Genomic DNA, 102,043 nt, shown 5'->3' with positions numbered 1-102,043 from the left:
GGGCTTCCTTGGCTCCTTTGTAGGATGAAGGTGGTGGCACAGGGAGGGCAGACCTGGCAGTAAGACGTAGGGATGGCAGGCAGAGCCACTCCACAGATGAGGGGCAGCCACATCCCCACGCAAGGACACTTCTTGGTGGGTGCAGGTGGCCACGTGGGACTGGATTTCCCAAAGGCTTTTGATCCCTGGGGTAGCAGGAACGGGGCTGTCCACATTCAGGGTGCTTTCACAGACAGCCCTTCTGCCCTCTCTCCTTTCAGGGTCTGCCAAGAGAAAGAGATGGAAACCCAAGGGAAAGGCAGCCCTGCTGGGAAGATGACTGCCATGGCTCACAGCCTGTAAGTACCCTCCAGCCTCCCCGTTCGGGCACTTTTCCTCCAGCCACTTTCTCCAGGGGACTTTGCTCTTTGCTCCCTCCTGACACACGCGACGTCTGCGTCTCCCCATGGATAAGGTGGAAAACTCAGCAGTGCTTAGGGCAGAGCAAAGCACCAGCAGGTCCCCACAGTGGGAGCTGTGGGATCCCGTGCTCCAGGGCTGCTGGAGGGTGTCGGGGTGTTTCCCTGCTGCATATCCACTTTAGCTGGGGTGCTGCCAACCAAGGATGCTTTGCTTTGGTCTGTCTCAGCTCTTCAGCCCTCTGCAAGGTGAATAACTCAGCTCAGCTTTATTTGGGGATGGGGGTGGGGGGCAGCGGTGGGGGCAGAGCTGGGGAAGGCTGTAGTAGTGCAGAGCATCTGCTGGCTGCTCCGAGGAGCAAAAGGGAAATGGGTTTGCATCCTTGCAATGCCACCCTACCCCTACCCAAGCTTGGGGGGAGCAGCACTGCAACCTGCATGCTGACCCCCAGCAAGGCTGGGCAGGGGTGCAGGGAACACCTGGGAGGGATGGAAAATCTCCTGGCATTAAACTCTGGAGAGCCATAAAGTTTAGAGCCCTGGGTAGGGCACGGCTGGAGCAACGTCTGCTCGTGTCTCTGATACCCAGAGAGCTTCTTCACTCCTTGCTGGGGAGGGGGAGATGGAGGGAGGAGGATGCCATGGGGTACTCGCTGCCATGAGCTCCCCAGTGGGACCCCCAGTGCTCAGCTGTTGGGTTTGGAGCTTGTTGCCTGCGCACAAGGGTGATGATGGAGCCGGGCAGGTGGGAGCCCTTTGGGACAAGTTCAAGAGGCTTAAATCAGAGAGACACAGGGGAGCAGGGAGCTGACGGTGCTTTAGTGACAGCCCTGCCAGAGGGAGGGGAGCTATCGCCTGGCAGCAATGCCAGCTGTCCAGTGCCGTGCTGTGCCATGCTGTGCTGTGCCATGCTGTGCTGTGCCATGCCGTGCCATGACATGCTGTGCTGTGCCATGCTGTGCCATGACGTGCCATGCTGTGCCATGACATGCCGTGCTGTGCCATGCTGTGCCATGCTGTGCCATGACATGCCGTGCTGTGCTGTGCTGTGCCATGCTGTGCTGTGCCATGCTGTGCCATGCTGTGCTGTGCCATGCCGTGCCATGCCATGCTGTGCTGTGCCATGCCGTGCTGTGCCATGCTGTGCCATGCTGTGTTGTGCCATGCTGTGCCGTGCCGTGCCGTTCTATGCTGTGCTGTGCCGTGCCATGTGGTGCCATGCTGTGCCGTGCCATCCCGTGTCATGCTGTGCTGTGCGATGCTGTGTCATGCTGTGCCGTGCCATGCTGTGCCATGCCGTGCCATGCCGTGCCACGCCGTGCCGTGGAGTGTCACGCGTGTCATGAGCTCGCTGAGGAGTGCCGGGGCGCTGTGAGTCAGCTGTGACGTGTGTTTCTCCTCCCACAGAGGAGAGGGGCTGCGAGTAGCGGACACAGACTCCAGAGCTGCTCCAAACCCTTTCCCCTGCCCGGTGCCGTCCCCGGTGCCTCCCACCACCGGTTCTCTCCTCTTGGCAAAGGCTCTGGCCAGGAAAGGGGCCCGTGTGTTTGGGCTGCGAGTGACAATTGTGCTTTTGTTTTGCCTGGCAGGGAGGAGGGCCAGGCGGGAGTTTGGCTGCCCAGAAAGTTGCCAGGAACTCTTTATGCCACCAATTAAGCACCTGCTACAAGAGAGCAAATAAAAGCCAAATCATGCGGCGGGCAAACAAGCTTTACGTGTTCCTTTCCCCGTGACCCCTCTCCCAAGAAGAAGAAAGCTCCAAGCTCTGCAGCTTGGCTGCTCACAGCTCCCATTTGCAGGGGAAGAAATAGCTTCTCCCTGGAGCCCATAGCTTCGCCACCAGCTCGCTGTGCCGGCGTGGGCACGGAGGCAGCGCCGGGAGCTGCCTATGCCCAGCTTAAAAGCCAAAAGGCTCCCCCCTCCCCAAATAAGCGGCTCCATCTCCTTCTGCTATGGAGAGAGAGATTCCTGTCCTGCGAGTTAGGTGAGGTGGGGGGGGGGGCGATGCTGGAGGGCTGGAATCTTGGGGGGGGGGGGAGGTGGTGGGGGTGGTGATGGGGGAGCCACGCTGGGGCTGCGACGCAGAGGTGCGAGGTGAAGTGAGTGCTGAGGGTTTGAAGCATCAGGGCTGGTCATGCTGTGGGCTCCCAGGTGGCCTGATCCGAGTGGGAAGGGAGCAGGAGGGGGGTCTGGGCTCCTAGCTGGCCTGATCCGAGTGGGAAGGGAGCAGGAGGGGGGTCTGGGCTCCCAGCTGGCCTGGTCCGAGCAGGAAGGGAGCAGGAGGGGGGTCTCTGTGTGTGTGTGTGTGTGTGTGGGGCTGAGCTTAACATGGCTCGGTAGAGGCGATGGGGAGGAAGGAAGCCGAAAGCCCTGGGAAAGGATGGCGCCGCATCACATGATGCGGATATACGGGGTCAGAGCAGCAGGGCCAGCGTGCCAGATGCCTTCCCGGCAGCCACGCTGCAAAGATGACTCGAGCCTTTTTTTTTCGTGCCCTGGGGTGACAGCCCTGTGGGGGGGCTGCGGGGTGAGGGGGGAGGCTGTGAGGAGCACTGTGGGCTGGGGTTCAAAGGCAGCGTGTGGCCTGTGCTTGGAGAGTGTGGATGGATGGGTCAGCTCTGCTGATCCCCCCCCACCCCAACCCCAGGAGAATCAGCCCTGCAAGGGGCTGGGGGGTGCTCATGGAGGGGCTGGGGCTTGTGAACAGCAGCACAAGGGGTCTCCTTCAGCACAGCCCCAGCCTTTGGGCTGGCAGCTCCACCAGCACCCGCTGGATGGGACCCTGGGGGCTGTGCAGCCCCCGTGCAATAAGGGGAGGGGGAAAGGTGCTCAGAGGAGGGGGTAGGCAGAGGGTGCACCCCTTCCCGGGAGCGAGAGTGAGCAGGGAGGGTTGGATACAGAGGAAGGATGGAGGTGAGATCCAGGGGGAGGATTAGGGTTGGATGCAGCAGATGATGGAGGGGGGGGGGTTAGGGGTAGGGTGGGGGTCCCACGCAGGGGTGGGCTAGGGGCAGGACTGGGGGCAGGATGGAGACCCCTGCGACAGGGCAGGATGGGGTCCCCCGCCAAGGAGCCCCGGCCCCTCAGCCCACCATCCACCCCCCCCCCCCGGGTACCCCCCCTGGGTACCCCCCCTGTTTCCTCTCAGCCAATGGGCGGCGGCGGGGGGGCGGGGGCGGGGCCTCGCTGGGGCCTCTTGTTTTTTGTGAATGAAAGGCGGGGCGGCCCCGGCTGCAGCGCGCTGCTCCGCGCAGGGCTCCGCGCAACGCCGGCCAGCGCGCAGAGCTCCGCGCAACGCCGGGCAGCGGGCCGCGGATGCGGAAAGCGGGGAGGCCGAGGTACCGGCATGGGCCCCAGCGCCCCAGGCCCTGAGCCGCGTAACGCGGCGCCGAGGACCGCAGAGCCGAGCCGCGCAACTTGCGCCGTGGCCATGTCCGGAGGGGCGAGCCCGGTCCCGGCCCCTGGGAGCCGCCGCTTCATCTGTGTTGGTGTAAGTACCGGGGACAACCCACCCCCCCCACTCCCCCGCCGCCCTCCCTGTGCTCTCCCCGTTCCGCCTACGCGCATCCTGCTCCTCCGCCCGGCCCGGCCCGGCTGCCGGGGATGGAGAAGCGAGGGCCCGGCCCCTTCCCGGTGCGCCCGCCGCCGCCTCGCAATGCTCCGCACCCCCGGCCCCGGTGCAGACCGCCACCCCCCCCTCCCCTACCCCCCCGAGCCCCGTACCCCCGGCCTAGATCCTCCCTAAGCTCCATCCCCGAGCCGGGTGCTCGCAGCACCCCCGCTCCCTTTGCAGAGCCCCCCGCTCCCGGTGCTTCCCCAGCTCCCCTTGCAGTGCCCCGCACCACCCATCCGGCTGCTCCGAGCACCCCGGCCCCGCACACCCGGCCTAGTTGCCCCCTCCCCCCCTCCCCAGCCCCTCTGCGATCCTCCATCATGGGTGCTCTGAGCACCCCTCGACCTCTTTACAAAGCCCCGCACCGGTTCCCGGTGCTGCCCAGCCCCGGCCTTTGCCATCCATGTCCCGCACCCCCGTTTCTGGGTGCCCTGAACACCCCCGGCCCCTTCGCGTTGTCCCGCTCCCGGTGCCCCCGGCCCGGCGCGGCCGTGCTGCATCCCCGCTCCCGCATCCCCTCCCTGCCGCGGCCTTCGCAGCCCCGGCTGCCTCCGCGGGGGCCCCCGCACCCCCCCTTTCGCCCCCAGCCCACCGCTACCGGGAGGGTCACGGGAGGTGCCGTGTTATTTTTGTGCTTTGCTGCCGTTTCGGGGCGGTTACCACCCCCCCACTCACCCCCCCAACCCCCGGTTTGGGGGCTCCCCTCCCCTCGCGAGGTGCGGGATGGAGGATTTTTAGCCTGGGAGTTGCTAGGCGACGGCTCCCGGGGTGATGGTGCAGTTGCCTTGGTAACCACAGGCTGGGCAGCTTGGAAGGAGCAATTTTGGGGTTCTCCTTGTTGGGGGGGGGGATTGGGATAGGGTGAATTGGGTGCCTGTGCTTTGGGTGGGGGGCTGTGACAGGCAGGGAGAGAGGGGCTGGGGTGCTGCTGGTCGGAGCAGCCCTGCTCCCCAGGGAATGGCTTTTGCTGGGGGTGGGGGGGGACTCGGATACCTCAGCATCTCTGGTTATTTCTTGCTCGCCGGTGGGTTTCAGAGCCGTCCCCGGGGGAGAGGTGGAGGGTGGGGGGGGAAGGCAGGCAGGGAGGCTGCGGAGGTGGCAGCATGGTGCTGCTGAAATTGTCCCTGCAAAGAGGCTCAGCCCCCTCCCAGGGTCATGTCTCGTGGGTGTGGGGGGGCTGTGAGCCACCCTCACAAGGCCACCCAAGTCCCCCAAGGGGGTTTTGCTTTATTTGGAGCCTGCATTTTGTCCCTGCTGCCGTCTCCATCTTCCTTTCTCCATCACAGGCACTGATCCTGTTACCCTGTATCCCTTAACTCCCTCTGGGCACTGGACTTTCTGAGCAGGCTCCCAAGTCATCCCCCCACCTCCCCAGCTCGGCTGGGTGCAGGTTGTGCTCCCCATGGGGGCAAGCATCCAAACTGCTGACCGCAGTTGTCATCTCCATGTGCCTTTCCCCGCCGCCCCTCCTTGCTGAATGAGCTCGACTGGCTTGGGAGCACAGCTGGCCCCAAGAATAACCGCAGTGAGCACTAACATCATCCCCCAACTGACACCTCCTGGCCCTGCAGAGCAAAGCTGATCCCCAAGGGGACAGGGGATGGTGGTGGAGTGGGATGCACGAGATGGAAATGAATTTCCAAGGGCTAACAGGGAAGGAGAAAACCCTCCCTGGACTCCTTTTCACTGCACAGAGCCCAGGGAGGTGGCTGCTCCTGGTTTGCCATGCCCTCAGCAGGCAGCATTCCCCGCATCCCAAAGGATGGAGGGGTGCAGGGCATGTGGTGACAACTACTTGGAGAAGTTTTGCCTGGGGACCAGTGGGTGCCTAAGTGTTGGTGTGTAAAGCAACCTGGATTCGTGCCACCCGCCTTTGCCCACACTTGCCCGCAAGGCTTCTGGCTCCATCCTGCCCGGTGCTGAGCTCCCTCACGTGCTGTTTCTCTCTCTCTCCTGCTGGCTGGTGTAGCCAGGTATGCCCAGCGAGCTTGCGCACGGGAGGGAGGTGCTAACATTGGAAAGTCCTTGCCAGGCTGCTAGTTTAGGGAGCTGCGTCCGTGGTCCCCACGTGCGGGGCTCGGTTGCCATCGTTACTGGGTATTTTAGCTCACTGAGCCTTTGCGCTGGTGGCTTATTATAGCAGCTCAGGAGGGGGTGACAAGAGGAGGGAGGGGGAGAGATCTGCAGCTTTGGGAAGTTCGTTGCAAATTCGATGTGGTGATTGTGGGGGGTGTTTGTCCTTTTCCCTTTCCCTCAATCTCCTCTCTGCTCTTTTCCCCTCTGGAAATCATGGAAACCCCTGCCTGAGCGCTGCGATGGGATAGTTCTGGCAGATTTAGACTCCAGGGCTCTGAAAAGGTGAAGGGTGGTACCCCTGGGCATGCTTGTTTGTACCCCTGGGCATGCCTGCTTGCAGGATACAGGCACTTTGCTTCAGCATCCTGGCACCCACAGCACCAACATCCTCCTTGGGAGGGTTCAGGTCGTGCCTGGTCCTGGGATGCTGGTGGTGCTGGGAGCCTTCCCAAACCTGATCCTGCTGGAAGTGTAAATCCTTTACACATTTCCCTTCTCCTTTGCTGCTCTGTGTAAGAAGCTGGGAGGAAGTATCCCCTCTGGGAATGGGGTGGGAAAAGGGAGGCAGGTGGGTTTAGAGGGACAGACCCAGTGCTCCCCTGGGACAGGCAAAGCTGGAGAGGCTGGTGGTACCTGGGTGTGTGCTCGGTGGACCGGATCTGGAAGCTTCGCTTGCAAACGCCAGAGAGGGAGAAAGGGGAAAGGAGGAGGGGAGGGAAAAAAAAAAAAGAAGCCTCATCTCACATGAACAAGCATGAGCCAGGGCCAGAGAGACGGGGAAGGAGGAGGGTGGAATCTAACGCAGGGCATGTGTCTGACGCGCGGCACAGCGACGCACGCTGCCACGAGAACATTAAATTTTAAAGGGGACCGGCGGGGAGCAGGAGCTGGGGAGGGATGGGCAGCTGCCTGTGCTCGCTGCCTTCACCCAGCCTCCTGGTTGCTGCAGAGCTTCCCCGGTGCTGCGAGGGGCTGACAGCTCCGGGTGTGAGTACAGGCATCGTCTTGTTTCTTCGCCCACCTTCAGCATCCCAGCCCTTCTGCCACCCTGGCTCATCTCAGCTGGACTTGCTGACACCCCCCCCCATCCCCACACACACACCCAACCCCTTTCCACCTGCAGGTCCCAATTAATGGATTCTGACATGGATTATGAGAGGCCAAACGTAGAAACTATCAAGTGCGTCGTGGTCGGGGACAACGCGGTGGGCAAGACCCGGCTCATCTGCGCCCGCGCCTGCAACGCCACGCTGACCCAGTACCAGCTCCTCGCCACCCACGTGCCCACAGTGTGGGCCATCGACCAGTACCGCGTCTGCCAGGAGGTGAGAGCTGGTGGGAAGGGATGTAGTAGGGGGGAGGGGGGTGTCTCAGCTCACAGATAACCCATGGGAACCCTGAGGAGGTGGAGCTGTGAATTACCCCTCTGAGCCCTGCGTGGGGACTGAGGAGCTGGATGGTGTTTCTCTTCCCGCAGGTCCTGGAGCGCTCCCGGGATGTGGTAGATGATGTTAGTGTGTCCTTGCGGCTCTGGGACACCTTTGGTGACCACCACAAAGACAGGCGCTTTGCCTATGGCAGGTAAGGGAGAGGCAGAGCCTTGCATCACCCAGGGAGGGAGGGATGGAGGGCAATGCTGAAGCGCAGCGGGGGGGTCGGCTGGACCCTCACCCTCCTCTCCTGGCAGGTCCGACGTTGTGGTTTTGTGCTTCTCCATCGCCAACCCCAACTCCCTGCATCATGTGAAGACCATGTGGTACCCGGAGATCAAGCACTTCTGTCCCCGCGCCCCCGTCATCCTGGTGGGCTGCCAGCTCGACCTGCGCTATGCCGACCTGGAGGCCGTCAACCGGGCACGGCGACCCTTGGCCAGGTGGGACCCTTGTGCCCTGGAGATGCCCGTGCCTGCCCAATGCTTTCTCCTTACCAGGCGTCTGGAGAGGTCCCTTTATTTATCTCCCCTCTTTTTTATTTTTTTTCAGGCCAATCAAACCCAATGAGATCCTTCCCCCAGAGAAGGGGAGGGAGGTAGCCAAGGAGCTGGGGATCCCCTATTACGAGACGAGCGTGGTGGCCCAGTTTGGCATCAAGGATGTCTTCGACAACGCCATCCGCGCCGCCCTCATCTCCCGCCGTCACCTGCAGTTCTGGAAGTCCCACCTCCGCAACGTGCAGCGGCCCCTGCTCCAAGCCCCCTTCCTCCCCCCTAAACCCCCCCCACCCATTATCATCGTCCCGGACCCCCCATCCAACAACGAGGAGCGCCCAGCCCACCTCTTGGAGGACCCCCTGTGCGCCGACGTCATCCTGGTGCTGCAAGAGAAGATCAAAATCTACGCACACAAGATCTACCTCTCCACCTCCTCCTCCAAATTTTACGACCTGTTCCTCATGGACCTGAGCGAGGAGGACCAGCAGAGCGCCGCGGGGCACGGCTTCGGGGTGGCCGTCACTGCGGCGGCCGAGCGGATGCTGCACCAAGAGGAGAGGCACCACGGGCGGGATTTCCTCCTCCGAGCTGCGAGCTTTGATATCTGTGAGAGCACCGAGGAGGCCGGATCTGGCCAGAGAAAACCGTGCCTTAGAGCTTCCACCAGTGATGGGATCCTGCGGGGCAACCGCTACGAGAACGGGGAGCGCGGGCTGCGGCGGGGAAGGGACCTCTCCTCTTGGAGCCGGGCTTTCACCAGCATCCAGGAGGAGATGGCAGAAGACCCGCTGACCTACAAGTCCAAGCTCATGGTGGTGGTGAAAATGGATGCTTCCATCCAGCCTGGTCCTTTCCGGGCCGTGCTGAAGTACCTGTACACGGGAGAGCTGGATGAAAACGAGCGGGACCTCATGCACATCGCCCACATCGCTGAGCTGCTGGAGGTGTTTGACCTCCGGATGATGGTGGCCAACATCCTCAACAACGAGGCATTCATGAACCAGGAGATCACCAAAGCCTTCCACGTCCGGAGGACCAACCGGGTGAAGGAATGCCTGGCCAAGGGGACTTTCTCAGGTATGACTCCAGGCTGAGGGGGAGCCCCATCCCCCAGCGTGCCCTCTTGCCCTGGGGGGCAGCGGGGAGGTTCTGATGGGTGGGTGGGGAGCTGGGAGCTCTTGGCTTTGCCCCATCAGCAGGGCAGCAGTGCTGTGGCTCACCAGGCACTCGCCTTCCCGGGGTTTTTGGCTGCACTTTGCATTGCTGGGATTTTTATAGCTTATATTTCCCCCATCTCTCCAAAAGTGTGAACTTAATGGCCCCTCCCCAGGGTTTCCTGCTCCCCAGGGCATCTGACAGCTCTGTTTATTTATGAGAGAGCAGCAGAGGCAGCTTCCTTCCCTCTTGGGCTCAGATTTTTCACAGGGTCATCTGATTTATGAGGAGCAATATGCCCTTGGTAGGACTTCCCCAGCTTTCCTCTGAGCACCACATGCCTTGCGCCGTGATGCTCCGGGGTGACGTCCCAGGGGCAGGGGGGAGTATGTGAACATCCCAGTCTCCCTCCAGCTGAATTTGTTATGTGAGGGTGGAGCTCGATGTGGCCAAGCTGTCACTGGTAGGGGATGGATGTGTGCTGGCCCCTGGCACACCTCTGGGAGAAGCTGTGGTCCGGGGTGGGGGGGGTGGAGGAGGAGGAGATCCCCAGCATCCTTCGCTGCTCTCCAGGGATTTGAGCTTGGGAGGGCTATTTAATTCTTTGTGTTTTCCCTTTGCTTTCAAAGCTTTGGGAAAATCTCTTAGGAAGAGCTGGAGCCCTGCCACAGGGCTTCCCCGAGCTCCTCTGAGCTGGGCTAAAAAGATAGGGACCATTAGGACAAGTTGTGGGATGTGCCAGGCTCTATCCCCTTCCCTTTGCTGTCCCTGGTACAGGGCATTTGGTGCTGGGGGTGTGCTGAGCCCAGGGTGACAGGTCCAGCCCCAGCAGCATCCCTCTGCTTGTCCCCAGATGTCACCTTCGTGCTGGATGACGGTGCTATCAGTGCCCACAAGCCCCTGCTCATCTCCAGCTGCGACTGGATGGCCGCGATGTTCGGCGGCCCTTTCGTGGAGAGCTCCACCAACGAGGTGAGGAGGGACCCCAGGATTTGTCCTGGGACAGCCTGGGGGGGGATGGATGGGCAGCCTTGGGGTGACAGCCGGTGGGTGTCTCGCAGGTGGCACTTCCTTACACCAGCAAGAGCTGCATGCGGGCGGTGCTGGAGTATCTCTACACCGGGCAGTTCAGCTCCAGCCCCGACCTCGACGACATGAAGCTCATCATCCTCGCCAACCGCCTCTGCCTGCCGCATCTGGTGGCTCTCACCGGTGAGTCGGTGCTGTGTCCCCATCCCCCTGTCCCCGAGCTGGGTGGCAGCACAGCAGACCCACGGCCATGCCATGTCCCAGCCCCCCTGTAACCCCCTGCTCCCCCCCAACAGAGCAGTACACCGTCACTGGGCTGATGGAGGCGGCGCAGATGATGGTGGACATCGATGGGGACGTGCTCGTGTTCCTGGAGCTGGCTCAGGTAGGAGCTGGTGGGACAGGACCCCGTGCTGCGAGGGCTGGGGAAGGGGCAGGGTGCTGGGGGGTGCCACACAGAGGGGTCCAGCAGCACCGCTGGGTGATGTCTGGCTAGAGAAGACAACCAGCTCTGGTGTTGGATGTCCGTGGAGGAATAGGGTGGGTTTCTCCTGCCTGCCTGGTGGCTCTGACCCAGGCTCCATCCCTTCCAGTTCCACTGCGCCTACCAGCTCGCCGACTGGTGCCTCCATCACATCTGCACCAACTACAACAACGTCTGCCGCAAGTTCCCCCGGGACATGAAGGCCATGTCAGGAGGTGAGTGGGGACCAGGGCGGGGTGACGGGGGTCCCAGCGGGTCCCAGTGCTGTCCTCACCCCCCATCTTTCCCCTGCAGAGAACCAGGAGTACTTCGAGAAGCACCGCTGGCCGCCGGTGTGGTACCTGAAGGAGGAGGATCACTACCAGCGGGCGAAGAAGGAGCGGGAGAAGGAAGACTACCTCCACCTCAAACGGCAGCCCAAGAGGCGGTGGCTCTTCTGGAACGCCTCCTCCTCCCCTTCCTCCTCTCCTTCATCGTCGGCAGCCACAGCCTCCTCTTCTTCTTCTTCCTCCTCCTCCTCAGCTGTGGTTTGAAAGCCTGTCCTTGCCCTGGCTCCAGCATCCCTGGGAGGAGACGGGGAGGAGGAGGAAGAAGAAGGGTGGGGTGAGCTGCCCCAGCGCCAGGCATGGAGCGGATGCCACCGGCCGGAGCCCCGGAGGAGATGGTGGTAGCAGCAGCCGGTGCCTGCCGAGGGGCTCGGGGCTGGGTGCCAGCCCCTGGCACTCCTGGAGCCCTGCTCTCCCCGTGCCGTGGCTGCCAGCACGCTGCAGGACTGGCAGAGACCGAGCAGCAGGAGAAACTCATGTTTACAGGAGCACGAGGGCTGTGTTGTCTTTTCATTTTGGGGGTTGTTTTTTTTTTGATTTTCAATGTCAGCAGCATGAGGAAGAAGAGGAAGAAGAAGAAGAACAAACCCATCCTGCTTTCACTTCAATCCATACCCAGAAGCTGTGGGATATGGTTGGTTTGTCTGATGGCATTTTGCCACCCTGGGAAGATGGAGCCGCTGTGTGTGTTTGGGGGGGAGGTGGGTCCTGCCACCCCCTTGGATTTGCAGCAGGGTCAAGCAGGGTGCAAGGCACCCTGGTCCCCAAATGCCTCCAGGCACTGCAGCATCCCTCCCTCTACTCACAAGTGGGATGTGTCCTAATCTGGGGAGCAGGAGGGGACAGGAGCACTCCCCTCCCTGCTTCTTCTTAATTTTTCATTATTATTTAAAAAGAAAACTTGGGGTGGGGGGTGGGAAAAAAAAGATAATCAACCCCAAACCTGCTCCCCCCAACCTGCCACCCCAGAAACCAACCCCAGGCCCTTGGCTGGGGATTTTAGCCTGGAAGGCTCCATTGTAATAAATGGTATTTTAAAAGCCCAGCGTGGTCCCTGTGTGTTTGGGAGGAAGCAGCTGGACACGGGGCAGCCTTGTGCCCTGCTTGGGGTGACACCTGCACCCCCTTCCAGCGCTCCTGGGATGGACAGGGCCAGTGAAGAAGTGTTTTGCAGGATCCAGCTGCTGAATAAACCCTGTACACTGAGAGGTGGCTTTACCATCGGACTAACTGTGCATGTCCCACCCATGTCCTCATAGGTGTGTAAACACAGTGGGTGCATGGCAGGAGAAAGCTGGGGCAGAGCTGCCTGTCCCCAGGGAAGTGGGGGGGGGGTTGCAGGTCTGTCAGGCAGGGAGACCCCCAAAATCAGCTTACCCTCCCCAGCCAGGAAGGGGAAAGCTCCTTCAAGCCCACCCGTGGCCGAAGCTGCTGCTGGAGTGAGCACATAGGGATGCTCCAGGCAGGGATGCTCTTGGGAGCTCCTCTTCCTGGCTGGCACCTTGGAGGTACCAGTTTCACATGCTCATCCTTAGCCATGGATGCAGGAGCAGGGCAGCAGCTCTGGTGAGTTTACACCCTCACTCTCTGCAGCACCAGTGAGCAAGGTAGGACAAGAAGTTTCTTTCCCTTTCCAACTGGGGTGCTGGCTGCTGCTTCCCAGTCCCATTCACCTTCCCTGGGGCAGGACCCAAGCCCCACATCCCAGCACTAAATCCTGCATGTGCCTGGCTCTGCAGGAGCTCCCTGCCCAGGTCTGCATGCTTGGGAGACACACAGGGTGGGGGACCAGACCTTGGATATAAACCCCCCTGCCAGGTTCACCAGAAGCCCCCCCCCCCCCAGCCCTGTGTTAACTGATAACCCCACAGGCAGTGTGGAGCCTAGGGGGTAGTGGGGGGGTGGGGCAGCTCAAGGAGGGGCTTTCTGGGGTGAGCAGAGCCCCTTTTCTCACTAAGCACTGCATGGATTTGCAACACAGCTATTGCAACACACAGAGCCCTGGCTGGGTGGAGCTGGAGCAGGGGAGCACTGCAGCAGCCCCCCCAGCCCCAGCACAGGAGGTCAGGGGCACCTCTTGGCCCCAGGCTCAGTCCCCCCACGCTGGAGGGGCTGAGGTTTCAGCCTCTTACTTTTGCAGGTGACTAAAGAGCACGGGAGTCACAGCACAGGGGTGAAGGCAGAGTCCAGGTTTGCTGCTGGGGACTTTCCTTAGCAGAAGCATCACTGGTGGGGACCGTTCCCAGCCAGAAACCAGCGTGGCAGAGCACTTAGTGCCATGGGCTGGGGCCTCAGTGCCAGGCAGAGCAGCTGCTGAGCATCTAGTCCAGCTCCTTTGGTGCCCACTGAGACCCTGACCAGACCAGTGGTACAGCAGAACAAGGGGCTGGAGTGGGAGAGGGGGGGGAAAGATGAGAAATCAGGAGGATTTTTTAATAGTTTATTCTTCCTTCATAAAGAGACATGTAAAAAACTGGAAATAACAAACTGGCTGGGCCAGAGCTCTGTATAAAAACACACACTCATGCATAGTAAAAAAACACTATTTTTATATTAGCTTTTAAGTTAATATATGTACATGTTTACAATTACTAAATAAATACATAAATACAAACTTGCTGCTTGTTTAAGTGTTGATGGGGGGGGGGAAGGGGTGGCAGCAGGAGGGAGGGATGTTTTGCAGCACAGGGAAGAAGCCCATGCTGTGGAGAAGGGCTGGTGATGCCCCTTGTACTCTCCCACCATGCTGGGGAAGGTCCTGGTGGGCTGTACTGGGGCAGAGGCACATGCTGCAAGCTCAAGTAAATAGTTTTCCCAGCCAAGTCATCCCTGAGCTATGTGTGAGAGCCAAAGGAAAGGGCAAAGTGTTTGAGGGGCAACCCACCCAGCTGGGAAAGGGATGGTGGGTACCCATGGTCATGCTCAGACCTCAGTGCATTCACCCTTCTGTTCAGGGACAGCAGAGCTGCCCCACAGCCAAAGGGCCAGGAATTCACCAATTTGAGATGGAGAAGGATGTGGCTGGCATACACATTCCCTATCCTGCACCCAGGACGAGCTCACTTGCTCCTTGCACTGACCCTTTTAGGCAACCCCAGTGATCACAGAGCAGGTAAATCATTCCCACCTTCCCCTCAAGGTCCAGTTTCAAACTGGTTCCTCGCAGCAAGTAGAACCACTACCACCTAAAATGCAATTCAGCTTTGAGAGAGTGACCCACAAACCCACTTAATGCTGACTGCCCACCAAGCATACAGTATCAAGGTTTCTGGCCAGCCCAGAGAAGTTCTACAAGTATAAGCCACTTCATGATGCCAGGAACCCACAAAAAAAAAGGGATAATCCAGTTAAAAACCACAGGGATGACACCCACAACCTGCAAAGGTCCTTCTCTGCATCGATCCCAATGATGTCCATACAGTACCAGCGCTTCCAAGTGAGACAGTCCCAGAGGCAGCTTGCAATCGTTCCATGCTCTTTGCATTGAGCCAGTGAAACCAAAGGACCAGCTTGGATTTCTTAAGGAAGCATGAGAGCCCCTGGCTTTGGCAGAGAGGACCATGACGTCTCTGTTTCATGAGAGATCAACTCCTCCAGGCTGAGCTGACCTGTACAATGTCTTCATAAAGAGGAGAGCCACAGGAGAGCTATAAAAAGAGAAAAAAACTCAAGTGTTCCTAGAGGTATTTGTGACATGAGCTTCAAGAAAGGAGATGCAGGGCCAGGCCTTCTCCTCAGCTCACTTCATACTGGAAATATCCCCGCTGGACCAGCTTGAAGGAGATGTCCTCTGCAGTGCCCCCCAGATTGATCTCGTGCAGGGTGTCCAGCAGCGTGTTCACAGAAGCATTCATCCCTTGTCTGTTCTGCCACATGGTGAGCATCTGGAAGAAGGGCTCCAGAGAATACCTGTCGTTCATTTCTGCCATGGCAATGTCGTTCTCCCCCAGTTCAAGGGCTCGGCCGTACCTCTTCCAGTCCTTGTGGGGCACATCTTGGGCAAAGACCTCAAAACTGCGTCGCAGAACTAGAAGGAGAGGGGAGGGAAGAGCTCAGAGAACAGAGCGTGGAGCTGGGGCAGAAAGGATTTTGCTCATCCCTCAGGTTCACCCTCTCCCAGCCCCCCCAGCACATTTCCTGGGCACCACCACAGACGTACCATTGCAGGGGTCTTTTCCTTGCACTGGAACCAGTTTCCTCCTGGGTTTAGCAGCGGGATACGCAATGCTCGGCACCATCACCTGGAAAGACAACATCCTGTGGTACCCACCAAGCCCCAGCACCAACACTGCCCCCAGTCCCCATTAATGGGGGGGATGGAGAACCCCTCCCTCTCTGTGGAGGGTCTCTTGGGGCAGGAGACCACTACCACAGTGTCTCAGGACACCCATGGTTTTCCAGCTTTGGGATGAGGGCAGGCAAGAGCTGCCTGATGGGTCTCAGCTGGGGAGAGAAGAGCTGTCTGCTCTTAAATCAGCATTCAATCTGCAGAGGACTCGCAGCCAACTGCCAACAAGCAGATTTTGCAGTCCTGAACCCAGAAGGAGGACAAGAGACCCACACCATGTCTCTGAGGAAACCGTGATCGAGCCCTGGAAGCCCCCCAAGCCCAACAGCTCGGTGAAGGCAGAGGAAGGCATGGCTCCTTGGCTGAGCTGATGGAGCAGAGGGTCACACTCACGTACCTCTGACCCTGGGGCGCTGGGAGTCTCCACACCCGGTGTCTTGGGGAGCAGCTGATCCTGGAAGAAACGCTCGTTGAGGATGTTGTCTTGAGTCCCCAGACCTCCACTCCGGTACCTGCTCAGCCGCCGCATCACATAGTCCTGCTGCAGGACAGAAGGACAAGCCAGCTGAGCCAGGCCGGCCCTCAACAGATGCCATCTATGGCAGCACCATCCACCCTGCCATGGTGCCACCCTGAGCTTGAGGGGAACAGCACAGCCCTCCCCCTAACCCCAGGTTCCCACTGGAGATGCTGGATAAGCCGGCATCTCTGCCAGGGATGTGACAACACTGCTGGAGAGGGGGCTGCAAGCATCCCATGAACAGCAGGGCACTACCAGAGACCCTCCTCTACCACATCCCTGCAGGGATGAGACTCATCCCCCAGCTCCTCCAGCCTTCCCAGGAACTGTAGGCAAAGCAGGGAGCAGAGTGGGGACCAGACCTCACCCCTGCCCTGCAAACAGAGCCACCACTCCCACCACCATCCCAGCAACTCACCATTGCTCTGCAGGACTTCCTCCCCAGGTCTCTCCCATCTCCTGGAAGATGAAAACTACACTGTCATCTCTTTTCCCCCCAGGCAGGACCCTGTTCCTACCCAGCCCTCACCCACACAGAGCCCCAGGCCAGGGTGAGCACTCTGAGGTCCCTTGCTTACCTGAGGACTGGTGGCAGAAACACTTCCAGAGAGACAGAAGCAGAAGAACTACAAACACCACGATGATCACGATCAGGTAAGCTAAAGCAGATAAAACAAGAGTGTGTGGGGAGCTACTCCCAGTGTCCTCCTCAGCAGCAGCTCACACCTCCATCCCTCAGCCCATCCCCTCTCCTCTGGCAGCCCCTCACTTACTAGGGAGGCTGTAGTAGGTGCTGGTGGGAGGCCCACACTGGCGATCGCTGTACGGTGTGCAGGGAGCCAGCTCCACTTCACCTGCAGGACACCTGGGAAGGGGGAAAGACAGGGCAGGCTCAGTGGCTGGGGGTCCCAGCAGAGACCCCAGCAGGACCCTGTGTGTCTCCCAGCTCACCGGGGCCGGCACTTCTGGCACATCTCACAGGGATGGTCTGGGGAGCAGAAGGTGCCGTTCTTGCAGGCGCACTGCGTGTTGCTGACGGCTTGGCAGGGACTCAGCTCCACCTGGTCTGTGGGCAAGAGCACACACAGCTCTACTCCAAGCTCCACACATCATGCTCCTCCACCCTCTTTCCTTCCTTAACAGTGCTAACAACCTGAGCTGACCTGCGAGCCTGGAGAAGACCAAGTCATTCCCTGCTGAGTTTCAGCTTTACCCTTTCTTCCCCTCACCTCACTGTGCCTGAGAGAAAAGCAATCCTCACATTAAAGTTCCACCAAGCAGCCCACGGTGCTGCCGTGAGCCCCATCCTCCTGGTCCTTGCTGGATGGACACCTCACATCTAAGCTTTGACTGGAGACACAGGTCTGGCACAAGGCACTACACCCCTTCCAGACCCAGCCTGGTCCCTGCAGCCTGAGCCACTCCTTGGGGATGCTGCAGGTGACCACAGTCTTAAATAGAGAGGGGACAGTGCCATCAGCCAGCATCACCCTCTCCACATCAGCTCCTACCTTCCCTGCACGTCCGGCAGCCAAGGCACTTGGGAAAGTCGTTTGGGTATTCAATGTATTCATCTTCTTTACATGGCAAACACTTGCTGGAGCCGTTTTTCTCTTCAAGGTAGGTGCCTGCAAGAAGCAGTGGAGGAGAAAGACAAGGTGTATCTGTGAATGTACAGCACAGGATGGAGATGTTTTGGCAGAGAGCGAGTTGATTCCACTGTCAGAGCCGTTAAAAGGCAACTTAGGAATGATCAAAAGGAAAACACTGCCATTGGAAGTCTTTAGATCTCATGACAGCAGAGCAGGGGAGACCCAGAGACCTACTGCCTCCATGCAAGGAGCAAGGATGCTCTGCAGGCAGGAGCACGGTGAGGCTGCACATGCTGCAAGGCTGGAGACCTCCTTACCCGCGGGGCATTTCCCGTGATAGCGGTAAAAATCTTCTGCTTCCCTGCTCAGGTCCAAGGGATCCAACTCGCTCCTCTCCAGTACTGCTGCCTCAGTTTCCCAAGCAGCCTTCTGTTGAAAAACCCAAAACACAGGAAAACCTGGGTTAAAACCCATGCCAAGTCCACGGGGCAAAAGGAGAAAGGTGGGCCAGAGCTGCTCGGCTCGTGTGAAGCGGGAAAGGAGCTCTGGGGTGGTTCAGGAGGGATGCAGGTGAAGGGCCCTTCCCTGTACCAGGGCGGTTATTCTTCCAGCAAAGCCTAAGGGAGGAGGTTGTGCAGAGGGATTCCTGAGCACCAGGTTATCAGCAAGGCAAAGACTCACTGCTGCTTCCTTAGGCCCCCCTTTTCCTTCCCCAATTTCGGAGCGCACGAACCAACGGCACCAAAGAAAACGGAGCGGTAGGGAAGAGGAACAGGGAGGGCGTTTGTGGGGAGGAAACCAGCCCCTTGCCAAGGCTGGTGTGTGACTCCTGTGCCCAACAAGAAACACTGGGGCTGCTCTGGGTTCCCAGGGACACCACGGCCTCCAGCGTTTCCGCTCTATCCCCCTTATCTGGCTGCGGATCGGGAAGCCAAGGGCCCGGTTTCCGCCAGCTCGCCCGTACACCTTGCTGCTGGCTCAGCTCTTTTGGCACCAGCTGGGCTGCTCCAGCTGTGGGGGCAATGCTGAGCAGGAACAGACACTCACCCCATCAGGGTTTATAGGGCATCTGGGCTCTGAGCAGCACCCCGTGCCCCCAAGCAAAGCGATGCCCTGGGTATCTCAACCAGCACAAGGCACATGGATATAAATGGATATGAATGGACATAAATGGATGTAACCACCACAGAGCACGTGGATTTAACTGGCTATAAGCCTGCCCAGTATTAGAGGGAGGGAGGATGCTCAGCACGGCAGTGAGAGTCTTTCCTCTTCCTCTCCCAAACACCAAGCACAAAACCTGCTTCTTAAAGCAAATATTTCTTCTGTGAGTCAGAAGCTGCCTTTAAAGGCTGAAACAATGGAGATGCAAGGCGTCCTGATGTCCCCTGAGCCAGCCCGGCCATCTACAGCCCATTCCACCCCCCCCACCACCACCCCTGTACACTTCCCGTGCTTGTACAAGGAAGGGTGTGAGAGCTGAAACCAGCTGCAGCAGGTCTGATGGTCACGGGGTTGCAGAGGGCGATGCCAAGCCACAAACCTCACCGCTGAAACCAGCCAGGCCGTGGAGAAAGCAACTCCCCACCATGGCATACACACCCCTGCCCCCCAAAGCCCCAGAATGGGATCATCTCCAGACCCTGACTTGGAGGAATCAAATCCACATCCCTCACACGGCTTCTGGCTCTGGATTTCTCACCACTGCTTTTTCCAGCTGGGGAAGTGCAAGTTTCTAAAGTGCTTTTCTATCCCACTTAGGAGCAGCTCTCAGGGCTTTACCCACTCAGGTCTTCAACGTCTCCATGGATGGTGACAGAACCACCTGTCCCACTGCCTCACCGTCCCCATGGGGAATAAGAAAAGAAGTCTCTCTTCCCCACTCAAACTCCACCAGGCTGTGAGGGTGAACACAGCAATGACACAGCATCAGGCACAGGGTTTCACTGCTTTTCACGAAGCAGCTACTCCACAGTGCACGATAAGGTTATCAGCCCACAGCACCTTTCCCAGCAAGTGCAGTTCAAGCACCCGACCACAGCGCCGAGGGCTGCCACCCCCTGACTAACCTATCAGCCTTGTGAAGCACGGGGAGAAACCAGGCTGGGAGCCGTGGGCGAGATGGTACCACAGTAAACATCCCAAGAAAGCAACGCTGCCTCAAGGCAGAGAAATTACCAGGCACTGGAATCCCCAATATCCTCATCAGCTAAAAGCCTCTGCCTTCTGGATGATCAGGTCTGGAAAAAAAAGCTCTGGGAAACATGAAGCTTTGAACTTGCCCTTCTTCCATCCCCAATTTGTTTTGTTTTTTCCTTGTGATGTGATCCCAAGGAAGGAGCTACAGCAGAAAGCAGACACCTTGCTGTGCTCCTGACCATCAAGGAACATCCGTGCAGAGGAACACACAGCCCTCAACTGCAGCAAGAGAGGCTCTTAGCCAAGGAAGGGTATGAGACCTAAGAACCAGGGATAGAAAAGGTGCCAGGCAGACAACCAGGCGTGCCTCTGCTCCAAGGACACAGGTCTGACGAATGCAGGGTTTTCCCCTCAAAAAAAGGCTTTCCACAGGTGGAATTTGACCGACCACAAACACACAGATCCTGTGGCATTCCTCCTCAGGAGCCAGTGGCCCAGGTCCAGGCATGATGCAACAAGCATTGGTGAGCAAAGGAAGGAACTGCGGCCATAGTATCGCATGATTATCACGTGGGCCATCAGCAGTCCTGACCTGTTTCCCCCTCTCCTTTTTCTTTTATTAAAAAGGAAAAAACAAAATAATAAGAGAAAAAGGCTGTTAAAAGCGTGCCCTTGGGTGGTGGGTTGAGTAAAGCTTGACTTTAGCAGGCAGGTCTAAGTGAGGCCTCATAAACAACACGGGGAAGGAACTGAATGAGTAATAAACCTGTTATGGGCAGCGACAGCCATTCCAGCGCGGGAGCCGCGACCACGTGTGGCTGGACCATGGCTGCCCTGGATGCCCTCGTGGAACGGACCACAGGGCAGCCCTAGGATAAAGCTCAAAGCCAGACCCCCCTGATTTGAGGTGAGATGAGCCTTTAGGTGAGGTGAGATGAGCCTTTAGGTATTTCCGAACTCTACAGCAACGCCCAATCCATCATCGGGAAACCTGATACGCGCAGATGGGATCGTCTGCCCTAAAAGCCAGAGGCACAGAGGGCTTGGACATCCTTTGGGCAAGTCAGAGAGGCAGCATTCCTGCACCAGGCAGCCCAAAGCTGCCCCACACCCGACCCTGGAGCTTTCAGACATCCCGCTGCGCCATCCCGATGCCGAGTGGCAAACAAGGTTGGGCCGGGAAGGGAGCGGAAATCCCCTCTGGCCCAGGCAGCGCCATGTCCCTGTGGGAAGCCTCCAGCCCCACATCACCTCGGAGCCTCACGGCCCACACCACACACACCCAACTTGTGTGTTTGTCCCCTGCTGCCCCACACCCAGGGGGGATGTGATCAGCCCTTCCCGGCCCAGCTCCACGATGCTGCTTCCACACTGCGCCATAGCCTCAGCCCCTCACTCCTGCCCCCCCAAACCTGCCCGGGTGAGCCCCCATAGCCCTCCTCTCCTCCCACGGGCCTTGTCACAGTTCCTCCCCCCACCCCAGGCCGTACCTGCCCAGGCAAGCCCCTACCCCATAGCTTCAGCTCTCCCCATATCCCTGTGCCATGTGCGACACACTATAAGCCTCAGCACCCCCCCCCACACTCTCACGCACCCCTGGACCCAGGTGAGCCCCACCGTAGCCCCAGCTTCCCCCATCGCCTCTGACCCATATAAGCCCCTATCCCCCGATTCCCCCCTCCCATAATCGCTCCTAAAGGGGACACCCCCCATCCCCCGCTCTCCCCAGGTAAGCCCCCTGTTCCCCCTACATCCCAGGGGCGCCCGCCATTCACACACCCCCACCCCCTTCTGGCTGAATTCGCGCCCCCAGCCCAGGGCAGCCCCTCAGACACCCCTCCTGCCCCCTCCCCAACTCTGTCCCCCCTCGCAGGACCCTATCCCAGCCCGGCGGACCATGCCCCTTAACAGCGCGGCAAGCCCGGACATGCCGCGGCAGCACCGTGCAGCACCGGCGGTGGTCCCCGCATCCCCCCCAACATCCCCCCTGGGTCCCCACGGCCGGTACCCGTCTCCACATACCGTGACAAGCAGCATCACCAGCAGCACCGGGAGGCAGCGCCATCGGGACCCACCGCGCAGCGCCGGGCGCATCTTGCGCGGGGAGCAGCGGAGAGGAGCGCGGCGGCCGTGGCACCGGGCACGGCTCGGGGATGGGCACGGCACCGGGCAGGGCTCGGGATGGGCCCGGGCACGGCTTCGCTGGGACGGGGTGAGATGGGACGGGACGGAACGGGCGTCACGGAGCGCAGCGAATGGTGCCGTGTATGGGCAGCGGGGCGGACCGCGCGTTTATACAGCGGGCAGGGCGGGGGGAGGAGGAAGAGGAGGAGGAGGAGGAGGGCGCAAGGAGAGGTGGCCTCTGCCAGACCTCCTCTGGATCCTGCCACCACCGACAAAACCGCGCCAGGTTGTCAGTGCGCAGTTTCCTAACAGCCCGGCGAAGCCCAACTCCACTTTCACATCACTTTTCATTTTTAGCACCTCTTATTTCCCCCCTTTTCCCCCTCTTTTTTTCTCTTCCCTCACTCCATCCCCAAATTAGTTCCAAAGCTCCTAGATCAGGAGCCATCAGGAAAGTTTCTCCCAGTGTGTTCTTGATTCTCCAGTGTACATTTCCCCCCCCAATTACACAGCAGCCACATCAAGTGAGCAAAGCCACAGGTTTTCCTTTTCCAGGGAAAAAGGGGGTTACACAAAGGCACCCTGGTGAGAAATCCATCCGCTGCCAGGGCTCCCCAGGGTGGGTCACAGCTGTCCAAGGTGCAAAGGCACAGCACAGCTCTGCCAAAACGCGTGCTTGTCTTGCAAAACTGCCATCTTTGTGCCTCTGAGCTGGAAACTGGGGAAATTCCACCTCGGGGTTGGTTGGTGGTTGGTTTTTTGGGGGGGGGAAGGGGGAAGGGACCAACACTTGAGTTGAAAAGGAGAAAAAATTCAAGTTAAACCTTTGGACTTTCTGCTGTTACACAAGAAAAACTGCTCTGACCAAACTACAACCGAGGAACAGCCATGTTGGCTTGTTAATCTTTTCCTAGCCCTGAACTGGGAACTAACAAATCCTGGTGTGTGTGTGTGTGTGAAGAGGGACTCAACAGCCCAAAGATTCACGCTGGCTCCTTCCCTCCTTCTCTCCTCCCCTCCCTGCCTCCCTTCCTCTGAAATGACTCACCGGAGGCGTTGGTATGGAGGCCACGGATGAATAACTGGGGAGTGACTGGTGTCTCTCTAAACCTGGCCCAAGGCGGAGGCAACTGCAGGTGAGAGCCTGGAAGTGGGTTGTAGGAGGATAAAAAAAGCCCTACTCACCAGGAGAAAGTGCTGAGGGCATGGAAAATCTGGGTGCCAATGGGGCTGCTGACCAGCTCAGCCACCATCATCATCAGCCCCAGGATGTGGAGGAAGGCAGCAAGGCTCCCTGGGTCCAGCAGGACCAGCAGGGCCGTAGCAAACCCGCTTGAGATGTGGGTATTTGGGAAGCATCTTCCCTTTGGCTCATCCATCCAGCCATGGTGTGCAGTGGAAAGCTGGTTTTCTCCTTGCAGAAGTCAGAGCTTGTCTATGCCAAAAACATTGCAGCTGCAGAGGGAATCAGAGGAGAAGGATTATTCCTGGTTGTTTCCTGGGTGGGTACTTCTATTACAAGCCCCAAAAGAATGCAAGGCCTTTTGTTTAACCAAAACCATGTGTTGTGTGCTCTGGATACCACTGACTTCAGCTGAAGTCATTTGGGTCCTTAGAGAAGGATGAATTTTTCAGCAAGGTCAGAAGAAGTGCTGGTCTGTGGCTTTCATGTGCTCTGTGGATGTTCAGGGGGATGGGGAAGGAGCCGGTCCTTCTTCTCCCTGAAAAACAACCTGATGCTCTTTAGGGAACTGCAGTGTGTAAACTCAGACAGGAGGAGGCTGGACATGGGACAAGGGTGACACAGAAGTGGAGCTTCCCAGTTTGCCCCATACTTTACACTGGGCCACCAGACGCATCCCAGCAGCGGGAGCCAACCCTCAGCACCCAGAGCTCCAGACCCCCATCCTCCTCCTGCCAAACACTTGTTAGGAAGCCACGGTGCCTTCTCCATCCCTCTCAATCTCCCCATTTATAAAGCTGGATTAACACAGATAATCTCTCCTGACAAACCACAGAGATAATATTTGTACACAGCTCCAGACAAAGGCAGCTTTTATACCTGGCCCGTGGGGACTGAAGCTATGAGGGAGGTGGGTGATGCTCTCCCTCTCCCACTCCCCAGCCCACCCCAAGGGATGGGACGCCCCAGCAGATACGTCATTCACCCGCCAAGCAAGAATTTCCACCCTGGCCGTGCTGGCATGCCCGACCATTTCCATTTAAGGCTGATTTGCAGGGCAGGCTCCGGTCACGGGCGGTGTGTTTATCACCCAAGGACAGCCCTCCCAGCAGGCACCCAGTCCTTATCGCCGCCTGCCTGCTCATCCCCACAGCTCCCTGTAAACCAGGAGCCCCCCAGAAGCTGAGGGAGGCTGCACCAGGGGGTAAACAAAGCACACCGAGAAGAAAAGGGGACCCGGAGTGGGTTTGGGGTCCCAAATTTCCCTCCCTGCTTCCTCAGTTCTCTGCAGGCAGAGAATAAAAATGAGTGTGAGGGTCTGAGCAGGAGCGTGGCTCATCTCCTGCCCCCTCGCTGCTGGGGAGAAGGGAGATCTGAGCCCAAAGCTGCCTGCAGAGCTGTAATAAACAGCCACCCGGGGAAGCCCTTATCAGCCACGGTTAGTGGTTAGCCTCACCGAGCTGGCTGCCCCTGCGGCACCCAACGGCTCAGCCCCGTGAAATACTCCCTAACACGGTGTCTGTTTGCTCATCGTGCCTCTTCAGGGAGAGCTCAGGGGGTGAAGGAGGCTGTAATCTCCCTTTCCAGAGCACCCTCCTTCTAACTGTGATCCTCTGTGCAGCCTGGGGAGGCCATGGGGTACGTGCCTATTTCTGGATGATTTTTTAACGTGAACATTCTGTTTTGCCCTCAGTTTCTTGCTGCCTCTGTCTGGAGGGAGCTGAAGCCACCTGATAACCTTGACCTTCTCCTCCCCCCCCCCCCCCCCCTTCTGAATAAACAAATGATTCTTCTCCTAAGTGAGAGGTTCCTCTTTAAAAGAGGGAGGAAAAGGTCTTGTGGGCAATCCAGGCCATGAACTCCACGAGAACTGAACTCAATTCTCCACTGCACTGCTCTTCTCCGGGAAAACCACCCAGTCCCTCAGTGCCTCAGTTTCCCCTTTGTGTCAGAGGGATGCTCAGGCTTCTGTCTTCACTCCCTTAGCCTCTCTTATCTTTGGGAGACACTCAGGGCAAGCAGGTGGATTTCCTCATCCTTTCTCCCTATGCATTCCCGACACAGCTTCTCTGCCCTTGAGAATGCAGCTGCTGGCCAGGGAAGGGTTAAATGCTTCTCCTTTCCCTGCCAACCCAGAGGGCTCCTACAAGCATGGAGGAAACTTTAAACAGCTAGCACGGAGTCTAAACTAAGATCTACTGCTTGCCCAGACCTCCCCTTCCTTCCTCTCCCCTACAACCAGGACTTTAAAGGGGCACTGGGATGAATGAGATGGCTGGTTGCAGACTCGGAGCTGCAGGGCTGAGGTCTGAAATGCTCCATTATCACGTAAAATCCAGCTTTCTGCTCAACCCACCCCAGGTGTAAAACTCTGGGGGAAACTGGGATGTTACAAACTCCTCAAAAAACCTGCGGCTGCCCCACAAACACCTGAGCACACCTGCTCCAGCAGCAGCAAGCCCCATGCACTGCTGGCCAAGCAGAGCCGAGCCACCGCCTGCACAACCGCTGCCCAGCAGCACCAGTCTCATCCAGTTTAGAGGAGGCTATGGAGATGCTCAGAGGGCTGGAGCAGCTCCCCTACGGAGAGAGGCTGAGGGAGCTGGGCAGGTGCAGCCTGGAGAAAAGAAGGCTGTGGGGGGACCTCATTGCAGCCTTCCAGTCCCTGAAGGGAGCAGAGGAACAGGAAGGGAATCGGCTTGCTAAAGGGCAGAGACTGGCAGGACAAGGGGGATGGAGTGAAGCTGGAGGAGGGAAGGGGGAGATGAGATATTAGGGGGAAGTTCTTTCCAGAGAGAGTGGTGAGGGGCTGGAACAGGCTGCCCAGAGAGAGGGTGGATGTCCCATCCCTGGGGATGTTCAAGGCCAGGTTGGCTGGGGCCCTGGGCAACCTTGTGTAGCTCCAGGCCTGGAGGTTGGTGTCCCTGCCTGTGGCAGGGGGGTTGGAGCTCTGTGACCCTTAGGGTCCCTTCCAAACCAGACCAGTCTTTGATTTTATGATTCTGTGATTCATCCCCTGCCACATGTAAGCCCTGAGACTCCACAAAGGGACGAAGGGACGGGGCTGCTGTCGTTTGATCTCTGTGCACAGCTGCAAAAGCCAAATAAAAAGCAGCTCTGAGGGGTTATACACTGAGGATGCCCACAATCTTTTCCACGGCTTTCTCAAATCACATGAACACGTTCTTCAGCCAATATATATACTTTAATCTGTATCTTGTGACAGTTTTTTCCATGGCTGAATTTCCAGGAGGAAGTTTCTCATCTGGCAGGATCCTGCAGGAGTGGGATCAGACCATCCCCTTGGCTCCTTTTATCGCCCGCCCGATGTGATTCCCCAATCCAAAAGCCTCCAGCACCGTAGGTTCAAGGCCGATTCCCTCAGGTGTATAAACAGCCCCGTGCGGTTCCTTTGAACAGAATCTGTGGTCAGATGCTGCTGTTCAGCTTCCTGGACACAAGTGTTTGCTCTGCTGGCTGTGGCTAAAACTTGCCTGGCTTAGCAGGGAAAAGCCAGGGCTGGGTTTTGGCAGAAGGGTATCCTGGAGGTCGCAGATCCTCAGGGATGAACAGCTTCGCAGTCAGAAGGTGACATGATTTTGGGGGCTAGCACTGAAAGGATTAATAGAAAATTTCAGCTTGACACAGAAAAGCTTGGAAGAAGATAAAAATAGCCTCTTGGCTGTGCTGAGTCATCTCCTGATTTAAAACAGGGATTGGGGTTTCTTTAAAGGCTGCTCGGAGACCTGCTGCCTTCCCTGCAGCATTGAGGTCTGGCCAGGGGAAGGGAGCCAAGGCGGTGTTACCACACCCTCTGAACGAACCCGCCGCCGGCGTTTCTTTACCGCTGTCAATGGCTTTTGCTCACCGTGAGCACTGAGGACCGGCTCTGCTCTGACGGTGCATGGGAAACAACACCAGCCACATGTGGTCGGGAGCAGCCTTCCACCGCAGCCCGAACAGGCTCCTGCACAGCTCAGCAGCCTCAGGAAACCCTTCTAATAACAACACAGGGTGAAACAAGCTCCATGCCCTGTGTTTTCTGAGGCTGGCTGACTTGTGATTCCTGGAGAAAGCCTGAAGTGAAAGGGCTGCTCTCGCATCCCGGCAGCTACGGGGTTAAGGTGGTGGCTGCACAGGGCAGGTCTGACTCAGAGCCTGCCAAAGGAATTGCAGCACACAGTCACAGACCACAGCAATCTTCCCCTCCTGCCTCTCAGGGAAGACAAACACATCTGAGAAACCTAGGAAGTCCCAGAACACGTGTTTGGATGTGTTTGTGGTTCTGTCCTCCTTGGGATGGCTGATTAACCAGAGCGTGCCCACGGGGCACAGGGTACCCCCCAAGGGCTGAGGTCCCAAACACAGCTCAATTTCCCTCTGCTCCACGTGAAACAAGACATATCACATATGGTGAATGGCAGTGATACAGAAATACTCAGAACTTGGCAGCTCTGCTTAAGCAACAGCGTTTGGTCCCCTGTTTTTCAGTAGCGTTGAGCTTTGCTCTAGCATGAGACTTTGCATAAAGAAGCTCCTCGCTCTCCTCCCTCTCCTGCATCCCAACATTCACATGATCAAGGCTGTTGCCCTCTGGGAACTGGAGGGGGATGGATATCGTGCTGGCATGTGAAGGAAAGCAAAGAGAAAAGCAGCTGTGAGAGGACAGGAGAGCCAATATCTGCTGGTATTAGCTGAGACTCGAGTCCCTGTGAGGCCCTGGCAAGGCCAGGCTGGGGCAGCCCTGGTGCTCTCAGTGGGATGAGGACATCAGGCAGCCGCCCCAGCCATGAAGTTTCTCCCTCTTAAGATCTCCACCAACATAAGGAGCACCAGCTGCCTGAGCAGGCTGATGCCCCGTGCGGCCTGCAGGCCACCCGTGTGCACAGCACGGCCGCAGCCATCAAAGGTTGCACAACCCTGCCCACAGGAACGAACACACCAACAGCTCTGCGCTGTCACCAGGGTGATTTTTAGGAGGATCATAGAATCACAGAATCACAGGGGTTGGAAGGGACCTCCAGAGCCCATGGGGTCCAACCCCCTGCCAAAGCAGCTCCCTAGGACAGGGCACACAGGTCGGTGTCCAGATGGGGCTGGAATCTCCCCAGAGATGGAGATTCCACATCCCCCTGGGCAGCCTGTCCCAGGGCTCCCTCACCCTCACTGGGGAAAAGTTCTTCCCCATGTTGGTGTGGAACTCCCTGTGCTCCAACTTGCAGCCATTGCCCCTTGTCCTGTCCCCACAGACACTGAAAAGGGGCTGCCCATTTCCCCTGCATCCCACACTTCAGATATTGATAAACATTAATAAGGTCCCCCCTTAGTCTTCTCTCCAGGCTGAACAGCCCCAGCTCACTCAGCCTTTCCTCACAGGGGAGATGCTCCAGGCCCTTCATCATCTCTGTGTCCCTCCTCTGGACTCTCTCCAGGAGATCCCTGTCTGTTTGATCCCAGGGAGCCCAGAACTGGACACAACACTCCAGGTGGGGCCTGACCAGGGCAGAGCAGAGGGGGAGGATCCCTTCCCGTGACCTGCTGGCCACACTTAGGGGGGACCTAATTAATGTTTATAAGTATCTTAAGCATGGGATGGTGTGCTGCAGGGCACAAGGATGGTGGATCTCTGCAGCCATGGGACTGGAAGGCCTCTGTAAGTCCCCCCACAGCCTTCTCTTCTCCAAGCTGCTCAGCCTGGCTTCACAGGAGAGGTGCTCCAGCCCTTTGCCCCCATTTTTGTGGCCTACTCTGGACCTGCTCTAACAGGTCCATGTCGTTCCTGTGCTGAGGGCTGCGGAGCTGGACCCAGCACTGCAGCTGAGGTCTCCCCAGAGCAGAGCAGAGGGGCAGAATCCCCTCTCTGGACCTGCTGGTGATGCAGCCCAGGATGTGGTTGGTCTTCTGGGCTGGGGATGCACACTGGTGGCTGCCAGAGCAGGGTCACCTAGAGAACCTGGGATCGCTGCATTAACCTGGTGCGGGCTGAAGCATTCCCACCCAGCACTCGCTCGCCTCCAGCCCCGCTTGGTTTCCGAGGGCACAAGCAGCCCAAGGTGGAGGGGGTTAAGCCAGCCCAGGCTCAGCCTCCAGCCAGAATGGGGAAACCCAGGGCCCCGCTCTGCAGAATGACATCACCCCCCCCGATGATGTCACCGCGTGATGTCACCCCCACGTGAAGCCAGGGAGTGTGTTTGGGGGAGGGGAAGGAGCAAACAAACGCCCCACCCGCCACCTTCAGCCTCTCCCGCCTCACTGACCCACCCGCCAACAAGCACGGCGGGAGGGCGGGAAGGCGGGAAGGCGGCGGCGCGCAGTGCGCAGGCGCAGGGCTGTACCACGCCGGGCGGGGGGGGGGGAGGAGGCGCGGGGCGGCCCACACAAAGGCGGCTGGGGGGGGGGTGGGAAGGACGAGCACCGCGCATGCGCTGTGCGTGTCTCCCCGGCAGCCAGGCGGGTCCCGGCCGGGCGGAGGCCGCGGCGGAGCCGGGGGCTCGCGTAGATGTGCAGCCCGGAGCGGGCGCCGCCTGGGCCGGCCCCGGAGGGGGACCTGCCGCCCGAGTGGGAAACGGACGACGAACGGATGGCTTTTCTCTTCTCGGCTTTCAAGCAAAGCCGTGAGGTGAACAGCACCGAGTGGGACAGCAAAATGGCCTTCTGGGTCGGGCTGGTGCTGGCCCGCGGCCGCCGCCGAGGCGCCGTCCGCACCTGCCTGCGAGACCTGCAGCACGGCTTCGAGCGGCGCGGCAGCCTCCCGCTCGGCCTCGGCACCGTCCTCCGGGAGCTCCTAAGGTACCGCGGCGGATGATGGGGGGGGGGTGGGGGAGATGGAGGGGGGGGGGGGTGTTTTCCACCGGGCAGCCCTCCCGCTGCGGGGGCTGGAGGGCAGGGGAAGGCCGCAGGGTGGAGGGCTGGCTTTGTGGGGGGCACAGACACCCGCAGCCGGCGAGGAGGGGTGTTTGTGGAAGGCTGGGGTGTGAGGCAGCTTGGCGCTGGGGATGCGGGCAAGGAGAGTCTGTGTCATGCCAGCAGGGAGGATGCCCGTCGTGTGCTGGATACATGGCGAGGGAGGCTCGGTGCTGTGGTTGGAGGGGTGGTTGTGCCTGCTTGGGAGAGCAGGAGAGGGTTTTGTTGCTGTGGCGGGGCTTGCAAAGGAGAGGGGATGCTCGGAAGGGGCCCGAGGGAACGTGGGGTTCTGTTGTGCAGAGGGAGCTTGGGAGCCCTGTGCAAGGTAAAGCTGCCTCAGGGGTCAGAGGAGTTCAGCCTGGTGCTGGCAGGAGGTGTGGGAGGCTGGTGAGCTGTGGGGAGTTCAGGGCATCCCAAGGGAATGCTGTGCTGGGAGAGCTTGTAGGCACAGGGGGGGAGCTTTGGGTTGAATTGGCTTATGTTACCTGGGATGTGGTGGGGTACAGGTGTGTGTGGGGATGTGGTGGGGTACAGGTGTGTGGGGATGTGGTGTGCTGGTATTTGCAACCAGGTATTTTGTGTTGTGAAACCATTGCCTGGACCAATACCCTGCAAAGGATCAAGAGCAGCAGGAGCTAGCTGAATCCACATCTGTAACGTTAAAAAAAAGATCTCCAGGTCTGAGGAAAGCTTTGTTTGCAGTTTAACATGCAGACAAGATGTTGAAATGTGTGGCTGTCCCCTTTAAAAACTGCCCTTCCCCATTGATTCCCTTGTCCCAGTCAGAAAACTGGGGAAAGAAAATGTGCAAACCTGGGAAAAAATGGTAAAGGAGAGCACCTTGTACCCAGAGGAGGCCTGGGAGGAGTGGAGACCTCCGTGCACTTTCATACCCAGTGGTAACATGTTGAACTTTAGCCAGAAATGGGTGTTAGAAAACACTGCTGGGACAGTGTTCCTGTTAATCCTCTGTGCTGGTGCTCTTGCTCCCTGCCAGTGGAAGGGTTTAGGACTGACCATTCTCAGTTCTGCTTGTACATCTCTTCTCTAGACGTGGCAAGCTGCAGAGGGAGTCAGACTTCATGGCCAGTGTAGACAGCAGCTGGATTTCCTGGGGTGTGGGGGTCTTCATTCTGAAGCCCCTGAAGTGGACGCTCTCCAGCGTGCTGGGGGACAGTAAAATACCAGAGGAAGAGGAAGTTCTGATTTATGTGGAGCTGCTTCAGGTGAGTGGTGTTGAGAGCTTTCTCAAGATTCTGCATCTCCAGAGAAATCAAGGTGCTTTATATGCTAGCAAGGAAATACAGGATTGAGTAGAACTTCATTTGTACTCCTTGGGTGATTAGAAGGCTGTAGAGGGAGGGGTGGAATAACTCTGGGATAAGAAGTAGCTTGTACCTCCAGATGTTGTTTGGAGCTAACACAGTGACTTTTCATGGACTTGCTGGAAATGGGAGGGGAGGTTTGCTTGTGTAGGAAGGCAGGTAGAGTGCTGAGGCTGTTGGAAATCTCAGGTTTGAGTTCATGCAAGTAATAGTACAGAGACAACCTTGTGGATTGAGTGCCATCTGTTGTAGGGACAAACAGGTGACGTAGAAGTCGCTGACAGTCAGGCCAGTGTATCCCTGAGCTGAGCTTGGATGTGTGTTTTTAAAGGCTGCTTTCACTTCAGGGCTTGTGTGTTGTGGTTTTAACCTCAGCCAGCAGCAAAGCACCACACAGCTGTCTGCTCACCCACCCAGGAGACAATCAGACTCACTCTACGTGGCTGGGACTAGCACACTGCAAGAGCTGTGTTCCTTTATTTGAGTTCCTGTGATACCAGAGGGTGTCTTCCCTCTGCAGTGGCTATTCCACAGCCCTCTCTGAGGGTGTCTGTGTGGGGGAGAAGAGAACCCCCCTAAAAAGGTGCTTGGAAAACCACAAGCCTTGGATGTGGAACGTGGGGGTGGATGGAAAGAGTTGTCCCTCTCATCTTCCATGGACTGTAACTCTCACTTGACATGGGGAAAGCTTTTCTTCCTCTGAGCACATACAAATGATGCAGGATGACTCTGAGTAGAAGTACAGCCTGGATGAAAGGAAAGGGTTTTTTGGGTTTAAACTTAGGGTGGGGAGCAGACTTCAAGAGGTGCAGAGGAGGCCAGCTTGGTTCCTGTGTGGCCTTTATGTTCTTCCTTATCATTTGCACAGGAGATAGTTTGGGTTCTGGTGGGAAACCCTACTGCCTTTCCTTGCATGAATAGTGAGACTTGTGAAGAACTGTGATTGTTTTGGGGTGTTACATGCAACTCATTCTGAAAGTCTCTCTGGCCCAATGAGTGATGTTTCTAACTATTCCCCTTGGGGGTGTGGGAGGAAGCAGGTGTGGTTCAGGCTGGTGCAGCCTGGACAAGAGAGGGCTGCAGGGGGGACCTCATTGCAGCCTGCCAGTGCCTGAAGGGAGAGAAACAGGAGGGGAATCAGCTTGTTAAAGGGCAGAGACTGGCAGGACAAGGGGGATGGAGTGCAGCTGAAGGAGGGAAGGGTGTGATGAGATCTTAGGGGGAAGTTCTGTACAGAGAGAGTGGTGAGGGGCTGGAACAGGCTGCCCAGAGAGGGGGTGGGTGCCCCATCCCTGGGGGTGTTCAAGGCCAGGTTGGATGGGGCCCTGGGCAACCTTGTGTAGCTCCAGGCCTGGAGGTTGGTGTCCCTGCCTGTGGCAGGGGGGTTGGAGCTCTGTGACCCTTGGGGTCCCTTCCAACCCATCCCAGTCTGTGATTCTATGATTTGGCAGCTCCTATGAGAGAAGGAAGAGTGCTCTGGAAGCTGACAGACAGCTCTCTTGCTTCCTTTCAGGAGAAGGCAGAGGACGTTTATCGCCTCTATCAGAACTCCACGCTTTCTTCTCACCCTGTCGTTGCCCTCTCAGAGCTGCGTTCCCTCTGTGCCAGTGTTTGTCCTGATGAAAGGACGTTCTACTTGTTGCTGCTCCAGCTGCAGAAGGAAAAGAGGGTCACAATCCTGGAACAGAATGGAGAGAAGGTACAGGGTAAAGGTGACTGCTTTTGGGTGGCATAATCCCCATCTTGTGCTTCATCTGGCTGGGAAGAATACTTTGTTGGCTACATCTGGGCACTCTGAGATTGGGAAAGTCAGTCTGATGCACCTAACATCATACCCTGGTTATAGATGGGATTAAATCCTCAAGTCCTGCATGACAGGTTCCTTTTTCCTCCATCAAACACTTGTAATACTACCAGTGCAATTTAGCAGCTAGAAAATTGCAGATACTGTAGTTATCAACTCCCAGCTTGACCCATTCCCAGCTACCCAGATTAAAACTGTCCCACACCACTGGAATTGGTGCTCTACTTTCTGTGAAGAGGTTTTCCTGTCTGTCAGTAACTACAGAGATCCAGGAGCTCTTGTCTCTAATTCAGCATGTTTGCCTGTTGTGTTCTGCAGTGGACACTTCTGTACTGAGGTGTGCAGAAGTGTGGCATTGCCATGCACTGTTCATTGCTCCAGGACACCTCTAGATCTTCAGGGTGTTCCATTAAGGCTTCAGGGTGTTCCATTAAGGCTTCAGGGTGTTCCATTAAGGCTTTCTGTCTTCACATTGATGTTACTTGATCTTGTCTACCTTAAGATTAGATTATATGATGACTGGTATCTCCTCATCACTCTTATTACAAGGCTTAAACTCTAAAAGCATCTTTTCCTCCCATCAGGGTGGAAGTATTTCTAGTGCAGACACAGATTTTGGAGACAATATGACTCAAGCATGTGGTCCTCTCTCTTCAGATAGTGAAGTTTGCACGAGGTCTTCATGCCAAAGTCTCCCCAATGAATGATGTGGACATTGGAGTCTATCAGTTGATGCAAAGTGAGCAGCTGCTGTCACAGAAGGTGGAGTCCCTTTCCCAGGAAGCAGAGAAGTAATTTGGGGAAGGGTGGTGGGAAGAACCTTGTGCTTTTTTTTTTTTACAGGGTACTGTAGAGCTTTGTATTCCTGTGATACAGTTAGAACACAGCTGCCTTCTGAAAGTGCAAGTCCCCCTTTCCTGTTCAATAAACACATCCATGTCCTAGGGCAGGTTTTCCAGCCTTTGTTCCCTATCCCCAGGAAAACAACAGGCAGCGAGTGGATGTAGTTTTTGCAAAGGCTTGGAGTGTTCAGGGACTACTGAGAGGTGGTGATGGCTTAAGGGTGGTGGTATCTAAAAGGCGTTGTGACTCCTTGTTTCTGGAGTAGAGCAGCGTGGTGAGGGTGGTTGCTGGTTTGCAAAGGAGTAAGCTGCTTTTCCTTCTTGTATCTGGACAGGTGTAAAGAGGATGCCCGGAGTGCTTGTAGAGCTGGGAAAAAGCAGTTGGTGAGTACAGCTCCACTCAGGGGAGGGGGAAGTGTGAGTGAAGTGCCTTGGGGCTGATCCATAACCGCAGATCCTGGCCAGGCTTGGCCATTGCATACTTGAAGTGGTGTTTCTGAGCCCAAGGAGCAAGAGTATGTTTGTCCAGAGAGGGATGTGGTGAAGAGAAAGGGGAAATCCTGGCTTTTCTTTTTCACACTTCCTTTGGCTGCTGCCTGATTTGTGCTCTGTGTATCCAATGTCTCCAGGCACTGAGATGTTTGAAGTCCAAACGGAGGACGGAAAGGCGCATTGAAGAGCTTCATTCCAAGCTGGATGCTGTCCAGGGCATCCTGGATCGTATATACGCCTCCCAGACTGACCAGATGGTAGTGTGTTCGTTGTGTCTTTGTGCTTCTCACCTTAGCCCTGCTCTCCTCACTTGTGCTGCTTCACCTGTGGGGTGGGAGCTGCCTGGAGAGACTTTATTCTCTGCTCTGCTGTTGGGCTGTTGCTCTGAATAAACCTGCTCTTGGGTGCTCATGTTTCTCTGAGGGTCCTGCTTGGATAACAGGTCTTAAGAGAAGTTTATGCTGCCTGTTGTTTCTTTTTTAGTTAGCATTGTGCACCTTCCTCTCTCTTTTTAGGTATTTAATGCCTATCAGGCTGGTGTGGGAGCCCTGAAGCTGTCTATGAAGGATGTTACAGTGGAGAAGGCAGAGAACCTGGTGGATCAGATACAAGAGGTATTGAAATAAGGGCATGTGGTGTTAGATGTACACAGTAAGCTTGCCCAGCTGTTAATGCTCAGGCTTCAGATGCTGTTTGGTTTCTATTCCATGTGTCATCAGAGCAAACTGACTTAATCTTGAGCTTTTTAGATCACAAGCAGAGGTCTTCAGGTAACTGGCTGTGTGTGATTTTACATTTTTGCCTTTACTGGTGGCCAGTAATCACAGCTGAGGTTAGATGTGTGTTTTGTGTGTTCCTTTGGTTAGCAGGGTTGTGCAAGCACACAGCTTTCCTAGAAAAGGCTTATTTAGGTGTAGTGAAAAGAAGTACAAGCTGTACCTTTGGAAGCTGGAATGCAGCTACAAGTACAAAACCTGGGTCTTAAAGCTGCTTGACCTGTAATCTGCACTTCAGGGAGGGAAAGGAGACAAGATTCCTCTGAAGGAATTGAAATGAAGAGGGCTGTGTTTCTGCATAAGCTGGTTTACAAAACACAAAAGGATTACTTATTTAGCAACTTAAGCTCTGTGTACTTAAATAGTGACTTCAACTAGAGAGCTGATGGACTGCCTGTAAAATTTCATACCTGAGATGTCCTGGTCCTTTGGTCTTTAGCTTTCTTCTTTTATTAGCCTAAGCAACAATAGAAGCTGTTACTTAGGAGAAAAAGCTAAAATCAGGGGGATTTTTCTTTTTACTAAGAATTTCTGTTCCAGGATTGATCAAGTTCTTACTGGTTTGGGTGGGTTTTTTATTTCCACTTCTGGCATGGGTGGCTACAGTAAAACATGAGTTTATATTAAACACTGTGTCTTTTCCCTCAGCTTTGTGATACTCAAGATGAAGTAGCCCAGACTCTGGCTGGAGTGGGGATCAATGGCCTAGGTATGTTCTGGGGTTTTCATCCTTTGCTTGTCTTCTCTTGCTGTTGCTGGCTCTCTGTGCTGCCCTCCCATCCCTGCTCCCTCCCTACATATCTATTCCTCTTTCTGGGAGGATAAGCTCTTACTGAAATACTGAGGCTGTTGCTACTGGTTCCTTAAGCAGGAACAAGGACTCATAGGGAATTCCATTCTCTGCCAGGATTTGCAGGGAAATCAGTGTTTGTGCATCTCCAAACCCCTGCTGTCTGCAATTGCTGGTGGATTTCAGTCCAGAGCTGTGTAATGTTGATTTCAATCTCTAGAAAGAGTGGCTGCTGCTTTGGTTTTTAAGTGATGAACTTTTTTCTCTGGCCTTCTTGCTTCAGCTTGCTTGTCTGTGCTGAAAGGTATTCTTGCCTTTAGATGCCCCAGCACAAAGGCTTCTAAAGAAATAGCTTCTCTCTGAGGTCAGGACTGAATTTTCACCTTTCAGGAGCAGCACAGGGAGTTCCTTCTTACTATGCTGGGAGTAATAATACATCTGTAAACCTCAACTTCAATCTGTGCTAAGATGCTACTTCATTCTTCTTGGAACTGAATGTTTTCTTTAATCAGCAGAGATGGACACTGAGGAACTTGAGAAGGAGCTGGACAGCCTCCTCCAGGACTCAACTAAGGAGCCTGTAGATCTGCCTCCTGTTCCTCAGAAGGTGCTGAGTCCACCCATTTCTGATGCTGAGCTCGAGGCAGAGTTGGAAAAGCTCTCTGTTTGTGATGGAGGTATGGATCTCAGCAAATCATGTTGCCTAGCTGCTCTTAGGACCTATGGAAGGTGTCTAGCAGAACTGGAGCCAGAATCTTCCCTGCTCCCAGTTACAGGAGGAAAGTAAACTGGTATCCCTGCCAGGTGCCCAGAGGCATTGGCTTTCACTGCCAGCTTCAGTCTTGACTTGCCTTCTTTGCTAGAAACTCTGCCTGGACTCTTTGCCATGGAATGTGGAGGGAGTTGAAGGCCCTATGAGGGAGCTAGTTCTTGAGCTAATTATTATGTGTTATTGCTTAACAAAGCCTGTACAAAGCCAGGCAGTGGTTTTTTGTGTGTTCTGTTACCAGTGATAGCCTAAACCAGCGTTTTCATGCCTGTTGCTGCCAAGCATGCAGCATCTTCTGTGTCCTAGAGTGCTTCCTCTGCCTTAGGTGTTACTGGTATGAGCTCTGCTTGAACTGGTTCTAAATGAGACTTTATTTAGTGACAGCGAGTGACCAGAGCTTACGGGCTTGAACTGTGTGCTGAGTTTTCCTTACACCTGTCTTGGACAGGGCTAAATAGGCTTTAATTTTCATTAACATGAATTTGTTAATGAACAATTAGGTAGGACTGCTCATACAGTTTTCTTCTTGTTTGGGCAGCTGATATTCTTAAGCTTTAGAGCAGAAGGATGCTCAGCATCCCACACGGAACGTGACGCGTGGGTTTCCAAGACGATGCAGCTGAATGTCAAAGCACCAAGATGTGGTTGATCCAGACCCTTTTACTGATGAAAACTGATGTCTTTCTGTTGTGATTTTCTTCATAGGTTTGGCACAAAAGACCCCCTCTACTTCCTCTGAACCCAAAACAGCCCTGGGACTGAATCTCTAAAGACCCGACAGTATCCTGTTGCTGCAGTTTGAGAAGTTGTCTTAAGGTTCTTTAACTAATGACTAGAACTTTTGGGGAGAGGAGTAACACTCCCCTGTTCTTCATGGATATCACTTTGCTCAGCAACAGGATCTCCTGCCATGACAATCCACTCTGGAACTGGCCCCAGCTGGTGTTTGTCATCTCCGTGCCAACATCTGCACTCATCTCAGTTTGACTTGTTAGCCCAAGTCACTCTGTGACATCCAGTCTTCCCATTCTGGGAATGCAATTCACTATTCTGCCCACTGAAGATAAACTCTTCTCTATCCATAACAGTGCTTTTTTTTTGGGTTTTTTGGTTTGGTTTTGGGTTTTCCTTTCATTTGCTGTGGCTGATGTTGAGAACCTGAGTTGCAGCCTTATTGCAGTCGCTCAACATTGGGCTGTTTGTGTGGTTGTTTCAAACACTTGGCACATGAGTTATGTCAAGGACAGTACTTAATATCTGCAGCAAGCTTAACCACCTGTTGATAGTTCTAGCCCTCCCTGTCTGTATTCTGCACGGTCGTGGACAACTAGACACTGTAACTGTTAAATTGTAGGAGATTTTGTTGCTGCTCTAGAGGGCAGCAAGTGCAAGCACAAGACAAAAGTAATTCCTCTTTCTGTAAAGACACTAAGGCCTTAAAAGGGAGACCTGCAAAAGATCTGAAATGGAGTTTCTTAACGCTGCCTGTTGTGATGAGGGCTTGCAGTGACTAGAATACAATTTGCTGCTTGCTCTTTACTTGAAGTTTGAGCCTTTTTGCTATTTTTATATCTCCCTCATCCCCCCCTGTTTGCAAATCTTGTTGGGAGCTGCAGTGTGATCTGCTTGGAGCTCCTGTGTTGAGTGATTTGGGGCTGGAGGAGAAGGGATGCATCATTTCTCTCTTTAAGAGGACTTTCATTGAACAGCCTTGACCTTGCCTTTGGTTGTGATGTTGCAGTTCCACCTGATAATGGTATTAGAGAGCCCCAAAACAAAACCCTATAAATATCTGTAATGCAAAACCCCAACCAGACACAAGACCTGAGCACAGCACCTGAAGAGGTCTTCACCCATCAGAAGCAAAAATGCCCATCTTTTGCAGGTCCCTTTTTTATTACATGGGTGCACATGGAAGAGCAGAAAGCCTGAGAACAAACATGAGGAAATGAATTCTTTCAGGAGGGGAATGTGTCACTAACTGGGCTTTCTGCACACAGAGCCTGTGTGAGGCAGGGGAGTGACTCAGCCCCCTGTGTTGATGTATAACCAGGTCTCCTGACTGGGAATGTACTCCTGGCATCATTCCTTTCTCTGCTGCCTCCTGTACCAAGCTCCGTGGCTCGAGCCCTGTGGGTGGCAGCTTGGGTGAGCAGTGCACTAGGGCTGGTGTTCTCACATCCTGTTAATTATTGATGAGGAAGCTTTCAGCCCTGGAGGGCAGGGGAAGAAGTGGCAGGTGTCACTAGGGTGCCACTGTCACTTTGCCTGTGAGCACAGCCTCCTGCCAGCGAAGGTGTGCTGTAGCCAGCTAGCAGTTTGCCCAGGCTGCACGTGGGATTCATGTGAAATGACTTGAAGATCTGTATTCCTTTCCTTTGTAAGTAAATGGGAGAAAAACCCCTGTGGTTTCTGCCTGTGTGTAATAAAGGGGAGGGGAGGAACCAGAGTCCCTTGTGGTGCCTCCTTTACTTTTTCCTCTGTGGATCGCTGCTGTGTTAGGGCTGATCCAGCTGTGCTGCTGCATCTATAAAACCTGTATGATGAGAGGGAATGGGCAGGTTCCTGGGCTGCTTTATCAAAAAAAAAAACCAACCCCAACCCTGTAGTGTCAGACTTTGATTTCCCTGAGTCTTTGTGCTTTACAAACCCCAGCAGTCGCTAGGATTACCTTTCAAAAGTTGTCTCTGTGTTTTACCAAGTAGCCTGTGCTGGTTTTTGGGGTTATACAGCTTTAGTTTTATGCTTATAACTTTGGAAAGGTTTGCTGCTCTTCCTTTGCTTCAGCTTGTCTTCCCTTTCATGATTGTGGCATCTCTCAAACGTGTGGTTTCAAGGCTGGCCTGGCACACGCTCCTTTGCCTGAGCCACCTTGCTGTGACTGTGGAGGAAATGGAGATGGCAGAAGTCAGTTCTCCCAGCTGCCCCCTTGGTTTTGTACTGAACAATACACCAGTCTTACTCTGGGACAGTTTTTTCCCAGCTCCTTGTTCTGATGGTAACTAGGCAGTGCAGCTGAGGAGACCAGCACTGGGGTTTTTTCCCCTCTAAAGACAATCTAAATGGAGTAAACTGGTGTATAACTTACTCAAAACAATTTACTCCTCATTCCCTCTGATACTAAGGTGCCTGAAGTAGGCTCTGAAGGTGGCAGGCAGTCCAGTGCCTGTTTCCTCTGGCATGAAGCTCGATCTGAGCTGCTGTGCTGCTCCCAGGAGAGCTGCAGTGCTTTTCCAGGCCCAGGCAGGGAAGAGGAGGAGGAAGTTGTTCCTCCTTCCTGGGTTTACCTTGCACTGTCTGCAGCACAGCTCAGGTCTTGCCTACAGCTGCTATCCCTGGGTTGTCTCTTAAAAGGATCTGATTACCCTTCATTTCTTCCCTGTATCACCTCTGGAAGCACAAAGTGATTCCTGTAGGAATAAGCACTCCAGTAATGGGTCTTGAGAGCACCGCCTGGAAGAGGCAGTTAAGAGTTAAACCCAAGCAGCTGCTGCTTTTATTTGAAGTGGCTTGTAATTTTCTTCCTTTGATGCAAAGTGGGGAATGTAATCAAGATGGCTGAATGGAGAATTTTTAAGTGTATTTTGGTGAGACAGCAGGGAAGGGAAATAGAGGGCAGTTTCTTGCTGGGTGAGGAAATTAAATATAAAACCCAAGAGCTGAGCTGCCACTAAACTGGAATCTTATCATGTTTTGAGTGCTGTTTAAAATAGTACTTAACAGGAGCCTTGGAAAAAAAAAATAGCAGCTGCTTAATGTGAGGAAATGGAGCAAAAGTGTCTGGTAATGGAATGCAGCAGAACAGAGGAGCAGCAGCGGTGGGATCCTGTCTGCAGGAGCTGTGTGCTGAGGTGCATGGAAACTGGGCACTGGATCCCTTCCCAGCAGCCTTTTTCCCCCTCCTAACCCAGCTCTGGATGGCTCCTTTTGGTGTGAGCAGTGTGGGAGGGTGTGATCCCTTCTTGGATGGTTGTAACCTCCTGAGAAGGAGGAGGAGGAGGAAAGCTTCCTCGGGTCTCGAGGAATGATTTCCTGGAATACCTGCTGGCTCAGTGACCCTGCTGAGCCTCTGCTGTGATTTAACACTGCCTGATGGATCCCCTGCCACCTCTGAGAGCAGTGACAGCAGCCTGGGGCTTGTCTCTAGGGAATACGAGGAATAACGCCCCAGGGGATGTGGCATCCGCATGCACCCTCCTGCAGGTCAGTGCTCTGCCAGGGTCCTGAGCTGTCTGGGTGACTCTGACCCTCTTCTTCCTCCCCCTAAGCCAAGGTGCTGAGCCACAAGCCGGCTGTTGGTGCCATCTAGCCGCTCTCCCTGGCATAGGCACTTGGCAGGAGCGTGCTGCAGACGGTGGAACTAATGAGGCTTAATTAAACAAAGCCTTCAGAAGTAAGTGCTGGCAACACGTTTCTTTCACCTGTGACAGAGCCAGCGTGCTGTTTGCTTTAGGAGTGAGTGTCTGCAGCCACCAGAGAGGAATTGTGCTCTTGTTTGAAAGCTGTTCCTGGGCAGTTCCTGCTGGATCTGGGCTCATGCAAAGCCTGGGTGGTGAGGTTGGGTTCATTCAGTCTCAATGTAGCTGAGCTGAGGCTGTGAGGATGGGCTGTTGTTGCTCTCTTTCTCAGGGTTGTGTGTGGCAGGCAGAGGCTACACTACAGCTGCTGTCAGTGCCACCAGTGAGTTAACACCCAGCTGCCTGGCTGGTTGTTCAGGCTGATGCCAAAAGCTGTCACTGCCCCTTCCCACCTCGGGTGGTTTATCAGTGAGGCTGTTCTCCAAGGCAGGTCATAGAATCACAGGGGTTGGAAGGGACCTCCAGAGCCCATGGGGTTCAACCCCCTGCCAAAGCAGCTCCCTAGGACAGGGCACACAGGTCTGGACAGGGCTGGAATCTCTCCAGAGAAAGAGACTCCACACCCCCTGGGCAGCCTGTCCCAGGGCTCCCTCACCCTCACTGGCGAAAAGTTCTTCCCCGTGTTTTGTGTGGAACTCCCTGTGCTCCAACTTGCAGCCATTGCCCCTTGGCCTGTCCCCACAGACACTGAAAAGGGGCTAGGTAGTGAGGAGAGCTCTCAGGGTGTGCTGGCAGGGCTGGCACTGTGACATCTTGTGTTTCTGGTAATGTTTGCAGCTGCCAGTGGGTCGCTGGGGTGTGAAGGGTAACGTGGGACTGCTTAGGTCCCATTTAAAGAGTGATGAACTTGAAACTACTTCCTATGGCTTTACTGAAAATACCTGTGTTTATTTGGGATGAAAGAATGTGATGTTCAGCATCCTCTTTGGTCCTACTCTGCTGAGAGAAGCACTCAGTCTGTGCTCTGGCTGGTACTTGCGGAGGGGAAAACCACTCACGCTGGTACAAGGGTGGGTTTGGGGGTGGTTTCCCTTCTTTTAGTTTTTCCTCTTTCTGATACTTGAAGGAATTCTGTAGTGGAAAGTAAATGCCAGCTTTGTGCTGCTGGCAGTGTGGGAGGGGGGTGGTAACTGCTTTAGGGTCAGATACCTGGGCCATGACTTGGTTCCTGTGCAATGAACTTGGGCTACTTTTATTCAGAGATCGAACACACTAAATTCCCGTCCTGATTTGCAGTGAAGACCCTCAAATCCCACTGGAATGTTTGTTATTCTCCTCCTTCGATCCCATCACCTAATTCCCAAGCAACTTACCCTGTCAGCTGCAGACTCCTGATGTCACATCCTTTGCTTGTGGAGGACTGACCTGGTACATGGCGGGGACCTGTGTGTGGGCAGAGAGAGAAATCCAGAGTGATTAGCAACAGAGGGAAGAACAAATGAAGCAGCCTGAGCAGAGAGGCTCTGTCTGCAAGAGCAGAGGGAGCTCTGATTCCCTCTTGCACCTGGCAGCAAGTCCCAGCCTGGCTGGAGCAGGAGGGATGGGCTGGGATTCTGTAGCAGGCAGCTGATCGATAATGACTGAAGAGCTTCTGAGAGAGGAGAGGGAGGAAGGCTCACAGCAGAGCCCTCCCAGCTCGCTCAAGTGCTGGAGGTGAGTGTTGGCTCTTTGTGAGCAGCAGGCTGCAAAGAAAGAAACAGGGTGGGAGGTGAGAGGGAGGGGGAAAAAAACCCCAAACACCACGCTGTCAGCAGGAGATCTGGAGTGGAGTGAGAGCTTCAAGCTGGGTCGTCTGGCTGGGGCTGAGAGCTGGGAGGATTGCAGTTGGTGCTTCTGAGATGTCAGTGGAGCAGTGAGAAGGGGTTTTGGATGCTGATGGGGACCTGAACACCTGTGAAACCTCTCAAGGGACTGGAAGAAAGGAGAACCCATGGATGGATTTTACTCCTCTGCAGAAAGAGATGGGCAGGGTGTGATCAATGTCACCAGCAGCAGGAAGAGCTGGGTAGAGGAAGGCACCTCCAAGTTGCCCTTCCGCGTGGTGACAGCTGCCTTGCTCATCCTCCTCATCCTCTCCACGTTCCTGGGCAACACCCTGGTGTGTGTGGCTGTGGTGAAGTTCAGGCACCTGCGCTCTAAGGTCACCAACTCTTTTGTTATCTCCTTGGCAGTCTCTGACCTCTTCGTGGCCGTCCTGGTGATGCCCTGGAAGGCTGCCACCGAGGTGGTGGGGTTCTGGCCCTTTGGGGCTTTCTGTGATGTTTGGGTGGCTTTTGATATCATGTGCTCCACAGCTTCCATCCTCAACTTGTGCATGATCAGTGTGGACAGGTACTGGGCCATTTCCAGCCCCTTCTGCTACGAGAGGAAGATGACGCAGCGCGTGGCTTTCGTCATGATCGGAGTGGCTTGGCTGCTGTCGGTCTTGATTTCCTTCATCCCCGTGCAGCTCAGGTGGCACAAGGATCGTGAGCTCCTCAGCGATCAGGAGCCAGGATTTAACATCACAGTGAAGGAGAACTGTGATTCCAGCCTCAACAGGACTTATGCCATCTCCTCTTCCCTCATCAGCTTCTACATCCCCGTTGCCATCATGATTGGGACGTACACCCGCATCTTCCGCATCGCCCAGCGGCAGATCCGCAGGATCTCCTCCCTGGAGAGGGCGGTGGAACATGCCCAAAGCTGCCACAGCAGTGACTGCCCTCACCAGGCCTCCCTGAAGAACTCCTTCAAGAAGGAGACGAAGGTCCTCAAGACTCTCTCCATCATCGTGGGTGTCTTTGTCTTCTGCTGGCTGCCCTTCTTCATCCTCAACTGCGTGGTGCCCTTCTGCGGCTCCGGACGGGAGCCGGGGGAGCTTCCTTGTGTCGGTGAGAAGGTCTTCAACGTCTTTGTCTGGTTTGGGTGGGCCAACTCTTCCCTCAATCCCATCATCTACGCCTTCAATGCTGACTTCAGGAGAGCTTTCACAACCATCTTGGGCTGTGGCTGCCTCTGCCCCAGCAACGCGGTGGAGACGGTGAACTTCAGCAACGAGCTGGTCTCCTACCACCACGACACCACGTGGCAGAAGGAAGTGGTGACCCTCAGCTACCCCCAGCTTCTCCCCCACACTGCTCTACAGATGGAAAGCAACGAGGTGTCCTTTGAGAAGGTTTCTGGGGTCTCTGAGCCCTCTCCCACCACCTGCCCTGCGGGTGCCTCGCCAGCGGTGATGCACGTGGAGTGTGAGGTGGCTGTTTCTCTGGAGAAGATTATCCCTTTCACCAGCACTGCCTCTGATTGAGGCAGGGTTGGGAACAGGGTGGTGGGATGACCTCCAAGAGAGGTGGAAGAGAGGATGCTACTGCAGTTGCCTATTTTTTGAGGAGTAACGTGGCCCCTTGTACTCAGGGCAGGAGTTTGTATTAGGAGGTGTGGAATGGCCAGAGTGATTTTCCAGGTGGCTCAAGGGGTTTGGATGCATGGCTTTGTAATTCCCAGTTCCCAATCCAGCCCGGTAGACATCCGTGGTGCTGCTCTCTTAATTGACCCATGGAAAAATGCTTTCAGCAAGAGATGAACACATGAGGGCTCAAATTCCACTTTCCTCGTGGCTTCAGCTGAGAAAGCAGAGACTTGTGTGGTCTGCTGAGCCCCTCTGCTGTGGTCTGTGAAGTGAAAAGGCAGCTGTGCTTGTGGGGAGAGGGGCTGCTTCTCCCACTGCCTTGTCCTCCATGGTCTGGAGGCTGCCAAACACAGCTGGTGTGGCATTGTTAGTGTCACCTACCAGCCTTCAGCTCGGGAACCCCACGTTTCTGGTGGGCTCTGCAGGAAGGGAGGTGATGCTGGGGCCACTCTCCCAGGCTCACCTCTGTCTCTCTGTTGCTCAGCTGAATTATCCAACAAGCCTGGACAAGCATCCAGCCACTCTTCCCATCGCTTCTCCCAGCGCCCTGAGGCTGTGCTTGGGAGCAGCGTGTCTGGAGCGTGTTGCAGGGAAGGATCTGACATGCTAAAGGTCCTCTCTGGAGCAAGAGCCAGCCTCCCCAGGCTGGGACGTGCTCGGCTGGGGATGGATGTAAACTGCCTTTAGCCCCCGGATTGCTCAGAGCCTGAGGGTGTCTGAGCCCTTCAGACTCTGGGGGCAGAGCAGACAGTCAGATGCTCGAGTGAGAACATTGCTGGTTTGTTTTCTGCACCTCCACCTTCCCTCCATCAGGTCCCACTCCTTTTCCCAGGCTGTTTCTTCCCCCTTTTATTTACTTCTCCCTCTAATTTCCTACCTCCCCCATTTCATTCAGGATCCCTCCCTTGCTGTCTCATCTCCATATCAATGGCTCACCTGTACCCTGGATGAGCCTCAGCTCTCTGCAGGGAGCTGGGGGTAGGAACAGCCCCCACAGCTTCAAGGCTGAGACACCAGTGACTCCAGAAACGTGTTTTGGTTCAACCCTGCCACAGCCAGTGGCACATCCACGTCGTCTTGGATCAGAGACATCTTTAGCTCCCTGGCACAGCAGAAAAGCCTCTTTCCCCCCCCCACACTCCCCAGCAAACCTTAACAAAGAGAAAAATCAGAAAGTGATAATTACAGAGCAAGGGTAATTACTAAATAGAGCCCAATTATAGTCAAGTTACAGCATAATCAGTGTGGGAGGGGAGCAGAGCTCCCTGTATCTCCAAGGTCGATGCTTGGATCTTATGTGTTTGGGGAAGCACTGATATGGCTTTGCTTGGTTGGTAGCCACTGCCCTGCACAGCACTGGTGGCTACTTGTCAGAGCTACATCATCTTGGGGCTTTTCAGCTCTGGGAGGATGGGGATGGAGGATTAGAGAAGGAGTAGTTGTTCTGCTGATCCCCTGGAATGGTTCCAGGGTGTGTGATGCTACTGGTTTCTGTTGGGCATCGCTGTGATGTGTATAGTGGTTGTCTGTGCTAAAAGCAGGGGGCTGTAGCACATGTAGGGTGGTGGGTCTTTACTTGGGGACTCCTGGCAAGAGGGAGGCAGAGTGTGTGGCTTCATTCAAAGCAGCTCTGTCCTCACTCCCTGGTTTTGAAGAGTTTGTTGATCCTCATCTTGTGGTGAGGTTCTGGAGCTGGATCCACGACTGTTTGTGAAGAGATGCAAAGGAAGCAAGTAGCTGGGTGCCTTGCTGTTAGGGGTGGTGAGTGGCAGGGTGAATCTGCAGCAGACAGGCTGCAGAGAGGGTGATGTGATCTGGTTTCTGTGTGTCCAACTCGTGTTGGGGAGCTCTGCACAGTTCCAGCCCCAAAGCACTGGGGCTTTCCTCTACCAGGGGCACAGAGCAGCCATCCCTCCAGCTGGACCTCTTCCCTGGCTGCTCGTGGGGATGGCTGGTACCTTCCTGGCATCAAAGGAGAGGAGGTGACAGCGAGACAACCCCAAAACTTCCAGGTTATGGCACGGGGCTCTGCAGGGTGCAGACACGTCTGTGCTCGGTCTGGGAAGAGGATCACAGCTCCAGATCAGCGTAACTCAGGCTTCCTTTGGCAGCAACACACCTTGTCTGGCTTCAGAAAGGGTTTCTCTTTTCCCTGCTGTGGGGTTCCTACACAGGTCTCTGGGGAAGCATCCTCCTCTGACCATCCTGATGCTGTGCAGCACCCTGCTTACATCCCTGCCCATGCGTCAGAGGTGAGGGTGATGAGTCCCTACCCAGGGCTGATCCCGGAGCAGGGACCCGTGTGTGCTGTTCCTAGCCCTGCTCCTGCCTTGGAATCCCAGGTAAGCCAGGCTCCCAGCCTTGGGAAGTATGTATTTTTGGAAGGGGGTAGGACCCAAGTGGCCCCCAGCTGGGGACAGAGGGGCTGCCCTAGCTCCCCAGATGGGTGCAGATGAAAATCCTGTTTGCCTGGAGCCACAGCACGCGTGGCCCCATCCTCCCCAGGGGCTGCAGGCTCCCTGGAGCTCTGCAAGGTCTTTCCTCTTTCTTTCTCTTCCCCAGTGTAGTTCCCACTGTGATGATGATCAGCAAACACCCCAGAGATGTTTAGTGCTGTTGCCACGAGATGCAGCTGGTGGTCCCAAAATGCTGCTGGAGACTTGACCAGGGACTGAGTGGTCCGTGGGTCATCTCTGCTCACAGGTAAGTGTCAGCAGCACTGTAAGGGGGGGCTGTGAGGGTTGCTGCCAGTATGGTGGCCCTACACAGACACAGGATGGTGGCACAGTGTTCCCAACTCTGCTTTGCAGTGGAGGCAGCTCTGGGAGCCCATGTGGCTGGTCCTGCATTCAGGGCTCAGCATCTCAGCCTGGCTCTGAAGGGGAGCAGGGCTTAGGCCTGGCTGGAAGGGGTACGTGTCCCCCTGGGTTAGGAAGGGTGCTGTAAGGCTGGATGGGGTGCTGTCTCACTCTGCACAGCCCTGACATGGAGGAGCCAACAATTATGTTGGCCTGGAGCAGACAGGAAGAGTCTGGGAATGAATCGTGGGTGGTTGGTGCCGTTGTGGCAGCGGATGGACGTGGAATTGTGCCCATCACTCCTGGGCTGCAGGAGGAGCACGTTCTGGGGAGGGGGACGTGGTGTGGGGTGGGGGATGCCTGTAGCCTTGAAGGGATGTTTTGGAGGAAGGGATTTAGCAGGGGGAGGGGAGCTGGTGTAGGTTGCCATCTCTCCTTGATTTCGCTTCCAAATTGGAAGCATCAGCTGCTCTTCTCATCAGGCAGAGCCAGGGCTGGTCTCTGAGGAGAGCAGCTCCAGCCAGGGGTCAAGACTGGAGGAGGGTCTCCTGATGTGTGGAGGAGCCTGGCTGGAGCTCTTGAGAAATCACAGGCCTGGCTTTCTCAATCTGTATGGTAATTCGGAGCAATCAGCCAGCTCTGGGAGGGGAGAGGAGGGAGAGATTAACCCTGCTGAGGATGGCTGCAGCAGCCAGGATCTCTCAGGGATGGCTCTGCTGTACCAGCAGCTTGTCAGTGTGTCTCTATCCACACCAGGAATGTAAAGAGGAGCCCAGACATAGTCCTTTTATGCTCCTACAAGAGAAATAACCAGTGTAACATTGAGCAGATCGTTGACAAACCCTGGGGTGGGTTTTCATTGACCACTTGATGGACAGCGGGACTATGTAGGGAACCATCTCCCCTTGAGCTGGGGAGCAGAGGGGATGCTCTCACCGAGCTGGGGGCCAACCCTGCCCTTGTTTTCCTTCTGTTCCTGCCCCACTCTCCAGTTACCCGCCCCAAAACTCAGCATGGGAGGCGACTTCTGCCCCCTCCACGTGCCTTGTGCCCCTAAGAAACGAGCCAAGGTGGGGAAAACCTCGGATGCTTTCGGCCGGAGGAGCCTCGAGCCATCACCGAGCCCAATCAGCCTTTATTTCTTGCTGTTAGGGGACCAGTTGCCCCCCGGGGCCGTGGAGCTGGGGGGGCAAAAGGGGCGCGATGATGATGATGATGTCCCGGCTCTCGAAGGGGGGGGCACCCACGGCTTCGGCAGCCTTTTGGGGGGGCGTTTACCGGCGGGACTATCCCCTTACCCTTCCTAACCGGGCTGTTAGGGTGCCTGCGAGCCCCCGCCCCGCTCCTCCCCGCAGGGCAGGGCCCGGGCCCGGGCGGGGCGGTGCTGCCCGGCGGGAGGAGCCGGCACCGGGCGCAGGCGCCGCGCCGGGATCCGCCGCTCGCCCGGGCCTGGCGGTGAGGGCGGCGTGGGGAGGGGTTGGGGGGGCCGGGCTGGGGGCCCGGAGCCACGCACGGCACCGGGGCTGGGGGGCTGCACCGGGATGGGGATGGGGAGGGGGTGGTGTAACGGGGTGCGGGGGGGGTGTAGCGGGGAATGGGTGCCCAGAGCAGCGCGGGGGGGTGAACGGAGGGGGTGGGGGAGGGTAATAGGGTGCAGAAGGCAGCACGTGGTGCCGTGGGGGAAGGGGGGGGCAGCGGGGTGCTGGGGGTGCATGGGGAAGGGGGTAATGGGGTGCACGGAGCGGCACAGGGTCCTGGGGGGGGGTGCGCACAGGGCTGGGGTGCAGCAGGGTGCGTGGAGCAGGTTGGGGTGCTGGGGGTGCACGGGACGGGAGCAGGGTGCATGGGGAAGGGGGTGTTGGGGTGTGCAGAGCAGGTTGGGGTGCTGGGGGTGCACGGGATGGGAGCAGGGCTCATGGGGAAGGGGGTGTTGGGGTGTGCAGAGCAGGTTGGGGTGCTGGGGGTGCACGGGACGGGAGCAGGGTGCATGGGGAAGGGGGTGTTGGGGTGCGCAGAGCAGGTTGGGGTGCTGGGGGTGCACGGGATGGGAGTAGGGTGCATGGGGAAGGGGGTGTTGGGGTGCGCAGAGCAGGTTGGGGTGCTGGGGGTGCACGAGGACGGATTAATGGGGGTCTGGGATGGAAGCAGGGTGCATGGAGCTGCATGGGGTGCTGGGGGTGCACAGGGATGGGACAGGATGCAGCAGGGTGCACAGAGCAGCACAGGGCGTAGGGGGAGGGGGCCATGGAGCAACATGGGGTGCTGGGGGTGCATGGGGAAGGGCTAAGGGGGTGCACAGGGACGGGAGCAGGGTGCTGGGGGGCTGCCCAGGGGCTTTTGAGTGTACAGTGTGGGGGTTGGGGTGCAGCTGCACAGAGAGTGGTCCAGGTTTGGTGGGGGGGGGGGGGGGATACCAGGGCACCCCCAGGGACAGGGGATCCTGCAGCCAGCTCTCCATGTAGCCCTGTCCCTCTGCAGGTCTCCATGGACGGCGTGGTCCTCTCGCCCAGCGAGGATGAGTTTGTGGGCAGGATCACTGAGGAGCTGGAGCACTTCATGCTGCAGGGGCAGCACAACAGGTAGGTGCCCTGCCACGGGCGTGTTGGGGGTCTCTGCTCACTCCACGCTGGGTCCTGCTGCTCTAGGAGCAACAGTGTGTTGTGACTCTGGTCTCAGCTTTGCACTGGCTCTCTGGGGTGAAAATGCCAGTTTCATCATCAAACTGGTTCATTTCCCCTCTCTGCTGAGGGCTTCCCCTGCCCCAGATCCTCCTCCACGGCAGTGGACTCTGTTGCCTTGGATTGCTGGATCATTTTTCTTCAGCCAGGCTGGATTTACCTGGACCCAGTCCCTCATCCATTGACCTTTGAAGCCCTTGAGGTGGCCAAAAAGAGGGGCTCAGGCAGGAGCAGGAATGGGATGGCTTAGCACAGCTTCCTGTCAATTTGTAACGACTTTAAATACTCATTTTGTTGCTTTTTTTAAAAAACAGTTTTGCAGAAAGCACCAGTGCAATCGTACAGTGCTCAGGAGCCAAAGCAGAATGTGTTTAGATGCACTGAAATCCAATACAATGTCTATTAATCCGTTTGTCGTCTTTGAGTTGCTGGTTTCTGGAGACATTTGGACTGGGGACCAGTAACAGCCTTCTCCTGGTGCTTCCTGGCTGTTCCTAGGATGCAGGTGGGAAAGAGTCTCAGCCCAAGGCCTGAGGACCAGGCAGTCCTGGACTCCCTGCATGATGTGTGAAGCGAGCGCATCCATCCAGACGTGTAGGATGGAGCAGGGATTTTGGCTCTTTAATACTAGAAAGTCCTGCTTGGATTTTAAACCCTACACTGGGAGCAACTTGGGGAAGAGAGGTTATTAAATCCCTGCTACCATCCCATCCTCCCCCTTCCTGGGACTGCTGATGCCCCCATCCCCTCTCTCTTTCCAGTGTGCTCCTGTTCCCACCCCTGTCCAGTCGCCTCCGGTACCTGATCCACCGCACCGTGGACAACGTGGATTTGTTGAGCAGCTTCTCAGTGGGGGAAGGATGGAGGAGGAGGACAGTCATCTGTCACTCGGCTGTGAGGTAGGGCACAGGACACCCAACGGTAGTTTGTGGGTTGTTCAAGCTCACGAGTGGGGAGTTTGCATGGTGCCTCCCCGCAGAGAGAAGAGGCTCTGCTGGTGGTGGCATCTTCCAGTCATAAAAGCAGCAGATGCTCCTTGCCCCTGCCCCCTACCTGCTGATTTCCACGTGGATTCGATGCTTTTCCTCCTCTTTCCCTTGTGCAAACATTCACAGTGCTCGGGTGCCTCTGCTCCCTGCTCACATCTCACCATTCTCTCTGTCCCAGGCTGCCCAGCGACACCAGCAACCAAAAACCCAGCAGCCACCCACCGAGACCACACCGACCTCCACAGCCCTGGGGCCGGGGCGGCCGAGGCAGCCGGCTGCGGCACGGCGGGGACGCGCACGGCGACAGCCGATCCTGCGTGGGGTCTGGCCGGATAAAAAGGCCACCCTGGAGGAAGCCAGACAAAGCCCTGTACGTCCCCAAGGCGATGCGCAAGAAGGCAGAGTGGGGGGAGCAGGAGAGCCCACCAGGGGCTGCGTCCCACTCAGGTGGGGACGTGGCACGAGAAGGAGAGATCTGCCTTAAAGCTTTGGGTGGGGGTGCCCAGGAGGACCTGAGGAAGTCTGAAGATGGCCCAGGTGATGTCTCCTTGGCCCTTGGTGAGCAACAGGAGCTTGGTGAAGGGAGTGGTCCAGAAAAAGGTATCGATGCTGCGAATGACCTGTGCCCTCCGTGCTGTACGGATGTCCCATCCTCAGAGAGCAGCAGTGATTTCTCTGGGCAGGGAAGTCAGGATAAAGACTGTTCAGGTTCCGTTCCTTCTACACACAATAAAACCACAACTGGAGCAGAAGATCAAAGCTGTGACAACGTAGGAACACCAGAAGGTAGCAAAATCCCCTGCCAGCTGCGAGCTGAAGACCAAAGCAGCCAGGATGCTGGTGTAATGGAGTGTGGGAAACCCTCCTCCCTGCCAGAAGGTCACAGCAGTAGCTGCTGTACAGACCTGGCTGCAGCGGAGCCGAGCGCAACGTCACTGGTGCTGGAAGACCAAGATAAGAGCTGTGCCGCTGCCAAGAGCCCGGAGAGCGGTGGGAAAGTGTCACAGCCTGAAGAACAGGGCGAGGACTTGGTGAACACCAGCGTGGTGGAGGGAGGGAAGAGTTTCTCTGAGGCAGAAAGGCAGGAGGGAGAGTGTTCCAGCATCGCCCAAGCGGAGAGTAACCACAACGCCCCAGCAGCCAAAACTGAGCCTCTGGCCCCACCTGAACCGGTCTGTGGTGCTGATCCATCAGCTCCTGAGGACCAGAGTGAGCACCAGGAAGATGCTCCCATCCAGACCCATGTTGGGAAGGAGCCTGTGGTACAAGAGGAGGGCAAGGAGTGTTTGGGCTTGTCCGGTCAGCTCTGGCGTGAGCTGTGTGTGTCCGCAGGCGATGAGGAGCGCGCGGCCGGCCGTGGGCAGAGCAGCCTGGAGGGCGACTGCACCACAGAGCTCTTTGCAGAGGTAGAGTTTGCCAGTGGGATTTGCCATGGGGAGCGATGTGGGGCTGGGGGAAAGAGGGTGGCTCAGCAGTCAGTCGGCGGCGAAGGTGCTGCTGGGCTGCTTGACCAGAGTGTGGTCGCAGAGGGGGTTTGCAGGGCCCCAGGTGGGGTGCTGAGCATCGCTCTTGAAAAGGAAACCTTGCCTGAGCTATTGTATTTATATTTCCTTTGAACTCTTCTCAGATTGTGGGTCATTTAACCGTGAAGGACGTCAGCATTGAGAAGATCAGCTTTGATTACTCCAGCTACGGAGACGCCCAGCTCAGCGACGGGGATTTTGGCCACATCACTGAAATCTACGACTTCTCCCCATCCCTGAAGACAGAGAACATCTTAGAAGTGTTCTCAGATTTCCAGTGAGTACCAGTCTGAGCCTGAGCCCGTGAGCAGCACCAGCAGCAGCAGCTTTCAGGCTTGAACGTGCCACAGAACCGGATCAAATGGGAATTCTAGTTCCGCCTTCGCACCCTTAACGCTCGGTGCCTCAAGGGATGCTTTCCTGCAGTTCAGGCAGGACTTAGGACACAACTGGCTCCTTGGGGCTCTGTTGCACACACAGGTATCTACATGCTGGCTTTTTCCTACTGCTCTGGCTTCAGGGAGAGCCTTCAGGTGCTTTCTAGGAGCTCCTTTATAGCACTGTCCTGGTGCCCGAGTGAAATGACGTGCTTCTGTAAGTCTTGCAAGGAAAAGGGCTCCATCCTGCTCTTGGAGATGAGATTTCTGATGTCAGTACAGGGACCAGAGCCTTGGACCCAAAGGAGTGAAGTTGGATTAATGGTGGGGGGCAGAGCTGAACTCAGCCCTGACATAGCAATGGGCTGCTCGGTGCAGCTCTGCGTTACACTGTGTCTGTGGGTACCTCTCCCCATCCTCCTCCTCTCTTGGCATTAACTGGCAGGTCTGGTGTGAGCACTTCACCCCTGCAGATCCCTTAAATGAACCTCCCCTCCCCATTTGCATTTTAAATGGACTCATATCTGTTGTGTGTGTTTCTCTGATGGGTTTTTTTTTTTTCCTCCCCACTTGGTGTGAGTGTGAAACTGAGCTGAGAATTGACAGATCTCAGCTGAGCAGGCACTGGCATTTGGATTTCCTGTGCTGTGGGAAAGGCTTGGAACTGCCAGCTCCCAAACTCCCATTTTCCACTGATGCTTTATTGGATTTTTCACCTTGGGCTCTTCACCCCAAGCTTCAAAACCTCTTCTGTAAATAAATCACTGTCCTTTCACTGCAGGTGCCTGAGCGGTCGGGTGGCGATTGTAAAGCACCAGAGAAATGACAAACCATATTTCATGTGTTACAAGATGGTCCCTGAAAACTGGGGTTGATTTTGGCCAAGGGCTTCTTCAGAGGCAAAGGGAATTCTTGGGGGGGAATCACAGATTCCTGGTCTTGAAAGGGGCATTCCTAATCATCTCCTAATCTTCCCTTTCCTCTACTGTAAAATGGGTATAGATACTTTGAAAAGCACCAGCTGCCTACACAGAACTGCACAGCACTCCATAACCCCACCTGGGGAGTGGGTTTATTTCCTCTGTGTGTGTTTGTGTGTTGGGTTTTATTCTTCCTTCCTAATCAATATCATTCTATCACCTTCTCATTGTAGCGAGAGCGGCTTCAAAATCCAGTGGGTCGATGACACACACGCCCTGGGCATCTTCTCCAGCCTCTCCACAGGTAGGAGGACTCAATTTGGGGCAGCTTGAGGGACCTACTGGGGTTTCTCTGCTTTTTTCCTCCATTAGTGTGGTGCTTTGTGGTGTCTGTTGGGTCTCAGGCTCAGGCTAAGCCACTGACAAAGGTCATTGTGGTTTTCTTCTTCCACGCTTCAGCCTCAAAAGGCTTTGGGGGCTCAAGAAGCTGGAATGGCCAAGTGGGGTGTGGAAACTGCTTGGCAAGGGTGGGGTTTAATCAGCCTGGATAATAACCAGGGCACTGCCTGTTCAGTGAGCAAGTTGCACTGTGCTTCTAGAAATCAGGTTTAATTCCTGGTTGGCTGCTTCAGTGTTCTTCCTTAGGGACTGGACAGCTTTCCTGGCAGCATCCAGGAACCTGGAGACCTTTGGGGTGTGATGGCCAGGCACCAGACCTGGCAACCTGGCCTCAGGTCAGAGCCAGCCTGAGAGAAGTTTCTATCCTGTAGCCCAGAAGCTTAGGTTTTTCTTTTGGGATTTAATCTAATAATGACCAAGTTGTCTCTTTAAAACATCTTTTAAGATCTTTTCTTGGGACTCTGTGTGCAGGGGATGGGTGATGCACCTGAGGTGACCAGATGAGTGCAGCTGGGTTAGTACAACCCTGGAGATAACACATCACCTGCCAAAGCTCAAATTACTCAGCGTTGTTGTACTGTGTACTGGTTTTTGTGGTGAAAGCTACTGCTTTTCAGGCTGCTGACTTCAGGAATCTTTGTTCTTTGCAGCATCTCAGGCCCTGGGGCGACGTTACCCCTCCTTAAAGATCCGACCCTTGATCCACGCAACGAAGCAGTCGAAGATCAAGGCACTTCAGCGACCAAGTAAGACTGGCTGTTTAATTAGCACTACCACTAGTCTGGCTCTTGAGTGGTCCCAAGGACAGGTTAAACAGGGAAAGAGATATTAAGGGCTGGTATTTCTTTTTAGTTGTTTTTTTAATAGCTTTATTGGCATTGCAGGACAGTGGAGACTCTTCAGTTCAAGCCTGCAGCTGCTTTTTCTTTTTCCTATTACTGCATTTTTCAGCCACCCCATGTCCTGGTGAGGTTTGTTACAACTCCCTGTGGGGATAAGGCTGGTTTCTGCCTGTCAGCAGCAGGCATGAAGCCTGGCACAGGTCAGTGAGGTGGCAGAAATGAAGCTACAGCCGTTACCGGGGCTTAAGTCTTCAGTCACCCTTCTATACCTGGCATGAGTTAAAAAGCATCAGCTGCTGTTGCTTTTTGGTTATTCCCAGTCTGCCATGCACTACTTGCTTCTCTTGGGAAGAGTTTTCCCTGTGCAGTGGGAAGGGAGGGTGACAGAAGAAGGGGGTGGCAGACACCATAAGCCTGGTCCCTTCCTTTTCAGGGCTACAGACAACCAAGGAGATAAAACCCATCGCAGTGACTGGTGTGGTTGGCATGATTTTTATTCAGGATCAGGAAGAGCTTGTCAAGCTTAGCCATTAACATCATTTTATTCATTTTATTGCCTTTTAAAATCATACTGTAATCAGTTACACTCGCCACAGTACAGAAATGCCATGAACTGTGTAGCAGTAGAGACGGCGCTGAGCCTACAGCCCTGCTGTTTGTTACTGCTCCAGTAACAAACTGGGGTGTGGATGCTTTGAAGGGACACTGTCACAGCCAGCTGTTGCTGAGGGTTGAAGACTTTGAATCTAAAAGGGAAAGGCCCAAAGGACTGGATGTGAGTTTGCACTCTCCAGTCGTTCACACTCCCTGAATTCACACTTCCAAATCAGGGGATTAAACTCCCCCTGGGGACCATCACATATGAACTGTTCAATTTAAGCACTGATTTCTTAGCTTTTCCAACTGCAAATTTGGATCTTCATTGCCTGACAGCATCTCTTTCTTGGGTTAGCTTTGCCAAGAAAGCGTGGTGGGTTTATTTCCCAAGCTGTGGCTGCTTTGAGCCTGCCCCTTTCTCTTGAAGCTGCTGCTGGGCTGCCTTAATAACAACTTTTGGAAGAAGCAAGCAAAGCCCCTGTTGCTAACTGGCTAATAATCTTTGCAAACAGTTGCTGATATGATAAATGATTAGCTAATTGCCAAATCCAGCCTAGCATGGACTCAGTAAAGTTTTGGCACAGTCATTTCTCAGAAGATGAAACCACAGCAAGCCAGAAGAGGGAAGTTACTGGCCAAAGGCTTTCCCAAAGCATCTGATTCAATTTAGCTCTTTTTCTCTTAAAAAAATGCAGGGTTGGTTTTGTTTGGTGGGGGTTCTTTTCCTGAGGATTTAGACAGCTGGTTTTGGATTAGGCTAACTGGAGATCCAGCTTTTCCTGTGCATGGATAAGTGGGTTGGACTGTGCACCTTCATTTTGTTCTCAGAGATGGGACCTGCTGAATTTATAAAGCCTGTTCCTGAAAGTTAATGGAGAAAGTTAATGGGGAACAATTCTCTCTGCCACCACAGAAAGGGCCTGCAGCTTAATCCTGGCCAAAAAAAGAGTTAATCCTAAATCCAAAGCTGGAGGTACACCCATCTAAAAGAAAAGGTGATCGCCTGGGCAAGGGCAGAATAGCTAATAATTGTGTAAAGAACCCAGAAAACCCAGAAATCAGCCATTCTCTTGAGCAGTCCTGGGGCTCAGCCCCCAGCCTGTTCCCAAACAAGTGCTAATTTACTGATTTTTTTCACCCACATTTGTGTTTTTCACCCCTAGAGCTCCTTCACCTGGGAAAAGAAAGACCCCAGACTGACACCGCAGTGGCCAAGAGGCTGGTGAGCCGGGCTCTGGGTTTGAAGCACAAGCAGCAAGACATCTCAGGCACTGAGGAGCTCCCACCTGAAAGCTTGGACCAGGAGGAGGAATAAACCATCTCAGCTGGAAAAATAATGATAATAACAATAATATACATAGAGGAGCATGGCTGCAATGACATTAAACTGCATGTGGAACAGTGAGTTGCCACAGGGATGTTTTGCTTATGGATTAGCACCATCTTTTTCTTTCTAAAGTTGGGAAGGGGGGAAAAAAATCATAATCTTTGCTGTTCATGAGGTGATTTTTGAGCTCCAGAGCTGACAGTGGTTCTGTTGGAAAGGGTCTGTTACTCCCTGGGGTGCTTGGAGAAGGTAAGGCTGCTTGCAGGAAAGCCAGCTCGAGTTTAAACAAATAGTAAATGCATTAGAGTGAGGGAATTGTATCTTCTTGGCCAAAATTCAGCTGTAAGCAAGGGCAGAGCTGCTGCAGGAGTGAAAAAGAAAAGAACAATCTGTTTAATGTTTACTCTGTTGTAATGTTGTTGTTGAAATATCCCACAAAACTGACAGGCATTGATTTGCAAGGGAGTTCCAGGGGGTTTGGTTAGAGCTGGAGTGTTTAAAGAGCCTGTCTTGCTTGGTTGAACTGTTAGCAAGGAAAAGAAAATGAGGACTTGGCCAGTTCCAGTTTGCCCAGAGCCTGGTGTTGAGATAATTCTGCTGGATGCTGTGCTGGGGTGGCAGCAGCAGAGCATCCAGCACGTCTCAGACTCTGTTCTTGCTGCACAGTCCAGCACCTTGAGAACAAAACAGAGTTTTCCACCTTAAAGTTGGCTAAAAACCTCAGCTCAATGCCAGCACCTGGGCTGCTGGATGACAGAAACACTCTGACAGGCATTAGCAAGAGACTTCTGCGTTCTTTAAGCCTCACAACACCCCTGTGAGGTAGGTTATGGAGAGCACAAGAGAGATGCAGCCAGTTTCAGTCTCCCTGTGGGTTGGAATGCTCAACTCTAAGCATTGGGTTACCTTGAGCTGCTTGTAGAAATCTTCTGTACAAACACAGGGAGGGGAGGGGGAAAAAAACCTTCAGTCCCAGGAATGGTGGATAAGGCCCTAAACTTTCATGGAGCAGAAGGACACAAATGGCATATAAAACATTTTCTCTGGGTAAACCATTTTTTTTATTCAAGTGTCCAAAAAGCTGCAGCAATGTGTGTCCTCAAACAAACAGAGGAGCACACCTAGCACCATTATGAATTGACCAAGGGTAGGAATCCTTCTACAGAAAACCAAGAGGGGCTGTGACAGCACAGGTCCAGATCCCTGATGATGAAAGCCACAAAGTGACCTCTGGAAGGTACAGTGATGACACAATGCCTTCACTAAATCCATCCTTTAAAGAACAGACAGCCTGAATATCCAGCTGAGAAGCACGATTTAGGTGTAAGGTAGAATCTGCTGGGTGAGTAGCTTACTGCATGATGGAATTCACAGCCCAGGGGATTCAGCATCAGGAGATCTGCAAAGTCTTCAAGCTGTTTCAAGGGAGATGCAGCTTTGTGGAGCCCTGATGCTCTTGGAGAAGACAGTTCTGCAGGAGCTGCTCCGCTTAAGGGGTTGGGCAGGGAGTTGATTGTTGAATACAAGAGTTTCACTGCAGTATTAAACGATGCTTTATACTGTTCTGTGCAGAAAAAGGTGCTCTGATTATTTTGTTTCCCCCCTGTATTCCTTTGCTACAATGGAGTAATGCCATGGCAGTGCTGAGGATTAGCTCTGTTCAGGAAGCAGCATCACCAACGGAGGTGTTGGCAGCGATGGTGGCGGTCAAGCTCGAGTCAGAGGGCTTAAAAGATACCAAGGTTAATGAAAATGAACAGTAAATTAGACACATTTAGGCTGTTGGTGCCCAAAACAGAGGCACAAGCGTGCTCGCTGCAGCCTCAACCTACCACTGTGAGTAAAGATGGTGCTGCAAAGTGGAGGGAGGAACCTTTGTGGAGAAGGTTGGAACGGTGGAGATGTGGAGCTGAGGAGAGTTTAAAAAGCCTCCCACCTACCTCAGGGTGGAGGGTGGGACTGGAGGGCTGAGAGCACCTAAAACTGGGAAGGAAGGCATCTTGTAGAAAATAATTTACCTTGCTAATTTAAGAGTTTGATTGTTTGCTTGATTCTTTCAGGGTGGTGCAGTGGTTAGGGAAGAGAAAAAAAGTCATGGAAGCAGGAACCCTGGCTTCTTTAAATAGTGGGGCAGGAGGTGAGGCCGCTCTATCGGGTGGACACCTTGTTGTTTGTGAGTCCAGTGAAGTGATCAAACTTCTCTTCTGTCTCCTCACTGAAGGAGCCACCTGGGGAGGTGACAGAAAGAGCACAGGGGGTTACACAGGGAGGTGGCAAAGGCAGTTGGTGACACCAGGCAGAGAACACGCCAGGGTTGGGGGTAACCTGCAAAAGCTGCTGGGAGAAGGAAGGCCTCAGAGACACTACTAGAGCAGCAGTGGTTTTCCTGGGCTAATTAATTTAAGTATTAATCAAATCTTGCCTTGACTGGAACAGCCAGGAGGCCCCAGGAGTACCAGATCTTTTGTGGTTTTGGAAGACTAGACTAGAAAGAAGTCCAGTGATGATTAGCAGGGCCTGTGATGTGTCTCCTCCTTGATGCTGAGGGTAAGCAGGTTCTCTTGACTCCTCAGGTTGGACCATGCCCTCACTTTCTGCTAGCTGAGGAAGCCAAACACATTTATTTTTAAAGAGAACCAGTTTGAAGCTCAGCTGGAGAGTCCAGCCAGCACTTCTGTGTTTGCTCACCCAAGCAAAGTGGGTTTGGCTTTTCTGAACTAAGTCTCAATCTGAGCTGACACAGGAGACCAGTATTTTCTTAAAAAAACCCTCCCAAACCCAACAAAATCAATGAGAAAAATATCAGGGGGTTGCATGGAATTTTTTCAGGAAAAACATGCTTTGAAGGATTTCAGCCAGCTCTGGAAACTGTCTTCACCCCTGGTTTTGTTTGGAGGTTGGCAGGCAGCTGCTGGTCATTTCTGTGTTAAAAGGGGCTTATCTCACAAAGCCCATTCTAAAATGGTCTTGACAATTGACCATTGATCAGAGAAGCCCAGACTGGTCTGGGTTGGAAGGGACCCCAAGGGTCACAGAGCTCCAACCCCTGGGCTTCACCCATCCCTGTTCCTTTGCTTGTCAAGGAGAGAGGAGCTTTGGGCTCTGAAAAGAGGTCAGGCCCAGGTGGGTAAGAATTTGAGCACAGGTTCTTGTTTAGAGGCCTGACTAGGTCCAGCAAACATGTTCTTAAGTTGCAGGGGAGCCTGACAGGCTTGGGAGGGGATAAAGCCAATTCCCTGGCAGAAGGGAGAGAGCTGGAACATCCCTCAGCCCTGGGGCTTGGTAGAACAGGGCTGTTTACCCACACCGTGCCTGCTGCACTGGTAACAAGCTCAACACAGCACCAAGTAGTAACACACCAGCCCACCCTCTTCACAACCTTAGTTTTTCCCCTGCAGAGTAACTTTTCCTCTCACCTATGTGGCAGTTGTACATCCAGATGCGCTGCCCGTCGTACCGGCTCCTGCACTTCATCACGTTGTTTGAGTAATCAGATTCAGCAACTTCATAGTTTGGGTTGATGACAACCTAGGGAGAAACACAGTGGGAAGTCACCTAAAGGCAGGCTGAGACAGGATCATAGAATCCCAGACTGGGCTGGGTTGGGAAGGACCCCAAGGGTCACAGAGCTCCAACCCCCTGCCACAGGCAGGGACACCAACCTCCAGCCTGGAGCTACACAAGGTTGCCCAGGGCCCCAGCCAACCTGGGATGGGGCACCCACCACCTCTATGGGCAGCCTGTTCCAGCCCCTCACCACTCCCTCTGTAAAAAACTACCCCCTAATATCTAATTTAAACCTTCCTTTAGCTTTAAAGGAAGGATCAGTTTATTCCTTGCACAGGGACAAACTGCTTGAGGTAAAAGCCCAGACTGAGCTGGCACCTTCCCCCATGCTCAGCCACCCTTCCCTACACTTCACACAACAGCAGCACAGACAGAAATAATTCCTCTTCCCTCCTCACTGGTCCAAGTGGCTGGTTTTGGAACCAAAGAATCCCACCCCCCAAACCAAGCTGTAGGCAGAGTCTTAACTCTGCAGCCACCCAAGAACAGCACTATTTAATCCTGTTGCTTACAAACAGCTCAGGAGCTCAGGCCAACAGTGGGATGCTGTGCATATATGTAACATGGCACTGAGTGTTTTAACAACAGGGCTTGTGTAGGACTGTTGGGTGTAGCTGGACGTGGAGCTCTTCAGCCTGTCAGCTCTGAGCTGTGGTTATCAGCCCTGATTTTCCACTCAGGGCAGCAGAATGTGACCTGGTAACACCTTGTTGTCCTGTTAGGCAATGCCTTATCTTTTAGGTACCCCAGGAACATACTCCCTTCTGTAATCAGAGGTTTTATACATCTCCCCCAGGACTATAAAGCAGCAGATAAATCAACAGCAGTGCCTCAGACCCTCTTTTCCTCCCATACCTGGAAGAGGTAATCGCCTGGTGGGACATCAGTGATGTCGATCCACTGGCAGTCGATGTCGTGCCGGTACACGTCCCAGCACCCCACTGTGATGCCTTGTTCCCCAAAATTGGCACATTCATACTGCTTCTGCACATCTAAAGGAGGAGAGTTAAAGGCACAACACATTAGTTTGCAGCAAGGCTGGGAATTTCCCCACCCTCAGCCATGCCTGATGAAGGGTTGGTTGGTCTCCAACTCCCCCAGAGAGCATCCACAGGGCCAGGATTTAGGGCAATGTTTAATACAAGTGTCTTGCTCAATGTTTTGTATCACCACACACCTGCTGCTGCACTGTGCTGTGGGAGGAGCTGCCACCTCATCACCCAGGTTTGGAATTTCTTGCTTTACAGGAATCCAAAAATGCAGAGTCAGGGTTCTGGAGCAGCTCAGAGTAAGGATGGAAGAGGCTGTGGTCTGAAAGCCTCAGGATACAGGGCTTTGGGGGGGTGTTCTCAGATAGCTGTAGAGCCTGCTCCATCCATCCATCCCTCCCTCCCTCCATCCCTTCATCCACCAGGACTGGTTTCTGGCTCCTGTCAAGCCATGTCCCAGCCCTGCTCAGGAATCTATGGGATGCCAAGATGCCATCAAGCTGTACAGATTCCCAGCACAGAAGGCTCTGGCAAACATACCTGCTTCACATTCAGTGTCCTCCAGGCAGAAACTGGCTTTGTGCCCTTCGGCCACCTTGGTCCCGTTGAGGTTCAGCAGGTCATAGTGGGTAAACACCTCCATGCTGTGGTAATGCCTGCAAGGCAGAGACAGGGAGAGTTACCTCCAGGGAAAGCAGACACCCTCTTGATTATCCAGGCTGGGCAGAGGTGGCCCAGGGTGACCTGGATGCCCACAGCCCAGGTGGTTGCAGGGCTCAAGCCAGGCATCTCCCTCCCCTCCCCATGTCCCTGGGGGTAAGTGCAGAACCATGTGTGAAGCCCTACAGACCAAGCATCACTTTGGGGGGGTAAAGGGAGAGAAAACACAGCAGGGAAACACCTTCCTGGAGCATAATCCTGTGTAGCACCATCCCCCCTGCACCTTGCACTGCCTCCTGGCCTGGCTATTTATTTATTTGCATGTCTAGTGCTGGAGCTGTTCCAGGGTGGGGGGAGCCTTGCCCCAGGCTTTGCTTTTCTAATGGCAAGGAGAGGAGCAGAGAATGAATCAAAAGCCAGTCAGCCAGGTTGTCATTTCCTGGGAAGGAAATACTTCACCTGCTCTGGAAAAGAGGAGGCACACAGAGCTGGGGGGGCCCTGGGCCAGCACCCTGGCTGCTGGCAGGCAGCTCTTCTTAAGGAGCAATGAATGCAGATTTCTTGGCAGGGAAACTAACAGCAGATGGAACCAGCTTCTCCCAGCACTCGCTCCTCTCAGACCTAAACACCCCCCACAGCTGGGTTCACACAGGATTCCTGTCAGGATTCTGAGCAGGGAAGTGTTGGTGTCAACTCAGCCTGGGCTGGGCTGTTCCCAAGGAGCCTCCCAGCCCCACTGAGGGTGGCAGCAGATCGGAGCCAGCGCACAACCTGCCCCACAAACCCCACATCAGCAAAGGCAGACTGCTGCAGGGCTTGGGTGATGCTGAGCTGGGGAGCATCAACCTCTTCTCTGCCACGCTGCTGGTTCAGCAAAGGAAATACCAAGTGAAGAGGGTGATGGGGCCAGCTGATGTCCATGGGACTCACAGAGTGGGAAGCAGATGGCAGCACCTGATTGAAACACAGTTGTGAGCTCCACGTGGTCAGGGCTGGGCACAGACACACTGTCATGCTGATGCAATGCACTGAATTCAGTCCCAGCCTTGGAACTGGGAGCAGACCCATGGTGTGAGCACGTTGCTGGGACAGGAGAGCAGAGGTGTGTGTGTGGGGGGGTCCTTAAATCACTGCAGGTCTGCCCGTGGGAACGCTGAGACACCCAGCTCAGCTCTGAGGAGCAACTGATTCAAAGGCTGCTGCTTGAGAGTTCACAAAACCAAAGGGGAATAAAGCCCAGAAAGCCTCTCCTTCACTTTCCAGCTGCAAAAATAATCATGGCTTAAAAAACTCCCAGCCCCCAGTGCTGCAGCAGCACTCTGCACAGGGATGTACAGATAAAGGGGGAGCAAGGAGGGAAGGGGAGGCAAGTTCTGCTCTGGAGAATGGATTTCTTCTCCCCACCTCCTCTTGCTTTTCCCCTAAGCAAAAAAAAATCAATCCCACTGCCAACCCATAAACTGCCACCTGCCAGAAGTGAAGCACTTTTCACTCTCCTGCTACAGGTCTTTTCCCATTTTTTGTTCTACTTCCAGATGAAAAGGCAGCTAAACAGGAGCACCCAGTGACAGAGTGAGGAAAGAGGAGGCATTCTGCTGTGCCTGAGCTGTTGACTTTGAGGCTAATTTGGCTGCCTGCAATGAAAGTTTGAGGTTCTCAAGTTTGACTCAGTTTCTGAAGTATGTCTGAATCATTCAAAGAGGTGTTTACATTCTGGTGTTTACAGACTGGAAAGACTGAAGAGGAATCGAGTTCATCCTCCTCTGTGTAAACAGAATGCAGTTTAAAGCACAGAGACAGCTCTTGGGCCCTTCCTGATGCTTTCCCAGTCTCACCTCAGTGACAGAATCCCTCCCAGAGCTCCTCTGCCCAGCCTGCAATGTGCTCAAAGCCTTGTGGTACCCACATATCCCCCCCAGCCCCTTCCCAACAGGCCTGGAAAGGCAAATCCTCAGGCTGCACTGGGAGGGGTTTCCTCCTCCCCTAAACACACAGGTTCCTATTCACCTTGGGTTCTGTGCTGCTGAGGTTTTAGCTCTGCTCATGCCTCTCTGACTGCAAACATGACCCAGCCAGCTGTGTGCAGGGTCAAGCACACAATGTTTGCCCCACAAAGGTTGCTGAAGCTTCTGACCTGTAGCACTGCCACAGCATCCCTGTGCTACCTGCACGCCTGGCCTCGCTCACACTACTTGGTGAAGGCTAAAAAAAGGACTTGGATGGGAGAATTTAGCCAAAAAGCCTTAAAACAACAGCAGAACAAGAGCTGTGTGCTCCCTTTTACCCTAAATTAGAGATAATCAACCTTGTAACAAGCCATCATTTAGAAGGAAAGACTCCAGACTGCTTGGTTCCAGCTCTCCAAGCTCCTCCTGGTTTAGCCTGGCTGAAACTATCAGCTTCCCCCCCCAAAAATGATGCATTTCTGGGGGGTGTGTACTGTGTGTCAAAAATAAGCAGGAACCAATGTCCCAGTGGAGCTGGGATGCAGGAACCAATGTCCCAGTGGAGCTGGGATGCAGGAACCAATGTCCCAGTGGAGCTGGGATGCAGGAACCAATGTCCCAGTGGAGCTGGGATGCAGGAACCAATGTCCCAGTGGGGTTGGGATGCAGGAACCAATGTCCCAGTGGGGCTGGGATGCAGGAACCAATGTCCCAGTGGGGCTGGGATGCAGGAACCAATGTCCCAGTGGGGTTGGGATGCAGGAACCAATGTCCCAGTGGAGCTGGGATGCAGTCAGAAGAGATGCAGAATTACAGCATGTCCTTGAGTCCTTCCCTGGGTGAAGGAAGCAGCTGAGACACACGCTCTCTGCTGTCTGTAGGGCTGTGTACCCCCATGAAACATCACCTTGGCAGGTAGCTCTCTCCCCCAGCAGGAGCTCTACACCCCTCTTGTTCACACACCAGTTCTTAACTCCAGTTTCCACCACGATAAACCAGTTTCCCTGGGTCAGAGGATCCTCACAGCCCGCAGCCACACCTCCAGCATTTCAGCCCTGTGCTCTCACAGCAAAACCCTTCCCCTCCCACCTCCCCACACACAGCAGAAAGGGATGTCAGGACGCCCCTTTGTGGCACTCACCGGTGACAGTCGTGCCAGACCCAGGCGTGGCGGCCGTTTTTGGGGCGGAAGTCGGACTGCCCGTTGTTGTGGATCTGGGAGGAGAAGCGCAGGAGGCGCCGGTACCCAGAGGTGAGCGAGGTGTTGGCAGCTGAGCTGGCCAGGCAGTTCTCCTCCAGGGCACACTGCAGCATGAACATGGGCCGGTCTTCTAGGTAAGCAGTCTGCTCCACCAGCTCAGCGTTGAGCACCAGGTCAGGGGCAGCTGGCAGGAGGGAAGGTTTAGAAATGAATTGGTGGGCTGTTAAACCCCCCCCCCCATCTGCCAGAGAGGGAAGCCAGCCCCTTCCTCACACTGTGTTTCTCAGCCCCAGCAGCAGCTTTGATCGTGTCCAGGGCATCTCCTGGGCTACCCTGGTTCTCCTGTGTGTATCTCAGGGCAAACACTTGTGCCCAAAATGAAAGAAACCCACCCAACCCAACCCAAAACAAGAGTTACTCACTCTCTGAGCAGGACACACCAGCCCCAAAGCGACCACCACCTCTGGGACAGGAGACATGGGCTCCATCGTGACGACAGTGGGCCAGGGACATCTCTGTCCCTGAACACTTGACACCACTCATGACAACGTTGTCAGCACTGATGTCTCCATGCCAGTACCAGGTTTCCTGGGAAGAAAGGCAGAAAAAGGCATTTCACACACTCACCAGTGTCCAGCAGACTGCCAGGGGAATATCCATCCCCTGTAACTTGCTTTCTCCCTCCAGGGAAGATCAATGCAAGTGGCAATGCTGTCACAGAGACAGAGCTTCCCAAAGGATGCTGGAGCAGAGGGGAATAATTTGGGGAATGAGCCCAAGTCTGTCCAAGCAGAAGGTCAACCTGAGTTTTAGTCCCAGTCCAACGTTCCCTGCCCTGAACATCTGACCAGCATTAAACAAACCTCTCTGTTGATGAGCTGGTTCACATCTCTGCTTGTTTTTAATCCAGCTGTAAACTCACTTTTCCACCCTGCTCTGCCCATCCAGCTGATGAATTCATCCCTGGGCTGTTTCAAGTCATCCAGGCTGTGCCTTTGGGAGAGATGCCCAGCAATTAAACCACATTTCTCTTGTGACACCTGTGCCCTGGACAGGGCCACAAGTAACCCCAGCATGCCTGGGGAGGCAGGATTAATGGCCATGCTGGAAATGCCAGGGGAAACAAGGCATCTGAAGAGAAGCAGGACTAACAGGGTCTGCTGACCTAGGGGGGCTGCATGTTTTGGGGCTGAGCAGGATAAACAGATCATAGAATCAGAGAATCCCAGCCTGGGATGGGTTGGAAGGGACCCCAAGGGTCACAGAGCTCCAACCCCCTGCCACAGGCAGGGACACCAACCTCCAGGCCTGGAGCTACACAAGGTTGCCCAGGGCCCCATCCAACCTGGCCTTGAACACCCCCAGGGATGGGGCACCCACCCCCTCTCTGGGCAGATGTTCAGCTCCTCCTCACCACTCACCTTCACCCCCCACTTCCACAGAACTCGTGGGGATGACAGAAAATTAACTCCCAGCATCACACCACTGGCCAAACTAAACCCTGATGGAGCTTGGGAGGCAGGGGGGGAGGGAAGAATCCCTCCCCCTCAATCAGATCTGTTCATGTCAAAACTGGGAGCACGTTTCCAGGAAAAGAAACCCCATCTGTGCCACTGCTTCCCCTGCCACAGGCTGTTTGTTAACCCTGTTAGCAACACTCTTTGCACACACACACACAGGCTGGCCTGTTCTACACAGTGTAGCTTTATGCTCCTGTAGCTGGTGCAGCTGGGAGCTGCATAAGGGCCTTTTCTGTTCTAAATACCAGCAGTGGCAGCTAAAGGAAAAACTGTCTTGTTTCTTGCTGGGCTCTCAGGGCTGTGTCAACAGAGCAGGCAGCTGGAAGGGCCAGTGATCGAGGTACGTGGCTGTCCTCAGCTCCTGTGCTCTGCTCTGTGTCTCCACAGGCAAATCAGCTGGAAGAACCAGCTTGCATGGTGGGATCTGGGGACCTCATTGCAGCCTTCCAGTCCCTGAAGGGAGCAGAGGAACAGGAGAGGAATCAGCTTGTTAAAGGGCAGAGACTGGCAGGACAAGGGGGATGGAGTGAAGCTGGAGGAGGGAAGGGTGAGATGAGATATTAGGGGGAAATTCTTTCCAGAGAGAGTGGTGAGGGGCTGGAAGGGGCTGCCCAGAGAGGGGGTGGGTGCCCCATCCCTGGGGGTGTTCAAGGCCAGGTTGGATGGGCCCCTGGGCAACCTTGTGTAGCTCCAGGCCTGGAGGTTGGTGTCCCTGCCTGTGGCAGGGGGGTTGGAGCTCTGTGATCCCTGAGGTCCCTTCCAACCCAGCCCAGCCTGTGATTCCATGATTTTGCAGCACCTGCAGCTTCAGCATTCTGCCTCCCAGGCATCAGACTCTCCAGCATGTCCCCTCAGGGACCTGCAAATCCCAGTTAAACTGGCTGGAATCTGCCTACCCATGAGCCCAGACGAGTCTCTCTATAAAGACAAACTCATCTCAGGACTGCTGCTCTCTCTCCAGAGAGAGTTTTAAATCCCTGCTTCTGCCTACAGCCTTCTTCCCAACCAGCCCCAAGGATGCTGAAGCTATTAGGTCATTTCAGGGCTTTATTGTTCCTCCCAGCACAAAACCAGCAGGCAGAGATGCCACTTCTCCCTGGGTTTATCCCTGCAGCCAGCTGAGGCTGAACATTGAGCAGACCAGACATGGCATGGAAAGGCAGCAGAGCCAGCTGGTCCCCAGGCTCAGAGCACAGGGACAACCTCTGCTCCCTGCAACCACATTTTACTTGTTTGCCCAAGTCTCTCATTTCCAGAAATTAATGTGGGGGAAAAGAGTTTTCCTTCCAGACCTGATGTAAGGCCATTTTCCACGTGCAGGTTTTCCAGCTATGTAAACACACATTAGGTTTATTTACTCAGTGGCTGGTTGAGCCTGAGTTTCCCCAAAGCTGCTGGTGATTTTTGGTTCTCAGCTGAAATACCCCCCAAGGGGCTGCGTTTGCAGAGCACAGCAAGCTCTGGGCAAGGGATTACTCTATCCTAGGGAGAAACCAGCTTATTTTAGGAGCCCTAATGCCCACTTTTCCAGTGTCTGGGAACTGCAATAAAGGCTCAGAGTTAATATATTTCCTTCCAAGCTCTCCTGTTATGTCTGCCCACCCTGTGTTCACCTCGAAATCCACGAAGGATGTATCACTACAGAAGAGCATCTCACACCAGGGATACTGGTACACCAGCAACTTACATCCAATGCCATTTATCCACCTGGGAATTTTGTAGGAAGCTGTTGCCTGCCCTCCCTCCTCCCAGTTCTTCCAGTTGCTGCTTGCTCTTTTCCAGCCAGGCTGCCATTCACCGTGCCAAAAGCCTCGCTGGGAAAGAACACTTTATTCCTCTGTGGTTATCCTGTTGGGAGCTTTTATCCCTTTATTAAGCATTTTTCTTAGTCACATGCAAGCAGGGAGGGTTTAGGGCTCTTTGTCATGAGAGGGACAAGGAAGACATCCAGCAGCACCACACGCGAGCGCTCGCTGTGCTCTGAGCAGCAGCTACAGGAGCAAAACCAAACCATTCTCCAGTGATTTGACACCAGGTTCAACTTGGCTCCCACGTGTCAGCCAGCCTGAAGGAGTTCAGCTCCCCACCAACTCAGGGAGGGACATGAAACCACATGCAAACACCAGTCCAAATGGGGTGGAAGGGGTCAGGCTACCCAGGAAGCCTGAACCCCAAGCAGTAGGAAAACAGCAGCTTTGGCCAGAGCTGCAAGAGCTCCTCCTGCTCCCAACCTCCCCCAGCAGCTGTTATGCAGAGAGGTTTAACCTTCAAGGTCTCTCCAGCCTTAGAGCTGAAGGGGTTTTGGTTTGGTTTGGTTTTTAATAAGCCTTCCTCCTCCTCTTTCTCCTCCTCCTCCTCCTCCAGCCCCAACTCAACCACACGTACACAGCACCACACCTTGAAACCCGGGCACAGGGACTCACCTGGAAGGCATGGCTGGCAAAGCCCAGGCCCAGCTGCCGACACACCACCATGGCCTCCACGGTGCCCCAGTTCTCGCTGCAGACCGTGCCCCACCGCAGGGTGCCGTTGCGCTCCGCCAGAACCTCCACCCGGCCCTCGTAGGGGTTGCGGCCGCCGCTCAGACGCAGCTGCAGGGGGAGAGAACTCACACGTCAATGGATGTCATGGCAGGTCACAGGAGGGGGTCCTCCCACTCTGCTCTGCACTGGTCAGGCCCCAACTGGGGTGTTGTGGCCAGTTCTGGGCTCCCTGGGATCAAACAGACAGGGATCTCCTGGAGAGAGTCCAGAGGAGGGACACAGAGATGCTGAAGGGGCTGGAGCATCTCCCCTGTGAGGAAAGGCTGAGGGAGCTGGGGCTGTTCAGTCTTGAGAAGAGAAGACTAAGGGGGAGGATCTAATTAATGTCTTTAAGTATCTTGAGTATAGAATGCAGGGGGAATCAGCCAGCCCCTTTTCAGTGTCTGTGGGGACAGGACAAGGGGCAATGGCTGCAAGTTGGAGCACAGGGAGTTCCACACCAACATGGGTAAGAACTTTTCCCCAGTGAGGGTGAGGGAGCCCTGGGACAGGCTGCCCAGGGGGTGTGGAGTCTCCTTCTCTGGAGAGATTCCAGCCCCATCTGGACACCGACCTGTGTGCCCTGTCCTAGGGAGCTGCTTTGGCAGGGGGTTGGACCTGATGAGCTCTGGAGGTCCCTTCCAACCCCTGTGATTCTGTGATTTAGAAGCCCCTGTCGTGCTTGGAGGAGCTCAAAGCCCAGGACAAAAAGGGACCATCATCCTCACTCACCCTCCTAATGCTATGCAGATGCTAAAATCTAAATCAAACAGGCCCAGCTCAGGTGAAATGACTCCTACCCAGCCACCCTGCACTGCAAGAGAGGGCAGACAATGCTCCAGGGTGAAAGCACCTCACCCCCCTTCACTCCCATCCAGGCCGCTTGTCTCCTCCTCACCTGATTCTGGAAACCCATGGCAGGGACGTTGCATCTCACAGCAGCATCTTCTTCATGGTTACAGCCCTGGGACTCGGTGTTGAACTTGCAGTCTGTGACTGACTTTTCAAAGCCTGTACAGTCGATCTCGTTGAGATGAATTGGACCCATACCTCAGGGGAGAAAGACAAGGGAGAAGAGAGTCCTCACCACCTGCCCACGCTACTGTGTGGTGAGGAACTATCCAGTCACAGTTTGTGAATACATTGCAGGCATCAAACCAGCTTCTAACATTCAAAACATGGTGAAATCCTGAAAAAAAAAGATTCCATAAATTCCTTGTAAAAATAAAAAGCTGCAAGGTTATTAGGAATAATTTTACCATTAAATTCTTTCCAGTAGACTCTGGGACTCAAGCATGCAAGAAACACAGAAAAAGCCAAGTTTCCATTGTTACATAATTTACAAACTTCAGCTGGAGGAATTCACAAATTACGACCTGGTGGCTGGGGCTGGATGCTGGAATCTGCTCCCAATCTATCCCTGGCATGTAAATGGGATGTAGACACCTTCTGTGGGACAACAAAACAACACTGGAGGGATGCACAGGAAGTCAGTGCAAGGCTTTGGGCAGGTACAGGCTCCAACACTGGTGGAAGCAAGAGAGCAGAGTTCACTTTGTACTGTGGAGACTGGTCTCAAGGTGTTGGGAGACAAGTTGAATCATTTGGTTCCTCCCTGGGCAACTGTCTTTTCCCCCAGAGCGATGTAGCAAGAGGAGACAATAATCCTGCCTGTACAGCTCTTGAGTCTGGCTTCCAAACAGAGCCCAAAGCTGGTTAGAAAGACCTTTTTTGAGGGGAAATAATTCAGAGGTTCAAGACCTTATTTTGAGGGGAAATAATTCAGAGGTTTTGGCAGATGATCTTCATCACAGAAGACCAGCTGGAGTCTTTTTTGGAGCTCATATAATCCATGAGGAATTACTGATGGAAGCACACCGGATAGCTTTGACAGGAGATCCCCACAAGCAGCAGATGTGGGAAGTTCCAGCAGTGTTAAGAGGGGAAGGCTAAGAATAAAAACACTTCTGAATGTTGCTGTTAGGGCTCTTTCCCTGGGCTGGGCACAATCAAAACGCTGGTAGGCACCATGCTCTGACCTGTGGACAATCTGCAGCCCTCAGCCAGCCACTCCTGAGCAGTACACGTGTGCCCATTGCCAGTCACCATCATAATAGTGACAATGAAAGGCAGAATTTTACCCAACTTCAAGCTTGCTCCTTTCAGTTCAAAGCAAAGGGCCAACTCCAAGAGGCAGGAAAAGCAGTAGTCTGGATCCTTTGGGTTGAAAACCTCTTCCTGCTGCCCTCCAGAGCCTTTCTCCAGCTGTGGCAGCTGGAACACATCTGATTTGGACACCGTGTACTGAGTGACAGCTTCATGATGTTGTGTGGTGAACCCCTCACCTCCTCAGGCTTCTGCTGAGGGAAAACAGGGATGGGGGAAAAAGAAGAGGGGTGGAAAATAAAGTGCTCTAGCATATTTCTGTGATTGTGTGGTGGAGTAAGTCAGGATGTACCCCAGAGCCACCTTCTGACACCAGCAGCAGGAAAATGGCAGAGATATAAATGTATTGGGTTCAGTCTCACCCACAGAGTTAACTTGGCTCTGACTACCTTCTGCACCATAGCACTGAGGCCAGCGCTGTATCCACCCATCACCCAAGGTCTACACAACGTAGGAGCAGGCTGAGGCTGCTGGGAAACGTGGTTTTAGTCTTCATTTTTTTTGCTTTCTCTTGTTAAAATCCTGCTTGTGGTCTGCATCTGGAAAGGGTGACACCCACCTTGGCATTTTGCAAGCCACCAAACAGCTTGAGTAGGAGGAATGCCTCTGTGCTGACCAGAATTGAAGGGTGATGCACCAAGAATGCAGGATGGATCCAACATTCTCCACTGAAACAGCCCAATGAAGTCATACCAATGAAATGACCAAGTGAGAGGGCAGAGCCAGGGTGCTGATCCACGTTACCCTGGTGCATCTGATCTTCTCAGGGAAATTCTTTGACAATATGTGGAGGGAAGAAGTGCTGCTGTCCCAGGCACTGAAACATAGCCAGACCATGGTACTGTACATGCTGCAATATGGTGATAGAAATGATTCTTTCCTCCCTTTATGCCATTCCCTTTAGCATTTAGGATTAGGACTGTACACCCAACATACACATTCACCTACTGCTTGAGGTTTTATGTTCTCCCTCCAAGGACACGGCAGTGGACAACACATTGAGAATCTTCCTCAGCATCTTCCTGACAGGCAATTTTTGTGTGAATAAAGGCAAATTATTTAGTCCAGGTCTCAGCTGCCCATCTATAAAGGGAGAATAATCAATCTTCTCCATGCCCTGAACGGAGTAGTAGACACTCTGTAGTAGGCACTCCCCTTGACAGGTCCCTGTCTTAACCAGGCCTCCTAGACACTGCACCCTGCTTTAACAGGTAGCCCATCTTTATGTGTTTTACCCTGAGAAGGTACATCTCCTACATGGCAATGATGAGACAGGTCCTTGGAATCATCATCTCTGAACAGCCAAATTCACTGAGAGGCAGCAAAGCAAGGGGGACACTGACAGCTGTGAGACTGCCCTGCACAGGAGGAGCCCGGAGGTGAGGTGGGGCCAAGGGAGCTGCTCTTCCCACCCCAGAGCGATGGCTCTGGCTGCTGTAACCCCCTGAGGACAGTTCTGACAGGGTGCACTGATGGATCACCAGTGGTAAATGTGGAAAGAAAGGCAAACGTGTGGGAATCAGCAGCTGCTGCTCAGAGCTGCCAGACTGCGGCTGCGGGAGACGGCGGGGAACAGCGTGTTCTCCTCCCTCACATGGGAGCTGCTTCACCCCTCATCCTGATGCTGCTGGTTTCCTAGATGCAGCTGAGAACATCAGCAGCTCCCTGCATCCCACCACAAGACTTTTGTACTATTTTTTTTAGTAAATCCAACAGACAGGTCACATTTTAAAGCTTTCCAGATTCCGGACATCACCTCTGTGCTTTCCATGTGCTGTGTGTTACTTTTCCTCCCCTTTTCTCCAAGAAATTTCCCCCCATTCATCTAGTCTCACAAGAAGGGGATTGGTTTGGGGTCGCTTCCTTTGGGTTTACACGATGGGAGCAAGGCATGTGAATCCAAAGGTGGTTTGAGAGGGCGTGTGTTTGGCTTTGAGTTACTGTTTACCACAGTTTGGGATTTAAACCAACTTCCAAATACAGGAAATCCAAACCCAAACCTGGCTCTGAACTGCCTAAATGCCCTTCTATTTATAATGAGCTAAATTAATGTCCTGGTCTTAAATTGGAGAGTGTTTGAAGTCTTGATCCAGGACCCATTTTTGCCAGGAACCTTCTAGTAACGCATTGCAGCATGACATGAATCTGGAGAACTTGTAAAGAGAAGTTGAGAGCCATGGATGTGATAACAAAGAAGTAATTACTGCAACAGCTGTCTGAGGGAAAGGTTAAACTCCTCATCACCAGGCTTCTTTCAAGGAATCCTGAATATCTTTTTAAGTCACATATTCCAGTTCAGCCTCAAGCTCCTGGACTCAAGAGGCTTATTAAGGATAGAGAATGAATTCCTGGTCCTCAAACCAAACAGCCCAGTAAAAACACGCTCTACCCTGAATGATGAAAGGGTTCTCTGAGGTGGACAAGGCACAGATGGTCCCTGAAGCTCTCACTGCTCTTACCTTGTCCGAGCCTGGCTCCAGTTATGGCTTCCTTGGCGCTCCCAAAGCCCAGCTCCCTGCACACCACGCTGGCTGACACCAGGTTCCAGTTATCGTCGCAGACCGTGCCCCACTCCCCGTTCTTCAGCACTTCAACTCGTCCTTCCCCAGTGTTGGCTCCTCCTTTCAGCCTCACCAGTGGTTGCTGGAAGACAGACAGAATGGTGTTACCACGGCCCAGGAGCAAAGCAGCATCTCTCCTTTATAGCTCTTATTTACAACGTGTGGCTGCAGGTAAGTTACAGCCCAAAAAAACCTTACCCTGAGGCACCTTAACCCAACCACCAAGTAACAGGAAGGGCTAGAAGTGCAGGATGAAAGGACATCTTTATCAGATGCTATGCACAGACGTGTTTCTCACATCCCTGTACGTGGGCAGAGAATAAAGAGAGACATCCCAGTTCTCTGCAGGTTTAGTGCTGGGATTTAGGAGCCTTCTGCATGTATCCCTGTACCCTGGCCATGCCACATCTCTCCAGAGCCTTGGGAAGCACAGGAGCCAGAGGCATGTTGCTCTCATCCTCTTGCTGCCTGTGGGTCTGCTGCTGGATGGATTTCTTTGCTGTACAGATGTCCAGCTGGGTTAACAGAGACCACCAAGGTGGACCTCAAGTCATGTACAACTTGCCTGTCTGCTGCAATTACTAGTGGAACAAGTGATCTGGCAGATCACAGTCAGAGATACACAGCTGAGTGGCAGGTCCAGGTCTGCTTCCATTAATTTCTAGCCTTCTGTTTCTCTCAGTCACCAACTACACGTCACTCACAGCTTTCCCCAGCACCAAGCAGAGCCCAGCTGATTCCTGCTGCACCCAAGAGATGCCTGGTTGTGGTGGAAGCCCAGCCTTTAGTATGAGAACAAAGTCTGAGCCCAAAAAAAGCCCTTAACTTTTAAAACTGGAAGCATGTTCTGTTCTCCAGGCTGCGGTCAGGCGAAGGACATCCAAAGCCTACACAAAGGCTTAAGGAATTACTTGGCAGTGTGCATGGCTCAGAAGATTAGTAATGATTTACAGGACCTTTCACCTTCCAAGCCTAGATCCTGCAAGCAGGATCTCTTGTGCAGAGAAGCAGCTGGGCTCCAGGCAAGCAAACCATGGACAGGACCATTACAGTAGCATCTGCAGTTGTGGTCTGGGGTCTTCTTGGGTGCAAAGAGAGACCCCCCTCCTAAAGTCACCAAGGTCTAGGGCTGGGGGCTCCAGGCTACAGCCACAGCACCTAATACACTCCACAAAACCACCCTCTAACCCAGCAGTAAGGGCCTCCAGGCCCTGAAACCACTCCTGCATCCTAAGCCTGCACATACCTTACAGCTGGAAAATCACCAGTGGCATCAACCTAACCCAGGTCTGCTGCAAGGTAAGCTGTTCTCTGGCATTCAGTCACCTCACTGCCACCAAGAACAACCAACTCCAGGGTCATTTTACAACAGCTTTTTCCATATTTTGGAATTTTTACACTACACTCAGCCCTCTCCTTGCTAGACTAAACAAACACAGCTCGCTCAACCCTTCCTCCAGGCCATGTTTTCCCAGGCTCAGGGAATTTCTGCGCAGAAGATACAGGGGTAGTGGAAACACCAGCTTCCTACCCTTGTACTTCCACTGGAGAAACAGCCCAGTGGTATTTAAGTGAGTGTGAAACAGCAAAGCCTGGCAGCACCCGGGCACCCGTTCAATTGGCTCGAAAGGAGCAGCTCAAACAGAAACGTGACAAGTGTATTTTCTTACTCCTATGCTCACAGCCCTGCCAGCCACAGCAGCAAGCCAGGCTCCCAGCCCTTCTGTGCCTGCAGACAGAGGTAAAGAACCATGTACTGGTGAGGACAAACTCAGCTGGGCTTGTGAGGAAGGAATACAGAGAGGGGATGCTTGTACAACCGGCTGGTTGGTGGCTACAGGCACGGAACGTGTTCGCTCCCTACAGCTGGTAAGGTGGTGAATTGTTACTCCCAGGCTTTTCCTACATGATGGGTTGCGTTGGCTCCCTGCTCACCTCTTGCCTGAAGGCTTTTCGGAAGCCACTGTGGCTGCTGGGGGCAAAGGCACGTCCAGGGACACAGCTGACTACCGCGGGCATCCCGTTCTCACACGTGGCGTTCTTCTCCGCATCCACGTTGAGGTGATTGCCCAGTTTGCAACTGGAGACGTGGGCTTCATTCCCACTGCAGTCCATTGAGTAGGCCCAGTAATGCTGCTTCCTTCTGCTGGCAAACATCCTTAAAGGAGGAGAAGAGAACAGGGAAATAAAAGTTAGGAATCCATTAAAAAAAACCCCACATTTATCATAGAATCACAGAATCACAGGGGTTGGAAGGGACCTCCAGAGCTCATCAGGTCCAAGCCCCCTGCCAAAGCAGCTCCCTAGGACAGGGCACACAGGTCGGTGTCCAGACGGGGCTGGAATCTCTCCAGAGAAGGAGACTCCACACCCCCTGGGCAGCCTGTCCCAGGGCTCCCTCACCCTCACTGGGGAAAAGTTCTTCCACATGTTGGTGTGGAACTCCCTGTGCTCCAACTTGCAGCCATTGCCCCTTGTCCTGTCCCCACAGACACTGAAAAGGGGCTGCCCATTTCCCCTGCATCCCACACTTCAGATATTGATAAACATTAATAAGGTTCCCCCTTAGTCTTCTTCTCTCCAGGCTGAACAGCCCCAGTTCACTCAGCCTTTCCTCACAGGGGAGATGCTCCAGGCCCTTCAGCATCTCTGTGTCCCTCCTCTGGACTCTCTCCAGGAGATCCCTGTCTGTTTGATCCCAGGGAGCCCAGAACTGGACACAACACTCCAGGTGGGGCCTGACCAGTGCAGAGTAGAGGGGGAGGATCACAGCTACACTGGGGAAAAAACCACCCTGAAATAAAGCCAGGACTGAAGAGTGTTATTTGAAGGCTGCTCCATTCATAATACAGAACAACTGTCTGGTAAGGCATCACCTGGGAAGAAGCAGGTCATCTCAAGAAGTGCCCCTAAAGACCTCCCTGTAAAGAAGCTGCTCTCTCTGCTGGCCATCACCCATCAGCTGTGAGAAGATGGGAGGCTGGGAAAAAGCCCCAGCTCTCTGGCTGCTCTCAGAGCTGTGGTGTTAACAGCTGAGAGCCTGAAAGCAATTTCTGAGAGCAAGAGCCATTCCCCTGATGACATGTTCACGGCAGAGGAGGTTGGCAGAGGTTTCTGCTTCTTGCTCCCAAACTGCAGCGCTCGCCTGGAGCTGCTCCAGGGATTCCTAGGGGGGAAGGGGTAGGTGTGATAAATGAGGAGAGTAACCCAGCTTCATCTGAACTGCGTTCCAAGGTGCTCAGAGGGCTGTATCAGAGCTAAAAACAGTGCCTGAAGCAGAGATACAGGTCAGGTGAGTATCAAATGGGAGATGTTACAAGGTAAGTTAAAAAGTGAGGATGCAGAGGAGCCAACACCCTGCTGTGATCTCCACGTGGCTTTGTGCAATCCCTTTGCTGCTCCTTATTCCAGGATTTGCTTCCATGCAGCCCTGGGCATCCAAGGATTAGCTGGGAGATATGGCACAGCCGGGTGGGTGGAACTTCATGGGAGAAAGAGCATCATCTCCCATTAACTCTAGCATGCTCTTGCAGGACAGGGAGCCTGGACAGGACCTGCTAAAGGGCCAAAGAGCCTCTCAGAGGTCCTTGGCTCGAAACTAAACTGGATGGGTCAAGGTTTTCCCAGTCCATGCCCTTTGGTGGTCCCTCAGGGGCTAATTTTCATGCTCTCAGATGCTGGAGGGGACTATCTCATGCTCTTCTGCTCACTAAGCCTTGCTGACAAGCTCAGCAGTTGTCTAGGCTCAGATGGCTTGCAGCCACCGACTAATCCTTTCTGGAAACAAACTCCTCTGGGTTGAGGTTAGGGCCAAGTGCAGCCAGGCTGGAGATAGAGATGCAATTTCATCTTGTGATGGGGAGTAAATGCTGCGCTGGAAAGGATGGAGGATGGGGCAGGGCTGAGGTCAACAACCCTGCCTGTGCTGGGGGTAGAACTCTGGCTGCAAAGCCAGAGCTGTCAGGGACCCTGAGTCAGTAAAAAATAGATGGGAAATAGGAAGGTGGAATAAAAAAAGTTAAAGAATAACAAAAAATAAAAGCAGGAAGGAGGCCTGGGCAACCTTGTGTAGCTCCAGGCCTGGAGGTTGGTGTCCCTGCCTGTGGCAGGGGGGTTGGAGCTCTGTGACCCTTGGGGTCCCTTCCAACCCAGACCAGTCTGGGATTCTATGACTCTCTAAGGATGAAGGCAGAAAGAAAGCACCAGGCACCTCTCAGCTAGAATATCTGGGTACGTTTGGGCTAAACCTTGAGGATTTTTGTTCCTTTTAAACAAACCACCCAGGATGCCTCAAAAAAAGCCACAAAAGTCTTTGGACTTCTGGATGTTAACAGGTCCCTCAGGCTGCAGAGCACCGGGGCAGATTCAGGCACGTGTCACCCACTGGAGAGCACCCAGAGCCACCCATGATCATAGGGGCTGCTCCATGCCCTGCAGACATGAGCCAGCACTGCCCCACCACCCTCTGAGCCTGTGTGCTGGGGAGCAAGAACCCAAAGGAGAGTATTCACTGAGAGACCTCCACAGACATGTGCAGAGAGCTCCCTGAACTCCAGGGCAGACAAGAAACGCTGCCTGTCTCGGGGAAGTAATTATGGGGATGCCTTGTAACAGCAAACAATGACCTCATCCTGGAAATTTCATGAGCCATCAACATCTGGTTGGTATTAACAGGCCTTGGTAGGCTGGGGAGCAATAGCCAGAGAAAGCCCCACCTCACTTCCCCACACCAAACAGATATATATTTAAAAAATACAATATAGATGAATTTTACAGATAGAAACATTCCTGCTACTTACTTTTTAACATGAGAAGGGTGCAACCCACCTCTCACCAGCAAACCAAGGGCAATTCTGCTCTGATCAGAGGTGTGATTGAACACTCAGGCTGTGAGAGTTTAGCCAATTCTACGTCAACTTGGAGTCCAAACCATTAATGCTAGTGAGGGGAGATGGCCCTGCAGCACATCAGCTTTTAGCAAAACACAGGTTAAGCCCAAGGGCTGTGGGAAGGGGCTCAAGGTTTAGTTAAAGCAGCCTTGCTATGTGAGGATGAGAGAGGGGACTAGAGGAGAGCAGAAAACAAATCATTACTCACAGATGTGCCAGGAAAAGTCACCAGTAACACATTGAATGGAAGCTGGTGAACTCCTCTTCAGACACGTGAGTGTAGGTTTCTGGTGCTTGGAGCTGTGTCTACACTCAGATTCATCAAGTGCCTGCTGAAGTTTGCTGCCTTCAGCCCCAGGAAGCAGAAGAGAAGCCAGCCCTGCCACCTCCTACTAAAGCCCAAACCATGATGATTTCTACTACAAGCATAGAACTGCCCTACACATCCATCTGGATTGATAATGCTACAAGCAGACTGGTTAAACTGGGAGATGCTGTTTGGCCCAACATTGAACTAAATATCCTGGAGCTGCTGAACTCCTCCATCCAAAGCTGTAAGGCATCAGGTCCTGCTCCCTGCCTTCAGCATCTCCAGTCACAAACTTCTACTCTCCCCATCAGCAAAATGCATTTGCTTCTACTCTGCTTTCTCAACCAGAGCAGGAGTTGGGAGGAGGAATTAACAAGTGGTGCCTATATAAAATCACTTTGAAGAAAGAACAAGGACATGGAAACAACACTGAGATTTGTTTCATTTCCTAACATAAATCGTGTTGTCAACAGCAGAGTTGAAGTTACATTCAGGAATAAAACCCTGGCACTGGGACAACAATGAACTAAGTTGTTTTCTTTCAAGCAAGATCCATCTGCAAATCATTTCACCTCCCACCATTGTGCAGAAGCAGAGCAGGGTATCAGCTAGCTCAGCATGGAAACCGTAGTGGGACTGGTGGGGATGTGGGAGGGGGACAGAAACCTAATTCCAGCCTGTCTCCAGGCTGCGGAACAGGAGCAGGGAAGGATCTGCTCTGGGGAGCAGAGTATTTAGCAATTAAGGAGAGCAAAGCTCTAGGAATGAGAAAAAACATTTCTCAGGCCTCACACTCTTGTGGAGAGACAGTTTAGTTCAAGTCACCAGCCAGAGATGAGCTCTTCCCTCTGCAAGACAGAACGCAACCAGGAGGTGTGCAGGACAAAGCAGAGAGCAGATCACAGTGGTTACCAAGGGTCTCAAAAGCTCAGATCCCTTGTGACATTCCCAAGCCAACACTGGGAGGTTCCTCCCCCCAAACTGGGAGGTTCCTCCCCCAACTGGAAGGTTTCCCCCCCCAAACTGTGAGGTTTCCCCACCCAGCAACGCTGAAGACGCAGCTGCTGGTAGCACAGAGACAAATGCCCCAAGAACTAAGGCAGCTTTTTAAACCATGCTAAGCAAGCAAAACTCTAGATGACAACGTTTTACAAGTCTCTTCCCTCCAGTAAAATGACATCCCAGCTCCTTCCAACCTGGGATAATACTCAGCATACTTTCCAAGCTATCCTTCTGAGGGTGCAGGAGCCCAGCAAGCTGTCACCTCTTGCTGGAAACAAGCAAAGAGCAGGGAGGTATCAGGGCTCTGAGGCTCCTGGAGCAATCCATCTGCTTGGGCACAGCAGCCTGGGGGTTGTAAGCACCCTGTATTCCCAACTCCAGCTCTGGTGAATGGGATTTTTAACATTGCAGAATATGATGCTCAACAACTGTGCCTCAGTTTTTCCATCTCTACGTGGACAGGACAATTACCAAGTGCTCTTTTATTTAAGGCAGATGGCTCCAGCTGCTAAAGTTAATGCTTTTCTTGGAAACACCATGGCTGAGAAGCAGGAAAAGTCTCTGTTGTCTTACAAGAGGTAATTTATTCTGCCCTCCTGCTCTGATGCAGGGGATGGAAACCTCAGAGCTGAGTCTGATGGAGACAGGCTGCAAAGGTGGGAGCAAATGCTCCTCTCCCTGGTATCCAGGGCTCCTGGTAGCAATTATTAGTTCACTGCTCATCTCCCTGGGAAGCCTGAAAGCAGAACTCCACTTGGGTTATTTATTGTATATTCTTTGTGCTGCTGTGTGGCTTTACACTAATCCAACCCAAGGACCTCTTCAATTGATGGCGATCTTGCTAAGGAAAGGAATGAAACGTGGCCAGCTGGTTCCAGGGGGAGCTTTCAGAAATAGCAGTCACACAGGGCCAGGAGGAGCAGGCAGGAAAACCACAACTCCTGCCTGGAGAATTCACTTCTCCCCCTAACCAGTTCCTACTTTCCCACTCTGCAGGTCACAGCGTAGGGAAGAAACAAGACAGAATTTCATTTAAACTATTTTGCATCTGCTTTGGGGTGTTATTTCTAGGGAACAGTGTAGGAAGAACCAAGGCTGGTGACAAAATGCATGTTGAAGACAACAAAAGAGACCAGAGCTAGCTGCTGGTTTTCAAGCAACAGGATACACAGCCTAAACCCACCTCTGGAAGACACAGCGCTCTCCCTATGGACCACTATTTTCCCCTCCCTCATTTTAAAGCAATCTACAGTTATAGGAAGGAAAAGCAGCACTGAATCACAACTGCCTCACACTGCATCCTTCCATGAGCATCATCTCAGGCTCATAGGAAGGAGCCTCCTTGGGAGGAGCAGCATGGATGGACTGCTGATGAGTTTAGCTCAGGGCGGGCTGTGATGGACAGGGCGAGTCATATGGAGATGGCTGGCAGCATTTCCAGCCTGGGACCCTGAGGAATTGCCAGTGCCAAGAGAGCTGAACTGGGGTTAATAATGGCAGGAGATGTACTGGGAAATAGTCCCCTGGGCAGCCTGCTGCTTTTCAGGGGGTCTGGCAGCTGGTCACCCACAGCTGCTGAGCCTCTGCTTACCAGAGAGATGGGTAAACGTGGATCAGTGTCATGAGAGGTGTGAGAGCAGGAATTGCATGGAGCAGTGGGACAGGGGAACCTGGGCATTGCAGCACAACAAAGGCCTGTCTTAGCCCAAGACTCCTTGGCTGGAGCTTTCAGCACACACAGGCTCTGATCCTACAGCTGGCTTTCTGCAGTGGGATACCCAGTTAGCTCTGCTCACAGCTACAGGTTTACCCCGAGAGCGTGTGGTTCCTTTGCCCACATCCATCCTCTGTACAGAAGGCAGCACCTAAACCTATCACTGGGGAAGGAAATGACTCTGCTACAGCTGGAAAGAAAAAAAACACACCCAAACTTTCTTGGGCTGAGTGTGCACATCACCTACCACAGGACCTATCCAACACGGCAGCTGATACCATCCCAGGTCTCCAGTCAGCACGGGGAGATCAAACGACTCCCCTGGCTGCCCAGGGAACTGCTTGACATTTCAAATATTTACACAGAAGGCAAAATCTGCTCTGAAGGAATGAAGCAGTTGGGAGGTTTTGCTACCTCAAGGTCTCCAGTGTCATCTGATGATTTGCATTTCTGAACAAGGCCCCAAGTGTTCAGGGTAACGCGCTGCTTGCGCCTCGTACAAAGCTCTGCTCTTACTTGTAGACGTTGGTGTTGTATTTCCTCTCGCTGGGGAATCCAAACATGCCACAGACAACCCGGGAATTCTTCATGGTCCAGTGCTTGTCACAGATCTGCTTCCAGGTCCCTTGGTCTTTCACCTCCACGTAACCCTCGGTGACAGGCACCCGCTTGCGGTAGGTGGCGAGGATGGCGCGGATCCGGATGTCCTCCACCTGGATGTTCATGTTCTGGAAGGAGAAAAGAAACATGAAGGGTGCTGGCTTGTAAGGGAACCCATCGTGGAGCTTCCAGGTGGGAAACCAAGCTCAGTTCTAGTCAGGGTTATGGCCAAAGAGAGGGAGGCAGAAAGGAAAAGCTGTTTAGGAGAAGACGTGACAGGGAAGCAAAGCAACCTTGCCACCTGGTGCAAATCCATCCTGTGAAAGGGGAGGCTTTTTCTCATTAAAAATACTGTTTTAAAGTGCATTATTTTACAAGTGGGCTCCATCAGCAGAGGGGTGGCAGCAGGGACAGGGAGGGGATTGTCCCTCTCTGCTCTGCCCTCCCCAGCTGGAGTCCTGTGGCCAGAGCTGGGGCCCAACACAAGGAAGATGTGGGGCTGTTGGAGAGGGGTCAGAGGAGCCACAGAGATGATCAGAGGGCTGGAGCAGCTCCCCTGTGGAGAGAGGCTGAGGGAGCTGGGCTGGCTCAGCCTGGAGAAGAGAAGGCTGTGGGGGGACCTCATTGCAGCCTTCCAGTGCCTGAAGGGAGCAGAGGAACAGGAGGGGAATCAGCTTGTTAAAGGGCAGAGACTGGCAGGACAGGGGGATGGATTAAAGCTGAAAGAGGGAAGGTTTAGATGAGATATTAGGGGGAAGTTCTTTCCAGAGAGAGTGGTGAGGGGCTGGAACAGGCTGCCCACAGAGGGGGCTCTCACTAAGGCCCTGGGCATCCCTTCCCCAGCTCTGAAAGCTGGGAACCCCATGTGCTTCTCTGCTTCCCTGAGCTGGGTTCCTCCTCCAGCTGAAGTGTTACTCGGGACAGCAGATGAGTCATGGAGGTTGGATGGATTTCACATTTGGAGCCTACGTGAGGACACTGCACAAACAAACCTTGCAGGGACCCAAAGCAAAGGCTGACTGGAAAATATCTGCTGTGGCAAGCAATTACAAAAGAGCTACTGAAAATTTTAGGACTTGCTTCCAGGAGACCTTTTCTTCTCAAAAATGTCTAAGCCCACGTGGTTCTGCTAATGGTTACATCAGAACTGAGGAATCCTCCCCTCCCCTGCCTCAAATTCAGTCACTTGTGGGGGGAAAAAAAAATGCCCAGAGCATTAGAGAGACCCAGGCTGCTGCATACTCAGCAGCACCACAGGTACCAGAGTCCTGGAGATGGCAGGAGGACGTGCAGAGTCCTGCAGAGAGTCCACGTGGCACATCCATTCTCCAGATGCTTCACTGACACTGATGCAACTAACAGACACCAACTGCAGGGAGAGTCTGCTGGGGCTGAGAGAGGCACAGCTCTGCTGCTGCTTTGCCTGTACCACTTTGGGATGAGTCCCTTAAGGCTTCCCCTCTCCCTGCCCCTTTTCTTCCCCCCTGCCCCCATTTTCTTTTAATTATCTACATTTACCACCTAGTTTCCCAGCAAACAGGATCACCAATTCCTCCTCTCGCCCACAGCTGCAGGAATTCAGCCCTCCAACTCAGCTGGAGTATCCATGAGACCCCCAGTAGACCTGGAAAACAGGACCCTGTGATTTTTACCCAGCAGGATAGTGCTACTTGGGGTTTACAGTTTGGGCTTTGGTTTGAAAAGCTCTTGTAGCCCTCAAGAAGACAAAAAAAAACCCACTGACATCCAAGTTTCTTCCATCTGAGACACTTTGAGGTGCTCAAACCAAGGCTCTGGTGTGAGAGGAAACCTGCACACCTCCTGCACAGCCTGGGAAACCCATTTGCAACACAAAGAGCTTCTCCTGCATTTGGCAGGTTCTCTTGAAGTATTGCACAGCCCTTGACTACGTGCTGGCAGAAAAGCACCAAAAGCCTCCTCAGGCTGGTTTCCAGTGCCTGCAACTCACTTTTCTCCCCTGGTGCAGTTTATGAAACTTTTCCAGCTCTTCCCTTGATGGAGAAAGCATGTTTACTTGGAGCTACAGGCCAGGGCTGCCCTGAGAGCACACCTTGCCTCTCTACCTTGCCTTAGTGTCTTGCCCAGGAAACAAGAGGCCATCAAAGCCTTAAATCCAGTTGAAAAATACCTTTGACTGGTGAGGATCTGAAAGTGTTTTTAATAAAAGCCCATTAAAAGGATTAACCCAAGGGATTGAGAGCCAAAGCTTAAAACTGCACTAGAAAAGCACATGAAAAGAAGAACTGAGGAGGAAATTTGCATTGACAGCTGAGGAAGTGGGTGAGCCAGCCAAAGGGAGCCTTTCTGTCTGTGACTGCAGGATATAGCCACCCTATATAAAGCCCCAAGTATGTTCAACTACACGTAGTTACGTCAGTCTCAGCCCTCCTGCATGTTAAAGTCACTGAAATGGAACATTTCCCCCCCCCTCCACTAAGCCTGAGATCAGGAAGGTGCTAAAATCCACCTGTGGTTTTCACTTGACAGCCATCCCCAGGCAGGAGGCTGCAGCCAGCCCTGGGCACAGGGGAGAAGAGAAGCTTTTTGGGAAGGGGGAGAGTGATTTCACGTGTTGGAGATGCCTGGGCTTTGCAAGGAAGCTGTGCATCAGCAGTCACTAGCCCTGTTTGAGTCAGAGAGCGTTATGCCAGATGTTAAACATCTGCCTGATGCTTCCACCACGAGGCAGAATCGTTATTCCCACGTTGCAGCTATTAGTCATCCCCAGTGCATCACCATACTGCACCATCAGAGGCCTGTGCAGAGATGGAAGGTGGTGGCAAGCCTGAAAAGCCTCCAAGGCAAACAGAGCAGTTGAAGGATGAGAGAAAGCAGGCTGAGAAATAAAGCAAACTGCCTCTCCAAAGGCCAGAAGGGGCAGGAAAGCACATCCAAGCATCCCGAGGTCCCAGCTCTAACCTCCACCTGAAGATCCCTCCTGCAGCAGAGACCATCAGCTAAACCTCTGGCACTAAAGCACTGGTATTCTGACCAAGCTCATCTGGGGTTGGCTTTTTTAACTCCTTCCTGCTCTACCAGCCCAACCAGAGATGAGATGCTGAGGAAAGAGCATCTCTCAGCAGGGCAACACGCAGCAATTCTTCCCTGCAGTGTCCAAGCATCAGCATCTCACTCACTTTCCAAGGCAGAGGGGTATGTTTTGATGTTCAAAAGTCCTGGCTGGATCTAAGAATCTCTTAACAGGATTTGTCACATCAGAGCATCAGGCAGAGAAAGAAACCATCTGAGCCACAAAAAGAGGACAAGAGAACTCACAAAGCTGTAAAAAATAAAACCTCTTGAAAGAAGAGCTCAGGAATGCTGCTTCAGGCCTTACTAATAGTTCCCTGTTATTTTTGTCATTAGTTCAGCAGCTTAGCAAATAAAAACAAGTTGCTACATCTGTTCCCAACGGGGCTCTGACCACCACAAGGCTGGAGATGCTGGGATCCCAACAGGATCCTGGGGTGATACCCATGCCCCAGTGTGGGTACCTGCATTTCCCACCTCCAAGCTGCGTGTCTGGGCAGGATTTTTTGACTTGTCCTTGCAGGTCATTTCACAGAAGTGAAAAGATGAGGTGCAAACTTGAATTTCTTGCTGTTGGACTTGGAAAAAAACCCCACTCTCAGAGCCAGCATGGTACCTCAGGCACTGCAGGCTCCTGTGCAAAGGTCCCACCATATGTCTGTGTGTCCCCCCAGAGATGCTGTCATACGTAGAAAAAGAAACCCTGCTCTGACTTAGGACTCTGTCTTTAAAAAAGTGAGCAAACTAGCAAGAAACAACCATCATCTCCTTCCCTTGAGGGTGTTTCAGGCTTCAGATAGCTCCAGCAGGCCGGCACACAATGACATTTTCACAACCTGGCTGAGAGCAAAACCAATCCACATCCACCCCCCTTTCCGCTCCCAGCGAGTAAGTTTGGAGCAGGGAACTCTTGATAGAGCAACTCAAGGGTCTGCACTGAGTCTGGTCTAACAGCAAAACCCCCAAGAATTCAAAGTGCTGCAGAGCTCAGCCTTATGTTGGCAGATGAAAGAACAAATAAGGGTAGTGCAGGTTTCACAAGGAGAAGGGACTGCTAAGAGCTTTCTCCTGATAACTCTCAGCAGGATTTGAATGGTTTCCTTTCAGGACAGAGTTTTTGTCACACTGGGAGGGTCTGATGATGCAAATACAGGCAGAGTTATATTTTATTCTTCCAACACCAACGTGTGGAGCAGCTGTGCTAATGGGGAAAACAGACTGCACATAAAAATCAGGAGCAAACAATACTGAATAGCTAAAGCAGATGTTCTTAACATCACCCTCTCCATCCTTTATGTACACGTGGAGACAAACACCCACAACAAGCTGTCGTGTCAACAACCTCATCTCCAAGAGCTTTACTTATTCTCCATATTCTCTTTTGCTCAGAGCTGCAGGGTAGAGCTGGGAAATGCTCTGATGGGTGCCTGAGGTATCTGAAACCAAGTCGGAAGCTGAACGCACGTCTGCCCAAGGTCCCACCTCAGCGATCAACAACCATCATGTAGAGCCTTCAAGAATATTTTGGGAGCCAAGCAGCTGTTCACTAAAGAGCAATGCTACTGCTAGGAAATAAAACTGGCTTGGCTGCACCCCACGTTGCAAGGAAGAAATAAAGAGGCCCCAAGCCAATGGGACACAGCTTGCTTGGGCTAAGGACCACAGCAGGGAGGCAGAAAACCAGGCACAAACCCACAGCTTCCTCAATGCAAGGGGAAAAAAATGCTGCTGAGGATTTTTACCCACAAAGCAAGAGGGGAGAGCAAGCCCAGAAAGAGTTAACTCCCATGGCTCATGCATCCTCCCCTTCTCTGCTAGCCTTGCGCAATCACCACCTATTCCGGCCAAGAGCTGTGGAGATGTGTGTGCCAGCCCCTTTTCTGGGATTTTTTTCCTTCCCCCTGAACTCCAAGTCTTAGAATTCAGCTACTAGTATAACTCAGACCTGGATCTCCAAGCTCTCTTTTGCTTATGAAACAATCTCACCCACACACTTGAGGTTGGAGCAGCTCTTGCCTTTGCTTTCTGCTCTCCAGAGCGCTGCTCTGCTCCCACTGCCAGCACATCCCTGTGCGTGGAGCTTGCAGGTCTGCTCCATCACCACTGCCTCCTTTGTCAAGCTGCAGCTCCACTTGCATCAAAGACATCCACACTGGCACAGACAAACTCCATGAAGGGAGTGAGTAAGCACACAAGTAGTAAGAAATCCTAAGGTATTTTTGTCCTGCTGGGGTTAAGCCTCCTGAGCCTTGAAAGGTGCGAAGAACCAGAAAGTGAGAGGAAGCTGGTACAGAGGGCAGGGGAGGAAGAGTACTACATCTCTTCCTGGATTCAGTGCTCCAGTGTCCACATCACCCCACTTTTCCCTGGAGTCACTGACTGTGCATAGTGATGCAAAAATCAGGTGGAAGCTAAAATAACTGTGGTCTGAGGCTGAAGAGATCCTGCTTGGTTCTGCCACCGGTGCCCTGTGTGAGTTCAGCTACTCCAACTCACTTCCCCACCTCCTTTTCTGCTACCTTTGGCCTCTGGCTCACACTTCTTCACCCCTTCTGGGGAAAGAGGACAACTCTAACCTCATCTCACCCACTCTGAGCTGAAAACCCTCTGCAGCAGGGGCTTCAGGTCAGTGTTTGCTCAAAGAGAAGGTGTGACTTTTTGGGACTTCCAACATCACTACAATACAAATGAATGTAGAAGTGAGAACAAAACAACAAGCATCAAACCAGTCGGGGTTGGGCCATGTTCCCCTCCACCCTGCTCCTTTCCTCTCCAAGAGCCACATCCAAGACCTGCCCTGCTGCTGCTGCTGCTGCTCCTCAGTCCCAGACACAAAAGGCCACCACAAGCCAACGCGCTGCGCTCCGTTACGAAACCAATGAATCTCAGCTTCAGAAAAGCTGGGGCCTGCCTGGAGACAGCAAAAAAAGAAAGGGGTTTGTTTTTGAGCTTTCACAAAAGGATTCCTGGCTTGGAAAGTTTTCACATGAGCCTCAGCTGCTTTTGTTTCCAGTCTCTGAACCAAATGCTTCCCCCATGGCTTGGGATCTGATTGCAAAAACCGACACAACTTTCATAACGTTTCCTTTCACCTTTTGCCATCTGTTTTGTGTTGGCAGAACAATTATGCCCAGGACATTGTGCCTGTGTCCTCCTCCACTGCCCAAGCTCAGCCATACCCTTCCTTCCTGCAGCAGTCCTGAGGATGCCCAGCCATCAATACAGGGAAGGAGATCCCCATTCCTAGAAACCCAACTGCTACTTTGCAGACACTACCCTGGTTGTGAATCACTGGCTCCTGGCTGAAAGCAAGCCACAGCAGCTGGGATTTCAGAGGGGCTTTCTAGAAGAGCATCTCACTGCTCACTTTAAACACCCCCCTGTGCTCAGTGATGACACTAGGAAACCAGGAGAGCCTCAGGTGCAGGAGGGGCTGAGCAGCTATGGCTGTGTGCATCTCCCTCATGGCCAGAGCTCTTGGATTTCTTGGCTTCCCAAACACCAAGACAAGAAGGCTGCAACACAGACAAGAAATAAACTGGTTTGGGTTTTTTTTTGTCCCCAATTACAAACATAACACAAAATCTTTCCATAGAGACTTTGTTCATCCCAGAGGCATCTTCCGTCCTGCATTTAAACCTTTCACTCACTTCCACTGAAGTCTCAGCTCCCAAGTCTTTTCTCCTGCCTTTTTAGAAAGCTCTCTCTTCACAGGCACTGGAGTGGGTGGAATCTGTTTGGATTTAAACATCTGGAGCTGTGCCTCAGTCACTAACAAGGTCCCAGCTGTTAAATAAACATGGGGAAATAGATGCTGCAAGACAAAGAGGGGTTTGCCTATGGGGGACAGCAGTCCCCTGGGAACTTTATGCTGTATTGAGCCTCAAGCACTTTTTGTTCTGGGTTTGTGCAGTACAAAAGGGTGAGGGATGAGAGTGCAATTCAGGATTAGGGTCCAGGAGCAAATACAGTGCAGATTATACATGACAAAAGCCTTTGCTAAACTGTGAGAGGCTTCAGCAGCGGCCTCAGGGCTGCCAATGCAAAGCAGCTAATGAAAGGCACCGGTGACAGGAGGGAGGGAGAGGAGGCAGGAGCACTGAACCCTGGAGATGCTCTGGCATGGGTGGGAGGCTCAGTTTAGGATAGGATGCTGCTCTGCCCCACAAGCACCATGGCCCAAGGGTTTTATGATGAGCAAAGCCTTTACATTCACCTTTTCCTTTCTACCAAGCTACTGTAAAGACAATCTGGATCAAATCACAGAGTGGTTGAGGTTGGAAAAGACCTTTAAGATCATGGAGTTTCACCAGCTAGTGCTGTAAGCCAGCCAGGTCTATTATCTGGCTGCTACACTGCAAAACAGAACAGGATCATACTCTGTCCTCAGGCTCAGGTAAAGAGTTTGTCCAGGGTATCACATCCAGCACGACATCTGACAGCTGCTTAGGGCCTGGCCACAGTGGGTGCAAGGAGATGAATGGGTTAACCTGATCCCCCAGAGAAGTGCAGCAAAAAAACCAGTGCCAGCCATGGTACTTTGAGCCCTACCAGCTCCACCAGCTCCTACTCCTGCCAGGGCACAAGCATCAGCTCTCTGCACAAACCCAGCATCCTGATGTGCTCCAAGCTGCCACAAAGAGACCCCTGAGGTAAGCAGGTAGAAACTATCACCCACACCTTAACATGACAGCTCTAAAGGAACCACCATCCTTACCCCAACAGCAGCTTCATCAGTACTTGTCTGGAGTTAGCAGCAGAAAAGCTGCTGAGACCCCTTCTAGATGCAGAAAGCACCAGCTTTGGTGTTACACAGGGGCTTATACTTAGTCAAGTAAACATTTACACCAGGGGGAAAGACATTAAAACACTGTTGTCATAACAAACAAGCAAATAAACCCTTTTATTGTCAAACACTGAGAGCTGCATGAGGAGACAGAGCTGAAGTCTCAGATGGTGGTGACCTGAGTTACAGCTGAGTCTTCTGCTGGTTTCCACGGCAAAAAGCTAAAAGGAAGATCTATCTGTGAGCCACAAGCAAAAGGACCCTTCCTCCTCCTCCTCTCCTTGCACCTTCCTCCTCCTCTCCTTACACCTTCCAGGCAGAAGCAGCCCAGACTACAGGAGCATTTTATGGTTCTCACCCACAAAGCCCAGTTGAACTGGGGGCTCCTGAGCAGGACTTTGCAAAGCCCTTTCCCACTGGTTAAGAAACCTGGACAATATAGTTCAACCCACTTTTAACCTGGCAAGACCAGAGCCTTTGAGCCACTGGGCTTTGAAGTGAGGTTTTTTTCTTGCTTCACCTACACCCAGAAGGGAGAAGCAGGACAGAAATAGCAGCAGAGCCTGGTATGTTTAGCTAGACCTTGTCTGCCCACCGTCTGGCCAAAGCTCTGGTCTGGTCTCAGGTACCAGATCTATTTGTGAACCTGCAAGGGCTGCAGCAACTTGATATATTTAGTGTCTGTCCTATTTGAAGCCTCTGTGTGTGCACACAGAGGAAGAGGGTGGACAACAAATATTTTGCTAGGGATGTTTTTTTGGGGGGATAGGTTGAAAAAAAAATATAATAACTAGCATGCATTTATTTAAGAAATATATTGAGGGTAGAAGCTGGTTCCTGTGGTCTTAAAATTGCTGGTCAGCCCAGGGAGGCAGCCACAGGTGGGCTGTGTTTGGACAACACAAAGCAGCTGCAGGTACTGTTTGGAAAGGTAGGGCCTGCATTGCCTGCTTGGGGGTTTGTGGACACAGGTTAAATCACTTTGATTTCAGAGCTTCTGGCATCCTGCAAAGACTTTGGAAAACGTTTGGGGCTGTGCCTACATTTCAGCTGCACACAGGAACCTCAAAGCGGGTCCACAGGCTGCCCACCCACCACCCAGACACTGTGAACAGCAAGACAAGAACCAACCATCACACTGCACTTCTGCATGGACTTCATCCTGCTCTCTGCAGCATATCTGTGGGAGGAGGAGTGTGGTCCAGGGCAGTCTGGATGCACAGATTCTGCTCCCAGCTTTCCCCCCTCTACCCTCCACTCACCCTTCAAACCTGGCCCACTCCCCCAGTCCCACCTGCAGACCAGATCTAGTGTTTACTTGGGGCAGCCAGACAGCCCAAAGCCCTGTGTGCTCCCAGATCTTTGGCCAACACATCAGATCCCACTCGTTATCTTTTACAAAGCCTGAATTATTGCTGCTCAGCTTAGGTATTTATAGCACCTTCTGCCTGTCCCTCTCAAACTCCATCACAGGCAACTCCAACCCACACTCTGGGTTCCCAGATACACACTTTGAGCACTTAAACCCAACATGATTAAACTTCTCTTCTCCCTCTCCTTGGCCTTGGTGCTCCCTGGACACCTCTCAGGCTGTGCCAGCCACGCTGTGATGCCAACAAGAGCCACCACGAGGGATAAGGCAGTGATGTGCCCTGCCACCAGTTAGACCCAGGCTGTGCATCAAGCCACTGATCTGAACTACAGCATCCAAACCCAGCCTTAACTTCAGGCCACACTGTGGCTAAAAAAGGGAGGAATGCAAGCTAAATCATCCCCCCCCTCAGCTAAACAACGGTGTTATTTTAGCAACAACTTTGGCCCCATCCCACTGGATGAGCAGATGCTTCCAGGGAGGATCACAGCAAGGGATCAGCATCAACCTCCTCGTGCTCCCAGCCAGCCACACAGCCTTTTAAGTTCACACACAATTTAAGCCATGCTTGCAGCACCTCCAAGCACAGTTCCTGCTTTTCTAAAGGACTTCTGAACCCTTTCAGGGTGTGCAGCTTACTCTCCCAGCTGGGGAGAGAGGATGTGCTACCAGCAGCACCTGCCTTTCCCCTCCTAATGTAAAAGCAGACAAGGGCAAGCCTCAAGCCCAGCTCTCTCCATTAACGAGATGCTGTCTGCATAGTTGGGCTGCAGACTTTAAAGAGGAGGGGGAAGCCCCCCTCACCCCCCATGGAAAATGCTTTCAGTGTCATTACACTCCTGCTGCTCTCCCAGCTTTGAAAAGGTGAGCACCCTCCAGCGTTTAGGCAGCCAGTGAGCTAAAGGGCTATCAGGCTAATTCTGACCAGCCAGCAGCCCATGAAAGAGCTGCCCTGCTATGCACATTCATCACCCTCCAAGAAATAATCCTTTGAACAAGTCCCAAGGCTAAAAGCTGCAGTGGCTGTGGAAAACAGCAAGCAAAAACCAGGGGAGTTTTTTCTGCCCTTTAGCAAGAGGCTGATGGATTTCAGACCTGCCCCTTGTCCTCTTTTAAGAGTTAACCTCTTCCTCTCCACCTGCCCATCACCTTACCACAGGCCTTCTGAAACATTTCCCTTTGGTCTGAGCCTGGCAACTCGTCTCACAGAACTGAGGGTCAGGCACTGCCCCTTCCCAACAGGACAGGGAATGGAAAGGCTCAGGGACAGGAAGAGATATGATGTAACCCTCAAAATATGAGCTGTGATGGGAAGAGATCTTTCAGAGCATATATATGTATAAGCCAAGTGGTTTATGGTGATGGAAAAAATTCATCCTATACTACTTATCTGCAGCATTTCCAAGCTGGGAAACGGAGGTATGTGCATTGTCCAAAACCAACAAACCTCTGCTCAAGGGCTATCACGTTGCTTTTAAAAGAGTGTGAACTCTCTTTGCCTGTCAGGTTTTAGGAAGCAAAGCCAGACCTGAGCAAATGTCAATTTGCACAGCCCCTCCGAGCTGGAGCCCCGTCAGCATGAAGTCAGATGTTGTCTTATACCTGCTGGCTTTCCGTGTTCTAGCTTGGCAGCCCCAGAGAACTCAGCACTAAAGGGCCTTTAAGATACTTTCTAAGCAATGGATTTAAGGTGATCTGTCTGTCCCTGGCAGCAGGAGCACACAGAGCTCCCCAGGACAGGGGAGGGAATTTGAAGTGCTCTGGCATGGGCTCGGTGGTGGGTTGACTGGGCTGAACAAAGCCCTGTTCCCCCTCAACGCTTGCAACAAGAGAATGGAGTGAAACCTCTGCTCCAGAGAAGGGCAACCAGGCTGGGGAAGGGGCTGGAGGGCAAATCCTCTGAGGAGCGGCTGAGGGAGCTGGGGGTGTTCAGCCTGGAGAAGAGGAGGCTGAGGGGAGACCTTCTCCCCACCTCCCCTGCCCTGCCAGGAGGGTGCAGAGAGGTGGGTGATGGTCTCTTCAGCCAGGGGACAGGAGATGGGACAAGGGGCAATGGGCTCAAGCTGCCCCAGGGCAGGGGCAGAGCAGATGGGAGGGGAAAGTTCTTCCCTGAAAGAGTTGTCAGGACCTGGAATAGGCTGCCCAGGGAGGGGCTGAGTCACCCCCCTGGGTGTGTTTAAAAAAGGGCAGATGAGGTGCTCAGGGACCTGGTTTAGCACAGGACAGGGACAGTTGGACTTGATCATCTTAAAGGTCTTTTCCAACCCTGTGATTCTGTGATTCCCCACCACAGCTCATCCCAACACATGAGTGTGTGCTGGGGTCAGCCCTTGCTCCCATTCCCCAGCTGGCTGTCAAACCATCGGTGTGCAGACAGTTGGATCCACTTGGGAAGCGTTGGGGTTGTTCCCAGCTAGTGTGGGGAAGAGACACGGGAAGATGCCATTCAATCTATAAGCTCTGTGCATCATCTTAAACCCTTAAGCCTGGTTTTAAAAGCAGCTTCAGGGCAAACCAAAATGCCTTTCATTGGAAATGAAATTTGGTCTGGTTTAGCTCCATCAGTGCAACAGCTGAAGCAGTGGGGCTGGGGGAGAGGGCTGACCACAGCATTGCTGCTCCATAGAAAAAACCCCAGGCCCCTCAAGCCCTGATCTCCTTCCAAAGAGAAAATAGCACTTGGGCAAGCTCTGAGCTACAGCCCAAAGAACCCCACAGCTTACAAAACGATGATGTTTCCCCTGATGAATGCGAGGTATGATGTGCAGAATTCCCAGGCATGTTAGAGAAGGCAAAGACTTTCAACTTGCATTCACACAAGCCTTTTGACCTCCCTGGTTTGGAGTTTGTGACCCTATGAGTAACCCTGCTCATCATCTTTGACTCAAACTATGTCACGCCAGCTGCTAATGAGATAAAGCAAAGATTAAGAAGAGGAAAGCTGAGGGAGGTGGGGGGGGGGGAAGAGTTTAAGCATCTGACAGCTAGCTGTGACTGAAGAGTACATCCACAATGGCATCTTAAAAATTTATAGCACATCACCTTTAGCCTGAATCACGCTGCAAAGAAACCAGCAGAGAAAGAACCTTTCAGCTGCCAGTGATCTTAGAGGGGTGTAGGAAAAAATCAGCTTGGTTTTGTAGGGTAGAAGCTATGGTACAGGCAGCTGTAGGGAGGGGAGAAGCACATGGACATACAGAGCTGGGTTAAAGCAGCCTCTGCCCAGAAAACACAACGCTGTTTCCTACCACCAGGACAGAGTGACTGGGAAAGCCAGGCTGAGAGCTCCCAGCTTACCACAGGCACTTAAAAATGAAGCTCTTCATCTGATTTACCTTTTTTCCCCCACCAGTTCAGCGTCTTCAGTCACTGGTGCCCCTTAGCAACTGTTGGGAACAAGCAACGTGTTCCTTGTCACATCAGTGGATGCTTTCATCCCCACCTGGCTCCCAGGACACAGGACATCTGACTTCTCTTACACCTTTTTCCCCTAAGCAATGCTGTTGATGAGTCAGGCTTCTGCTACATGAACTGCTTCGATCTCATGATTCATTGCACTTCTGTGTGAAGCTGGGGCGCCCACACAGCAGCAGCACAAGCTAGCCCTCAATTACCCAATGTGTTCAAGTCATTAGTCAAACTCCAGTGCTTACCTAGTGGAAAAGGGAGCCCTCCAAAGCCTTTATGATTAATATCTGAAGCATCTCAGAGCGAAACGACCTCCGTCTAGACTAAAGCATCTTTTCTTCCAGGCCTCTGCTTTGAGGATTCACTGTGGCTTTGGGGACTCACACATCTGCCAAAGGCATCAGCGATGTTCCATGATTTCGCCTCGTTCTCTGAACAACGGTGCCATTGATGGAGACAGCTTGGGATTCCTCTGGAAAGGCTCCTTTCCCTCCTTAGCCCGGTGAAGTAAGGTCAAGGCAAGGCAGAGTTCAGCTCTCACATCCTCTATCTGCACCCTTGCACAGGAGCTTTCTGTGAAAGGGCTGGAGCTGCCTGCTCACCCACAGCATCCTTCCTAAAGCCTCAGCAGGGCGAGGAAAGGTTGGACTGATCTTCCCTTGCCCAGTATGCTGCACTGCACGACCCTCCAATGGAAAAATCTGGTAGAGGAAAATGCTGAGAGACCCTTTCTAAATCAGCAGCTGTGAAGTAGCTGCTAGAATAGTTTTGAAGTGATGAAGAAGGCTGTATCTATTGTTTCAGATCATGCACGAAGCCAGGATCAAGCTGTGGAGACCACACTGTGGTATGTGACACATCCTGGTGCCCCTGGCTGCTTAAAATAAGATTTGACTGTGGTGATGGGATAGGCTCTTGTGATAAATTCTGCCCAAGGGTAACCACTGGATTTGCAGAGCATCCCAAACAAGGGAGATGGTACCACAGTCACCAGAAATACCTTCCAGCCTCAAAAGCTGAAGGAAAACAGCCTTTTTTTTTTTCCTCCTTTTTCCTTGAAAAACTCAGCTCAGCTTCTTCCCAGCTCATCATTCCCTCAGCTCTTTCTTCTGCAGAACTGTTACAAGGCCACTGGAAGGCAATTCAAGCGTTTTTATTCTGTCATTTTCCCAGGAATCCCAACCTCAGCCTGGCAGTCTTACCAGCCACGCTCTGGAACCTTTCCCCCAGTGACCAGCCCACGTTTTCCTCTCTTCAACTCCTTTCATCACCCCCAGTACTAATCCTCCAAATATTTCCATACAGTTATCATGGTTACTTCATCATTGCTTAGCCAAACTATGACAAACTACCTTCATATCTTTCCTTATAAATCCACCCACTTCAAGCCACAGCTGTCAGCCCTATTCCCATCTAAAGCCAAAGCCTAACTGCTGACCCCCAGCTGGTATGTCAGAGACCCCCAAATTGTTCCCAGGATCAAAAGGGGGGCATCAGATGAAAGAAAACTCAGTGATTTAGCACAGAGTCAGCGAGGTGCAAGGTCCAGGAGTACAGCACATACCTTGTCTCTCCCAAAACATTCTTAGAAATACAATAAATGCGTTTTCAATTCTGAGAATTGATTGTGGAATAGGAGTAATATACTTTGACCTTATTATATTCTTATATTATTATCTTATTCTTTATATAACGCTCTGAACAGCTGAAATGCAGATCTGAAAGTTGCACCTTTAGCCAGCATCTAAAAGCACTGTCAAGAGTTTGCATTGACCACAGTGAGCAGCCAGGATAACCTGTATTATGGGATAACATGTAGTAGCAGACACTCCTGTGTGCAGAAGGCTCTTGCTCAGCAGCTCATAGCTTTCATAGAATCACAGCCTGGTCTGGGTTGGAAGGGACCCCAAGGGTCACAGAGCTCCAACCCCCCTGCCACAGGCAGGGACACCAACCTCCAGGCCTGGAGCTACACAAGGTTGCTCAGAGCCCCATCCAACCTGGCCTTGAACACCCCCAGAGATGGGACACCCACCCCCTGTTCCAGCCCCTCACCACTCTGTAAAGAACTTCCCCCTAACATCTAATTTAAACCTTCCTTCCTTTAGCTTCACTCCATCCCCCTTGCCCTGCCATTGTATGTTTAAGTATGTTTACCTCTATTTGGTTAAGCAGTGAGTTGTCAAACTTGAAGCCAGGGATTCTCTTTTCACTGCAGACCACTCCCACGTCTTCGGTGTGTTTGCAGTCAGTCACTCCCCAGCCGTTGGAGGTGCAGGCTGCCAGGGTGGTCTCCTTGCCATTACAGTGGACATTGTCCATCCAGATTTTCCCTGAAGGGGAAAGAAAACAGAACTGAGACTCACAAAAGAGGGTAAATGTGGGTCGTGCTGATAGCTGGTGGGAAAGCAAGGAAGGGGAAAGAGATAACAGCTATAAATAAGCTTGAATCAACAGCTGAGGAGCATCAACAATCCACCTCAAGTACTTCCTAACTGCAAACAGCTCTGCCCCACAGCTTCCCCTTTCCCTTGTCTGCCTGGTAACAAAAACAGGCCCCCAGCCTGAGGCAGAGACATCTCTGCTGCATTCCCACTCACAGAGATAACTGACCCCTCTGATGACAGCCACTTCAGAGCAAACTGTGTCACCAGGTCCCCTCCGTTTGGCTGATTACACCCTGCCCTCTCATCATACTCACCACATCATCCCTCCTGTATTTTAGGCTTCTCTTCACATCATTTCCCCTTTATCAAATCCTCATTAAATCTCTCATAGGAACCAGCTGCAAGGTTTGAGCAAACACCCTGAATTTACAAAGGCAGATCTGGGCAAAAGCTTTAACAACCCACTGTTGTTTGGAACCTCCTGTTATTTGGGTGTTCTTTGAAAACCAATCACCAGGGTCCAGTTTCCAGACTGGAATTACCACTTTCCCTCCAGCAAAAAGCATGTGTGTATTCACACACACACAAACACACACACACAGAGGTATATTTAGCTCATTTCAGCTCATCAAGTGTCTCAGAACTCACTTCTAAGATAAATGAACAGGCAAAATGGAAATAAAATCAAGCTCCAGGCTTGGGGAAGGCTGGCTAGACAGCTGTCAGGCAGAGAAGGACCTGGGGGTGTTGGGTGCCTGGGACTGACCCTGAGCCGGCAGCGTGCCCGGGGGGCCGGGAAGCCCAACGGCATCTGGGCTTGTGTCAGCCCCAGCGTGGCTGCAGGGCCAGGGCAGGGATTGTGCCCCCGCACTCGGCACTGGGGAGGCTGCACCTCGAGTGCTGGGTTCAGCTCTGGGCCCCTCGCTCCAAGAAGGACATGGAGGCCCTGGAGGGTGTCCAGAGAAGGGCAACCAGGCTGGGGAAGGGGCTGGAGAGCAGCAAACCTTCCGAGGGGCGGCTGAGGGAGCTGGGGGTGTTCAGCCTGGAGAAGAGGAGGCTGAGGGGAGACCTTATCACCTCCACTGACCTGCCAGGAGGGTGCAGAGAGGTGGGGGTTGGTCTCTTTGCCCAGGCGACAGGACGAGGGCAATGGGCTCAAGCTGCACCAGGGCAGGGGCAGAGCAGATGTGAGGGGAAAAGTTCTTCATGGAAAGAGTTGTCAGGGCCTGGAATAGGCTGCCCCGGGAGGTGGTTGAGTCACCCACCCTGGATGAGTTTAAAAAAGGTAGATGAGGTACTTAGGGATCTGGTTTAACAGGACAGGGATGGTTGGACTCAATGATCTTAAAGGTCTTTTCCAACCTCGTGATCCTCTGATTCTGCAGCTGTTTCCCTTGGCTGTCCCAGCAGCCCCAAGCTCAGCTGCTTAATCCCCAGAGGATGGACCCACCAGCCCTCTCCATGCTCCCCAAACATGAGAGCAGAAAGATCTCCAGCAGAAGCCAGGCTCTGCAGTTTGAGGAAGGCACAATTCCCATTGCACAGGCTCTCTGCGTCGAGATGTACCCAGTGTTACTCTGGTATGCAGAAAACACTCCTGGTAAATCACGTGGCAATCAGTTTCTGGTTTATTTTCAAGTGTCATGGCCTCTTTCTTGCTCAGAAGTCTTCTACTCTTCCCCAAGAGCCAAAATCCACAGCCTGGGACAACATTCAGGGTTTCATGTTTCAGTCCAGGCCTGCTCGCTCTTTTACAGGCAAGTTTATAGGTGTGAGGACTGAGGAGTGGTGCTAAGTAACAGGCACACAGCACCTTTATCCCTGCTGCAGTGGAAACGACCTGTCTGTGGGTTACATCAAGAGTGTGCCAGGCTTCAGTGTTTGCAGGAAAAACTCCTCGTAGGTCAACATTCAGCTAACAGGGTACGAAAAGACAACCATTAAATCTGTTGAGCTACATACCATCACAGAGTTGTTGCCTCTCAAGCATGAGGATTTTAAGAATTTGGTGATATAACACACACAGAGCGACATTTCTGTGTCCAGTTCTGGGCTCCTCACCATCAGAAGGACAGTGAGGTCCTGGAGTGAGTGCAGAGAAGGGCAACCAGGCTGGGGAAGGGGCTGGAGGGCAAATCCTCTGAGGAGGGGCTGAGGGAGCTGGGGATGTTCAGCCTGGAGAAGAGGAGGCTGAGGGGAGACCTTCTCCCCACCTCCACTGCCCTGCCAGGAGGGTGCAGAGAGGTGGGTGATGGTCTCTTCAGCCAGGGGACAGGAGATGGGACAAGGGGCAATGGGCTCAAGCTGCCCCAGGGCAGGGGCAGAGCAGATGGGAGGGGAAAGTTCTTCCCTGAAAGAGTTGTGGGGGCCTGGAACAGGCTGCCCAGGGAGGGGCTGAATCACCCACCCTGGGTATGTTTAAGAAAAGGTAGATGAGGTACTTAGGGATCTGGTTTAGCACAGGACAGGAACAGTTGGACCTGATAATCTTAAAGGTCTTTTCCAACCCTGTGATTCTGGGATTCCAGTCACCTTTCCAAGGCTTTTTCAGCACATATTTGGGAATGAGATGCAAGAAGGTGGAATTATCCACACAACCACCACGTACCCGTTCAAAGAGCAAGAAAGGATGTACAGTTTGGGGTGGGGTGAAGAGCTTTTCCCCATCAGGAACAGCCTGAGAGCGTCCCAAAGGATTCTCTGAAATATAACCCTATATAGGCCATGAAGCATGCAGACCCCTTTAAGGTCTTACAGGCTAGTGTGTGCTGCAAAGTACAATACGTGTGTGTCTAGAGGCTAATGGGGTAGAGAGAGATCTGTATGGCATCACACAGGCAGCCTGCTCAGAGCCAAAACAATTCAGAAGCAAAGAACAACAGGGGGAGGGAGTGCTTAAAGCTCTATTTAACTCACTACAAGGCAACATAAACATGAATAGGGAAATGGACCTTCTACCCATGACATTTGTGGATGCAGTTTCCCCTATGATAAGCCTTACTGGCTACTGAAGAGCCTCCTACCCTTATCCACAGCCTCATCCAAGCATCTGCTCCAGAGCTCACACAGCCTAACCTGGTCCCTCAGCTTTTTGCTTCATCATTCCTTTCTCCTTGTTTCAGCCCAAACAAGCAAATACCTATTATTCCAACTGTTTAATCTAACAGGGCAGTGATTTTGAGAGGCACTGCTTCACCACAAAGCTATTTCAATTATGCTTGTAGGAAATAACCATACACATCTTCAATGGGATTGGCGTTCTGGTGGGGTTGGAAAGACAGAGAGCACAAGGCTGCTGCTCTGGAAGTTACCTTACCTTCTCCTTTCCCATACTTGGAGCTTGGCAGCCAAGACACTGCCTCCACATAGCCAAGCTCCCTGCAGACCACGTGTGCAGCGTGGATGGAGAAGTCATCGTCGCACACCGTGCCCCACTCGCCGCTGTAGAACACCTCCACTCTGCCTTCGTTGTGTTTCCTCTTCTGTCCTGCAAGCCTAAGCTGGATTTTGGGAACGTTTGCTGGCCTCTGGGGGGGCTGGTACACTTGTGGGGGTGGCTCAGGGTAACCGGGGAGGTAGGGCCAGTGTTCGTACTGGGCAAGGCCCAGTGGGCTCAGGGAGGTGAAGAACAGCACGATGAAACAGTGGTTATGGGTAAAACCCAGGATTCTTTCCATATTTTTCCAGTGCTCACAGTTCTCAGAGCCAACTCCTCTGCTAGCAGCTGCTGATCAGTGCAGGTAGGTACCGTGTGGCTGTCCTGAAACAAAGGGAAAGCTTGAGTAAGGCTTCATAATGACCCAGACTTGCTATCTCCTGCTTCAGGAGGAGGATAAAGCTATGGAAAAGACTACACACAACACACTGCCTGTAAAAACCAAACTCAAGCAAATTATTTCCTGTGGGGTGGAAGAACAAACCCACCCCCTCCCCCCCCTCCCCAAGAAAACCACTTCTAAGTCTAGGCCAACTTGCTAAATAGTTTTAGCAGGAGAATATTTTTTTCCAGGGCAAAACTCTACAGGTTGTAAGTGCTAGCAGTTGATTTTCCTGTTTCTCTGCAAATCCCTGAGTTGGGGGGCTCTAGCAAGAGCCAACCTTGGTTCAAATTCTATCAGGACAGAACTGAACCATTTTTCTTCTGTATTTCCTTCAATAAAAGCAGCCAAATTCATCACTTGGTGAAAAATTTGAAGGCTAATGGCATGCATTAGAATATAATGAGAAGTAATGTATTTATATTGAAGCCTGTTGGCCAAATATGATGGTACAGACTTATTTCTGCCACTGTCATCTGATTTTGTCTGTAGAGAAACACTTCACAGAAGGAATCCTGCCTAACCTTGTCTGCTGGATGCAGCAGTGGCTAACAGTCTCCAGTTTTTGGTTGGAAAAGTCTGGATGGGGATTTACCTGTCCTACAACTGCTACATCCTTAAATAAACTAGGGATTGAAGGTATGAACCAGCCACTTTTTGATCTGCTAGAGGAATTTCATCTAGGTGCTGTGCAGAGTTTAAATCCTGGTCCGTTCCTGCCTGCTTCCTGCTCACGTCCTCCCCAGCCTTCACAGAGGCTCCCAGCACACAGAGTGGTCAAGCAGCACACGTGGGGGTTGATGATTGAATAGTTTCC

General features: G+C 53.4%; 6 protein-coding genes across 8 annotated transcripts; 4 read left to right on the top strand and 2 right to left on the bottom strand.

The window, feature by feature from the left end:
- Positions 1–279: 279 nt before the first annotated feature.
- On the top strand, positions 280–11,218 carry RHOBTB2 (Rho related BTB domain containing 2; the record flags this gene model as incomplete). 3 transcript variants are annotated; one of them, XM_084273831.1, is made up of 10 exons in its annotated part: positions 280–338; positions 7,211–7,412; positions 7,565–7,668; positions 7,775–7,960; positions 8,070–9,094; positions 10,026–10,144; positions 10,234–10,384; positions 10,498–10,586; positions 10,795–10,900; positions 10,980–11,218. In XM_084273831.1, 10 exons carry the CDS (start codon positions 280–282, stop codon positions 11,216–11,218), a joined length of 2,280 nt encoding a protein of 759 aa, XP_084129957.1. The 3 variants fall into 3 exon arrangements, with proteins under 3 accessions (XP_084129957.1, XP_084129958.1, XP_084129956.1); XM_084273832.1 differs by lacking the exon at positions 280–338 and adding an exon at positions 2,351–2,382; XM_084273830.1 differs by lacking the exon at positions 280–338 and adding an exon at positions 3,608–3,888.
- A 2,219-nt stretch (positions 11,219–13,437) lies between these two features.
- On the bottom strand, positions 13,438–21,644 carry TNFRSF10B (TNF receptor superfamily member 10b; the record flags this gene model as incomplete). Its single annotated transcript, XM_084273903.1, has 11 exons — positions 13,438–14,658; positions 14,755–15,038; positions 15,171–15,252; positions 15,697–15,840; positions 16,238–16,278; positions 16,398–16,478; positions 16,593–16,684; positions 16,771–16,885; positions 17,331–17,447; positions 17,729–17,840; positions 21,573–21,644. 11 exons carry the CDS (start codon positions 21,642–21,644, stop codon positions 14,596–14,598), a joined length of 1,203 nt encoding a protein of 400 aa, XP_084130029.1. The 3' UTR covers positions 13,438–14,595.
- A 7,664-nt stretch (positions 21,645–29,308) lies between these two features.
- On the top strand, positions 29,309–39,109 carry CHMP7 (charged multivesicular body protein 7). Its single transcript, XM_084273835.1, has 10 exons — positions 29,309–29,646; positions 30,812–30,986; positions 32,599–32,784; positions 33,547–33,680; positions 34,067–34,115; positions 34,361–34,480; positions 34,739–34,837; positions 35,648–35,708; positions 36,305–36,466; positions 37,264–39,109. The coding sequence occupies exons 1-10, from the start codon at positions 29,357–29,359 to the stop codon at positions 37,326–37,328; spliced, it is 1,341 nt and encodes a 446-aa protein (XP_084129961.1). The 5' UTR covers positions 29,309–29,356; the 3' UTR covers positions 37,329–39,109.
- A 3,737-nt stretch (positions 39,110–42,846) lies between these two features.
- Positions 42,847–44,205, top strand: LOC311199845 (D(1) dopamine receptor-like; the record flags this gene model as incomplete). The annotated part of the gene is made up of 1 exon (XM_084273980.1): positions 42,847–44,205. One exon carries the CDS (start codon positions 42,847–42,849, stop codon positions 44,203–44,205), a length of 1,359 nt encoding a protein of 452 aa, XP_084130106.1.
- Positions 44,206–49,589: 5,384 nt separating this feature from the next.
- Positions 49,590–58,405, top strand: R3HCC1 (R3H domain and coiled-coil containing 1; the record flags this gene model as incomplete). The annotated part of the gene is made up of 7 exons (XM_084273902.1): positions 49,590–49,684; positions 50,545–50,682; positions 50,951–52,178; positions 52,400–52,572; positions 53,826–53,896; positions 54,642–54,737; positions 56,594–58,405. The coding sequence occupies 7 exons, from the start codon at positions 49,590–49,592 to the stop codon at positions 56,743–56,745; spliced, it is 1,953 nt and encodes a 650-aa protein (XP_084130028.1). The 3' UTR covers positions 56,746–58,405.
- A 500-nt stretch (positions 58,406–58,905) lies between these two features.
- LOXL2 (lysyl oxidase like 2) lies at positions 58,906–101,085 on the bottom strand (the record flags this gene model as incomplete). Its single annotated transcript, XM_084274034.1, has 13 exons — positions 58,906–58,985; positions 60,174–60,285; positions 61,180–61,316; positions 61,854–61,969; positions 65,061–65,304; positions 65,543–65,708; positions 69,064–69,231; positions 70,061–70,212; positions 73,788–73,971; positions 75,825–76,047; positions 82,321–82,532; positions 97,179–97,354; positions 100,725–101,085. 13 exons carry the CDS (start codon positions 101,083–101,085, stop codon positions 58,906–58,908), a joined length of 2,331 nt encoding a protein of 776 aa, XP_084130160.1.
- Between the last annotated feature and the right edge of the window lie 958 nt (positions 101,086–102,043).

Source organism: Gallinula chloropus, assembly GCF_964237585.1.
Source record: "Gallinula chloropus genome assembly, chromosome: 21".
Classification (NCBI taxonomy): domain Eukaryota; kingdom Metazoa; phylum Chordata; class Aves; order Gruiformes; family Rallidae; genus Gallinula; species Gallinula chloropus.
Note: the sequence above shows the minus strand (reverse complement) of the source record. Positions and strands in the feature narration are given on the sequence as shown.

Excerpts from the sequence above, each read along its gene's own strand:
- CHMP7 (XM_084273835.1), top strand. The coding sequence starts at position 29,357 with ATGTGCAGCCCGGAGCGGGCGCCGCCTGGGCCGGCCCCGGAGGGGGAC. Across the intron at positions 34,116-34,360 it reads GAGCTGGGAAAAAGCAGTTG|GCACTGAGATGTTTGAAGTC; the intron begins GTGAGTACAGCT and ends CAATGTCTCCAG. Across the intron at positions 36,467-37,263 it reads GCTCTCTGTTTGTGATGGAG|GTTTGGCACAAAAGACCCCC; the intron begins GTATGGATCTCA and ends TTTTCTTCATAG.